Source organism: Sarcophilus harrisii, chromosome 1, assembly GCF_902635505.1.
Source record: "Sarcophilus harrisii chromosome 1, mSarHar1.11, whole genome shotgun sequence".
NCBI classification, from domain to species: Eukaryota; Metazoa; Chordata; class Mammalia; order Dasyuromorphia; family Dasyuridae; genus Sarcophilus; species Sarcophilus harrisii.
In genome coordinates, this window is record NC_045426.1 from 534,949,605 (window position 1) to 535,093,783 (window position 144,179).

The window sequence follows — 144,179 nt, forward strand, 5'->3', positions numbered from 1 at the left end:
TCTTATCCATGTAAGACTGGAGGAAGGAGAGCTCAGTGATAAATCTGTTCGCTGTATTTTTCTATGCAACAGCATTTTTTAGATTTAGAGTGGATTATCTTGCCCTTCTTTTTGTTTTATTTCCCATCTCTATTTTTTCAGTGGATGAATGTAATGGGGGAAAGGTCAAGGGGTTGGGATGCTGATGAGGAAGATGAGAAAGACAATCAGTTCGATTCCTTTTCTCCTCACATCAAGCCATGGTTTGTGGATTCTGACGCTTTTTAATCTGGCATTCTTTGAGTCAGAAAACATTATTTTTTGGCTCTGGAATAACTTCACATGTGAACCCATGAAATAATATTCACTGTTCCCTAGGTTTAAATAAAAAATATAGCGAGTTACTGATTCCTTTTTTATAACAGAATATTTTTAGCCATTCTCCCCATCCTTGGGAGCAAAGATAGATAAAGGAAAAAAAAAAACTCATTACAAAAAACCACTTTTGATCCAAATCAGTCACCCTTTAAAATGTGATGAAAGTAAGGGCAAGAAAAATTGCCAGGTAGCTCTATGTGTTACAATTAACCTCTCTGGTGTCCTGGTTTTTTACCAAGCACTGTGCAATTATGCAAAATCATAATGGGCACATTAACACTGCTCATTAGCATGTTTAGAGCTTCTTTTACTGCAAAAATTGATTGTTGAGTTTTGTTTTGTTTTTTTGAAAATTTCCTGAGGCTCCATTTCCCAAAAGTGAAATAGACCTAGAACTAACTTATTTAAGAAAGCAGCTTCCAAGACAGATTACAAGTATTCATATTGAATTAAATATTCAAAGGGAGGAGGTGCTCCCAGATGAAATGAAAGCTGAACAAATTTTGTGTGAAAGCATAGGAAAAAATCATCACATTTGTGCCGGCACATAGGTAAATTCCTAATCAATTAGGCCAGAATAGTGTTGAAAATTGATTCATATTTGAGCCATTTTCAAGACAAACTAATAAACACTCTTCCATTTAACTATTTCTATTTTAATGATTTCAACTCTTACCCTCTAGTATGATGCTATAAATTAGACTCACTCTTAATAAATACTCTCACCTCTCTCTTTTACAGTCTTCAAGGTTGCACAAGGGCTACAGAAATGGGAAGGAAGCTCAATGTCAGGAATGTGAATAGGCTTATTATTCCATGTATAATCATGATGGCCTATAGCAATTCAAATGTGTCTAATATTTTATTTCTGTTCATGAAATGGCACTCAAATAGTTCTCCCGATGCTGGGAAATGTATTCTTTTTGGTAGTTTGGGATCCAAGGCTGATTTGATTGATTATAACTGTTTCTGAGCAGCCTGCAATTCAATACAAAACACATTGATTCAAGTGCATAAGAACCAAGGGCTTATAGAGGATGGTGCCATAAAGATGACTAACTCAAGGTCTTTCTTTCCAAAGGCTCATAGTCTAGTAAGTGGTGACGACTCTCCATTCACCAAACCTCCCCTTGATCACTTTGTTTTTCTTTTGAATTTTCATGTCATCTTTAAGTTTCAGAAAATAAAATGTCCATTTAAGAAGTTCATAGTTTTTTATATCATCTTTTTGTTTTTTAAAAAAATATATTGAAACATTTATGCTTGTTGATTAAGTTCCACAGTAAAAAATACAAGAAAAAAAGGATGAAGGAAGAAGAAGAAGTAAGAAGAAGAAGAAGAAGAAGAAGAAAGAAGAACAAGAAGATGAATAAGGAAGAAGAACAAGAAGAATTTTTAACCTGCCCCCATGGTTGTCTTCAGAAAGCAGTTTCTATGGAGAAGCAACCTATAACTACTATACATTCTAGCCCAAACTATCATCCCTGTTGTCACTGAGTAATTTCAGCGGGGTCTGATTCTTCATGACCTCTTTTGGGTTTTTTTCTTTGCAGGAGGCAAAGATACTGGATTGATTTGTATTTCCTTCATCTCATTTTACAGATGAGGAACTGAGGCAAATAGAATTAAATTATTTACCCAGAGTGACACAGCTAGTAAGTATCTGAGGCTGGATGAATCTTCCTGATTCTAACTTCAGGGCTGAATCCACTGTACTACCCAACTGCCTACTAACCCTAGGACAGATAAGTCAGGCCAGCTGAAACATCATAGCATCCTGAGGAAGAGACAGGAAGTAGTATATGCCAATCAAGTCAAACCATTGCCATCACCTTGACTACCACCATGATGGTATTAGACCATGATGGAGACAGCCAAGGAATCTGAGTCCAAGAACCTACTCTTGATTGATTATTCTTAATAACTAGAATTTTCAAAGCAAATTTTAATAATTTTCATTGCCTATTGATTATTATAAAAACTAGTGTGAAATGGTAGACAGGATCCTGGGACCTGGAAGATCTAGGTTAAAAATAATGCCTCAATCCGTTTCTAGTAATGTGATTTCTATGCCTTAGTTGAGTTATGTGAGTTTCTTTGCCTTTCTATGCGTCATCTGCAACATGAGATAGTTGATCTCAGGGACCTGTAAGTTTCCTCCCAGCTCCAAATTTGTGATCCTGTCATCAGTTGTCAATATTATTATTTAGTTTAATGGACTAGTTACTAAAGAGGGCTGGAAGTGACCTTGAAAGATTAGCTAGTGAGTTCAACCCTCCATTTTAAGGCAGATTCTCACTTAAACTATTCAAGATTGATGAAAAACTATAATAATTATAATATCTTCTTTATATTTTATATTATAATATCTTCTTCTGAAGATTTATATTCTATATATAATATAGAATATATATTTTATATATTTATATATATACTTTATATATTTTATATTCTTGTCAACATTTATGATTTTTGTCACTCTTTCTAATGGATAGCTTTGGTTATCTCACTTCATAGACATGAGTGGCCAACAATCTCAAGGATGGGTTAAATAGAATCATAGATATAAGAGTTGGAAGAAAACTAAGAAATCATTTGATTAATGTCTCCATTTTGCAGAGAAGGAAACTGAGGCCCCAAGAAGGGAACCACTTTGCCCAAGATCACATAAGTAATGGGTGGTAGAATTAGATTGTGAACTCAGATTCAGTTTTGTTTTTGACTAAAAAAATCTAAAACTATGTTGTATATTGTGCTATATCTTTGTACCTCCTTGAATCAATGTCAATCTATCACCCTTACAAGAAAAACATTTTCATATCTGAAGGACAGCACATATTTCTTAGGAAGCTGTGCAGTAAACCGGTGCTACATTAGACATCATTAATTGTTCTTGTTTAATTGGATTTTTAGAAAAACCTTTTAATCCTCCACTGAAGGAGACTGAATACAGTATTTAAGAAGTGCTATGGTTAATTATTCATTCCAAATTCATTGAGGCAATTCCTTAATAACCATTGTTCTTTGGAAAAGTTCGGAGGCTCATGAATTTGGAGCTAGAAGGGATAGTAGAGGTCATCTAGTCCCACTCTCTTATTTGACAGTTGAGAAAAACCAGATAGTTTAAGGGACTTGCCCAGAATCATAGAAGCAGTGAGGGCAGAACTGGATGAGAAAGTATTTTGGAATTTATAATCCATCACAATAAATGAACTCTTCTCTTCTTTTTATCATTTGTCTTTATTGGATGTTATAATTCCCTCATATTGATTTCTCAGGCAAAGAATATACATTTTGTCCCCAAATTCAAAATGTAATATTAAGAAAAAAAATTCAGTTATATTGTTATTTTCCAAATCTCTGATAGATCACTAATTTTATCAATGTGGCTATTTATCACAATGCAAATTTTAACTTATTTGTGCCTGTCAATCTGAATAATTCTTATTTATATCCATCCATAAATTAGCCCTATGTTATTTCTTATTCTTGCCACTTATCCATTGTCTCTTTAATTCAGATTATTTCCCTGATAACATACTTTGTACTGATTTCTCTTTTGCAATTCCTTGTGACAGTATGCTCATGCCTGTCATGGTTTTTTATATTACTTTTTGGTTGGTTATACAATTGGATTCTTCAGTTTTTGTAGAGTTCCATGATTTGTAGTCTTTAAACTTCATTGAAAGAATATAAATTCAAGTATCTTCTCTATGCAAATCACTATTGATTATCTAATTACTCTTTGAATCTAGCACAGTATTAGGAACACATATGCACTTAGCCTATGCTTGTTGAGTAATTGATTAACTGATTTTTAAAATGTTTTATTGTTGTCTTTTGGTTGTGACCTAAAGTAATTTCATCTTATCCCTCCTTGCTCCTAGCACAGAACTCTTTTCTGTCTCTGTCTCTCTTTCTGTCTCTTCTGTCTGTCTTTCTCTCTGTGTGTGTCTGTCTCTCTCTGTCTTTCTGTCTCTGTCTCTTATATGATGTTTTTATTGAATTCCATGTCTACTGTTCCTATGTTTCTTCTGAGAAAAGGAAGATGTGCTCCCTCCTTAGTTTTCCAGGATTTAAATCACTCATTGCAATTTTTTAGAATTTGGGGCTTTTTTTTTGCTCTCATCATTTACATTATTGTTGTCATTGTACTAATTGTATTCTTGATTCTGTTTTCTTTATTCAGCATTACTTCATAAGAATGTTTCCACATTTCACTCAGTTGCTTATTTCTTTTTCACATGGTACTTTCCCAATTTATGGGCACTCACTTTGGTTTTAGGTTTTTGTTTCATTTGTTTTATGTTTTTTGGTCTTTCAAAGAGTGTTGATCTAACAATTTGGAAAGTCTTAAGAGTGCTGAGCAATGTCATTACCAACCAGGACTCTAGAAGATCAGTGACATAACCTGCTATTCACCTTCTGACAAAGAGATGATGACCACAGTGCACAGAATGTGAAATTTACCTATCATGATCAATGAGGAAATTTATTTTGCTTGACTATATATATTTGTTATAACGACTTTGTTTTTATTTTTATTTTTATAGTGAAGAGTGTAGGAGGTGGATAAGAGAAAATAGATTTTGTCAAGTAAAAACAAATTTTAAAAATTAATAGCACTCTATGAATATGGTATACACAACCTTTCTATCATTGACCTCTGACTCTGATGAGTTTTTAAAAATGCTTTATAAGTCTAATAGACATTTTCCTGAAATGCATGCAAGTCGTATCGGATATAGTTTCATTTATAAAACTGATATAAATATGACCTAAATTGGCACATGTAAGAGGGACTTAATATAAATCTCTTTTATATTAGTCTTGTAAATATAAGTATATACATTTATTTTTTTGGTTCTGCACCTAATGTATTGTTGCTGTTATTCAATTGTTTCAGTCACGTCCAAGTTTTTGTGACCTCATTTGGAGTTTTCTTGGCAAAGACAACTTATTTTTCTGACTCCAGATTAGGCACTTTATTCTACTTAGCTATCACCAATTTACTCAGTAGGTACCTTGTTAGAAATGAACTAAGAAATGATTCATAAAAAAGTGTCACTAATATCAAAAGACTTCAGATATGCTATGACACAAAGGTACATACTAAATATCTACTGACTAATTTTATGTTGAAATGATAGTTCATCAGAAATTGCAGATCTCCTTTTAACAGAATGTAATCACTTTAGGAAAATGAAAGCTTCTTGAAGGCAGGAATTGTTTCATTTTGTTTGTGTCTCTATAGTACCTCACATTTTGTCTTATACTTTATAGGCATCTAATAAATCTTTCATGAATTCAATTAAAATTTTTAGAATTCCTTAATAACTAAATATGGATATGCATGAACACATTGAAAGTAAAATATAATCTTGACACAAGAGGGAGCTCAGTAGGCATTCTGCATTAAAATATAATCACCTTTCAGTGTTTTTCTAAAAGGACACTGGAGACAATATAAAAAGACATTATGGATGGAGCAATGAAATTACCAAACCAAAAAAAAGAGAAAAATATATGTTTAAAATACACATTCAGGCTTTTAAACCTTTTTATGAACTTAGGAGGATATAAACTAAGACGGGTGATTAAATGAAAGTGACAATATGGGAGTCGCATAAAAGCTTATGTGTTTTGTTTTAACTTTAGGCTGCCTATGTTGTTCTTGCTTGCTAGAGAAATCAGTTCTCCTCATCTTTCCAGAGTGACCAGAAGAATGGCAATATGTTATTTTCATCCTTCTCTTCCTCTTTATCACTGTTATTAATAAATTTCTATAGAACATCTGCTGTTGGAACTAGGAAATTAAATATGCCAACAGCCCCTGTCCTTGAAGGGCTCACATTGTAATGAGAGAGATAGACTATATAAGATATAGAATGGGGAACTCAATGTAGAGCTGGCCTCTGAGTCAGAAAGATTAAATTTAAGTCTTACCACTAATACTTCTAATTATGAGACTTGGGACAAATCACTTAAACTTCCCATGCTCTAGGCAACTCTCTAAGATAGTTATAGATCTTCATTTATGTAGACAATCTCCTGACCTAAAATTCCTTTCATGGATGACATGTTCTAAAAAATAATGATACTTAAGGCTAGGTACTTGAATAGGTAGTGTTGTGTCCTCTAATGTAGTGACATCTGAAACTTTGGAACTCCAAGAAAGTGAGGGGAGAGCTGAGAAATCTGACCTTGATTCCCTAAACATTTACTATATATCTCAGGAGGATTTCACATTGGATCAGATGCTGTGGGAGAAATGAAAAAGGCATGGTACCAGATACCTACTTCAAAGAGCTCTCCATAGAGCTAGACAAGTATATATGAAATCATTAGAGCACAATTAAGAGCTAAATTGTATGGTACCTTGCTTTATGTCAGCTTAGAAACATGGGGAATTATTGACTTCACTGTGGAACAGAATGTCTTCTAGGCTAATGGAAAATTCTTTTTTGAGGAAACTGATTTGTTAATTTTGGGGGGAGATAGGTTGCAATTTTCTTTTTTTTTTATTAAAGCTTTATATTTTCAAAACATATGCACAGATAATTTTTCAACATTGATCCTTGCATAGCCTTGTGTTCCAAAATTTTCCCTCCTTTCCCCCACCCCCTCCCCTAGATGGCAAGTAATCCAATATATGTTATAAATGTTAAAATATATGTTACATCCAATATATGTAAACATAGTTATACAATTATCTTGCTTCATAAGAAAAATCAGATCAAAAAGGAAAGAAAATGAATAAGAAAACTAAATGCAGGCAAACAACAACAAAAAGAGTGAGAATGTTATGTGTATCTACACTCAGTTCCCACAGTCCTCTCTCTAAGTACAGATGTCTCTCTTCATCACAAGATCATTGAGACTGACCTCAATTATCTCATTGTTGGAAAGAGCCATGTCCATCAGAATTGATCATCATATAGTATTGTTGTTGAAGTGTATAATGATCTCCTGATCCTGCTCATTTCACTCAGCATCAGTTCATGTAAGTCTCTCCAGACCTCTCTGAAATCATCCTCCTGGTCGTTTCTTCTAGAACAATAGTATTCCATAGCATTCATATATCATAATTTATTCAGCCATTCTCCAACTTATGGGCATCCACTCATTTTCCAGTTTCTGGCCACTACAAAGAGGGCTGCCACAAACATTCGTGCACATGTGGGTCCCTTTCCTTCCTTTAAGATCTCTTTGGGATATAAGCTCAGTAGAAACACTGCTGGACCAAAAGGTATGCAATTCTCTACTGAACTTATCTTGTAATATGGTATATTATAATTTTTTGTGGTAGTATCTTATCTTTTTTCTTTCTTTTTTTAATTATAGCTTTTTATTTACAAGACATATGCAGGGGTAATTTTTCAGCATTGATCCTTCTGTTCCAACTTTTCCCCTCCTTCCCCTCCCCCCTCCCCTAGATGGCAGGTAGAACAATACATGTTAAATATATTAAAGTATATGTTAAATGCAATATATGTATACATATTTATACAGTTATTTTGGGGCACAAGAAAAATCTGATTTAGAAATAAGGTAAAAATAACTTGACAAGGAAAACAAAAATATAAATGGACAGAAACAGAAGGAGTGGAAATGCTATGTTGTGGTCCACAATCATTTCCCATAGTTCTTTCTCTGAGTGTAGCTGGTTCTCTTCATTATTGAATAATTGAAACTGATTTGAATCCTCTCATTGTTGAAGAGAGTCATGTCCATCAGAATTGATAATCAAAGTATATATAAAATCAGAAAAAGTGAGGGGGGAAGAGAGGGAGAAAAAAGAGAAAGGAAGAAAGAGAGGGAGAGAGTGATGTGGTATAGCTCGCAGAGAGGATGTAGGAATAACCCTGAGGCTACCCAGCCTTAAGCATGCCACAAACAATGCTGGCTGTCAGAGAACACCCTGTTGGTACTTAAAACCCATCCCAAATTAGCTCCAGTCTTGCTAGACTAAATTTATACTACTTTCTAGCTAAAGAGGTTTACTCATGATTTCCCTAAACAGAATATTTCATGTCCTATTCTGCATGCCTCAACAAAGTTTCTGAGACAATCTAAACCATAGAATTCAATGATGGGGTGCAACTCCACTTTTAAGCCCTAGAATTTGATACTCCTCAATTCCACCTCTAAGACACTCCTCAATTCTACCTTTAAGCCATAAAATTAGCATATTAGTGATGTGAAGCACCTGATTTATCTATTTTTTTCCTATAAACTTATATTCTTGTTTCTGGTACTCTGCTACATTTTTTATTTTGGAATTTTGTCCACTGTTAACAGCATAATAAATCTTTATCCTTTAACTTGGAGATAAACTGAATTTGTGAATTCTTTTACTATATCCATTACTGACCAGAGGGCCTTAACATTATTGAGGTGTCTTCTGCCTCAACAAAAGGAAGAGAGAGATAAAGGAGATAGAGATGAGAGAGAGCAAGAGTGATAGACAGACAGACACACAGAGAGAGACACAGAGAGGACACAGAGAAAGATGAGAGAGAGAGAGAGAGAGAGAGAGAAACACACATGAACGCATGTGCACACACACAAAAAGAGAGACAGAGACAGAAACAGAGAGATAGAGACAGGGAGAAAGAAAATGCAAGAGAGACAGAAAGAGAAAAACAGAGAGAGACAGAGAAGGTGTGTGTGTGTGTGTGTGTGTGTGTGTGTGTGAGAGAGAGAGAGAGAGAGAGACAGAGAGAGAAAGAGAGAGAGAGAGCGAGAGAGAGCGAGAGAGAGAGAGAATGAAAAAGTGAAAGTAGGTGGAGAGATAAAGACCTTATATTTGAGATGGTTCCTGATCTGAGCCTTGAAGGGAGCTAGGGATTCCAAGAGACAGAGGTGAGGATAGCATTCTAAGGCATGGGGAATAGAATATGAAATATTCTGTGTAGAAAAAACATGAATTAGCTAGAATAGTGTATGAGGAGAGTAGTATGAATTTAGCCTAGCAAGATTGGAGCTAAATTTGTATGGGCTTTAAGTGCTAAACAGAAGGGTTGTAGTTTATTCTGGAGGAATTCTTAAGAGTTCTTTCTATTCTTACAAAGTCATTGAAGATTTTGAAGCAGAGAAGTGACCTGATTGGAACATATCCTTGAGGAAAATCAGTTGGGTAGATGAAAAATATTGGGAAGAAATATAGTTATGGGGAAACTCTTGTAAATAGTCTAGGAGAGAAATGATGAGGGTCTAAAATAGGGTGGTGCCATCTGAATGGAAAGCAGAGGACAGATGAGAAGTGAGGTTGTGAAGAGAGAATCAACACAATTTGTCAACTGATTGGATGTGAGAGGTATGGGAAGAAGAGCTGAGCATGAGTACAAGTTGGGAACTGGAACCTAGTGGTTCCATTGGTAATGATGAGAAGTAGGAAAATCAGGAAGAAAAGTATGTTATTGCTGCTGTTTTGGTAGGGGTAGGAGAGAGAAGAAGAAATTCCCAAGAGTAGCCTGGTTATTGTCTAGAACTGTACTTGCTTGGTGGCTTTTAATGGCAGCTGGCCAAATGGTCCCTTTGCAAATGGATACTGTGAGTCCTAGGTAGCAAATATTTGAGTAGCTAATAATAATAATAATAATTATTATTATTATTATAGTTAGCATTCTTCTAGGGCTCACTGTATAAGTACAAGACTAGGTGCTTTACAAAATATTAACTCATTTGATTGTCATAGCAACCCTGGGATATGGGTAATTATTCTCAAAAAAGGTTACAATCCATTCTGTTGGAAGTGGATTTCTTTGACAAAGAGAAGATCTAATTCAATTCCAATAGATCAATGATGGACAGAAACAGCTACAGCCAGAGAAGGACAACTGGGAAATGAATGTGGACTACTTTCATTTTTGTTTTTCTTCCCAGGTTATTTTTACCTTCTGAATCCAATTCTCCCTGTGCAACAGGAGAACTGTTCGGTTCTGCACACATATATTGTATCTAGGATATACTATAACATATTTAACATGTATAAGACTGCCTGCCATCTAGGAGAGGGGGTGGAGGGAGGGAAGGGAAAAGTAGGAACAAAAGTGAGTGCAAGGGATAATGTTGTAAAAAATTATCCATGCATATGATCTGTCAATAAAAAGTTATAATAAAAATAATAATTACAATAAAGCTTACAATCCACACTTTACAGATGACTTATTATAGATGAAAGCTATTATTATCCCCATTTTACAGATAAGGAAATTGAAGCAAAGTCACATTTGAACTCAGATTTTTTTGACTCCAAGCCATAATTTAAGAACCTCTTTGTTATTCCTCTGCCTCCTTCCCCCGGTGCCCCCCCCCCATGATCCTTAACACCTTTAGGAGCTGGGAATACTCTCCCTTTTAGAGTGACTTAGAAGAATGTTGTATTACTGTGCCTTCCAACATAGTAATGAGTGGCATAGAGTCTATTAAAATGTGAATGTCTCACTAGGATTGGGGGGAGGAGTCAGACGGGGCCTGAGAGTCCCCCAAAATCCCAGTGTTGTTAGATAACCAGTTATAAAACAGCCCTCGGGCTCTCCATTTAGGTTCACCGTTTATCCAAATAGGGCAAGATAAAATACGTAGCGTCTATCTGAAATGTCTCTATAATGTACATGCTTATCATCACTCCAGCAGCTTCAGACGGCCATTGGAGAAGTGAAGTGTGACAGCAGGAGCCCCGGTGTCTGCAATTTTCTCGGCGCCTCAGTACGGTTTCTGAATGAGACGTGGAAAATGAAAACCGTGCGCAATGTCGCAGCAACAATGGCAAGACGCAGACACAGATCTTGGCCGCTCTCCGCGGACTGCATGATCAATGAGATATTAGAGGAAAGCGGCTTCTGTGTACTTTGGCCACACTGCCTATTTTTCACATGGGGATACTTAAAATCACACTGGACCAAGAGGAAAAGAGAGGAAAGGCGTTTTGTGTGTGTGTGTGTGTGTGTGTGTGTCTGACCGATTTCTCCTTTGAGCAGATGGAGCAGCACTGTTTATTTTTCTAGCTGGAATAACATCGATATTTCACGCAAACAAAAACACAATCCTTCAGCCCCTATCTGGAAAGGAAATAGGAATAAAATACAGTTCCCAAAAACAGCTCAGTTCTTTGCTAACGGCTCTTGACTTCTGACTTCCTAAGAAGCTAACTACTCCATCCATTGCGAAAGTGAAAGAAATGAGAAAAATGCAAATGAATCTTTGGTCTTGCCTGCCTTAAAGACAGGCTAAGTTAGCACACGGACCAAGTGAGAGAGAATTTCAAGATTCTCCGACCTGGTTAGAACCAGCATCTAGAGAGCTATGTTTTGGGTACCATAGTTTTAGTCCCTGTTCCTTTATTTCCTTTCTTCCTTCCTTCCCTTCCCTCCCTTCCTTCCTTCCTTTCTTTTTTCTTTCTTTCTTCTTTCCTTTCTTCCTTACCTCTTTCCTTCCTTCCTTCCCTCCTTCCTTCTCTCCTTCCCTCCTTCCTTCCTTTCTTTCTCCTTCCTTCCTTTTCTCCTTCCTTCCTTCCTTCCTTCCTTCCTTCCTTCCTTCCTTCCTTCCTTCCTTCCTTCCTTTTCTCCTTCCTTCCTTTTCTCCTTCCTTCCTTCCTTCCTTCCTTCCTTCCTTCCTTCCTTCCTTCCTTCCTTCTTCTCTCCTTCCGTCATTCCCTCCCTCCTTCCTTCCTTTCTTTCTTCTTTCCTTTTCCTTCCTTACCCTCTTTCCTTCCTTCCCTCCTTTCCTTCTTCCCTCCTTCTTTCTCTCCTTCCTTCCTTCCTTTCTTTTACTTCCTTCCTTGTTACTCCTTACCTTCTTTCCTCTCTCTCTCTCTCTTTCTTCTTATCCATTACCATGCTGTAAATAAATGGGTCTGGATGATTCTGGGACAGTCTGATCTTTCAATAAATGAAATAAATTCCCCATTCTCACAGTCCTAGCTCTTTGATAACATTGCCACCAATCTCCAGGAATTTAGCTCCTGTGGAGCAGAGATTATTTCCCTTCTCTCCCCTCCCCCCCTCTTTGTGTATCCCAATGCTTAGCACATGCTTTTTACCCAATTATTGAATGATAAATGCCTACTGAAAGATCTACTGAAAATATTCCTTTTGGGCTAAAAGAAGAAAAAGGCTTCTAAAATAATGGGGAGAGCAGGAAAAGAGGAATCAATGTATTGTATGAAGTAAGTACAAGATAGGTTAATTATTCTTAAGCAATTATAACCATAAAAAGTATTACAACCTTCATTATAGGATGACTAATACAGAAATCAGTAATTTATAACTATTGCTGCATACTTTATGGAGGATCACTGTAGTAAACAACATTGTAAATATAACAAATTTGCAAAATGCCAATTAATCATTTTACATGTCACCTCTGATTGGTTCTGTTAGGCTGAGTGACATGGCTGTTAAAATTTGTTAGGTTAGAATCTCTCCTAGAGGTGAGCAAACTCTTAAATGCAGAAGCTTCCCTTACCTAGTCACAGTCATTTAAAGGGACACACCATAGTTCTTAATTCTTCTGGGACCTTCAAGCCTTTTGGAATTCACAAAATTGCTGCTTGGGCATCATCTTAGGTTGCTACTTGCTTATCTACTCAGGGAAAGAAACACAAAGAAGCAGTTCAAACCCAGGCTGACAGCATGTTTTTGATGTGGAACTAGATTGAGGACTCATGAAAAGTTCTGGGGAGTTTTAGTTGTCTGAAGAGGCTCAGGGAAGAAGGCATAATCATTTTCTTCATATTTTGAAGGATCATAAATAATACATTTAGAGCTGAAAGGGGCCTTAGAGGTCATTTAGTCAAACAGCTCTAATCCTGCAGATGAGTAAACTGAAGCCCAGAAAAGTTAAATGATCTCCTCAAGATTAATAGCTGGTAACTAGCAGGAGCAGAATTTGAATCCAGATCTTCCACTGCAAAGCCACTGTGTCCTATTGGACCATGCCACATGGAAGAAGGATCAGACTTTCTTCTGCTTGGACTTAAAGGACAGAATTAAGGAGAGGAGTTTCAAATATGCAAATTAAAACTTGATTAAAGGGAAAATATCCTAGAACTATCTTAGAGTAAAATGGACTGTTATATGGTTTTCAAATAAAGGCTAAATGACCATTTGTTAGTTATCAATCAATAACCAAGTATATGAAGATAATTCTTAGGGAACTTACATTCTATCTGGGGAGATAACATGTATAGAAATATAAATAGACATAAAATATATACATAATAAATAGTGGATAAGTTCTTTGAGTGGGACACTAGTGGTTGGGACAATTGGAAAAGATCTCATGTAAAAGCTAGCACTTGGGCTGAGCTTTGAAAGAAACTAGAAATTCTAAGTAGGAGGAAGGGAGTAAATGGGAGACACTTTGTTATAAAGGAACGGAGACTGGAAATGGAGTGTTGTGTGTGAAAAACAGCAAGAAAGATAATTTGACTGGTGTGTGTGTGTATCCAACACCTAAAGCTGGGCTTTCCAGAATTTGAAAGCAATGTGATATGGAACTGATATACCTGTCATCATCAGTGAGGTAAATTGCTTAGTTTTAAGAAAAAATAGCCCTTAAAAACCAAAGGCAAAAGTAAATTAATTCCCTTATCTTCTTAACTGTCCTGAAGCACTCATGCTTCAACTCCAGGAAGGTTTTTGGATATTGGAATTGCCATTAAAGGACTCAGGATATGTGTCCTTGCATTGATCAAAGGCAGGGATAGCCCATTCTCATCCAATCCAGGGGGGAATCCTTGAGCTTATTAGAGTTTAAAGAACATGCAAGATTCCTGTTTAATAAAAAAGCATCTAGCAGTTCCTGAGATCCACTCTTTAGGTCCAGCATAAATTATAAGGTTGGATAACCAGGAAGACTTTTCATATCCCATCGTCAGCATGTGTTTCCAAAGCCCCAGGGACTCTTCCCGCCCCCTCTTCTTCATGTAGCTTCTGTCTACCAGTTGGCTTAAGTCCAGAAGATTCCCTCCACTAGTTTCCTTCAGTTTTTCAATTAAGTTGGGTCAGAAAAGAGTTATTGTAGATGAGTGGCAGTTCAGACTCTCTAGTTAATGTGTGTGTGTGTGTGTGTGTGTGTGTGTGAGAGAGAGAGAGAGAGACAGAGGAAAAAAAGATTGAGACAGAAGTGACTATTTTCAATCAATCAATAAGCATTTATTAAGTGCCTATTACATGCCAGACACAATTCTAAACAGTCCCAGACTTTAGTGTTACCGGGAGATAATACATACATAGTATCTTCCCTTTGTTAATTATTTCCTTATTCCCCTATGTAGCATATATATATTTGCATGCTGTCTTCCCCATTAGATCACAAACTCCTTGAGGAGAATGACTGCTTTTGCATCCTTTTGTATCCTCAGAATTTAGCACAGTATCTGGCACTGTAAGTATTTAATAGATGTTTATTGATTGAAATAAGTAAGAAATAAATGCAAAACTTTAAAGAAAATGAGAGATTCTAAGAAGCAGAGGTGAAGGGGAAAGCATGAGGAACAGCCTACACAAAGCATGGAGATAGAAGGTGCTGAGTCATATGAAGAACAAGCTGAATTTGGCTGGACCAAAGAGAGTAGTGAAGGAGATTAATGGATTTAGTCCCAGATTGCAGAGGGCTGCCATCAACTTTGCAATGGGAAGCATGGAACCTGAAGGCTTGAAGGTATTGTTGAGGATACTTTTGGATGATAGGTAGTGAAGAATAGTGTCCCTTTGAAATTTGGATGCAACATGACAAATAGGATAAGGAAGGGAAGAAGGAAAGAATGATATGTTGAGAGCCAGAAGTAGATTGGTCTATCTATATCTTAATAAAGACAATTGGCATGTATGCCATGGTTTTTGGGCATTCTCTCTGATTTTGCTACTTCCTTTTTTGGGTATTACCAAATGCTGGAAGTGAGATTTCAATATGGCAGCATTGTAAGAGAAGTCCAGGGATATGAAGACATTGAAGAAAAAAAACTTAGCAAAATATGACTTTTTAGCTGGAAGCCAAGACCAATAGAACAGTTTATATTTCTTAGATATAGATAGGAAAGGACTCTAGAAAGAAGCATCTCTGTGGGACATGCTTAGAGGGAACACAGAAGCCATTGCCTTTCACCCATGAGTTTAAAAGTATAGAAGAGACAATAGCATAACTCATGGGGAAGCATTCGGTCTCTGTCTGAAAATGGGCAGCTGTGTCTTTTCCTTCCTGAATTATCTCCTTTTTCACATCTGTAGGAGCCTGGCTTCCTTCAAGGTGGGTAGACTTCTAGCTGGGAACCCAATGCAAAAACAAACTTTTAGACAAATGGAAAAGACTTAATTGGTAATGGAGATAAGATTCTGTTTGAATGGATGAGTCAAGGGCCTACAATTTACCTTGTGCTTATCTCTAGTCTAGTATTATTTTTTTGAAAGTAATTCAGTTGCTATTTGGGTCCATTCTGGTTGAGCAGTCTTGATAAAGTAATTACAAGACAGATATGGTGATATTTCTATCATAGTTTTCATCAAATATTTCAGGCCACTTTTCTGGATCAGACTACTCTCAATTTTCTCAGTTTCTACCTGGAAATTGTCTAATTTGGCTAAGTCACCAAATGCCTGCTTTCTTACCAGAACTCAGTTTTGGAGTTCAGAGTCATTTTGAAAGTGGATGGCTTTAAATTGGGAGACTTAAGCCTTGGTGGACTAAACAAATGCAGGCTGATTTCTCGGATTTTATTAACCATTTTTTTTTATGCTGACTTGCATGCATTTAACCACTTCTCTATGTATTTTCTTATGAGAGATAGAAAGTAGGCACATGAGGCACTTTTTTCCTATTGCAGTAAATTGTCTTATCAGACTAATGCATCCCTGTCAATTTCATGTAATTAGTTCCCCCCATTTTTTATCCTTGGTGAAACAATGAAAATGCCTAACAAAGCTCTATTTCTTAAAGCTTTGTTCTAGGAAACAGAATGCAATACTCAAGTTAAAATTTTATTAAATGGAAAATGTTAACTTCTATTCTGCTTTAGGGTATTGTTTGTGCCCTTAAAAAGTTCTGCTCTTTATTTCCACTAATTTCCCCTTTGCTTTCCTACTCTCCCTTTCCCCAAATCAGTTTCTCTTATCCATAGTCAAAATATCACCTAAACAAGTCCCAGAGGCTGTTTATTTTTCAATTAGCAGAGAGTAAGTGACTAAAAACGTAAGGCACAGCTCCCCAGGCATTGATTGACCTAGAGAACCTTCTTGTTGATTTAGTCCAGCGGAGTTGTTTCTCCTACCAGAAAACTTGTTGAAAGGGAAAGGCCACAAATCAATTAACCTAATGCCTTCTTTTCCAGTTCTCTGCGAGCAAGGTGAAGCTAGCTAGGAGGTGGGGATGGTGTGAGCGATAGTTTGTTTTAATGAATGTTTTGTTGAATAGAGTTGTACTTGTAGAATTTCAGACCATGGGGGAGTTATCTAGTTGATTCTCCCTTTTGTTACTGATAAAGAAACACATCCAGAAGGATGGTGACCTGCTTACTTTCACAAATTCGAGGATAATCACATCCTCAACTTTCATTTAATACCAATTCAACCGCAACAATAAAAACCAAGCATCAGTTGATGGACCCAGAAGGGCTGGAGTACTCACCCTTTCCTTTTCTGCTAAGGGACCCCTCTTAGCTCTGGGTCCATGCACAAAGACAAAGTTTAAACCCGGGGGATGCTGGGCCCTAAAGAAAGGAGTCGGTCTTTTTTTTTTTTTTTTTTTTTAATCTCCCTGTTGATTGACCTTTTATATCCCTATCCAGGAGTTTGAAGGAAATTACTTAAAGCTTACGTTTTTGGCTCATTTCCAGGGTTTCCCCAAAGTAAGAAGCAGAAAGGTATTTAATATACAATGTAAATTACAAATGAGATACAAATTACACAAAAGAAATGTTTAAATTACTGGAGACACACTAGTACTCCACTTTCTTATTTAGCTGTTCACTTAACATCACGAATGAATTAATAAACATTTGTTAAGCACTGACTGCATGCTGGGTATTGTGCTAAGCACTGGAGATATAAATACAAAACCCAAACAGACACAAAATAACCTTGGGAGGAGGCACTAGCAATTGGCAAACCAAGAATAGTAAAATTGTTTGATCTTTCCTCTAGGGTTATTATGGAGAAATAAGTACCTATAAAAGCAGAACTTATTACTCATATATGGGCCACTGGGAGAACAAGTCAAGTAATTTCACTAGTGAATGCAGTGGTTATCCTCACAGAGAGCACACTTTTCAGAGACTGTTTAATTCCCCCCTGACACAATGTCATTCTATCTAAGGAATTCCTTGGAGGATAAAAATAACAAAAGCCAAACTTAGAAAACCTATCTCACTTCAATGTTGAAATTGGAAACTTCAATGTTGAAAGCTGGAAAATGTGCTAATTAGAAATTTATTTAATCTCTCTTTTCTAGAGGAAAGTTGGATTTTGGGATAAGCTTGATGGGAGCAGATCTCCATTTACTGTCACTTTAGAATTCTCAGCACAGATGAGAGAAAATGTTGTACTGTTTAACAAGGTACCTTCCTTCAAAATACAAAAAAACCAAACCAAAACAAAACAAAAAACTATAGAAGTAAAAATGTCTGTTAATATATACATCTTTATAAGCTCAGAGACTCCCCTCTCTGGCATATGTGAGATTTTTTTTCTTTTTATAAAAGCTTTCAGGAGTTAGAATACCTTCACTCACACCCACCCACTCACCACCCCCACACACACACCCATAACATTATGTTGGAAATTTGGGGATATGTTACAAGTCGGTGGGAGAGATATTTTGGGTTTTCATCATCCCAAATCACATCACTTAAACTTGATCTTCATCCCAGTGGTGTGGAAAAAGCATTTTACTACCAATTACAAAATGTCTCATGTACTAATTTGTATCTAGATGATACATGGAGTCCTTTTAATCTTTAGCACCTATGATCTGAATCATCATGACTTTAATGTCTTTCACTTTTTATTATTCCACTAAAAGCAGAACATTTAAAATAGTTGCTTTATACAATCCAGATTATAGCAATATGGTGAATGAAATGACTAAATGACATTTTTTTTGTATGTGTGCACATATGCAGGGGATTTATGGGGCCTCCTGTGCCACATTTGAAAATATTTTTCACAAATAAGTTAAGTTTTGCCATCAATTTTTATGCAAAAGCACAATCTTGATGTGTTTGAATTAAGCCATTTTAAACATTCAGTACAATTTAAAACATGTTAATTAAGCATCTGTGGTGTGTCAGTTGTGTTGCTGACTGAGTCACCAAAATGAACCATGGGCAAAATGGTAAAGTTCTTGTTCTTGAGAAGCTTGTAGTCCAATAAGTAAAATGTTTGTGTGTATGTGTGTGTGTGTGTGTGTGTTCAATTGTTGTTCAGTTGTGTCTGACTCTTCATGACCCCATTTGGGTTTGTTTGTTTTTGGCAAAGATAAATTGATTTGCCATCTCCTTCTTCAGCTCATTTTATAGCCAAGAAATTGAGGCAAATAGGATTAAATGACTTGCCCAGGATCACATAGCTAGTAAGTACTGTGAGATCAGGTCCTCACAGAATCTGATCCCAACCTGTCTTTCTAGCCATTTCCCTCACTTTTCTTCCACACAGAGTTTCTTCTCCATCTAGGTTGGCTTACTTAATTGTCTTTCATCCACCAAATGATGTGACATTAGTGTCTACATCAGCAGGAACCAAGGACATGTTGGATTTACAGTCCAACAAAAGAAATTGTATCATGCTTAAGGAGAACTTTTTGAGCACCCTATGAATGTGAAAAAAGCACTTCCAGTTATCCTTTCCATAAGTACTCTCTTAAGTTTGAACCCCCTTTCCTCTAGATTCTGCATGTACTTTAAGAGAGTGTGTCATAGACTTTTTTTTGGGGGGGAAGGACATTTGTAACAATTATTCTGATGTATCATCTTAGAAAATTCTCTTTCTAAAAAGCTATATAAGTTAGGCAGACTAAATGACTTTTTAACTGATAATCTTGGGGGAAAGTATACTTGTAGGACTTGAATCAATAACATTAGAGGAAATCAATTCAAATCTTCAGCGATACCTCTAGAAGTGAGGGGGATAACAAGCCTTGTTGTGAGACATTAACTCATTATTGAGAATGGGAGTTGGGATGAAAATATCTTAGAATCTATATGGACTCCACAGGCCTACTTGCTTTGTTTACTCTCCTTCTCTATTTGTGCTTTTATGCTGACTGTGTTCTGTACCTGGAATATAGTTCTTACTCATCTCTGCCTCTTAAGAATCTCTGATTCCCTAGCTGCTAGTACCTTCCCCATTAAGATTACTGAAGAAGTAATTATCTCTCTCCTTGTAATAGCTAGCTATTGAATTAGGACTAAGAGTTCTCTCCTTCTTTTCCTCACTTAGAAATCAGTTCCTGTAAATTATCCAGAAAGCCTTTGAAGTGCAGGACTTACAATAAGATGAAATCTTGGGTGAAACTGACCCAACTGAAAAACACAGATATGATCAAAAGATAAAGAAATTTTAGTTTAGGTGAATTGATGGACCCAGACAGGTCTGGGTAAAACTGGATTCACTATTTGTTTAGATTACCCTAAACAGGGTGATCTAGTATAGATAAGTCTCTAACTAAGACTGAGTGATTAGAGTCACCTACTCCAAACCTCATTAAAATAAGCCCACCTCTTAGTATAACATTCATTCTCTTCTTATTTGTTAACCAGTCAGAGAAATGATTGCAATCTCAGAAACACCACTCTTTCAAGGACTTATAAGTATGGAATGGGTTCCATAAGGGGTCTTTGAAATTCAAGACTGACAATGGTTCCTTTTTAAATTATAGGCTAGCATAATTAATAAAATTAATTACACAGAAACTATGTCTCTTGAACTTTTTATATATCACATTACCTTCCATGCATTCTATGTGTTTTGTTTATTCTTATTAATGCACATATTGTCTCCCTTGTTAGAACATTAGCTCCTAATTAGTCATCATTTTTCATTTGTCTTTATTCCTAGAACTTAACATGAAGTTTAGCACATATTAAGTGCTTAATAACTGTTTTCCCAAGCAGAAAGCTGGGAAAATTTTTTTACATGGTGTTTCTGATAAAAGTTTCATTTCCAAAATATAGAGAGAACTGGCTCAAATTTGTAAGAATACAAGTCATTCTTCAGTTGATGAATGGTCAAATGATATGAACAGGCAATTTTCAGCTGAAAAAATAAAATCCATTTCTAGTCATGTAAAAAATATTCTAAATCACTAATAACTAGAGAAATGCAAATTAAAATAACTCTGAGGTACCATCTCATATCTATCAGATTGGTTAAGGTGACAGGAAAAAAAATAATGATAAATGTTGTAGGGATGTGAGAAAACTGAGACACTATTATTGTTGGTGGAGTTATGAACTGATTCAACCATTCTAGAGATCAATTTGAAACTATATCCAAAGGGCTGTAAAACTGCATACTCTTTGATCCAGCAGTGTCTCTAATAGGTCTTTATCCTGAAGAGATAATAAAAAAGGGAAAAGGATACACATATGCAAAAATGTTTGTATTGTCCTTTATGTAGTAGCAAGGAATTGGAAACTGAGTGGATGTTCATTAGTTGGGGAATAGCTGAGTAAGTCATGTTATATGAATGGAATGGAATATTATTATTTTATAAGACATGATGAGCAGCCTAATTTCAGAAAAGCCTGAAGAGACTTAAATGAACTGATGCTAAGAGAAGTGAGTAGAACCAAGAGAACATTGTGCACAGCAACAACATTATTATGTTCTGATCAACTGTGGTGGACTTGGCTCTTATCAACAATGAGATAATTCAAGGTGATGTCAATAGATTTGTGATGGAAAGAACTATTCATGTCCAAAGAGAACTATGGAGATTAAATGTGGATCAAAACATAATATTTTCACTTTTATTGTTGTTTGCTTGCTTATTTTTTTCTTTCTTGTGTTTTTTTCCCTTTTGATCTGATTTTTCTTGCACAGCATGACAAATATGGAAATGTGTTTAGAAGAATTGTGCATGTTTAACCTACATTGGATTACTTGCTATCTAGGGGAAGAGGGAAGAAGGATAAGAGGGAGAAAAATTTGGAATACAAGGTTTTGCAAAGGTGAATCCTGAAAACTAGCTACAAAAAAAAAAAAGCTACAAAAAATAAATGTTTTCCCATTGATCTATCTATCTATCAATATCAATCTCTCTCTCTCTCTCTCTCTCTCTCTATATATATATATATATATATTTATTGAACATGCAATCAACAAATATTCATTGAGCATCTACCACCAATAAAAGCATGCAGATGCTTATAAATAGGAGAGATGGAGAGATAAGTTGTATATACAAACTTGTGTTCCAGGCAATAAATGGTGTCATATAAATAATAGACTCCAACATAGAGAATATTAAGTCCTCAAGGAAACTTAGTTGCACCTAATACAATCTCATCATTTTACATATAAGAAAACCAAGGCCCAGAGAGGTTCATCAATTTACCAAAGCTCACTCAAGGAGATAGTAGAGTATAGATTTGAACCCATGTCTTTTGACTCCAATCCTCAGCTTCTGCCACTACAGCTTCATGGCTGTTACATCAATCTCCATGAACAAATAGTTCATGTGAACATTTGGAGTAGATCCTCTAACTTTGAACATCTCCCATTTTTTTTTTTTTTTGAGCTACTTGAGTTCTGCTTTGCTCATAGAACACAGAACTTTCTCTGATGAGGGTAATCAATTCTAACGTTCTTAAGAGAAACCTTGAGAATATCCTTGTATCACTTTTTTCTGACCCTTGTGAACTCTCTTGCCTTAAGGTGAATTCTTCATTAAATAGTCTTTTTGGCAAGCAGACATTTGGCATTCAAACAATGTGTCCAGACCAACAGAGTTGCACTCTTTGCAGTAGAGTTTGAATGCTTGTCAGTTTAGTTTGAGAAAGATCTCAATGTCTGGTATCTTACACTTCAGAATCTTCCCAAGACAATTCAAATGAATTGTTAGACATAAGGCAGAAAAAGTAGATTTGGGCTTAATTGCAGAAAAGAACTTGAACTTTATTCTATTGATAATGGAGAGACATTGAAAGTTTTTGAGGTGAAGAATGACACGATAAAAAGCCAGATTTCAGAATGATGGGATTTTGAATTTAGAGCTGGGAAAGATCTTAGAGGTTATAGACTCAGACTGAGATTCAACTTTCTATTCAGTATTTTATTCTGTCTCCCTCTGAAGCAACACTAAAAGAACACAAATTTGTAGTCAAAAGACCTGGATTCCAGTCTTGGCAATATCTCTTGGGTAACCTTGGGAAAATCAGTTAGGCTCCCTGAACCTTACTTTCCTCCCCTGTAAATTGGGGATATTTGCTCCGCTTACCTCATAGGATTGTCATGATGACCTCCACCAAATGAGAAATAAATGTAAATTCCTCACTACACAAATATCAACAATTATTATGATTATGGGTCTGTCATTTATCAGCAGGTCTGATACTCAATTCCATTTCCTACAAGGAGGTTAAAATGTCTCTGTGAACAACTTTAATACACTCATTAATAGTAGCTTTCAGTGAGCTAATCAGCAAAGCCCTAGGGTTACTAGACATCTAAGTCTACTTAGATTAGATTCCTTAGGCTATTTGGATGGGTATTTAACCTAAGCTAGGGCAAAACCTATTTGGATTTTCTACAAAGATATGAGATTTAATGGTGAGACTGATGGTTGTATAAAATCCTATTTATGGGGGAGTTTCCTAAGATTTATTTTTCTCCAGAAAGGTTGAGTATGAATAAACAATCATAGATCCCTCAGGAACATTAAAAGATGATAGAATCATGGATTTAGAGGTGGAAGGGATCTTCAGTACCATTTGGTCCGATTCTTTCATTTTACAGATGAAAAAATTGAGATCTAGAGAGCTTGTGTCGTTCTCAAAAGCTCATGGACACTATTCAAAAGTGGGACTTGAACACAGCCCTCTCTGAGTCCAGGTCTAGAGCTCCATCTATCACACACACATCTAGCACACACACTATGCTACCCAGTTGGATTAATTGACCACTGATTTCTTTAGATACAAGGTCACTGATAGGGCAGGTTAGTTTTTGTGCTTAATAAATGTTAACAGTGATCTTTCCAAGCATGGAAAATGCTTATCCAAGAAGAGAAGAATGGGTGAAATAGCAGAGATAATACCATTGTTTAATTTATTTGCTCCTTTCTCAAGGATTTTATTCTGAAAATCTACATCTGTTAAAGGTCATTTCCAGCCCTAGCACATGAACTAAGCCTGCCAACCCCCTGGCGGTGACATGCTCCACCTAATTGCAGGCTGCCCTCTTCCTGACAGCTCTTTTTGTCTGAATAAATGCTTGTTTTTTCATAATTGTCTGAATTGAGAGTCTCACAATGCTGAAATGCTGGTGTGACTGAAGCAAGCAGGCAGCCACCCTGTGAAGCAATATCATTAGCAATATTAGTTCTTGTTTGTGGATCACTACAATTGTGTGAAGAACCAGCTAGCAATCTGCTTTGATGTAGGGTGACACACATGTGCAACCAAGACTCTGTGGTGTACCATATATCCTCATACCAAAATCTGATGCTGTGGTAGAACAGAGAATAGGAGAATCATTGTCTTGGAATAGGGTAGGACTTAAGGAACTGTGCTTGTTCTGAATTCTTTTCCAACTTCATTCAAATAATTAGGTTAATAGTTTTTTGTGGCAACCCTTGGGAAAAAAAAAAGTACAGTGCCCATTTTATTAAAGGAATGATAAAAAAAATCTAGTGGGCTTGCTTTTCCATTGTCAGAATTGATCTTGCTATTATAGAGTTAGGACCTACTGATTTCAGGACTTTGGGAATGCCTTTGCTTTTAAATTCTTTTCTCACTTGGTTACCTATGACTGACTTAAAAAAAAAAAAAAGCAAACAGAAACAGTTTTTTTTTTTTTTTTTTATTACTAGAGATGAAAAAAAAATTCACTGGTATAGTTTTCCTTATTAGTCCATAGCTCATCTGGAATTTAGAATCTTAGAAACTTGCCTGGGGAACTGAATAGTTAAGTAATCTGTTCATCATTACAAAGCCAGTATGTATCCGGGCAGGACTCAAGCTTAGGTCTACCTAGACCTCTTATGGAAAACAGATAAAGAAGATAGTGAAGTTGTATTTTATTTTAGGATGAATTGTATATGTGTGTCTAATAATGTGAAGAAATCTAAAAACAGCTGGAATGAAAAACTACAGTGTAAGCATTAGGGTAAATTTCAATGATGGAAAGAAGAGATGTCACAGGCTTAAAGAAAGACAAACAATATTATTGTAGTTTTCTTAAAAAATGGAAAGAGGAATTTGAGAACTTTAGCCAATGAACTTGATCCAAATTCTTTGCAATATACTTCAGAGTGCTTAAAGGGATTTTAAAAAAAGTATTTAGAAAGGAAAGCAGTGATCACTAAGAACCAGCAGGAGCTTCATCAAAAGCAAATTCTTTACAATTTTTTTTTGACAGGGTTACTATACTGATAGATCAGGATAGTGCTATAAACTGAATCTTTATTTCAACAAAACATTTAACAAGATGTCTTCCACTTTTCTTTTGGATGAGATGAAGAGATATGAGCTAATAGTACAATTAAGTTCAGAACTGATGGACTAATAAGGAAAAATGTATTGTCACTTTGGATGGAAGTCTCTGGGGAGGTGCTCTTGGGATCATCCTTTGGCCCTTTACTATTCAAATTCTTATTAAAAATCTGCATTTATTACATCCTTACCATATTTGCAGAGGACACAAAGCTGAGACAAATAGCTAACAGATTTTAGAGTCAGGCTCCAAAAACAATATCAACTCAGACCAAAAAGAGTGGCTGAATTGGATGAAATTAAGGTTGTTTTGGATGGGACTTGTGATTTCAATTTTATAGGGCACTTCTAGTGAAGAAACTTTATTATCAATTCAGTTTGATAACATCTCTGCAATTTATAATATTAGATTTACGTGAAAAACAAAATGAGTGTAAATAAACTCAATTTTGTTGACTCCAAGGCCAACTGTTTATCCACAATATCCACAAACCAAATACCACCACTCTAAAATGAAATTTGCAAATAAATAAATAAATTCTACACTTATCATAAAAAAACAACCTCACAAACATAGGATGGAAATCATTAATAAACATTAATCTTTATAAAAATTATCTGGCAGTTTTAGTAAACTGAAAGCTTAACATGAATCAAGACTATGATTACCATCTCCCTCCTCCCACTCTAAAATAAAATAATCTTAAACTGCTTTGAGTGCAGCAAATCCAGTTCACTTGCTTGTTATGGCATCACCTCCCTGATGTCACCACTTTCTTCAAGAACAAAGAACAAGCAACAACCTCTGTGAGTAGGGGCTGCCCCATCAAGAAATGGGCAACAGAGCTGTCTTCCTCCCTGCCCTTGTCCCCTCCCATCCTTTCTCCCTCCTTCCTTCCTTCCCTCCCACCCTCCCTCCCTCCTTCCCTCCCTCCTTCCCTTTCCTGCCTTTACTTCTCTGTTCTCCGGGAGAAACTCCCAAAGCTATATTTCCTCTATAAAAGATTTGTTTATGATAAAGATCTTCGCTAAATTCTTCTCAGGACTAAGCCCACTATGAGATACTCTCTCTAGCCCTTCTCATAGTGTCTTCCCTTTAATGGTGTCTTTCATCTTACTTTAGCTAACTCTGCTCAGTTTAACCTGCCAGTCAATGGCTTACTCCTACTTCACAGAATATGTCCTTTTTTGGGGTTGATTTTGAATTTCCTTGGGGAACTTGTCTTTTTCCTTGCTAATTATATGCTCTCTCAACTTTATTTCATATTTGCCACTCCTGGTTCCTATTTTACCCCTTTATTTTGTTTGTAACCAATTTTCTAAATAAGTTTTTCTAAATAAATTTTCTAAATAGGCAAAACCTGCTTTTTGCCAAAGAGACTAGGCATTGTGAATTTGTCACATATTTATTTTGAACTAGGTATTATTATGTCAACCTCATCAATATGGCAATCAGTTGAAGGAACTAGAGAGCCAACAGACAGTTGGGAGTGGGTAGGGAGGTAGGTACTATGAGTCAAAAGCTCAGCAGAAGCTACTTTTTCCTTATAAAACTAGAGTGAAAAATTATTTTTCTCAATCAGAAATCCTGCCTTTTAACTTCAAGTCATGGTTCCCACCTCCAATCCTATTCCCATTCCCCACCCTTTCTTTCATCTTCCCCAAGAAATATTCTGGCTGAATTGTGTTCTGAAAATTACAGGCTAGGGAAATCAAGCCAGCTTAAACTAAAAGCTTAGAGAGTGCTTCGATATGAGGATCCTTTCCTGTATTTCTTTGAACCCAGGGCTCTGCCTTTTCCTTGCTATCATAACCACCCCAGTCAGACCCAATAAGCAGCAGCAGCAGCAGCAGCAGCAGCAGCAGCAGCAGCAGCAGCAGCAGCAGCAGCAGCAGCAGCAGCAGCAGCAAGTGGCAACTTCAGATTAGATTAGCGCAACAGTTGCCGCTGAACCATTTTCAAAGATAATATCTATAATTAGGGCATTAAAAGGAAATGTTGGCTTAGGCTCATATCACAGCAGATGTTTCTATGATATTAGCTTTGGCACTGCTCACTGCTAGTCATTGTTTTCATTGATGACAACATTTTCGTGTCTTGCAAACAACTATAAGCAAAGAAAAAAAGGAGAAAGATTAATCAAAACAATCTGTTTGTTTTCATATTCCAAGTTCCTTTTCTTCTCTACCAAACAGGGAAGCAGGCAAATGACTCAATTCATTCTGTCTGAGCAGGAGGTATGAGTAAGGAGGATTTCTCCAAAGACATTTCTCATTTCTTTCATGTTCTTGAAGATAATTTGATCAAGCTAAGAAATTTCTAAAAAGAAAACACTTTTTCGCTAAAATTAGGACATCAAATGTTTCAGATGTGTTGAACTGTACCTGATGACATATTTATCTAGTTGATTACCTGTGGTGATTTGAACTTACTTGAACCTGAGACTAGAGGGGACTAAAAGTGGTCTAGTAGAGAGAGTATTAGAATGAAAGTAAAGAGACATGTTCTAATCCAGATTCTCCTGTTGATATGCTGTGGGAATTTAGGCAAGTTGCTTAACTTCTTTGTGCCTCAGCAACTACATCTATAAAATGGAAATACAATTATTTGACCTGTCTAGAAATGATTCTGAAGATAGTTATAATTAGTAATTGTTATGCTCAGGGTAAATTAATTTGTCAGGGAGAGAAGGTTCTTCCTAAAAAAACATGTGATATATGTTCATGCACCTGCTGAAGACTTCCACTACTACTTTGTCAAAGTAACTCATTGTACTTTTAGATGCCTCAAACTGTTAAATGTTTGACATGACATCAAGCTTACTTTTGTCTCTGAAATTTTTGCCCATTACTCCTGACTCTGTCTTTGGGATCAAACTGAGTGAATTTAATACCTATTCTACCCCCAAGTCCTTCAAATTTCAGAATATATATCTATATTCTAATTGACTCTAATTTATAAGAAATCAAGCCATTCTTCAATTGATAAATGGTCAAAGGATATGAACAATTTTCAGATGATGAAACTGAAACTATTTCCACTCGTATGAAAGTGTTCCAAATCATTATTGATCAGAGAAATGCAAATCAAGACAACTTTGAGATACCACTAAACACCTATCAGATTGGCTAAGATGACAGGAAAAAATAATGATGATTGTTGGAGGGGATGTGGGAAAACTGGGACACTGATGCATTTGGTTGGTGGAGTTGTGAACGAATCAACCATTCTGGAGAGCAATCTGGAATTACACCCAAAAAGTTATCAAACTGAGCATGATCTTTGATCCAGCAGTGTTACTACTGGACTTATACCCCAAAGAGATACTAAAGAAGGGAAAGGGACCTGTATGTGCCAAAATGTTTGTGGCAGCCCTGTTTGTAGTGGCTAGAAACTGGAAAATGAATAGATGCCCATCAATTGGAGAATGGTTGCGTAAATTGTGGTATATGAATGTTATGGAATATTATTGTTTTGTAAGAAATTACCAGCAGGATGAATACAGAGAGGCTTGGAGAGACTTACATGAACTGATGCTGAGTGAAATGAGCAGGACCAGGAGATCATCATATACTTCAACAACAATATTGTATGAGGATGTATTCTGATGGAAGTGGATTTTATCAATAAAGAGAAGATCTAATTCAGTTCCAATTGATCAGTGATGGACAGAATCAGCTACACCCAGAGAAGGAATACTGGGAAATGAATGTGGACTACTTGCATTTTTGTTTTTCTTCCCAGGTTATTTTTACCTTCTGAATCCAATTCTTTCTGTGCAACAAGAGAATTGTTCGGTTCTGAACACATATATTGTATCTAGGATATCTATAATATATTTAACATGTATAAGACTGCCTGCCATCTAGGGGTGGGGGTGGAGGGAGGGAAGGGAAAAGTCGGAACAGAAGTGAGTGCAAGGGATAATGCTATAAAAAATTACCCATGCATATGTACTGTCAATAAAAATTTATAATAATAAAAAAAGAAAATATTTTTAAATATTAAAAAAATAAATTGGGGATAGTAATATACCCCAATACCCCAAATAATAATAATACCTATATACCAGGGTTGATGTGATTATCAAATGAGATAATATATATAAAGCATAGTACCTGGTATATAGTAGGTGCCTGTAATAAATGCTTATTTTTCTTCCCTTCATCCTTATATAAACCTTTTTCAGGGTTATTGATAATGTTAACATAGGGCCATCTTTGGGATATTCTACAGGATATGCCGACTTCATACCAAAGTACTCTGGATTTAGGATACTGAATTCAGATTTTATTCACTTCTAAATCTATCTAATAATTTTGTTTAGTCCATATCTCTCCATTTTTTATTATATGAGATATTCATATTCATACTCAAGGTCATCTTGACATGGCTTAGACCCCGTCTAAGTGCTTCTAAGTGGAGGGGATGTGGGAAAACTGGGACACTGATGCATTTGGTTGGTGGAGTTGTGAACGAATCAACCATTCTGGAGAGTAATCTGGAATTACACCCCAAAAGTTTTCAAACTGAGCATATTCTTTGATCCAGCAGTGTTACTACTGGACTTATATTCCAAAGAGACTAAAGAAGGGAAAGGGACCCTTCTAAGTGCCAGCCAGCACACCGGCAAAGACTGAGAAAGATTGGAAATAGGTGTGCTGGATGCCTATTGTAAACAGGATGGCTAAGGGGTGAGGCCATTTCTATAGAGAATGGCAAGTTTTTCCTTGGAACCCAAAAATACATTGTCCCTTCATATACTGCCTTATTTATCTGCTTTATATTTCCTTGGTACCTTGACGTTTTAGAGCTTAAACAGAGAATGCTTTGCTACAATAAATATCTTGACCATAAATACAGTGTCTCTTTTCTTGCTTCCATGGTCACTGCAAGAGCCAATACAGCTGGCCTGTCTTTGGCATTTCACACATCAAGCATTTTGCTGAAAATTTGGTAAATTATATCTATAACATTTTCCTGGTTGGCCCATTCAACAAAACTAATAAAAAAAAGAAATAAAATCCTTGATGAAGGTCTATTGGCTCTTTGAAATCATTGTTTCCTTTGCTAGATGTTTACTAAGCATCCTTTCATAATAACTTGTTCTAAAATTTTCCTAAGATCAAAGTCAAGTTCACTGATTTCTAATTCTCAGACATTTTCTTTTCATGTCGAAAAAAAATTGAGACATTTTGTCCTTCTTCAATTTATTTCTATTCTTTTTGATATTACTGATGGTGGCCTAATAGTCTTATCTTCCAATACCTGAAAACATAGCTTAATTGCCTTTTTATGGGGCACAGAGTCCAGAAAATCTGACTTGGAGTCAAGAATACATCAGGTCAAATCCTGCTTCAGATTCTTACTAGCTATTTGATTTGGGCAAGTCATTGCCTTTTTTTAGCCTCAGTTTCTTCATCTGCAAAATATGAATGATAGTAATAATATTGGGGACAACAATAATAATAAAAATACAACTAATCCCCTCCCTAACAGGACTGTTATAAGGTTCAACTATGATAACATTGTGCAAAATGTAGAATATTTGGTAAGCCTTAAAGTATTATATAAATGCTAGCAATTATCATTATTAGTGATTGTTGTTGCTGTTGTTATCTTCTTACCTTACTTGTGCATCAATTCCCTGTTAGCCATTTTTGTTCTGTGACTTCCAGGATAAGGTTTTCTAGTCAGAGCAAACAAAGTCAAAGGTTAGACATGAGCAGTTTTGTCTTCTCTGTTGTTCGTATCAATCCTACTTACCTCTTTTCCTTGGATTCTCTTACTATTTCAACTCAGAGTTTGAGCACTCTTGACAGTGCTTTTCAGTGATCTTACATTTGTTACCAGCTCTTGTTTCTATCAATACAGCTTTCAAAAGTCTAAGTTGGTGGGTAAGTACCTTGTGCAAATATATCATTTTCACCAAACAATTATCAGTTTTGTTTCTTATTGCATTTATTTCCCTTTGTGTCACTGGTATTTCATTTTCAACAGTAATCATCCATCTTGGTCTGAATTCCATCATAAAAGTTGGGCTCACTGAATTCTACCCTTGCTTTTCTTTGATCCATTCGACATATGACCTAAAGACATTGAGGTGACAGTGGATAGATTGAAAGGGGATCAGGAAGATCTAAATTTAAATCTGACCTCTGATAGTTTCTAGTTATATGACCATAGGCAAATCAATTAACCTTTTACTGTCTCAGTTTCCTTAGCTGAAAAATGGGGATGACCAATTACACCTATTTCTTGTATTATTGTGAGATTAAAATAAGATGATATTTATAAAGCATTTTTCAAATCTTAAAGCACTATATAAATGCTAAAAATTATTATTAACTAGCTAACTACTTTCTAAAAGAGTTCATGTTAGGCAATGCTCAGCTTACTTTTTTTTTTTCATTTTTGTGTATTTTATTTTTTTCCAGTTATCTGTAAAGATAGTTTTTAACATTTCTTTTTGTAAGATATTGAATTCCAAACTTTTCTCCCTCTCCCTTCCCTTCCCAAGACAGCAAACAATGTGATATAGGTTATACATGTACAATCATCTAAAACATATTTTTACATTAGTCAAGTTGTGAAAGAAAAATCAGAACAAAGGGAAAAACCACACAAAACAAAAAACAAGTCAAAATAGTATGTTTCAATCTTCATTCAGACTTTATAGTTCTTTCTCTGGATGTGGATAGCATTTTCCATCATGAGTCTTTTGGAATCATCTCAGACCATCATATTGCTGAAAAGAGCTAAAAGTCTATCATGATTGATACCATGTTGCTACCACACAATGTTGCTATTATTGTATCCATTTTTTTTGGTTCTGCTCACTTCACCCAGCATCAGTTCACGTAAATTTTTCCAGTTTTTTTTTCCTGAAATCCACTTGCTCATCATTATAGAAAAATGGCATCCCATTATATTCATATATCACAACTTGTTCAGCCATTTCCCAATTGATGGGCAATCTCCTAATTTCCAATTCTTTGCCACCACAAAAATTGCTGCTATAATCATTTTTGCATAAGTGGGTTCTTTTCTCTTCTTGATGATTTCTTTGGGATACATACCTTGTAGTAGTATTGCTGGATCAAAGGATATGTACAATTTTATAACCCTTTGGGCATAATTTCAAATTGCTCTCCAGAATGGTTTGATCAGTTCACAATTCCACCAATAATGCACTTGTGTTCCAGTTTTCTCACATCTCTAACATTTATCATTATCTTTTCCTGTCATTTTAGTCAATCTGATAGGTGTAAGGTGCTACCACAACATTGTTTTAATCTGCATTTCTCTAATCAATAGTAATTTAAAGCATTTAAAAATTTTTAATAACTTTTTATTGACAGAACCCATGCCAGGGTAATTTTTTTACAACATTATCCCTTGCACTCACTTCTGTTCCGATTTTTCCCTTCCCTCCCTCCACCCTCTCCCCGAGATGGCAAGCAGTCCTATACATGTTAAATAGGTTACAGTAGATCTTGGATACAATATATGTGTGCAGAACCAAACAGTTCTCTTGTTGCTCTGGGAGAATTGGATTTAGAAGGTATAAATAACCTGGGAAGAAAAACAAAAATGCAAGCAGTTTACATTCATTTCCTAGTGTTCTTTCTTTGGGTGTAGCTGCTTCTGTCCATCCTTGATCAATTGAAAGTAAGTTAGATCTTCTCTTTGTTGAAGAAATCCACTTCCATCAGAATACATCCTCATACAGTATCATTGTTGAGGTATATAATGAAGCATTTTGTAATATGACTTCAGATAACTTTATTTTCTTCATCTAAAAACTGCCTGTTCATATCCTTTGATTATTTATCATTTGGGAATGACTTATATTGTTATAAATTTGACTCAATTCTCTCTATATAAAAATGAGTCCTTTTTTAGAAATGCTGTAAAAATTGTTTCCCACTTTTCTGCTTTCCCTCTAATCTTAATTGCATTTGTTTTGTTTGTGCAAATACTTTAATGTAATCAAAATTATCCATTTTGTATTTCATAATGTTTTCTATCTCATTTGGTCATAAATTCTTCCTTTTTTTGTAGATCTGACAGGTAAACTATTCCTTGCTTTCTCAATTTGTTTATGTCATCACCTTTTATGTCTAAATCATGCACCCATTTCAACCTTATCTTGGTATAGGATGTGAGTTATTGGTCTATACTTGGTTTCTTCCATATGTTTTCCCAACAGTTTGTGAAAATAGGGAATTCATATTGAAGAAATTGAAATCTTTGAGTTTATTAAACAGAAGATTACTATAGACATTTACTGCTGTTTCATGGACCTAAATCTATTCTCCTAATTCACCACTCTGTTTCTTAGCCAGTACCAAATGCTTTTGATGGTCGTCACTTTATAACAGTTTTAGGTTTAGTACTGCTTGCATACCTTCCTTGGCTTTCCCCCCCCCATTAATGCCCTTGATAATCTTGAGCTTTTGTTCCTCCAGCTGAATTTTGTTATTATTTTTTCTAGCTCGATAAAATAAAATTTTTTGGCAGTTTGATTGATATGGCACTGTACAACTATATTAACTTAGTAGAATTATCATTTTTTTAATTATGACTTGGTCTAATTATGAACAATTGACACTTTTCCAATTGTTTAGATCTGGTTTTATTTGTGTGAAAAGTGTTTTGTAATTGTTTTTATTTCGTTTCTGGATTTGTCTTGGCAAGGAGATTCCCAAATGTTTTATATTGTCTACAGTTATTTTAAATGGAATTTCTCTTTTTGTCTCTTCTTGCTGAGCTTTGTGGGTAATATATGGAAATATGGTGCTTTATGTAGGTTTAATTTATATTCTGCAATTTTGCTAAAGTTGTTGATTTTTCAAGCAGTTTTAGTTGATTCTTAGGATTCTCTAAATATACTATTATATCATCTTCAGAGAGTGATAGTTTTGTTTCCTCATTGCCTATTCTAGTTCCTTCAATTTCTTGTTCTTTTCTTATTAAAAAATTTCTTATTATTTTCTTATTATTAAAGCTAATTTCTAGTACAATGTTGAATAATACTAGATAATAGGTATCCTTGTTTTACCTTAGATCTTACTCGAAATGTTTCTAGCTTATCCTCATTAAATATAATGCTTATTGAAGATTTTAGATAGATACTGCTTATCATTTCAAGAAAACTCCATTTATTCCTTTGTTTTCCAGTATTTTTAATGGGAATGTATTTTGTCAAAAACTTTTTTCTGAACCTATTGAGATAATCGTAAGATTTCTGTTAGTTTTTTTTTTTTTTATTGGTCTGGTCAGTTATACTGATAGTTTTCCTAATATTAAGCCATCTCTGCATTTCCGATATAACTACAATCTGGTCATAATATATTATCCTTGTCATAAATTGCTATAATCACTTTGCTATTATTTTATTTAAAAATTTTGCATCAATGTTCATCAGGAAAATTGGTCTATAATTTTCTTCCTCTGTATTGGCTCTTCTTGGTTTAGGTAAAAGTACCACATTTGTGTCAAAAAAGGAAATTTGGTAGCACACTTTCTTCACCTATTTTTTCAAATAGTTTTTATAATATTAGAATTAATTGTTCTTTAAATGTTTGATAGAATTCACTTGTAAATCCAAAAAAAGTGTACATAGTTTGTACTGATTTACATTCAATCTCCATAGTTTTCTTTCTGGATGCAGATGGCGTTTTCTATCTTAAGTTTGTTGAGATTGTCTTGGACCACTGAAGTACGGAGAAAAACCAAATCATTCATAGTTGATCACTACACAATCTTACTGTTACTTGTATACAATGTATTGCTGGTTCTGCTTTGTTCATGCAGCATTAGTTTGTGTAAATCTTTTCAGGTTTTTCTAAAATCAGCTTGAACATCATTTTTAAATAGAAAAACATTATTCCATTGCTATATATATTATAACTTATTCACTCATCCCCCAAATGATGGGCACCTACTCATTTTCAAATTCTTTGCCACCACCAAAAGAGCTGCTACAAACATTTTGGCTCATATGGATCCTTTTCCCTCCTTTACAATTTCCTTGGCATAAAGACCCAATAGTGGCACTGCTGGGTCAAAGGGTATGCATAGTTTTATAGCTCTTTGGGCAAAGTTCCAATTGCTCTTCAGAATGGTTGGTTCATTTCAGAACTCCATCAACAATTCATTAATGGCCCAGTTTTCCCACATTCTCTCCAACATTTATTATTATCTTTTCCTGTCATCTTAGCCAATCTGAGAGATGTGAGGTGGTACTGCAGAATTATTTTAATTTGCATTGCTCTAATCAATAGTGATTTAGAGCATTTTTTTCATATGATTATAGATGACTTTAATTTCAACATCTGAAAATTGTCTGTTCATATCTTTTGACCACTTAACAATTGGAAAGTAACTTGTATTCTTATAAATTTGACACACTTCTTTAAATATTTTAGAATTGAGGTCTTTATCAGAAACACTGGCCATAAAATTTTTTTCCCCAGCTTTCTACTTGCCTTTTATTCTTGTTTGTTTGTGTTGGTTTTGTTTGTGCAAAATCCTTTTAATTTAATGTAATCAAAGTGCCCATTTTGCATTTCATAATGTTTTGTTGTTCTTTTTTGATCATAAATTCCTTCCTTCTCCAAATATCTGAAAGGTAAATTATCCCTTGCTCTCCTAATTTGCTAATGGTATCACCCTTTACACCCAAATGATGTACCCATTTTGACCTTATTTTGGTATGAGGTTTGAGATGTAGGTCTATGCTGAATTTCTGACATATTATTTTTCAATTTCCCCAGCAATTTTTGTGAAAAAGTGAGGTTTTATCCCAGAAGTTGGAGTTTGGAGATTTATCAACTATTACATTACTATAATCATTGATTATTGTGTCATATGTATCTAACCTATTACACTGATCCACCACTCTATTTCTTAGCCAGTATCAAATGGTTTTGATGACTGCTGCTTTATAATATAGTTTTATATCTGGTACTGCTAGGCCACCATCCCTTGTATTTTAAAAATTAATTGCTTTGATATTCTTGTTCTTTTGTTCTCCCTGATGTGTCTCTTTCTCTATTTTATTTTCCTGTAAGCATTTAGAGATATAAAATGTTTCATAAGAACTACACTGACAGCATCTTATTAGTTTTGGTATGTTTTCTCATTATTATCATTCTCTCAGAGAAAATTATTGATTGTTTTTATGATCTGTTGTTTGACCCACTCATTCTTAGTAATCCTAAGAATTATTGTTTGCAATTAATTTTTAGTCTCTCTTTCCATGGCCTTTAATTGCATGTTATTTTTATTGTATCATCATCTGAAAAGTATACATTTAATATTTCTGCCTTTCTTTATTTGACTATGAGATTTTGATGCCCTAATATAATCTTTTTTTTGTGTGTGTGTAGGAACTCTTGAAGGCTATCTATGAACATAAAAGTATTGTGATCTTCATTAAAGGAGTATTAGCATGTTTAAAAAATCATGATATACTGATATTTTCACTATATTAGTTTTTGTGCAGTGTTTCAAGTTATTGAGATCTTTTTTTGGCAACTAATTTATCATTAAATATTATCTATCACTTTTATCTTTATATGATCCTCATATCATTTATATATTTATTGATAAAAATATTAAATTGCATATGGTCACTGATTGGGCTCAGTCATTTAAATAGTTTTCAGCCTATCATTGACTTTTCTGCCTGTTTTCTTCTCATCCATCACGATAGTAATAGGAACTTTGACAAATACTTTGTGCAAATCCAGAAATACAGAATTTATAAACTTCCAATTTACCAGTTGAATGGTCTTTTTTTTTTAAAAATAAAGTTAATTTTCCATTTAGTCTGACATGAACCTATAGGATCTTACATTGATAACTATTTTCCTTCTAAAGATTTTGTAAACTACTCTTTTAATTATGTACTTTAAAATTTTGTAGTGAATTTATTGAGAGAATTATATAAATCAAAGTGACTCCATCTTATAAAACTAACTCCATTTTGGGACCTAAATTTCATTTTTCTGTAAATGATACCTGACTAATAGAGGAATTGAGTAACATCCTATTTCATATCCAGAAAAATCTGCCTGCTTACTCTCCCCTTTTTCAACTTTCACTCTTGCCCCTCTTAATTCAAAAATAGAGTTTTTCCTCCCTAATTTTTCCTCCAACTAGAAATCAGCTGACCTAATCTTGTATTCTGGTTTATATCCTATAAAATATTTTCTTTTAATAACTAAAAATCTGCATTCCCTAGTATACAGAGTCAAGTGCCAAACTGACGAGGACTGGTCCTGATTTATTATTCAGTTGGCTTGTATTACTTAATAAATTGATATCCTCAGAAGCTCAAACTTTTGTTTCTTCAGTTCTTTCAGATTTCACTTGTCCCACATTACAAATGTCTTCTCACTTTTGAAAATAGGACAACACATTTATATATTTTCAATTCTATAGCACCACTCTTGTTCTACACAGTTTTTAAAGATAACTGAGAATGGCTTAATAATCATATTCCCAAATCCTTTCAGTATCCTTGGATGAAATTTCTCCAACCTTGATGACTTAACCTCATTGAAAGTAGCAAGGTGATCTTTTTAACATTTCCCTACTTAGCCTGGGTTTCTATTCCATGTTTTAACAATTTTTGTTCTATATTTCTATTTGAATATAATTCTCATGGGGAGAGAAAACAAATTGAGGATTGAATAAATATCTTCTTTCTGTCAGCTGTTATCATTGTCCCATCCATCCTGAGCAGCTGTTCTATACTTTCTTTGATCTACCCCTTGCCTGTGTTAAAGCTGAAAAAACATTTTCATTGCCTTTTGTTTTCATTATAAATTCTAACTTCTTCTGGTATTTAAAATAAATTATATTATCATAATAGGATGGTGCTACCTTTTAGTATACAATATCAGTTCTTTGCTGCTGTATTTTGTACTGCCTTTAAAAAATTAATTTTAATTTATGGAATAAAACAAGCAGTTCCATAACATGGTACAATAAAAAATATGGTTGTGCATGAAACTGCAAATCTACTATGCACAACTTGCTATTCCTTTCAAATATATAACAAAATGATCATATAAATTTGTTTTTTATCTTCCTTCACCTCCCACATTAGAGATGACTTATATTAGACACAAATAGAGGTCTATCTATCTCTATAGTTGTATATGTATATATACATATAGTTGTATATATGTATATATACATATATCTATAATATGTATACACACAAATGTGTATATAACTATGTGCCATGTATATATATGTGCCTATTATATATGTCAAATTATTCTATACATCCTTTTAAAAATTCAAGTTGGTTGATGATTTCCTTGTAAAATCACACAGATTTCTTTAGATACCTCACCTTTGTTCCTGATTGAAATATGTTTTATCATCCAAATTTGTTTTGGAGACCCTTCCATCACTCTCTTTTTTTTAAAAAAAATTAAATCTTTTTATTTGCAAAGCATATGCATGGGTAAATTTTCTAACCCTTGCAAAACCTTTTTTTCCCCAAATTTACCCTCCTTCCCCCACCCCCACCCCTAGCTGGCAGGCAGTCCAATACATATTAAATACGTTGAAATACATGTTAGATCCACTATATGTATATATATTTATACAGTTATCTTGTTGTGCAAGAAAAATCAGATCAAGAAGGAAGAAAAAGAAAAACTGAGAAAGAAAATAAAATGCAAGCAAACAACAACAGAAAGAGTGACAATGCTATGTTGTGTTCCACACTCAGTTCCCACAGTCCTCTCTCTGGGTGTAAATGGTTCTTTTCATCACTGAACAAGTGGAACTGGTTTGAATCATCTCATTGTTGAAGAGAATTATGTCCATCAGAATTGATCATCTTATGGTTGCCATGTATAATGATCTCCTGGTTCTGCTCATTTCACCTAGCATCAGTTCATGTAGGCCTATCCAAGCTTCACTGAAATCATCCTGCTGGTCATTTCTTACAGAACAAAAGTATTCCATAGCATTCATATACCATAATTTATTCAGCCATTCTGCAATTGATGAGCATTCACTCAGTTTTCAGTTTCTTGCCACTACAAAGAGGACTGTCACAAACATTTTTGCGCATGTGGATCCCTTTCCTTCCTTTAAGATCTCTTTGGGATATAATCCCAGTAGTAACACTGCTGGATCAAAGGGATGCATAGTTTGATAACTTTTTGAGCATAGTTCCAAACTGCTCTGCAGAATGATTGGATCTGTTCACAGCTCCACCAACAATGTATCAATGTCCCAGTTTTCTCACATCCCCTCCAACACTAGTCATTATCTTTTCTTGCCATCTTAGCCAATCTGACAGGTGTGTAGTGGTATCTCAGAGTTGTCTTAATTTGCATTTCTCTGATCAATAGTTATTTGGAGCACCTTTTCATTTGGCTACAAATAGTTTCAATTTGTTCATCTGAAAATTGTGTGTTCATATCCTTTGAGCATTTATCAATTGGAGAATGGCTTGAACTATTATAAATTTGAGTAAATTCTCTGTATATTTTAGAAATGATATCTTTATCAGATCCTTTGGATGTAAAAATGTTTTCCCAGGTTATTGCTTCCCTTCTAATCTTGTCTACATTAGTTTTGTTTGTACAAAAACTTTTAAACTTAATATAATTAAAATTATCTATTTTATGATCAATAATGATCTCTAGTTCTTCTTTGGTCACAAAGTCCTTCTTTCTCCACAAATCTATCCTATCTTCTTCTAATTCATTTATAATATCATTCTTTATGTCCAGATCATGAACCCATTTCGACCTTCTCTTGGTATTTGGTTTTAGGTATGAGTCTATGACTACTTTCTGCCATACTAGTTTCCAATTTTCCAAGCAATTTTTGTCAAAAAGTGAATTTGATTTTGAGGTTTTTATGTCCTAATATGTGGTCAATTTTTGTATAGGTTCCATGAACTGCTGAGAAGAAAGAGTACTCCTTTCTGTCTCCATTCAGTTTTCTCCAAAAATCTATCATATTTAGTTTTTCTAGTATTCCATTTACTTCTTTAACATCTTTCTTATTTATTTTGTGGTTTAATTTATCTAGTTTTGAGAGAGCAAGGTTGAGGTCTCATACTATCGTAGTTTTGCAATCTATTTTTTCTTGCAACACTCTTAATTTCTCCTTTAGGAATTTAGATGCTACACCACTTGGTGTATATATGTTTAACATTGATATTACTTCTTATTTCTTTTAATTAGATCAAATTTTGCTTTTCCTTGATCTAAGATCAGGAAGGCTATCCCTGCTTTTTTTTTTTTTTTTTTTTTTTTTACTTCATCTGAAGCATAATAGATTCTGCTCCAGCCTTCTACCCTTACTCTGTATATAGATATCACTTTGCTTTAAATGTGTCTCTTGTAAACAACATATTGTAGGATTCTGGCTTTTAATCCAGTCTGCTCTCCACTTACATTTTATTGGAGAGTTCATCCCATTTCCACTCAGTTAAAACTACTACTTCTGTATTTCCTGCCATCTTATTAACTCCAAATTATATTTTTCTCTTTCCTTTTCTCCTTTCCCTCCTTCCCAGTATTTTATGAGTACTACTTGCCTCAAGCAGTCCTCCCCCCCGCCTTTAGAGACTCTCTCCCTTTCTTATACTTTTCCCTTATTATTTCTCTTTTCCCTTCTATTTAGCCTACCCCTTCCCTTTTCCCCTTTCTCCTCCCACTTTTTTATAAGATGAGAGATGTTTCTCAGTGAAAGCAAATATATCTAATATTCTTTCTTTGGGCCAAATCTGATGAGAGTAATATTCATACAATATTTGTCACCCTCCCTTCTTTCTCTCAATTATAATATGTTTTCTTTGCCTTCTCCTGAGATGTAATTTCCCTCATTTTACCTTCACTTTCTCTCTTTTTTAATGTTACAATCCCCTTTCCACCTCTAGTTTTTTTTTTATATTATAACAGTAAAATCAGATTATACTCTCTATGTATACCCATAACAGAAATACAGTTCTCAAGAGTTTTTTTTCTTTTTACCTTTTTATGCTTCTCTTGAGTTCTATATTTGGAGGTCAAATTTTTTGTTTAGCTCTGGTCTTTTCATTAAAAATAAATGGAACATTCTTTATGTTATTGTTTGCTTGCATTTTTTGTTTTCCCTCTCAGGTTTTTTTTTTTCTTTCTTTCTAGATCCAATTTTTCTTGTGCATTAAGATAACTGTATAAATATAAATACATATGTTGGATTTAACATATACTTTAACATATTTAACATGTATTGAACTACCTTCTATCTAGAGGAGGGGGTGGAGGAAAGGAGGGGAAAAGTTGGAACAGAAGGTTTTGCAAGGGTAAGTGTTGAAAAATTATCCATGCATATGTTTTGTAAATAAAAAATTAATTAAAAAAGAAAAAAAATAAAGAATATATTCAATTAAAAAATTGCATCCTTAGCACTTAGCATGTTTCCTAGCATAGAGTAGGGCTTTAATAAATCTTTACGGACTGATTGAATAACTATATAATTTCATGGGTAAGTTTAAAATTTAGTTTTGCCATCTTAAAAAATGATAAGATATAAATGAATATAAACACTATAATTTATTAGAATTCAGCTCTAAATAACATTTAAAGATTTTTTCCAAATTTTATTCTTTAAGATGATTTAGCAAATAGGATATATATACATATATATATATATATATATATATATATATATATATACTTAGTGTGACAAGAATACTTACATGTGTAGGCATAACATTATTAAAATAATTTGTGTGAAAGTTAGAAGCAAAGTCTGAAATGACAAATTTCTTACATTTCTGCAGTAAGTAGTTGTGAATGTTAACTAGGCATTCACTACATTTGCAAGTACTCTTGTTACACACTGCATTCACTATTGCCAGTGTCTCCTAATTCCCAAGACCTCAGAGAAATCTCCAGTCACTGTGTTTTGCAGTGTTTAAACCAATTTTACGAAGTTTAGCTCTGTCTGAGGTCTTTAGAGATCTCTGGCCATCATTTCATAGGAATGATGGTTTAGATACACAGTAGAGCACTGGAGAACAGCAATGTGCAAACTCAAGGTCTTTTATTCACATGTTCACATCCTGACTAGCAGACCTCCTGCTGACTCCCATTTAATACTGGGTCAAAGAGGGTGACTTCCTCCTCCCCACTGCTTAAATTGGGTCTATGAGGTTACATGTACAGCCAATCAGAGAAGGAGATGCCTTCTATTAACGATGCAATCTCAATGTGGCCAGAGTTCCCGCCCCTGAGGCGGTCTCTGTTTCCTCATAGAAATCACTTTCGGGGATCTCAGGCAATTTTGCACTTGTATGTGACCCGACCCTTACAAGTAGCTGTCTCTTCCATTTTTAAATAAAGAAGCAAGATCAAAGATTTCATTGCTTTCAAAGAAGTTGATAAAGATTTGAAATAATTCAACCATAGAAAAATAAATGGAACTTACCAGTTTCATTGAATGTTCATCTTCTTTCCTGAAAGAAAATGCTCAATTTAGCAGGGTAATTTATTCTTGACTGCATTCCAAGTTTCTTCACCTTTCAGAATATCAGATTCCAAGCACTTCAGTCTTTTAAAGTGAAAACTGCTATGTCCTGAGTAATCCTTATTGTGGCTCCTTGGTATTTGAATTGTTTCTTTCTGGCTGCTTGTAATATTTTTTTCTTGGTCTGATAGTTCTGAAATTTAGTTATGATATTCCTTGGGGTTTTAATTTTGGGTTCTCTTTCAGGAGGTGTTCGATGAATTCTTTCAATGGTTATTTTACCTTCTGATTTTATGATATCTGGGCAGTTCTCTTTGATGAGTTCCTAAAAGATAGTGTCTAGGCTCTTTTTTTCCTCGTGTATTTCAGGGAGTCCAATAATCCTTAGATTGTCTTAGATCTATTTTCCAGGTCAGTTGTTTTCCCAATTAGATATTTTACATTTATTCCCTATTTTTTCATTTTTTTTGGTTTTGCTTGACTGATTCTTGTTGTCTCATCTTCCATCACTCTTGAGATGATTTTGCTTTTAATCTTAGGTCATGAGCTTCTATTTATCTATTTCCTTAACTCTTTTATATTTAATGAATAGCAGATAAACATCATCTGGATTCTTTTTATCTATTGTGAACTCTACCCAGGCAAAGATACTCAAGGAGGCCAAAGACAGAAAAAAGGTCCTATATTTGCAGAAATTTTGTGGTAGCAAAGAATCAAAAACACGAGTTAATAAAATGCTCAAACTGATCCTAGGAGTCAACTGCTAAATTTTCAATGAGAGCATTTTACAACTCAGAAAATACAAAATGCCATAATTAAGGACTTGATTTCTTATTTTGTAAATTCTCTATTCCTAACAAAGTGATGAGAAAATTTCAATAATACAAATTAAACTACTGTCTACAAACATACTCACCTCTCTCATCCTCCAAAAATCCTCACTTAATCCTTCCTTTCTTGCTAACTCTTGTCCTATATCATTCCTTAGCAGATAAACTTCTTGAGAAAGCTGTCTAAAATAGGTGTCTCCATTTTCTCTCTTCTCACTTTTTTCTTAATCCTTTACAATCTGACTTCTGACCTCATCATTCCTCTGAAACTATCTCCAAAGTTACTAGTGATCTTGCAATTGCCAAATCAAATGGACTTTTTTCAATTAAACTTCAAAGTGTCTGTCTGTCTGTCTGTCTCTCTCTCTCTCTCTCTCTCTCTCTGTGTGTGTGTGTGTGTGTGTATGTGATGCACATGTGTGGTTTGGAGATCTGGTTTTTAAACATTTACTTTCATGCCCATTAATTTGGAAATGGCAAGAATGGTCAATGAATTGTGGCATACAAATGGATGGACTATTCCTGTACCATTAGAAAAGGAAGGAATGAAGAAAATGAATATTTATAAAACACCTATTGGGCGTAAGGCACTGTGCTAAGTACTTTATAAATATCTCATTTGTTCTTCACAATAATCAGGGAAATAGATACTATTATAATCCCTAGGATGCAGTTACTAATAGTCTAGATTTTTCAAAGTTGAGGAAACTGAAGCTGAGAGAGATTAAATTACTTATACAGAGTTACTAGTAAGTGTCTTTGGCCATATTTAACGTCAGGTATTTTTGATTCCAGGAACAGATTTCTATTTTCTGTACCACTTACTTGCCTTCAATTGATGTATATAGAAAATTTGGAGCAACTAGGTGGCAAAGATAGAGCACTGAGCCTGAAGTCAGGAAGACTTATTTTCCTAATCTCAAATCTGACTTCAGACACTAAGTAACTCTATGACCATGGGCAAGTCACTTAACCCTCTTTGTCTCAGTTTCCTCATCTGTAAAATGAACTGGAGAAGGAAATGACAAACCTCTTCATTATCTCTGTCAAGAAAACCCCAAATCGAGTCACTGAATCAAACACCATTGAAATAATTGAAGCACAGTGGAAATTTTGAGAAACATGGGAAGACTTAAGGGAACTAGTGCTAACTAAAGTTAGCTGAACCAGGAAAATATAAAAAATGAATACAACTACATAAATGAAACAAAACAAAGCATAAAACAAAACTGAATGTTGCAAATTGTAATGACCAAGTTTAGCCCAAAGAATATATGACAAAATGTCTCTTTCTATGATCTTTTCAGAGGTACTGAACTATAGGTGCTGAACATTGCAAGCATATATACTTCATAGTTAAAAATGTATCAATTAGTTTTTATGAACGGGAGTTCACCCCTCTTTTAACTTTTTGTTACAAGGGATGATTTCCGAGGTTGCAGTGTGGGGAGGAATATATATGCTAATGAAGGTGATATAAAAAAATATTGCTAAAGATTATAAACAAACAAATAAATGATAGTCTGGATATTTCCTCCCAGGGTTCTTTTAACATTTTGTCCCTTTTCTATAAAATAAGGAAGTAGAACTATGCAATTTCAAAGATTCCATGAAGCTCTAAAATTCTGTAAATGACTATATTTTCAGGATGGGTAATGAATAGTTGCCTGAATACGTTCGTTTTGACCGGGGATGTGATGTAAAATGTTTAACCATCAGCTTTGTAAAAAAAAAAAAATTAATTCATGATATACCTTTAAGTTTATTGAGGTTGGAAAGGAATCCCAAAAGGTTAGGGTCACAGACTGATGTTATGGGGTATCTCAAAAGAATTTGCAGGCTTGAACCCATATCCAAGTCAAGCGGCAAAGCTTATTGTAATTGTAATACCAATTGAAGTGGGTTAAGTTCCAAAAGAATTTAGCAAAGAACCAAGAGAAAGAAGACAACTTCATCCAGTTCTTCATATCATTGAAGCTAATTTTACGGCCTACAAGTAGAAATGAGGAGTGGTCTCAGGAATTTGGTTATCATTGACCAATAGATTATCTACCTGACAGTAATGTTTGTAGGACTACTATAAGGCCAGAAGACTTGAAATCATTGGCAGACAAGATTGTCAGAACAATAACATTCTAAAATTAGAGCGTCTCAGGATCCCCAATATATCTTCCCTTAAGGTCTAAATCTATATTCCTAGGCCAGAGGATTTTTATTTAATCATTGACAGATTGCTAAAATAATAGGACTCCAAGTTGGGGGGGAGCCTTCTTACTACTGTCTCCCCTAGAAGTTATACTCCAAGTTTAATATGCATTACAAACATTTGCTCTACCACTTTCTTAAATCTAAATTATGAATAAAACAATAAATTACCCCCTGGTTTGTAATATTTGTTGATTTCTAAGGTGTAAATATTCCCACTGAAAATTTAATAATCAGCTCTTAAGAGCTCATGAGAGCTGGCTCTAAACTGCTTTTAGTTTCAACTTAACCTCCATATTCACATGCCCAAAATATATTTTAAAGCTGTTGAAAAATAATTGGCTTCTAGAAAAGCCAATTAGCCAAGCATTAATTTTATTACGGAAGAACAACAGTGGACAAAAAGAGCATTGACAAAAACAATTCTTCAGCTTTCTACAAGACAATTTTCTCTCTCACATTCCTAAAATGTTCTTATTGTCAATCTCTACTCACTGTGGGAAGGTTTTTAGTATAATGGAAATTCACTCATTCTTCTAAAATATGAGCCCCATTTACAGAAATTACCCTTCTAAAAAGCTGAATGATCTGATCTCTGATGTGGGTAGTTGTCCTAATTAATTCTAGTTCAGCTTTATCAATTCCCAATTTGGACTTTAAATGGTCGTGGGATGTCACTGTATAATTTTTCACGTTGTACAGTACTAATTGTTACATGATCTCTTCCAAGAAAAAGTATTTCCTTCTCCCTGCCTGGGGAACCCTGAGGATAATAAATATTTAAATTTATTCTATAACCACAAATAGCACAGATTACTTCCCTCTCCCTCTTACTCATTATGGAACATATGCCTGGGACAAAATGTTATTTTGACAGACACAAATTTTTAACATTCTTGTTCAATTATTCAGTTGTGCTTGAATCTTTGTGATCCCATGGACCACAGCACGTCAGGCCCTTCTATCATTCATTATCTTTTGAAGTCTGTCCAAATTCATGGTTGGTATTTCCATGATACTATCTATCCCTCTCATTCTTTGCCATCCTCCTTTCCTTTTCCTTTTCAATCTTTTCCAATATCAAAATCTTTTCAAATGAGTCTTCTCTTTTCATTATGTGGCCAAAGCATTTAAGCTTCTGCTTTGGTATTTGATCTTCTAGGATTATTACAAGAATTATAATGTTAGGCAGCAAAAGTTGTTAAAATTTTTGATTAGTAAAAGGACATTTTTCTCCAACCAATTAATAATCAAAAAGTATTTTTAAAATATATTTACTAACTGTCTAGCACTGTGTTAAGTATAACTAAGAGTATGGTATGCAATGAAGCATAAAAAATGATTCCTGCTCTCAAGGAGTTTATCATCTAGATGAAGAGATGTGGGGAAAAAAAAAACAACCAAAGTTACTAAGAATTAAACTATGTGGTGCATATTCTAAGATATAGGAGTTCAGAGAAAGGAAAGAAGCTCATTTATGAACCAGAATTAATCTATCAATCAATCATCAAGCATTTGTATATTATTTACTGTAAAAAGTTCTAGAGATACAAAGACAAATGAAAGAACAGTATCAGATTTCAAGAAATTTATGTTCTATCAGAAGAAATAACATATATATATGTATATATATATATATATATATATATATATATATATATATATATATATACATACACAAAGGGTCCTAAAAGTCTTTGTGCAACTTTTAGCAAAGTTGCAGGATACAAAATAAACCCACATAAGTCATCAGCATTCTTATATATCACTAACAAAATCCAACAGTTAGAGTTACAAAGAGAAATTCCATTTAAAGTAACTGCTGATAGTATAAACTATTTTGGAATCTATCTGCCAAGGGAAAGTCAGGAACTATATCAGCAAAACCACAAAACACTTTTCACACAAATAAAGTCAGATCTAACCATTTGGAAAAATATTAAGTGCTCTTGGACAGGGCAAGCAAATATAATACAGATGACAATACTACCTAAACTAATCTATTTATTTAGTGCTATACCAATCAGAGTCCCAAAAAACTATTTTAATGACCTAGAAAAAATAACAAAATTCATCTGGAAGAAAAAAAGGGCAAGACTTTCAAGGGAACTAATGAAAAAAAAATCAAATTAAGGTGGCCTAATCTGTACCAGATCTAAAACTATATTATAAAGCAGCAGTGACCAAACCATTTGGTATTAGCTAAGGAATAGACTAGTTGATCAGTAGAATAGGTTAGGTTTAAAGGACAAAATAGTCAATAACTTTAATAATTTAGTGTTTGACAAACCAGAATTCATTGTTTGACAAAAACTGCTGGGAAAATTAGAAATTAGTATGGCAGAAACTAGGCATTGACCCCACACTTAACACCACACACCAAGATAAGATCAAAATGGGTTCATGATCTAGGCATAAAGAATGAGATTATAAATAACATAGGATAGTTTACCTCGCAGACCTGTGGAGGAGAAGGAATTTGTGATCAAAGAAGAACTAGAAATCATTATTGATCACAAAATAGAAATTTTTGATTATATTTAAAAGTTTTTATACGAACAAAATTAATGCAGGCAAGATTGGAAGGGAAGCAATAAACTGGAAAAACATTTTTATACTCAAAGGTTCTGATAAAGGCCTCATTTCCAAAATATATAGAGAATTGACTCTAATTTATAAGAAATCAAGCCATTCTCCAATTGATAAATGGTCAAAGGATGTAAACAGACAATTTTCAGAGGAAGAAATTGAAATTATTTCTAGCCATATGAAAAGATGCTCCAAGTCATTATTAATCAGAGAAATGCAAATTAAGACAACTCTGAGATACCACTACATACCTGTCAGATTGGTTAGGATGACAGGAAAAGATAATGATGAATGTTAGAGGGATGTGAGAAAACTGGGACACTGATACATTATTGGTGGAATCATGAATACATCCAGCCATTCTGGAGAGCAATTTGGAATTATGCTCAAAAAGTTAACAAACTGTGCATACCCTTTGATCCAGCAGTGTTACTACTGGGCTTATATCCCAAAGAGATTTTAAAGAAGGGAAGGGGACCAGTATGTACAAGAATGTTTGTGGCAGCCCTGTTTGTAGTGGCCAGAAACTGGTAACTGAGTGGGTGCCTATCAATTGGAGAATGGCTGAATAAATTGTGGTAGATGAGTGTTATGGATATTATTGTTCTGTAAGAAATGACCAGCAGGATGATTTCAGAAAGGCCTGGGGAGACTTACATGAACTGATGCTGAGTGAAATGAGCAGAACCAGGAGATCATTATACACTTCAACAACAATACTATATGATGATCAATTCTGATGGACGTGGTTCTCTTCAACAATAAGATGAACCAAATCAGTTCCATTTGTTCAATAATGAATAGAACCAGCTACACCTAGTGAAAGAATTCTGTGAAATGAGTGTGAACCACTGCATAGCATTTCCAATCCCTCTATTTTTGTCTGCCTGCATTTTTTAATTCCTTCACAGGTTAAGTGTACATTATTTCAAAGTCTGATTCTTCTTGTGCAGCAAAATAACTGTACGGACATGTATACATATATTGTATTTAACATATACTTTAACATATTTAACATGTATTGGTCTACCTGCCATCTGGGGGAGGTGGTGGGGGGAAGGAGGGGAAAAATTGGAACAAAAATTGGAACTTTACAATTGTCAATGATGAAAAATTACCCATGCATATATCTTGTAAATAAAAAGCTATAATTAAAAAAAGTCAGTTCAATTTTAAGCTTTAATAGCTAAAATTCTTTGGAACACCAGTAGATCATCCCCTCCCAGATTGATTGATCCTTTTTATGAAGGCAAACTAGGCCATTTTTTGTCTCAATTCTTATCCAGTCTTAAATCACTATTTTTTGCTTCAGACAAACTGAAACCTGGGAAAAAACCTTAGTTCCCACTGTAACTGGGGCCATCTCTCGTTGTCCTATCTTATGTCCTTCCATAGGACCCAGAAGACTGGAGGAGAAAATGGGAACAAATAATTCTCATTTGCCTGCCTGTTCTGCCAAGAGAAGTCTTCACATGCTTTGATCTCTCTCTCACTAAAAGATTTGAGGTCTGTCAATTACCCTCAATCTAGTTTAGCCCATTTGTTGAGTTGGTTTTACCACATTGTGACCCTGTGCATGCTATAGGTTTTTGGAACCACTGGTGAGAGTTGGGTAAATCAAGTCGACATCAAACAGGAATGAATGGCCCTAAAAAGGCAAGCCCTCATTAACCTTACTATAGAACATCCCATATATTGCAAATTAAGCCCAGCTAACCACATCATATTCATTGTCATTGGAACTTGTTCCTTAGGAGAAACTAAGAGATGACTCCAAATCAGTCAGTTTATTTCTGGGGCAGTCACAGATTTTGAGACCCAATAATGAACTCTTTGTTTTCTTAACAAAGTGCTAGTGATCATATTCAGACCCAACATAAGAAGAGTCACTTTTCAAAGTCCTATAATTTCAAGTTAATTGAAAACCTTTCTTGATCAGTCCTATTCACATAAAACAATCCCTGTTCACATAAAACAGTTTAGTATTCTATAGAAATCAGTGATATTTGGATCCTCTTTCTGATTTTTTCTTGTCCTATGGTGACACATTAAATTGTTGAAGTTGTGACTTTCACATCCAAAAATGTCAAATCAAAAAGTTGTTAAGGGAAATGTTGGCTTTGATATACAGTAGGTATGATCACTGGTCAGATCAGAAATTAGAAGAAAAACTCTTAACTGTAGATCAAGTGAGTATTTGTCTCCTCTGGCTCTGGGTGCCAGAGGTGAGGCATGTGGTCATACTACTTTTATGTTCTTTAGAAGGTAGAAGTCTTCTGGTTAATTTGGAATCTTGGACCTTCTAGGGCCCCAGCAAAGAAGTGTGCTTCTTCATTCTTTGACTAAGGGAGCCTTTCTACTTGGGAAAACTGACAGAGGAACTGATGAGAGGATTCCAGTAGAACCAGGAGAAAATTTTTTTTAGTAAGACTACAACATAGTCAATGAAAACATCTTTGTATGACTTTAAGAATTATGAGCAACATAATGACTATTCATGGCTGTAGGGAATTGAAAAATGTTTCCTGTCTACTGAGAGTAGCAATGAACTAAAAGTGTAGAATGAGACAAATATGTGTGCATGTATATGTATATATGTATATATATTTTTATTTGACCAATGTATTGTTTTGTCTTACTTGATTATGCTCATTTCTTATGAGAAGGATTTTTATTTTGGGTAAGCAGAAGAATTGGGAGAAGGAAGAGGGGTTAGTGATAATGAAGCCAAAAAAAAAAAAAGAGAGAGAGAGAGAGAAAAGAAAAGTGTTAATGAAACATTTAAAAGAATTCACAGAAGCAAACAGAAGGTAGTTCACAAAGACATACTTATAAGCACAATAGCTTTGAAACTAATATGTTAAATGGATTATTTACTCAATTCCCAACCCCCCAGTTGTATGTTATAGATTCACAGATTTCTATGAAAACTTCTTTTTTCTGCTCTTTGTAGATGGGGATTTTCTTGTTTGTTAGTGTTTATCAAATTCAGAATAACATAAATTTTTTGTTGTTGTTTTAAACCCCAGTCCTTCCATTTCATTCACTCTCTTTGACATTTTGGCTAAATGAAGGAACTTCTTGATTTCTGAGTTTGACATCCAAGTACTATAATATGTCACTTTCATCTTCTATTGGAATATTTGTGAGTGGATTTTTAGAATTTTGTGTAACCCTTCCTAACCTACCAGTTTCATGAACATCTTAAAAGAGATATAAGATTCAGGGAGTAACCATGGACAGTTAAACAGACTTTATTTAAAGTTCATAAATACCTGTGATGTTTAAACTTAACATTAAGAGGCTTCTGGCAAGAAGGATAAAGAAAATGCATATTTAGCCAGTCAAGTGGAGTATTGGGAAAGGGTCAGAGTGATGTTCCCTGTCCCTGGGTGCCCTATTTCTCCCCCCCCCAAATCTTATTAGTTTCTGATGCAGATGATGATTATTAGGGCTAAGGAGCTGAAAGCAACACCACTGAAGTGGGCTAGTGAGCTTCAGACACACCCAGTCCCTGAAATTTTTATATTCTTTTCCTCTGCCCGGGCAGGCAAGCCATTTTCTGTTAAGCATGCAAAATATTCACTTTGTGTTTTCTCCTTCTTCTCAAGAGAAAAATGTGTTAAAGGGGAAAAAGAAGTCTATTTTATTCCCTTTTGTCATCAGGTTAGGCTGCAACCATTCCAAATCTATTATTCCTCAATTGTTTTTTAACCTTTCCTTTTGTATAAAGTTATCTCTATTGATATGAAAGAAAAATTGGTAACCACCAATTCTGACTGGCTAATTAATTATTTCCTAATTTGGTTGAAAGTATTACTGTTCTGTAAGAAATGACCAACAGGATAATTTCAGAAAGGCCTGGAGAGACTTACACGAACTGATGCTGAGTGAAATGAGCAGGACCAGGAGATCATTATATACTTCAACAACAATACTATATGATGACCAGTTCTGATGGACCAGGCCATCCTCAGCAACGAGATCAACCAAATCATTTCCAATGGAGCAGTAATGAACTGAACCAACTATGCCCAGAAAAAGAACTCTGGGAGATGACTAAAAACCATTACATTGAATTCCCAATCCCTATATTTATGCACACCTGCATTTTTGATTTCCTTCACAAGCTAATTGTACAATATTTCAGAGTCTGATTCTTTTTGTACAGCAAAATAATGTTTTGGTCATGTATACTTATTGTGTATCTAATTTATATTTTAATATATTTAACATCTACTGGTCATCCTGCCATCTAGGGGAGGGGGTGGGGGGGTAAGAGGTGAAAAATTGGAACAAGAGGTTTGGCAATTGTTAATGCTGTAAAGTTACCCATGCATATATCCTGTAAATAAAAGGCTATTAAATAAAAAAAAAAAAAGAAAGTAATCCAGGGGAGGGGACTGAGGGCAGGTTTTACCTTTAAAGAGATGGTGAATAAAATACAGTGAAAGTTAAGGGTGAAGTAAGAAGATTCTGAATCCCCAGAGAAAAGAAAAAGTACAGAGTAAGGGAAAAAATTGAGGCTATGTATTGTTATACCTAGGACCACCATCATTTTCACACAAGACTCTATTACAAGGAGGATTTGTACTCCTTTTGTACTGGATTTGTACTGGAATTAAATTCATGATCCAAATACTTATTTCTTTTAAATTTTCTTAAAATTATAAATGTTTATTTTAATCTTATGCATTTAGTAATTTTACTTCATTGATCCAAAAAGGTCACATGTTATCTTTTTCCTTTACTCTTCTAGACTAATATGAAGAAAAATTAAGAAGTAACATTTTAAGGAGAAATTGCATGTGTGTATGTATGTGTGTGTGTGAGACAGAGACAGAGACACACAGAGACAGATTGAGAGAGAGAGAGAGACAGGGACAGAGACACACACACATAGAGACAGAGACAGAGAGAGAGAGACAGAGAGACAGAGAGAGACAGAGACAGAGAGACACACCCAGAGAGAGATTAAGAAGTGGTAGAGGAGGGGGAGGAAAAGCAGAAGAGAAAAGAGAGAAAAAGAAAAAATAAGGGAAAAATGGAGGGGAGAGAAAAAGAAACAGGAGATAGGGTGAAATCAAAACTAAAAGATCCCCAAGTTTAGAAGACAAGTTTTGCTGGCAAATTTGTAGTGAGAGTCCATTTATTCTCCTGGCACAGAATTAGGAAGAATATAAGAAATCTTATTCATACAATAACTACCTGATAGTGGAAATTATGATTTTTAAGACAGTTTTGTTAGTGATTAAAAATGATACTGAGGCACAGTTTTCTCCAGGACAAGATATCTTCTATTTAAGTGTTGCATCACACTGGAGTCTCAGCAAAAAGCCATGATCAATTTATTAGCTAGGCTAACAGTAACCAAGAAATTGGGTCAATGGCCTCTCCCAATGACCAGAGACCCCTAGTGAGACTGGCAGAGTCTCTTAAACCTTGGCCTGATTGTACCACTTTTGGACTTCCTCTGGCCAAGGTGAAATGATTCTTATTGGTAGGTGGGCTGGCTTTCAGGTGTGGATGATCACAGCCCTTTCTGGCAATTAAAGGAATGTTAATTGCTCGATGGGCATGAACCTTTTCTGTAAGGACTAAAATAAAAAACAAGAAAAAAAAACCTCACTCCAATCAGGATCCATTCCCTTTCCCATTAGCCTTCCTCTTGGAGATCAAGTCACCCCTAACTTTGACAGAAAGAGCAAGGACAGGAGACTTAGGTTCTTTGTTTACTTGTAAAGGTCCCACTTTAAATTGTTTAGCTTGCAGGAGAGTGATTGATCACATTCTTTAATCTTGCCTTTAGTTAGGACTCTTTAAACTAGGCTGAAAATTGGGGTTGGGAAAATGGGTGATGGGATGTTACAGAATAATATTGATTATTGTATAATACAACATAACATTAATTTTCTTCAGTTTTCACCACTTCAGGTCCAATGAGGCCCCAGTGAAGAAAACCTTGTAGCCAGAGTCTTGCCAAATTTTCTCTCACTGTCCATAAGGTTAGAAGTGGTCCAAATCCAGCAAATAAAACATAGCATGAGACACAAGCACCAACGACAGGGACTTTTCTATTTAATCTAGTTCCAGGGTTTATTTTAATTTCCAGTGTTATTTGCACAAATGACAGAACAGACATTTACACAGCACACTAATTTAATCTTCACAGGAAGCTGGGGATGCCCAACAGCCATAAAGGGACAAAAATACAATGCTCAGGAAATACCTACCCTAGGATGGAGTGAGTGATAACAAGATAGTCAGAAAGGTAGTCATTGTGGGCTAGATGAATTTCATGAGAGGCAGAAAAGTTTGATTTATAAAAGTGAGACCAATTCTTTAGGTGACTTCCCTTCAAGGCCTGGACAATTATCCCAACATTGCAAGGAAGACCCTTTGGCAACTCCCCCTACTCTCACTCATTGCTACCCTTGAACATTTATGGGAAGAATTACATGAGACCCACCAAAATACTATTAGTAGAGATTAGATAACAATTCTACCAGCAGGGGCTGACACACAAATATACACAGAGCACAGGATCAAGATCACTGATGATTAGGGGCTGACTTTTAATCCGAGACACAATGCCAGCTCAGACTTCTGAATTTTCCCATCCTTGTTCACATCGCAGTGACGGAGCAAAATCTCTCGAAACTTATCCAAGTCTACTCCACTGATGCTGGGCTAGACAACAAGAAAACAAAATGATCATCAGAAAAAAAAATCCATGGTAGTTACAGGGATGCAGGTTGGGGACTGGGCCCTGCAGCATCCTGAAAAAAAGTTAGGATATGGCAGGAAGCTGTACAGTTGGAGGGATTACTGTAACTGCTTCTGAAGCAAACAGGTTCATTCTCATGTATGTCTCTCTGGGTGACAAATTTACAATCTTGTATCATTTCCCAAACTTTCCCAGAAGTTTTGTCTCACTGGCCATAATCACACACCTTCAAACAGGGATGGGGTAGGGTGGAGAGGTAGAAGGGGGGGGGGAACTCAATCAAGTTGGTAGGGAGAATTAACAGGATGATAAGAAATGCAAATAGATTAATGTAATCTGGAGATGAGCTAACAGAAGTAGCATTCAGAATAAGGTTAACAGATCTACTGCACTTTGCTTTGGTCCCATCACCTCTGACTGTCCCATTTTGGAAGCCATAATTTAGGAAAGGCACTAATAAGCCAGCTTCGGTCTGTGCCATATAAAGGCTGATAGAAAGTATTGGAGTTGTTAAGTTAGAAAAATGAAGATCTAGGTTTCAAGTCTGGTGAATCCTTTTTCATGTCTTATCCATATGTGACTTTAGACACAAGTCACTGTGTCAGCCTATTCTCTCATTTCTCCACTTTTCCTATGGGTTAGGCACGCAGGAGTCCTCAAACTTTTAAAAATAGGGGGCCGGTTCACTGTCCCTCAGACTGTTGGAGGGCCAGACTATAGAAAAAACAAAAACTTTGTTTTGTGAGTCTTTAAATAAAGAAACTTCATAACCCTGGGTGAGAGGAATAAATGTCCTCAGCTGCTGCATCTGGCCCTGAGGACCCCTGGTAGGGTCCCAAGTTGCTCTGCACAGTTGGAAGTTGGTTTATCCTCATGGGTCTCTCTCTTGCCCTTGAAGAAGACTTATGGTAAGAGAAAACCAATATCCATCTTTCTAGAGGTTCCTTACTCTTACATTCTTACATTCTTTACTCACCGGACCACAGAATAGAGAAAGAGCATTGTCATCAGGCACTGGTATCAGATGGATAGAGTGACTCTAGAAGGATAATTTGGGGAGTCTGACTCCAGTTCCTATTCTCATTGCTTCCTATGATTTTCCTTCATCCTCCATTTGATGCCCTTTGTGGCCAGAAGCTTCTCCATGTGCACAATGCTTAGTCAGTTATGGGATCTGGTCTCCACTCAACACTATCAGGGGTGGCAAAAATGGACACTTTCAACAAGCAGATTTTAAAATGCTTTACTATGTGCCTGGCTTACTATGTGCTAGGTGCTAAGGGCACAAAGAGAGGCAAAGGCAGTACCAGTCCTCTTGGAGTATATATTCTAATGGAAGAGATAATATGTAAATAACTAGGGATAAATAGCAAACATGCAGCACAGGTGGAATCAGTCTCAGAAGGAAAGGCACTAGCAACTGAAAGGACTAAATGGTCTCAAACAGAAGGCGAAGGAAGCCAGAGAAGCAAACTGGGAGAGGTAGGAGAAGGAAAAATGCTACCGACATGGTAGCGCCCCCACATGGGGCGCACTCCATCTCTTATGTCCAAGATTTGCTAGTGAATGCAAAGGGCTGGAGAGAGAAGATGGAACAGCAAAGGGCATTGTCACTGGATCACAGAATGCATAGAATGAAGAGGAAGAAAGTCAAGGCAGAATATGGTTATGAAGAGCTTAAAGGGCCAATTAAAAAAAAAAAACAAGGAAAAAAAAGAAAGGAAAGGGAAGAGAAAGAGGAAGGAAAAAAGAGTAAACCTCAGTCTCTTCCTTTGAATAATGAAGGGTGGATACTCCCCAAGGTTCTGGTTACCTCTAACATTTTCCCATTCCAAAATGATCACAGAAAAAAAAAAAGAAAGGATTCAGGAGCAGCAACTTTTTAGAAAAAGACTATCCTGAGCCAGAAGCCTCCTATTTGCTACGGGATTAGGCATCACCATGGTTACATGGGCAATAAATGAGAAAAGTCTAACTGTCAGAGAAGTTTTTCTGCTCAATTTAGACCTAAAGTCTAGGAATAATTTTTTTTTGTCTAGGAATAATTGATATTTCTCAAATTTGGAGTGAGATCAGAGAAAGAAAGGGAGATGCTGTCAATCAAATTATTTAGATTTATAACTGCTTCTGTGCTTCCAGATTATTTCTTGAATCTGCCTTAGCTAGTGATGTATGACTTCAGCATACAGAGAATGCTTAGATAACTTCAGTTCCTTAAATGGACATTTGTAAAGCCTTGAAGAGCAAATAGTCCTATGACCATGCACCTCTCTCTAAATTGTGGAGGAAAACAGTCCCTGGAGAAGACAAACTTGCCTGTTCAGTTGGTCCTATTGGAAGGGAATTAATGCTTCAGTCTGGCTGGGCTTTCTTTTTGTGGAAGAAGTTTAAGGTAGACTAGGAATGATTCATTTTCTATTATTAGATATTCCTTAGCATTCCAAGTTAAGTTAATATAGAAATCTGTATAATTGCCAGGTACCATTATCCAAACAGGTAGGAAGCCTACTGCATGATGAAATGCCTGCAGACTTCCCATTTAGAGCACTTTGTGAAGGGTATGGGGATGGTTGGGGGTGGGAAATAAATCTAAGCAATTAGGTTTAGTATACATAATGAAACTGAGGAAAGTTAACAGAATTTACTGAAGATTATTAAGGTTATGATAAAAATTTTTTTTAAAAAGAAAGTTAACAGTCAGTAAACCCATTCTTGTTCCACAGAAGCCCAATATAAAATAAAATAACAAAATACTTGCCTTTTCTAGTTTTGCTACTTCTCCCATTCTCACCCCTACCTTCAGTCCTCATTTTAGTAGCAAAAGGATAGCTAACTCAGCTAACTTCTCTGGAGTAAAATCAGTTTTCCATTGGTCACTGTTCCTCCTTGACTGCCAGTGTCTGTGGTTTGCTAAGCAAATATATCTCCAACATCTATCTACATTTTATTTTGATATTACAAAATAAAGGGAAAAGCTACAAATTGATGTTTTAACTTCATCAGGGAAGATAGTCAATTTGGTATAATTTTTACTCAACTTAGATTTCTGGATTTGTCTATCTAGGCTAAATTCAGTAGATAATTGCCAGTTCTCAGCTTTACTTTGTCCTGGAGAGATATAACCTAAATTAAGATAATCAAGGACACTCCTGTTTTCCAAAAGAGAAGCAGCTATCCCTTACAAGAGGTAAGAGAAGCCTTTAGATTACTAATGGAAGACAAATAGTAAATCTTTTCAAAGAGAATTAAATTCAAAAATGTGACTCTTTTGAGTACAAGGAAAGCATAACAATCTCAAATATGGAAATATGTTCAAGCAGCATAGTGTTTCTATGATAACCTTGACATTTTTTATGTAGAAGCTTATAGATTCTTTGTCACTTAAATAACAATTGTGTTGTTTTTTTTTAAAGAGGTAAAGAAAGAATTTGGGGAGATGTCTTTGGATTTTTACTAAAAGTCCAATGGTGAACAGACAAATGTTTCTGGATATTCTCTCTTGTATGAACACTTAAAACTATGCAATTCTGGCAAAAGTCCAGCATAAGAAAAATTTACTTAGCCTCATGAGATCACCTTGACAAGTTCCATCATATCTTTGACAAATCCATCCACTTCTGGGCCTTCTAAAGCTCCAGTTTTACTCTGAAAGGAAAAAGAAAAGAAGTCCAAGCAATTGAACGAAGTCAGAAAATACAAGAATAAATGTGGCAGACAGGCCAAGGCAAAGATCTTTTCAGTATGTCAATAGATTACAGGATTCTGTAATTTTCTACTTTAGTTTTTTGTGTTGAACACTGATATACCACATGAAAATGATTAAAGAATTAATCCCAAATAAATCTCCCCTAACTAAATGGAAATTGTTCATCCTGAGTGCTCGACTTCTGCAGCAGAGTTTATGTGAAATATGAATGAATAAAATGCATTGATTTATTTTTTTTTCTCCCCTTTCCAAATAGCAGAAACTCAGAGCAGGAAGTATTTGCCACACATTTCTGTTGGCTGTCTTAAGTCAATCAAGAGCCACAATATCATGTTTTTACTCAGAGAATGGCAAAGCATATAATTAGAAACAGATCAAGAGAGATGGTACCAGAGGAGACATATTAGAGTATTTCAACATGTTCTGAACATAAAAAAAAATCTTCTTTCCTTTTGCCCAACACACATAACATAAAACACATTTTTTTAAATTGTAAGAGTGTAGAATTTATGGAAGGACACATACAAGAGTCACATAGGATGAGAGCATATAAATGAGTTGCCATCTGTTCTGTTGGCAGGAATACCCACATCAGTGAGTCACATATTTACTAAAAAAAATGCATATATGTATACCAAATGTATTCCATATGCAAATATGCCCTAAGCTCCTCCCACAAAGTTCTTGTCATGAGAATTATAAACACTCTTCTTCACAGTTTCTCTGACCACTGCCTCCCAAAGTCTGCCCTCCCTTCTATCAGCTCCTCACCCCACCTTCTTTTATCCCTTTCCCTCCTATTTCCCTATAGGGTAAGAATTTCTATACTCAACTGAGTGTATATGTTATTTTTTTTTCTTTGAGCCAGTACTAATGAAAATAAGATTTAAGCATTATCTGCCAACCTCCCATCTTCTCTTCCACTATAAAAGCTACTTTGTGTTTTATGTGAGAAAATTTACCCCACTCTATTGTTGCCTTCTCCCTTCTCCCAGTGAATCCCTCTTTCTTACCCCATAATATTTTTAGATATCATCCTATTATAGTCCATATCTCTGCCTTCTGCCTATGTATACTCCTTTTAGTTATCCTAATAATGATAAAGTTCTTAGGAGTTACAAGTATCATCTTCCCATGTAGGAATTTAAACAGTTTAACCTTATTGAATCCCTTATAATTTCTCTCTTCTCTTTACTTTTTTCTCTTTTCTTGAGTATTGAATTTGAAAGTCAGATTTTTTTATTTAGTTCTGGTCTTTTCAGGGAACCAAACATGAGAGTCCTGTATTTCATTAAATATCTATTTCCCTACCTCTTACCCCTAAAGGATTATACTCAATTTCTTGGGTACTTTGCTGGGTTATTTTTGTTTGTAATCCTAGTTCCTTTGAACCCTGGAATACTATTTTCCAAATCTTCCAATCATTTAATGTAGATGGTGTTAAATCTTGTATTATCCTGACTGTTGCTCAATGATAATTTGAATTGTTTCTTTCTAGCTGCTTGCAATATTTTCTCCTTAGCCTGGGAGTGCTAGAATTTATCTATAATATATCTGGGAGTTTTAATTTTGGGATTGATGGATTCTTCCAATTTCTATTTTGTCTTCTGGTTTTAGGGCAGTTTTCCTTAATAATGTCTTGAAATATGATGTCTGGGCTCTTTTTTTTTTTTTAAATGTGGCTTTCAGGTAGTCTAATACTTCTTAAATTATCTCTTTTGGATATGTTTTCCAGGTTAGTTGTTTCCCAGTGAGATTCTTCTTTTTTTCATCTTTTGTAAGTCCCTGGGCTAGCTCCCTGGAGACCTCAGGATCAGCCAGAGTCAGGATAAACAATCCTTGGTCTTTAGAGGGGGAAGTGAAGGAGATGGACAAAACTGCCACAAGCTCTCCACCAACCTCCCTTCTCCTCATCCTGCTGCAAAATGAGTCTGGCTTGTCTCACTCCACCCTCTAATCCCTCCTACGATTATCTGTATACACCAAAACATCAAGCCAGCACGGAATAGCGAGAAGGGCCATTTTCCCAAGCATATGTAATAGAGTTATTGTCCAATAGGTAATTATAGCCTTAAATGCTCAGTTGTCTGATTCAAGCACACCTTTTAAGAGTTTTAGCCCTTTACAATCTTTTGACATGGTTTTCTTTTCTTTTCTTTTTCTTTTTCTTTCTTTTCTTTCTTTGCTGAGGCAATTAGGATTAAGTGATTTTCCTAGGGTCACACAGCTAAGAAGAAAGGCCTGGAGAGACTTACATGAACTGATGCTGAGTAAAATGAACAGAACCAGGAGATCATTATACAATTCAACAACAATACTGTATGATGATCAATTCTGATGGATATGACTCTCTTCAGCAATGAGATGAACCAAATCAGTTCCAATTGTTCAGTAATGAAGAGAACCAGCTACAATCAGCAAACGAACTTTGGGAAATGAGTGTGGACCACAACATAGCATTTCCACTCCTTCTGTTTTTGTCCACTTGCTTTTTTGTTTTCCTTCTCACATTATTTTTACTTTATTTCTAAGTCTGATTTTTCTTGTGCAGCAAAATAACTGTATGGATATGTATATATATATATTGTGTTTAACATATACTTTAACATATTTAACATTTATTGGTCTACCTTCCATCTGGGGGGGGGGGTGAGGAGAAGGAGGGGAAAAATTGGAACAGAAGGTTTTGCAAGGGTCAATGCTGAAAAATTACCCATTTATATATCTTGTAAATAAAAAGCTATAATAATAATAATAAAAAATAAAAATAAATAAATAAAATTTTTGAAAAAAGTATTGTCTGAGACTAGATTTGAACTCAGGTCTTCTTGACTTTAGGGCCAGTGCTCTATCCACTGTGCCATTTTAGCTGTCCCCCTTTTTTATTTCTTATGTCTCAAGGAATCATTAGCTTTCACTTGCCCAATTCATATTATATATAAATATATTTTTTCTTTTTTTTTGGCCAAGGCAATTGGGGTTAAGTAACTTGCCCAAGGCCCACAATTAGGAAGTGTTAAGTGTCTGAGGCCCGATTTGAACGCAGGTACTCCTGACTTTAGGGTTGGTGCTCTATCTACTATACTATCTAGCTGCCCCTTGTAATTTCCTTCTGACCAGCTGTCTGACCTATTTTCCATCTATGGGCCAAGAAATCCAGAAGCTACTGTTGCCAATTGGTTGTATAGGGTAGGGGAACAGAGCCTCACTGCTGACTTCACAGGGATGACCTATGCTCCATCTTTATCCCAGTGAGACAGATCTTTCCTGCTGGAAAATTGTTTCATCTTTTCTTTTTGTTGGTTTTGCCATTCCAGAATTTGTTTCGAGGTGTTATTTTAAAGTAGTTTGGAAGAAAATTTGGGAGAGCTTGGGCCAATCCCTCCTTGTTTTTACTCCACCATATTGGTTCTGCCTCCTCTCATTTTCTCAACTACTAATCCTAAATAGCACAACATTTTCCAATTGCATCATTACCATTTTCCAATCTGAGGGTCTTAGATTTAGAACTAGAAGCAATGAAAGAAAGAATTCAGACTCTGGAGTAGGAGGACCAGAAATCATATCCCATCTCTGAAATTTATTTACTGGCGTGACATTATCTAAATTACTTAGCCTCCCTTGGTCTCGGTTTCCTTATATATAAAATTTGGAAGTTGAACTGAGGTCTTGTTCAACTTTGGACCTATGATTCTATCTAGAATCTCTTCATCATTGAGATGAGACAAGTAAGACCCAAAGAGTTAAAGTGACTTACTCAGAATCATACAGATAAGTAGTTTAGATAAATTCAGGACTCCTTTCATGATATTTTACTTTCTGTGTCAGGATTGTTTCTGCTAAGTTCTTCTAATCACCCTCTATGCCTTTCTCTTTACATTGTTCTTTCTCAATCTCAAGAAAGCCAGTATCTTAGACTTAGTAACCAACTAAATAATTGTTATTTCCTCCTTTCAATTCAGGGTCAAAAAGACCATACATAGCATTGAAGATCTTGAGTTTCTGGCAAGAAGTGGTACTTTGGGGGCCACCTAGTCCATCCTCCTCATTTTACCAATGAGGAAACTTGAAGTTCAGAATGGTTGAGTTACTTGTCATCATTCACAAAGGTATTAAATGACAGAGATAGGATTCAAACCCAGGGCCCAAATTGAGCTTCTTTCTCCAGAGCATCAGTTCCAAGGAGGTAAGGAATTCTTGTTTCAAGGAAGCTAGGTTTCTTGGAATCATTAGACTTAGAGTTAACTTAGAAATTTTGACATGCTACAAATGGAGGTCAAAAAAGAAAATGTTCATTTTATATTTGAAATTGATAGAGCAAAAACTCATGCACATAAATGTCTGAACTTTTTTTTTTTTAACCAATAACTAGTTGTATGTACATTAGCCAATGGATAATTGCTGGCAAATAAGGTACAAACTCACCATTTACAGATTCATTGTATATTTCAAACATGGAATTAAAATTCAGCAGGAAATAAGGGGACATGAGTCTCAAGTTTCTATATGCATTATTTTTTCCTTGACCTTGTTTTAAAATGTCTCTCCTATCTCAATTGTTCAATTTCTTTTTGCCAAAATCAGACATAAGCCAGTAGTCAGTTTGAATTCAGTAATGTTTGTTATACATTAATATGACAGTCCAGTTAAATGTATTTTATTCGGCATCACATAGTCTTTTTTTATTTTTCCTTTTCAAACCAATTTGTAATTAAAATGTATCACTACTACAGACAGCAGCTTTTTAGCAACTTATAGTCTTAGAGAATTCTCTGGGGTACTACTGGTTGAGTGACTTGTCTAGAGTCATGCAGGCAAGATATATCAGAGATGCAGCTTGAACTCAGATCTTCCTGACTGAGGCCAGCTCTCAAACCATTATTCCAAACTGCCTTTCTCAGTAGCCATTGTAACTATAAGCATTTTCTCATCTTCCTCAGCTCCTAAGGCAATTTAAATTAAACTATTTAAAAAATATCAATATTGTTTGATGATTTTTTCCTTTTTGTTTAGAAGATGGACAAGCCCACTTTTAGAAAATGATATGTTTATAAACTACCATTTTTAGTTTGTTCTCCCCAATGGCAGTTGGCATGGAATTATGGGTAAACTTTAGTAGAAACAAAAAATCTTGCAGCCAGAGTTTCCTGTGTACTCAAAGAGATGTGGAGTCCTTGTACTAGGAGCTAGAATGATGTTCAACTGAGTGGCTATACAATTTTCTAACCTCAAAAGTTTAAATCAAGAGTTTCAAACTAACTGAAACTCCACTTCAAAAGTCTCAAGAATGTAATACAAAGAACAAGGTACTTACAACATCGTAATGCGCAAAGATTTTCTCAAAATCCCTCTTTCTTTCTTCAGTACTACAGGCCTGGGAGAAAAGGAAATTACATCAGAGACAATACAAAATGTCCAAATAGAGCTCCTTATTTTCCCTCTATTCTTACAATCTTCTTCTGAACTTTTCTTGGCTCCCAGTCTAGAAATCTTAGTGTTATCCTCAGCTCCACCTGGTCACCTTACACATCAAATTCATTGCTAAATCTTGTTTCTTCCTTCACAATATTTCTCATGTATGTTCCCTTTTCTCCATTCATGGGATCTTAGGCTAGAGTCTCATCAACTCTCAACTGGACTGCTTTTTAACTGGTCTCCCCACTGTCAGTCTCTTCCCACTTCAATCTACTCCCCATTCAGCAACCAAGAGGATTTTTCTAAAATGCAGGTCTGGTCATATCACTCTCCATGCCTGCTCTACAAGGGAACTCCAAGGGTACTTTATCACCTTCAGGAAAAAATAGCAATTTTTCTATTTGGCATTTAAACATCTCCATAACATAGTCTCTTCTTACTTTTCTAGCCTCACACCTTATTCTTTTCCCCCTACAATACTAACATTCCTTTCTTCCTTCCTTCTTTCTTTCTTTCTTTCTTTCTTTCTTTCTTTCTTTCTTTCTTTCTTTCTTTCTTTCTTTCTTTCTTTCTTTCTTTCTTTCTATATTTAGCTCAAATAACACCTTATTCATGTAGCCTTTTATGGACATTCAGCTCCTAACTGGAGGTTAAGAGGACTACATTCAGTAGGCAGTTATCTTAATATTCAGCTTAATATTCAACTTGTTTCCTTCATTAGAATCTGCCTTCCTTGAAAGGAGGAATTTATGACCAAATAAGAAATAGAGAACATTGTAAAATACAGAATGGATAATTTTGATAATATTAAATTAAAAAGCTTTTGTACAAACAAAACCAATGTAGCCAAGATTAGAAGGAAAGTAGAAAGCTGGGAAACAATTTTTACAGCCAATATTTCTGATAACAGCTTCATTTTTCAAATATATAGAGAATTGAGTCAAATTTATAAGGATTCAAGTCATTCTCCAATTGATAAATGGTCAAATGATATGAACAGATAATTTTTAGATGAAGAAATTAAAGCCACCTATAGTCATATAAAATGTTCTAAATCACTATTGATTAGAGAAATGCAAATTAAAACAACTCTGAGGTACCACCTCACACCTGTAAGATTGGCTAAGATGACAGGGAAAAATAATGATAAATATTGGAGGGATGTGGGAAAACTGGGACATTAAAGCATTGTTGGTGGAGTTGTGAACAGATCTTAGTCATTCTGGAGAGAAATTTGGAACTCTGCCAAAAGGGCTATCAAACTGTTTTTCCCCTTTGACCCAGAAGTGCCACTACTGAGATGAGTGGATGTCTATCAATTGGGTAATGGCTGAATAATCTTTGGTATGTGAATTAATGGAATATTATTGTTCTATAAGAAATGATGAGAAGAATGATTTCAAGAAAGCCTGGAAAGACTTTCATGAATCGATGCTGAATGAAATGAGCAGAACCAGGCAGACATTTTATACAGTAACAGCAAGATTATGTGATGATCAATATTGGCTCTCCTTATCAATATAGTGATTCAAGACAATTTCAATAGACTTGAGATGGAAAATGGCATCCACATCCAGAGGGAAAACTATGGGAGACTGAATGCAGATTTAATCATTCTATTTTCACCTTTTTTTGTTTGCTTTTTCTTTCTCATGGGTTTTCATTTTGTTCTGGTTTTTCTTTCACAGCATGATTAATATATGTTTAAATGATTGTTACATATATAACTTAGATTGCTTGCCATCTTGGGGAAGGGGGAGATAATGGAGGAAGAGAAAAAAATTTGGAACTCAAAATCTTACAAAAATGAATGATGAAAACTCTTACATGTAATTGGAAAAAATAAAAATACTACTGAGAAAAAGAAAGAAAGAATCAGACAACCTTGAGAGCAAAAATTATGCAGTTTTTTTTTTGTGGAATTTCCCTCCCTTTATTAAATGCTTAGTACAGTGGTTGGCACACAGTAAGCATTTAATAAATGCTTGTTGAGTGACTCCCACAGAAGGCCTTTAGGAATCAGGGTCCCCTTTGTATATTTCAGCCTATAATTCCACTGAATCCTCTCTGAACCATTTAAGCAACGGATAAGTGAAAATCCAAATTTTCAATGATCTTTTTCCCTTCTCCTCTTCCCTTTAAATCAATTGACAATGGCATGAATTACTCTAGAAAAATACTGCTACTTACATCCATTTTAAATTGAAGTAGGAAGTTTTCCTGGAGAGCCAGAATTCTATATGGAGGGAAAAAAAAATCCATAGTCACCTGTGGATTACTATTGCCAGAGGTGTATAATTTCAGGTTATACGAGAAAGTAAGTTTTAGGAACACGATAGATACTTTGTCTAGAGGATTTGCTTATTCACATAGCCAATGTGGGTCAAAGACAGAATTTCAACTCAGGTCGTTTTGACCTGGGGGCAGCTAGGTAGTACAATGGATAGAACACTCTTCCTGGAGTCAGGAAGACCTAAGTTCAAATACAGTTATTATTTCCACCTAGTAGGGGTTAGGAACACATTGCCCCCTTGATCTGGAAAATCTGAATAAAATTTTTTGGCTGTTCCTTCCAGAGAAGAAGTATATATATTTTTTCTTTTTCTTTCATAGACTGTTGTAAACAGCTTAAGTAAGTACCTTATTGTAAAATTTGGGTTAAGTACTTGGTCATAGGCTCTGTGTTATCTGTTGGCCTTTGTGTATCATCTGTAGCTTTCACAAAACTCCTCCCAAAATTCCCATATGGTTTCTTACAGTAACCCAAGATATCAAAATTGTGTTGCGGAAAGTCATGTTGAAGGGATAACTTTATTGCCTCAGACACTTAATAGCTATGTAACCCTGGACAAGTTAATAGTCACCTACCCAGTTTATTCATCTGCAAAATGGAAATAATATAGTTAATATTTCCCAGGGTTGTTGTGAGATTAAAATGAGATAATATTTATAAAGTGTTCTGCAAACTTTAAATCACTAAATAAATGCAAGCTATTATTAATCATATTACTAATTATTATTATTATTCTAGCGCTTAAATGCTTGTTGAATTCCTTACTGCTGAGGATAATTATAATAATTAAAAAACTCATGTTGGAAGGGAGATGATTTTGCCTTCTTGATGGCTATATAGACAAAGTACAAGCACTGACTGGTTCTACTTAGCTCTAGTGTAACTTCAAACTGAGGACCCCTATCTGAGATCCTTATCACCAGGTAATGAATTTTTCTGCTATCACAATTCATAAAACTGTCTGCTAAAGAACTGCAGGGTTCTTGGAGACAGGAGTACCTGTACAGATGAGGTCATGAACCTTTAAAGTTCTGTAATATGAATAATTTACATTTCTATAACAAGTAAGGAGTTATAAAGTAGTTTCATTATCTAATGTGATCATCACAATAAGTCTGCCAGGTAGGTAATATTACACCTATTTTCCAGAGAAAGTAATTGACAGATATTCTATCTGCAAAAACTCTCCAGCTTCAGTTGATGATATACTTTTACAATGACCACTCCTATGCAAAAATCAGTTCCATGTATTTCCATGAATTGCAGGTTCCTAGATTTAGAGCTAAAAGGGTTCAAAGTCACATAGTTAGTAAATGGCAGACTGATTTAAAACTAGGTCCTTGTGTGGCCTTTTAAAAAATACTGAAATCTGTGTGAAATACTGTGTGAAACAAGCTATTGTCTTATGGAAAATGATAGATTTGGAACATGCTGGTCAAATACTCAAAGACAGACCCCTTTACTTCCCCCTTTCCAGCTTTTCTTTGTAGTAGTCTTCCTCTACTAGAACAGAATCTCTTTGAGGACATGCACTTCATTATGTTTCTAGCACATAAGTGTTTAATTAATTTTTATTTATCTGTTAGAAATTGAACTCAGAACTGGGCCTAAATTTATATAAAGATTAATGTTTTAATAATAGACAAGAAAAACACACTTTCTCTCTGATATCATTTGTCCTGTTATGACATATACTCTATCATTCCACAAATAAGGACCCTTGGTACCCAACTCTATCTCTGTTTTCCAGAAAAGAGGGATTTAACATATCATCACAACATTACAAAGTTTACTTATGAACCCAATGAATTTTCTTATTGTTGCTGACCTTGCTAAGTCATTCAGATCCAACCGGCCATCTTTGTTTTTGTCAAAGATCTTCATCTGAAAAGAAGGGAAAATAACTGTGAAAAGGATGATATTGATAAACTTGGCTAAGCAAAGCTATGGGTATGCACTGTGTAAAACAAAGTAGGAAAGGTATTTCAAAATAGTCTCAAGAAAGTTCATGTCAAAAAAAGTTACTAAGATTGTTGTCCTTTCTATTCCTTGCCCTCCCGTCCTCCTCTCCCCTCCAACCATATATAATATCTCAGCTGCACAACAGAGAACATTCTCTCCAAACAACTGTGACAGCACAGGCTGGGATAATAGTGATGTGTTGAAGCAATAGAATTGTGATGAGAATGGAAAGGCAGGACTTTTTGGCTAAAAGGAGAACTTTGAAATCTTGGAGATGGTGAAATTTTTCATGTGATAAGGCCTAAGGTGTGATAAGGGAGGAAAAGATAATTGAGGAATTTAAAGAATTGAACTAAATTGAGGAGTTTGAGGAATTGAGAGCAGTTGCCAACACAAATACTGAAGTCCTACAGGATGATTTCAGGGGATGGAATAGAAAGGGAAACTATTAGGCATGAAATCATTGAGAAAGTTGGGAGATATATCTGGATATAATAGATGAACTAGAGCCAGGAGGAGAAGCATGGGGCAAGTATTAGAGAAACAGTAGTACCTATCAATCCATTTAATCTAGCAAGTATTTATTAACTGAGAACCTAGTAATTTAGGTAGAAAAGTGTTTGCATTTATATGCATTACAATCTAGGAGGACAGCTATAGTGAATAGAGTACTGGGCATTGAAGTCAGGAAGACTCATCTTAAAATCAAATCTGTCACACTTACTAGCTATGTGACCCTGGGCAAGTTAAGAAACTTAACCCTTTTTGTTGCAGTTTTCTCATTTGTAAAATGAGCTGAAGAAGGAAATGAAAAACCACTCCAGCATCTTTACCCAGAAAACTCCAAATAGGGTCACAAAGAGTAGGACACAACTAAAATGACTGAACAACATCAATCAGAAGGGAGATGCAATAGTACTAGAGATTTTTATTAGTAGAGAGTATTACAAGTATCAGTAGTGAGTAAATGAGAGCAATAATATATAATTTTGCATAAAGACTTTAGAAAAATTCAACAAGTATTCCATGAATATTTAAAGGAGATTGTAGCCATCAGAGGGAATCATAGAATGCTAGAGTAATTGGCTGTTTGTCATTGATTAAAGTAGAGGTGTGGTGTTCTTCAAAAGCAGAAGGGAGTTTTATCATATCCCCATTTGCTTGCATGTTTCCCATCTGTGTATTTGTACATGCATACTTCTGTGTAGAATTATGTGGTGAAGTAATTCTCTCTCTAACTGAAAATAGTTTTGTTGTTTACAGTTTAACCTGAAACATGTTTGCTGGGAAAGACAATACAAGATTTCTAGTTTGGACTCTACTATTAAGTAGCTGTGTGATGTGGGATAAAGTCAATTTGCTTCTTTGCCCAACATTTGTAGATGGTAAGATTCTGTGAACTGAAAATATTCTATAAAACTAGCTGAGTTCTGACAGTTCCTTTCAGATTCAAGTTTCCATGATATTTTGAAGACTTGCTGAAGAAGAAATACTACTTATGTAAACCCTTTTCCCTGTCAGCAAGTGTGATTCTTCAGAGTAAATTCTGCTGACTGAGCAAGCCAGGAATTTGAGGGCTCCCACAGCTGCAGCCAGGCTTGTCAGGAGGCTAACTGTTTCAATGATGATAAAAACGCCATAATGGGCAGTTGTTGGGCTGTGAAACATTGGTGGGATATATTTAGACTCTCAAAAATTGTGGTTTAATTTCTTTTCCTCTCATTACACTCTCAGCTCAAACCCAGACAGTAGTGGAAGTTCCATCAATCAATCAATCAATCACTCCACAGGCATCCATTAGTTAGAATATATGGGTCTACTCTGTTTCATTCAACAAACATTTATCAAATGCCCACTTCATCCAGAGCACTATACCTGAGACCTCTAGAGAGATGCAAATTTCAGATTAGATAAGATATTAGAGCTCATGAAGTTTACACTCTAATCACCTCCATTTTCCACTTTTGGGCAAAAGCCATACTTTGAACTCACTATTATGCCTAGAATTCATGGCCTCCTCATCTTTGCCTTCTTCTGTTGTGACATGCTTTCTAGAGCCCCCAAGTTGGGGTGACAAAACATACCGTTGCTTTCTAGAGTCCCCACACCGGGGTGATTAAAATATCCCTTCCTGGTGGAGAAGTGATGAGGAGGGACTTCCGAGGATGGTGGAAAAATGGAATCTCACCTCATCACTTCTCCACTAGGAAGGAATATTTTAATCACCCTGGTGTGGGGGCTCTAGAAAGCAACGGTATATTTTGTCACCCCAACTTGGGGGCTCTAGAAAGCAGGACACAACATCCTTCCTTCAAGGTTCAGCTGATGTACCACATTCTCCATGAAATTTTTGCTGATCCCTTAGTACTCTCTCTTTCTTCTGAGAACTTTGTATTTGCCTGTCTGGGTATATATTGTGGCCCCCTCTTATCACCAAATCCACTCCCCATTGAACATATGTCTCTTAATGTCAGGAACTGTTTCATTTTTAACTAATAATTGTTAGCATTTACATAGCACTTTAAGGTTTTCAAAGCACTTTACAAAGATCATCTCATTTCATCTTCACAACAACCCTAGCAGTTAGTAAATGTCTCAGGATGGTTTAGATTCAAGTCTTTCTGAGTTCTATTTATCTAACACATCTCTTACCTGTTACATTTTTGCTCTTAAATCCCTACAGTCTATTATCTGAGCTGTAATATGCAGCTAGGTGTTTCAGTGGATGGAATACAGGGCTGGAATGAAGTCAGGAATATTTATCTTCCTGAGTCAAATCTGACCTCACACACTATAGGACCTTCAGCAAGTCACTTAACTGGGTTTGCCCCATTTGTGAAAATTCGCTGGAGAAGAGAATGGCAAACTATTCCTGTATCTCTGCCAAGAAAACCCCAAATGGGATCAGAATCAGATAGGACTGAAAAATGACTCAACAGTAACAACAATAACATGCAATTGGATGGAAACCCTGCAGAGTTTGTTTCTGTATCTTTGCTTGATACTGTAAATGTACAATTAGTTGAATCCATAAATGCATAATAGGAGGTGGGGGTGGGTTGCATTACCTTTGGAAAAATGCAAAGTACTCTTAATGACACCAAGTTTCTCTCTGAAACAAAGCCTCTTCTGTTGAATAATAGTATTTAGGTAGTTCATGGCCATAAGAAAGGGAACATTCCAGTGTGTGAAGAATTGAAAATAAGTATCTTTTAGAGAACAATAAAAAAGTGGACATCAGGTATGAGTTGGCTGCCCCTTATTATAAGCCATTAGTCACAAGGGGGAAGTACAGAAAAGGATGTCTTCTAAGAAATATAAGAACCTAAAAGAAGATGAGATGGTCATATAGTAAGAGGGAGAAACAACTTATGGGAAGCCTGTAAGCTCCCTTGGTATCCTTACAGCCCTGAGAAAGAAAGGGAGGCTCCTAGCATATTGCATGTGATAAATTTATGGGCTATGGATGAACAGGTGCAAATCCAGTGGGTCACTATCTACACAGAATACTCATAAAGATGAGTTTACAAACCCATTTCTGTATTTAAGCATCCCTTGCACCTAGAAGATATTTTGTAAATATTTATTGAATTCAAATGAAATTTACATATCCAAGTAACTATTTTTTTTAAAAAATCATACATAATAAATACATTAGAAAGATACAATCAAAGGGCCAAGTGACATCTAAGGGGAGAAAAGTTCCTACAAAACTGGGATTGATTAAAGAAGGTTTCATACAGGATTTGGTATATGAGTTGAGTATTTCTAGATAGGTAAGGATTCACCAGATGGGGGAAGAGAAGATGAGGATTCTAAGTATGAGGAAGAACAAAACAAAAATGGTTAAGAAGGAAAACATAGGACAGGTAGGAAAGATGAGAGGAGAGAGGGGGAGGAGATAAAATGAAATGAGGAGATGAGAAACAGTCCAGTTTACCTGCAGATGTGATTATATAGAGGAGAGTATAAAGAGGTCAGGATAACCAGAAATGATGAAGCAAGGGTATATTTCTGAGAGCTTTGATTTCCAAGTTAAAAGAGCTGACAGCTTACATCCATCATGCTATTACTATCTGGTTCATATTGTAATTGGGAAGGAAAACAGCTCGGCCAAAATTAATTAGTATATGTTCTGTAGCCCAGCCTATCGGTTCTCAAGTAATGGTAATTGATATTCATTTTTCTACCGATTTAGTTCCATAACATATGTACAGAAAAGTCCTGGAACTCCACAGAACTTTATTCTCTCCAACAGATTTAAAAAAAAACAGGACATTTCTCTGATTTAATGGACCAAATCTACAGGTCCAGAACCTGACTCTATCATGAGCTGCCATTGTGTACAGAGTTCTGAACCATATCCTGCTTCATTACTACTAAATAATTTATGAATGATGTTCTCTGGGTTTTGTTCTTTCACAGCACCCTTAACTAATTTCTTTTAAAATTTTATTAATACATTATATTTTTATATCACAGATGTCATACACAGTGAGCATTCTCCACTCATGACAACCACCACTGTCAGTATATGTGACATTATACACACATACAGTCCTCCACCGCTGTACTGAAAGAAAGTACATAATCTCCAGGATTATGATTTGTCAATATAATCCATTTGTGTCCTCTTTTTCATTACTACAAAGTGTTCTTTTATGTAACAATATTCATCATTGTAAAATGTTTTTTATTATTGTATCATTTTCTTTGGATGTTTAATAAATGCTTGTTAAGTGATTTCCTCAGTAGTTCATATAAGTCTTCCTTTGCTTCTTGGAATTTTTCCTATTCCCTATTTCTTATGGCACAATAAAATTCATTTATATGCCACAACTTGTTCAAAGATCTCCAAATAGATAGGAAACAATTTTGTTTGCAATTGTTGTCAATTATAAAAATTGTGGCTATGGATATTTGGTTACATATGGAGCCTTTCTTTTTTTCTTTGACCTCTTTCAGGTTTATTTCCATTAATAGGACTTCAAGTTAAAAGTGTAAGAAATGATTCTGTGATTTTTCTCTATAATTAAATTTTTTCCCCCAGAAGAGTTGGATAAGTTCACAGCTAATACCCAAAGTGTCCTAGTATGGTCTATCTTCTCAAAGACCTTTCATCGAGACTATTTCTGTCTTTTGTCATGTTTATCAGTCTTCTTCATATAAAAGGAATCTTCAATATAGTTTCATTTAAAAGCCCTTCTGGGTCTCATGATAGATTATTTGATGAGTTGTGAACACTCTCCCCACCTGCACCCCCATCTCACACACACACACACAATATCTGGGTGCTCACATAAGTGCAAAAACCCCTACAGATGTGAATCACAACACACTTGAAGGAATTGCAAGTAACCTTTACTGAAGCAGATGCTGCTCGTGAATTTGGAATGAAATAAATCAGAAGCAAGAGGGAAAAGGAAAAAAAAAAGAGGGAAGAGGAGAGAGGTCAGAGAATGCAACTGCCTCTCAGTCTCCTTGTATCGTTATCATTCTCTCACATGAAGGGATCTATTCTGCTGGTCTGAATTAGATCCCCAGCAGCCACTAGCATAAGGCTCCTATAACAGATTTGGCTAGTAAGTCACAGAAATAAAATCATAGAGTTTTGGAATTAAAAGAGACTTTAGCACCCATCTTAGTGCAACCCATGCCTGAAAACAAATTCCTTTTTACAACATACCCAAAAAGTAATTATCCAGCATTTGCATGAAGACCTTCAAAGACCGAGAAGTACATGTCTTCTCAAAGACCCTATTTACATATTTAACTAGCCGGTTGTTAGGGAGTATTTTCTTCCATTAAAAAAAAAAAAAAAAAAAAATGTTTCTTTTCATTTTCTACACATTATACCTAATTCTTCCCTCTGGGACCAAAGGGACCAATTCCAAGTCCTGTCCATTTGACAGCTCTTTAAATACTCTAAGGTAATAATCTTTTCTCCAGCCTATGTGTCTCCAAATTTTTCAACAGACCATTTTTACCCATAAATTTGAGGCCCTTCCTTCAACATCTTCATTATCTTCTCTGAATATTTTCTGGCTTGTTATCTGTAACCCACTTTATATTTCATAAGTTGTTGGGATTTTTTTAACTCATAGAAAAAACTTCCCATTTATTCCTGTTCAGTCTCATTTTGCTCTATTTTGCCTGATGTTTTAACCTGTCAAGAATATTTGCATTCTGGATTTTTTCATTTGTTGTGTTAGCTATTTCCTTTCCACCTCAAAATGGTCAAGATATCACTGCGAAAATACTAAAACTGGAACAGTCAGGCTCTTCACCTCACCCCAAATAGCTGTTAGTAGATAGATATTAGGTAATTGTTTAATGATTTTAAGGCAGTTTTTTCACTCTTCCAAATAAAAGTAGCTATATCTAAGACAGAAAGAAAATTAGAGTCTAACAGAGGGGTTATTATTATTTGTGTGTGTATGTGTGTGTGTGTGTGTGTGTGTTAGATATTTTTGCACATATGACTTTCTAATATTATATTTTTAATACATAAAATATTAGTACACAGGATTTCAAAGGAATCCAATTAAATTTAAATGTAGTTTAAGAACAAAGATATTCTTAATGTCACAATTCAGGATTGAGTAACTAGGAAGAGTCTTTATACAAGCCTTTGGAAGAGACTCAGGTGAATAGCTCATGCTTATTGACTATACTTATCAATGTGGCTTTTTGACTTGATTCTAAAAATTCATAGTCCTTTATAGCTATTTCTGGGCCTTGTAAATGAGAAAGAAGTAGGGGATTTTGAGGAACTATTGAACAGAGGAAAGACATTGAATTCAATTCTTTTGGTTTTATTTCTAGCAAGAATGTCAAGACTGATGTTTTCATTCTTTTAATAACATCTAGTCATGTTACTGGACAAAAAAATTCATATTTAGAGTATCATCAAGAGAAAATTAATGTTTATAGATGGCCTAAAAACCTACATATTTTGGCATCCTTTGTCCCCTTTTCTACTACTCTGTCACCAACTTGGCAGAACCTGGGTGAGACTACACAGGATTAGGGGCCATTTTGTGATCATTTCATGGGTTGTAACAGTCAATTCTATAGTTTTTTCTGCTTATTATTTATGCATTGAAATATGACATGAGCACTTCTGTTTAGAAGCTTATAATCTAATATTGGGGGGGAGAAGCCATGTACACAAATAACTACGACAAAAGAGAGAATGAGATAAGTATAATGAATAAATCCAGGCAAATTTTACTATGAGGAATCTGAGGAGACAATGATGGCTAAGGTTCATAGGATCATAGATTTTGAGCTGAAAGGGATCTTTGAGGTCACATTAAACCTCTTTATTTTATATTTGAGGGAACTGACGTCCAGAGAAGTTAAATAAAATATCTGAGGTCAAATTCAAACTCAGGTCATTCTGATTGCAAGACTGGTGCTCAGTCTTCCTGTAGAAGGGAAAGGATTGTACAAGAAAAAAAAAAATTCAGCTGGCATTAGAATGGCAATAAATGTGTTATATTATGGGGTAGGCAGAAGATAGGATTATAGGAGGTGTCGTGAAAGAGGGTGGTATTCAATTTTTTTTAAATAAAAGTTCAGGTTTCACTTATTAGTTATATGAGCTTAATTTCTTCAAGGGCTGTTACTATAGCTTGCTTTTCAAAAATTAAAAATAATTCTCTCCATCCAGATCACTGATTTTTCTTTTTCTTACTCCCTCATGTTGATGGTACATCCTTATTATATGTTATACATGGATTTCATTAACATGCTGTTTCCTTCCTTGCCCAGGTCATTAATCAGGAAGTCAAATAAGACTAGTTTAACAGAATCTTCCTTCCTCTACTGCTTATTGAGTATATTACCAAGGCTCATCTAGCATTTCTATCAATTTTTAAATGTTATCATACTCATTCAAGCCATCTTGAAGTCATTTATTAAGTAAAACCTAGTGAGTAAAACATTTGATTCTAAAAAAGAAAGAAAGAAGGAAGGAAGGAAGGAATAAAAGAAAGAAAACATTGCCTGAACAAAAGCAGAATGAGGTAGGTTTCATGTCCTGTGATACTCCTGCTGCTTTGGGTCCCTCAGGACATGTACTTTTCCATAATCCACACTTCCCAAAATAATCTCACTGGACAGGATCAATTATTGTTATTCATTCATATCAGAAAAATGGAAAATTATTCAAGATACTTCTCAAAGACACCTTGTCTTATGGATACATAGGTCCCAAAAGTCTCCAGATGGATACATTTTAGTTGAACAAGTACTCTTTGCAGTAGATATCAATTAAATGCCCAATTGGTATCTGAGCAAGCTTCAGCCTCCATAAACTTTATATGGTAGAAGGGAAGAAGAGTGAGATAGAAAAATGGGCAGAGAGAAGGAGAGAGATAAAAGAGAAAAAATTAATGGAGAGAGACAGAGACAACAGAGACAGAGAAAGACAGAAGCAGACAAAAGAGAGAGGGAGGGAGGGAGAAAGAAGCAGAGAGAAAGTTGTGTGTAGAGGGCTGGAACTTTGGAGAAGTATACTTGAAACAAGAATACTTGCAACAAGATGTTAACTCAGTATAATTGATGAGATGATGGTTATCTAGTTTACATATACTTAGTACGGTGACATAATGGTTCTCACACATAATCAGTATGCTGTAATGATGTAATTGTAATAGAATATTTAAGGATTGAGAAAGACTGGAAAAGAGACATTCTATCTTTGACCATCCTCTTGGTGGCTCTCCTGCCTCCTGCACTCTGCCACTAGGACCAAGGGCTCGGGCTGATCCCGAGATCCTTCAGAAAGCAAGCTTAGACATTACAGTTGTGAAAGAACAAGAGATAGATGGAACAGGAAATAGATGGAAGAGGTAGAGAAAAGAGGAAGGAGGAGAGGAAATAGATTAATAGGTGAAGGGAGAGAAAAATGTAGAGAAAGAGGCAGAAAGACTAGAGAGGTGAAGAAAGAGAGACTAATGAATGGAGACATAAAAATATGGAGAGAGAGAGGGAGATAGAGAGAGAAATAAAAGAAGGAGGAAGGGGCCAGAAAGGCAGGAAGAGAAAGAGGGAGGAAAAGAGAAAGGAGAGGGGGAAAGAGATGGAGAGAAGAGTGGGGGCAGGGGGAGATAAAGGGGAAAGGAGAGAAAGAATATAATAGACTGAAGTGTTTTTGCATAGTGCAGTTTTGAGTAAGGAAAATTTGGATTCAAATCTCACCTTTGGCCCTAATCAGCTATTTCTGCTTAGTCACTGATCTTTTCAACAAAAAAACAACTTTTATTTATGAGATTAGACTTTACTGATCTTAGCTGATCTTCATGACAACTCTGTGAAGAATAGCTGCCTGAAGCAAGGATTCTGATGCCCCATTTACAGATTAGGAAATTGAGACAGTGACTTGCTCAAGATGATGCCAGTAAGTTGTAGAGTCAGAATTTGAATTCTTGTCTTCTGACCAAGTCCAGTGTGTTTTTCATGACTCCATGCTGCCTTGAATTCTTCCCAATTCAAAGGTAAAGACCATTAACACAAAAGATCTGCCTAATCAGGGTGATAGGGGTTTAGCAGCACCTATTAGTATTAATTTTGTTGTTCAGTCATTTCAGTCATGTCCAATTCTTCATAACCTTATTTGGACTTTTCTTGGCAAAGATAGGGGAGTGTTTTACTATTTCCTTCTCCAGGTAATTTTACAGATGAGGAAACTGAGGCAAATAGGGTTAAATGACTTTCCTAGGGTCACACAGCTAATAAGTGCTTGAGGCCAGATTTGAACACAGGAGGACTCATCTTCCTGACTTCAGGTCCAGTACTCTATCCACTGTGCCACTTCACTGCTCTGTTAGTTACTAGCAGAATTAGTCCATCTGTATTAAAGCCTTGCCTCAACCCTTAGCTCATTATGTATTCATGGTAACACTTCCCTCTCCCCACAGAAGTGCTTTTCTGACCCTTCTGCTTTCCCATTGACTTTCCTCACCATAGTTTCTGTTGAGTATATGATAGGATGTCAATTATTGGGACTATTTGTAGACTTAATGAGATGGAAAATCAATTTTTCTGGCTAATCAGTTTGCTGGTGTTGGGCTTGGAAGACAAGCCTGATGATGATCAAGGTGTTGCTGTGTTATTTTCTTTTAAAAAATGTAATGAAGCCAGACTTTCTCTTTGTGGCATTTCCCTCAAATTGTGTTTCATTCTCTATCAGGTTTTTTGGTCAATCTTCAGACAGAGCCTTGGAGAGCCAAGCAGATACTGTTCTTAGTTGTATTGCTATTCTTCCTTTTCAAAGAAGTTTAAAAATTGGTAGAATATTATGCATTCAGACTTTAATTTGATGATTGTTATACATATGTGGTTAGACCATATCTTGAACTTTCCTTCCATAATACTTTATGCTATTTCCTCATCTCCTTTCATCTGGTGACTTCCTATCCATTCCTTAAAGGCCAACTTAAATATCATAACTTCCATGAAGCTAAAGAGAAGAGATCCACCAGGATTCTCCCCTCCCCATCCTCATCCACATGTACAACTTTAGAACTCCCAATAACACCGTTTTCTAGTAACTCCCTCTCTTTTTTTTTTTAAATAATAGTTTAGGTTTCACTTATTAACAGTTACATAAACTTAATTTCTTAAAAAGCTGTTACTATTAGATAACTATAGTATACACCTAATTTTCCTTCTAAACTTTAAGCTCTTTGAGGCAGGGACTATGTCTTATCTAGATGCTGATTGTCCTTAAGCCTTTGACATAATGCTCTGCAACCAGTAAGTAATTAATAAAATTTGTGGGAGGAATGTTGTTAAATATATGGGAGGGAGGATACCAATACATGGGAGGAATTCAAGAAGTTGTCTTAAAGAGTGCTAGTGATTAAAAGCAGCAAAGGTGAAGAGGATAAACATTCTAGACATGCAGACTGTGCAAAGGACAGAGATAGAATATAGAATGTCATGAACAGGGAAAAGTAAATAGACCAATTGGATTGGATCCTTCAGTTCATGATAAAGAGTAATGTGAAATAAGATTATAAAAAGATTATACAGTAACAAGTGCTGCAGAGAGTTCAAGATAGATGAGGACTGAGAAAATGCATGGGATTCAACAATTAAGAGATCATAGGGGACCTTGGAGAAAAGCTCATTTAAGAGGTGATATCATAAGCCAGATCTCAGGAGTTGAAATGTGAGAGATTTGAGGAAGTAGAAGTTACAAGGGTAAACAGCTTGTTCTAAGAGTTTGGCTGTGAAAAGAAAGAGGGATGTGATATGATAATTTAAGAGGACTGCAAGATTCATTGAAAGTTTTTAAGGATGGAGTAGGGAAGATGATTTGATTGTCTCTATATTATATCAAAAAAGGAGCCAGTGGATAAAGAGTGATAGGAAATGCTCAGAGGCAAAAGTTCTCAAAGGTTAATGTGAGGAGAGGAAATCAAGGCACAAATAATGAAGCTAATCTTATTCTTTCCTGTTATCTTTTCCTCTGAGACCACAGAAAAGGAAGAGAAAATGGGATGTACTTGATATTGAGGGGATTTGAGATGTAGAATCAGGGAGAAAAAGGAGCTCATAAGGAGTGGTCTCAATTTTCTTGATATATAAGTTTATATACTTTCCTTGATAAGTATAAAAATCCTTTGCTGAGTAGGAAGTAGTAAGGTTTTAGAACTCCTTTGAAGAGCAAAGAGAAGGTTTGGAATGCACTCATGTTCATTTGAAGTTCATTTAATCCCCCAAATATTTTTTAATCATACGACTTGCTATATATCTATCCCTCTGGTCTATACTTATGAAATTTATTTTTTGATCCCACAGATAAGACTTTACAATTATCTTTTTAAATTTAGCTCTAGAATTTTGACTTTGTCAATGTTATTTTTCCTAGATTTGTGTGATCTGAAAAATTGATATGCGTGCCATCCATGCCTCTTATCCAAACTATTGGATAAATCATTGGTAAAATGGTTAACCACTGGTAAAACTGTTAAATGTTTCCCTTTGACCGATTATACTTTTTGAGTCATTTTCCTAGCTGTTGACTCTTTTTTTTTTTTTCATAATTCTCTTGTATCATCCTCATTTCGTTTCCCATTTTTTCCTTCTATCTTTCTTTCTGATTTTTAAACTTCTTTATGAGCTCTTCCATGAGTTCTTTCTGAGCTTGAGATCACTTCCCATTTTTCTTTGGGTTTTGCCCATAGGTGTTTTGACATTGTTGCCCTCTTCTGAGTCTGTGCTGTGGTCTTTCCTGACACCATACTTTCTATGGTCAGATTCTTCTGTTTATTTATTTATTGATCATCTAAAAAAAATTGGCATTTTTAATAAATTTGAACTCTGCTCCCAGGGTGGAAGGAGCACAATCTCAAGCTTCCTGTGCCAGTGGCTACAGGCCCTGGCTGTTTACCTGGGGCTGCTGATGTTGTCCTAAGGGAACTCTCATGGCTGGTGTTGCACTGTGAAGGTGGAATGGGGGATGACAGGTGCTGCTGGAGGATAGAGGGGTCTGACAGCTTACCTGGTGCTGAGTTGCAGTCCGAATAGTTGTGACTAGCTTGTGCTGAGGTCTGGTGGGTGTTTCTCTGTTTACCTGGAACTGCCCTGAAGCACATAGCAGTCTGGCAGCTGAAGAATGCCTGTTTGCTCAGGGCCATGCTAAAGCACATGGAAGTCCAACTGCTGGAGGATGTCTGCCCATCATGGCCCTACACCAAAGTATGTGGTGGTTTCTAGAGCTAAAGTCCCTTACTCCCTTAGCTATACCAAAGCAGTTGGAGGGTCCAAGTGTTAGCATTCACCTGTTTCATTACACTGAGGATCAGGACATTCTATTGGTTTGCTGATGTGGGGCTTGCTGCTGGCTCACTGGCTAGCCACCTGTCCTCAATTCCCTTACCTGAATAAGATGGACCCCTCCTGCCAATCCTACAAATTTCCTGGGCTAAAATATTATTTCGCCCTATCCCCTTATTGCTTCTATGTCTTCAGGATCTGTCTTGGGGTGCTATTTTATGTTTGCCCCAAAGTGAACATGGGATTCACTTTTACTCCACCATTTTGGCTCCCAAAAGTGATTCACTGTTTACTCCACCATTTTGGCTCCCAAAAGTAGAATCAGCATCAGAGATTTTATCACATTTTTGCTGAAATAAAAAGTCTATTAATTTTGCAAAAAAAAAAAAAAAAACAAATCCCAAAAAACAAAACAAAACAAAACAAAAAACTAAGGTTAGCCTGGAATGAACTGCTCTTGATGAATTTAATTCTTTATGATCACTGTTTCCTTTTTAAATATTCATAAACCAGCACTTTAATAGTTTACTCTAGAACAGAGTGTTAAACAAATGCCCTGTGAGTCATAAATGGCCCAAATATTTCAAGGTAGATTAAACTATAACTGGGAAGTATTTAACAAAATAAATAAAAATATAATAAAATGTAAATAATATTACATTTTAAAACTAAACCAATGTGTGATCCACAGGGATTTTTATGTATGGATTAGTATACCCCATTTTCATTTGAATTTGATATAACTTCTCTAGAATTTTTCTACTCTAGAATAATTCCAAGAGCTGTAGCAACACTTACTCATTTGGGTCTTTCATTTGCAAAATCTACTCTCTTCCCTTTATTGAAAACCTGAACACCATTTGTCCTACATCAATTCTGCTATGGATCTTTTCTTTTTTAAGATCTTTCAAAAATCATTGTATCTGCCAAGACTTTCAGAACCCTGAATGTACTTTGAATGAAAGCAGAGATCTGAACTTATTAAGGGTAGCTGGACATTCTGACTCTCTGTTCTATCCAATCTAAAGATCATCCTCCTTGGCAGATATAATAGAAGCATCACAACTTCTCCTCATAAAGTCTTCCCTAGAAATACTTTCTATATTCCTCCCAACCATAACATCTGTGCTCAAATCAATCACCAGAAGTGGATAGTAGTTACCAAGTTTGACAAATATTGACAGATATCTCACACACTGAGAAGATAGCACACCTCTCTATTATTAGAATCAGGTCAACAAAAAACTTTCTCAGTCACCTGGAGTGGAGAATCACCAATTATCACTACTTGGCTCATTTTTGTCTATCTTCCTGGATGATCTCTTTCCTGAAGGCATTGATAAATATATAGCATTATTCCTTAAAGCAGTGTTCCCTAGACTTTTTGGATTGTACATCCTTATTAATAAAATCTTTTTAAAGCACATATTCAAAATATACAATTACATGAATATATCACAGTACTAAAATATTGTGTACTTTATAACATATGCAAACCAGAAATTTAAAAGGATTAAATATAAAATAATATATTAACAGTATCTTATTTTAGTGGCAAACATTTTTAGCTCACTTTAAAATGACAGTTTTAAAAATGAGAACAATGTGGGAGTTTTTAAAATTGGTTTAACAATTTGAGATGTAGGAAGTACAATATCTTAACTGAATTCAATTTATTCCAATATCTCTTTTTAATCGATGTCATAGCTGAAAAAGATATCTCATAGGGCAAATGGAAAGAGTGCATCATTGGTTGTACTCAACAAATCAAGATACTAAGGTTTTAATCCTATCCACCAGCTATGCAAAGGTTTTTTGGTAAAATTTAGCCAGAAATTTTTCATGTGGTCAGGGATGGAGACAGGGGTGGTCTCTAAAGGCTAAGTTCCACTACATAAAATGACTTTTGCAGGTAAAGAGAAAGGAGACAGTGGAAAGGCAAAAGATGGCAAGATGCCCAAGTGAGCTCTGTTTTTCTCATAGTTTATGGAGTTCTTCATTTGCTTCCAAGGTGTTAGGTTATTTTTGTGTGTATATGTCCATTCTCCATCCCAAGAGGCTCACTTATACAATCCATCCCTCTCTTCCATCCAAAGTGAGGACCTAGAAGTGTCCCTATTCCAGAGGAAGCAAAATCTGCCTATTCTGGACAAAACCTAGGGCTCTTGGCATCAGGACTTATAAGAATTGCACACTGTTACTCCAGCAGATGGTGAAGCAAGGAGAAAACAAGATTCATTTGGGGAATGACTACCCCCTTGGGGAGGAATATACATGATTGATAGTCCAACGACGTATAGACAGGGGGAAAGAACATTGGAAGTATGCAGTGGGCTCCCTGCATATGAGCTTAATAGTTGTGCTGATTTTCTCAGTTTTAATATTCTCTTCACACATCCCATTGAATGTACACTTCCTGAGGCACATATCACTCCTTTTGGAGGATTATTGCATTTCAAGCAGCTACCCTTTCCACAGAAGGTACAAATAATTCTTTTTGTTGTAAGAACTTCATATCTCTTATTAACTCCTGAGTGTTCAGGAGTCTTACGTCCTCTTCTTCTGAGTGTTACATGCTTTCATCTTACAAATTCTTGACACATATCAAAATTTTCTGCTTCCCCTTCAGCTCCATTTTCTTCATTAATATCCCTTTTAAGCCTCTCCCTCTTTTCCCCAGGAAAAAACAAAGATATTTTTCCTAGTAACTTGGAGAGTAGAGAGGAATTCCTCGACCTCATCTACCTTTTCTTATCAGAAGGAAACCATTCTGCATTAAGCTTAGAAAGTCACTTGGCTACAGCAGAAAAACAAACATACATTTCATGCAGGTCCAAGCAATTTCTCCTTGCTCTCCATACTTTCCAGAAATGGGATCCCTAATGACTTCTGTTACTAGGTACAGAATAAACTGACATAATCCAGAGGATGTCAGCTTTTTTTTTTTTTTTTTTTTGGTCACTTACTCCCAAAGTGAAAACTTCTAACATGAAGATTATTTCAAAGAATTTAGTACCAATAACTGCCCCCTATATTCATGGATAAAAGGGAAAATTATTTTGGAAAACCAGAGTGATACCATTCTGGTTTATTCACTATAGAAATTATTTCCTTATTGGTTAGACCCATGAGATAGTAGGGCTATATTTTTCCTCCTTCCCTTTGTTCCAATTTCTACCACTGGCTTAGGTTATAAATTAAATAAAAATCAATACATATAATATGATTCACAGAAACTTGAGAACCTTCCCACCACTCCAACACACATAATTATATCTATATTTATCGAGAGATGTATACAAATATATGTTATAACACATGGAAGACATATATGTCCTCCGCCTGCTTAATTGAAGAATTAATGTACATAGTCTCCTATTAGAGCATCACTCATTTGATCCTCTTCTAAAATGTATGAATTCTTAAAAATCTGATCATTCTCTTCATTTTCTAGCTAGCAAAATCCAGGACATTGAGGGAATAGATGCTTTGATGCTAGAATGAATGATTGATAATGCTATAATTATGCTAGAATAAAATTCTCATTCATGAAGCACAACTCTGAGGAAGTTAGAGATATGTGAAATACTTGACAGGCAATGGAAATTGCCAAAAGTCTTCAGGCAGGGCAGAAGGGATGACAGAAAAAGATAGGTATAAGGCTCTTTGGCACATAGTAGGAGGTAAGAAGGTGAAAGAGATAAGTTTGATCTCCATCATGGTTTGGGCTAGTGCCAACCTTGATTGGCCATCTAGTTAAAGATGTTTAATTATTTTTTAAGGAACAAAAAAATTAAAGTCAACTGTTTTCAAAGAAAGTGCTCTCTGCAATCCAGAGATTCTGAAAGCCAATATTTCATTTGGTTCAGCCTGTTTAATCAATTAATGAAATTGAGATCATATCATTCAGTGGCAACAAAAAATTCTTCAATTAAAAAACTTCCTAGAATATTATGTGAATTTCTTCAGTCAATTTCATTTTTATTCATTTTCCAAATCATCTTTCTATTAAAGGTTTTCAGAGAAGCTTGAATCAATACGGGACCTAGAGATTTCTCTGTATCTAAGAAACAGTTTCCTGCTTCTAGGGGATTTCCTTTTCTGCTCTTTATTGCTGAACATATATTTGCTCAGGATTTCTATCATTGCTTTACTAGCGATGAAAAGAGATAAACACAGCAATGATTACCATGATTGAGATTTTCCTAGGATTTGATTTTATTCTTTATGCTATTAACAAATGATTACATCTAAGATAATTTCGTGTTTGAGCTCATATATGTTTCTTTTGACCAGGGATCGATATAGAAGAGTATAAGAACACTTGATTGGGGGGGGGGGGCTTAGAATTTAGTGCAATCTAGAGCAAACCTTAGCATTTTTAGTAATACAGAAACTGTGACCAAGACCAAATTGTCTTTCTTAAAGTCATAGTAAATAAGTTTGAGAGTCAGGAAATCTTAGTTTCAGCTTGTTAGGTAACCATAAGTCATTTACCCTCTAGGAACCTGAGTCTTCATCATCTACAAAATAAGATGAATAATTTGGTATTCTTTCTATATTGAATTTAATTAAATGAACATTTATGAATATTCAAATATATAAAAGGGCACTATACTAAGTGCTTGAGATATAGAACCATTGCTAGAATGGGACTTTGCCCCACACCCTCAAATTTAGAAGGTACCCAAATCATTTTCAGGTCAATGGATGGAGAACCCAATAACTACATCATGGTTTTTTTTTTTTTTACCACTACCAACACTATGGCCAAGTAGGAAGATATTAAAAAACCTTTATTTAGAATTAGGTAATTATATGTCTATTCATAATGAAAATTCAGCTAGATACTGTACTAGACACTGAGAGAGAATCAGAAGAACCTACATGGCTTAAAGGATCCTCAGAGGCCATCTGGTTCAATCTTTCATTTTACAAATGAGGTAACAGCCCCTGGGTAGGTAAGTGACTTGTCCAAGATTACTCAGGAATCCCCTCTGACTTCAAAGCCAGTATTCATTCAGAGAGAAATAAGCCAACAGCTCACTATCTAGAGGGGAAGGGAAATAAAATACAATCATAATATAAAGTAGAATATACTTGAGAATGTAGAAAAACACATGTTATGAGCAATGATTTCTGGCTGATTAGAAGGAAGGAAAGAATTAGGAAAGATTTCATGAAGTAACCAGCATTTGGGATAGACCTTAAAGAATGGGAAATGATAGTGGGAATGGCATTCCAGTTTTGAGCAAATATATAAAATCAGGAAAATATTGATTATGTTTAAAAAAACACAAGTACCCTATTTTGTCTATAGCATTTGATGTACAAAATCAATTCAATCAATAAACATTTCTTAGGTACCTCCTATAAGTAAAGATCACTGTCCTAGGAGCTGGGGATATAAAGATTGAAAAAAATGACACAGTTTTGACATAATGCCTGTGTTCAATCTAGTTAGCAATTTATTAGTCAGAGAGATCCTGAGAATATGCATTAAGTTGTTGGCAAAAAATATTGCAAAGCGTGAATGGACAAAATATGGCAGGCGATTAGGTGTGGTGGTCACAAAGAGATAATGACAGAAAGGGAAGGAAAAATCAGGAAAAAGCATATTTTAGAGGAAAGATTAGTTTAACTCTGAGCATTAATTACATAACGTTGGAAGGGACCTTAGAAATATCTGCTTCAAAACCTTTATTTTATAAATGAGGAAAGCATAGTCCCAGTAGGCTCTGTGACTTACCCCAAATGATATGGATAGCAAAGAGCAGAACTGGGATTTGGACATGTTCCAAACTATTTTTGCTACTACACCGGAGTGAGATGGAAATATTAGCAGAATATGTTTAACATACATTGAAACACTTGCCATCTAGGGAAAGTGTTGGGGAGAAGGGAAGGAAAAAAATTATAACACTAGGTTTTGTAAGGGTGAATGTTGAAAATTATTCATATTTTGAAAATAAAAAACTTTAATTAAAAAGAAGAAATATTAGCAGAAACTCCAGGAGGGATATCTAACAGATAACTGGAAATGCAAGGCTAGAACACTGGAGGGAGAATGGGTATGGAGATAGAGATTTAAGAGTCACCTCAATAGGAATAATAGTTGCAGTGACAATAGTGAATACAATTTCTAAAGTAGAGAGTATTAAAAGAGAAGAGAATGGAGCTTTGAAGAATGGTATCATAAGACTGAAAAAAGGTAAAAATGAGATGTTATGATATCAAGAGGAAGAAAAAAGGCAAAGGACAAAAAGGAGAGATCAGATGGATTGGAGGAAAATAATTGTAGTAACATGTCATAGGCATGGAGGAGAAAGTATGAAGGAATCAAAGTTCCAAGAGATTTAGATTAACATTGTGGTTATTTGCCTAATAAAAATGGGACCTTCTAGGCTTCCCTAAAAAAAAGGTGATAAACTTTCACATATGATTACATAGGATTTGAGTGGTCATCCGAAGAAGTTAAGACTGGTTATTCTTACTGCTACTGTGAAGCATATCTGAAAGTTTACTTACCATGGTATCAGTATATTCACCCAGTTTGGCCTCAGGAATGAGTTTTTTGTGATGTAGGAAGAGATCTCGAAGAAAATTCTATAGGTACACACACAAAAAAGAATTACCACTTCATAAAAGGTATAAATTACCACTTTACAAAAAGATCATATAAATGAATAATACTTAAAAATTTTTATTTTTAATTTATGGAATAAAAGAAGCATTTCTCTGAAATAGTATAATAAAAAGTGATTGCACATGAAACAAAAAATTACTGTTCCTTATAAATACATAATAAAATTATCAGGTAAATTTTTTTCTTCCCCTTTTTCTTCCCCCATCCTAGATATGGTAACCATTAGATATAAATAGGTATAATGTGTGTGTATACACACACATATATGCAAACACATGTATATATGTATATATGTAAAATTATTCTATACATACTTATCAGTTCTTTCTGTGGATGTCTTTCTCCATATGTCCTTTATTGTAGGCAAATACTACTTTACAAAAGGCATAAAGCCTCCATGAGTTCCATGTTTTAAAGATTGGATTGTTTTTGTTTTGTTTTTTAAGAAAGCTCATGTTAGTAGATAATATGGACTTGACTGATCACTTCTACTACAGTTCCCTTGTGGCCCATACAGAGACTCTTCCCTAGAGGAGCTTCTACCTTGGGGTCCCATTCATTTGATTAGTGATAGCTTCTCTGAGAATACTTTATTTCAGGAAATCATCAATCACACTTTATTTTACTCCCTTCTTTGTCACCCACTCTTCCAAAGCTTCTTGGCCAACTTCTTTTCCACAGTCTGTTTACCCTTTCCTCTCCTTCTCCTTTCAGTTCTGGAACTAGGAATTAAAATCAAACCAACCTCCAATGTTCTTAGATAGGCTTCTCTTGGGACCCCACTTATCATTCCAGAATTTCCAGGAAAAAAAAGAGCCCCTCTCTGGCTTCCACTTCCCTATGAATATTCTTATCCACTTAATAAATTAAGCTCCTCAAAAGTTTCTGTATTTGCTGTATCCCAGAACTTAGCACAAAGCTTGGCACATAGTAAACACTTTTTATTCATTCATTTGTGATTACAGTTTCATATCACCTCATATTTATATAACATTTTAAGATTTAAAGAGGGATTTTTTTTCTACAATCATCCCAGGAGGTAAGGAGTGTAAGTGTTATTATTTTACTTTGTAAGTGAAAAATCTGAACTACAGAGAGGTTGTGACTTGAAAAGTTACACAGTCAGAAGATAATATAGCCAGGATTTGAATCCAACTTTTCTCACTCCTAATCTAATATTCTTTTTATAGCAGCAAGAAATAGAAAACAGATACCCATTTCCCTCATATTCCTCATTTTGTCTTTGTATTACCAGCACCTGCCACAGTGTCTGGAACATAACAGGTGCATAATAGCCCTTGTTTAGTGAATAAGTGAATAAATGAATAATTAAAATGATGATTTCTCCTTCTTTGTCTCTATGGTTATAAGAGTAACACTATCTGAATTTTTGAAGAGAGACTCAAAAGTGGACAGCTTGGAGAACTGGTGATAAAATTAAACTTGAAGTTCTTGGCTCCACTCCATTGGAAGTTAAGTGCACAACATATTTGGACTCAAATTTCTAGCAATAGACAAAACCACACATTTTCCAAACCTTCAGCAGGTTCAGAATACATTAGACAAAGCTTACCTGGAGCTCCCCAGCTGAGATAAATCCACTGCTATCAGCATCATATTTGCGCCAAATCTGAAACACAAGACCTAATCAGTAGTCAGTCCTTAAATCATTGAGCTAAATAGACTCCTGCTAATCTTACAGGCAGCTCAGTGGTGCAATGGAGTCTGGAAGATTCACCTTTCTGAATTCAAATCTGTCTTCAAACTCTTACTAGATGTGTGATTCTGGGCAAGTCACTTAACCTTGTTTGTCTCGGTTTCCTCATGTGTAAAATGATCTGGAGAAGGAAGTGACAAGCCACTTCAGCATCTTTGCCAAGAAACCCCCAAATGGGATCACAAAGAGTCAAACACAACTTAAATGACTGAACAACAAAAACAATCTTACAGGGACAGAATCTGCAGTTGATATTTAGTTATAGGTGGTTTAGGGCTGGATCTGTGATTTGACTGTATATGAAACTCTCTCTACCAATGCAAGTCATTGCCTTCTTTACAAATTATAATCTTAAGAGGGCTGCCCAGAGCATTAAGAAGTTAAGGATTACACAAGCAGTATACGTCAGAGATATGATTTGTACTCAGGTTTTGCTGATTTGGTTCTGGCTCCTATCTCCTACAGTCAATTTTTAAAAAAAGACAAAAGCAATATTTTAGGTTTCTTTGGGTAGCAGTGAACAAACAGAAATATTCAATTAAAAAAATGAAATAAAATCTCTCAGTTCCTATAGAGCCATTTCTTTAACTGTCTTTACAAAAAAGACATTCAGCTAAAAGAGCTCCTTTGGATAAGTCAGAAGCCACTCAGCCAAAATGATCTTTGATGATTTACGTGATCCAGATGAATATGTTGTGATGGTAAATTAGTTTATCTTTTGTCTCAATTCTTACCTAGCTATTAGTCATTGAATGGGTGTTGCCTCAGACAAACTGCAGCCTCAGAAAGACCTTAATTTAGAAAGGCTAAGGTCACCCACGGCATTCTCAGCCATCAGTCTTAGCCATTGCCAGTTTTCTTGATTTATACCATGCCACTGGGCTTTGATGACTGGAGGAGAGAGTGAAGCTGATGATTTTGTGCAACTTTGCCTCACTTGAATCCAATTCATGCATAAGTCAAGATATCACCCTGCAATGTCACTGCATCTCTTCAAAAAATGAAGGACCAACATCAGCAACAATTCTCCCCACCATGCACACACACTCATCTTTTTCACCTCCTACCTATGACCTGCAGACGATTAGGAAGGAAACAAAACATGGAAAACAGGTTTTTAGCTACCAATTCTAGAAAATAGGTTTTGGAAATGATTTATTGACTGGCTGATTTAAAGAGGAACATTTGCCTAAATGTGACCAGCAAGCCTCTCTTCAAATATCATTAGTCACAAGATGTTGAAAACAAAACAAAACAATAGCTGAGGAATAGATAGCATATCCCAAAAGTCTCAGTTCAGGCTCAAGTAAAGCTTAAACTTTAAAACCTAGTACACAGCTTTAGAAATTGTGTTGTTTTTAAACCATTAACCCCACATTAATCCTGTGAAGATGGCACTAGATGTATTAATATCCTCATTTAACAGATGATACAAGTGAGATTTAAGGAAACTAAATAAATGACTTTCAGAGCCACATGCTTAGTAAGTCAGAAAAAGGATTTGGCTCTAGGTCCAATACTCTTTATGTGACATCTTGCTGTCTCTGCGAATTGAACCAATCACATAGAAAATCATGATGAGTATTTGTTTCCCTCTCCTATCCTCACACAGTCTGAAACCTTTTATGAGTATCCTTTGTCAGATTTGGTATAGGAAAGGAAAAGCTGCTTACCTGCATAAACTCCACACTGTTATCCAAGGGAGTTTCTCGACGAAAGAGCAAAAGAAAATTTTCATCTTCTGGCAAGATTATGCTGGCAAGCTAAAGGATTAAGACAAAAGCATTTAGATTTAATCTAGAAATCAGTATTACTTAGGGTGTCCTGTCAGTCAGTGACTTGTTTTTATCCATCATTTAATATCTTCTTAGTTCCCCTTGCCCCCACTGATCAATTTATCAATTAAAAAAAACTAAGAGGATGGATATTTTCAGTACCATTGGGGTAGCCTAATGTACATTGCCACTCCTTTGATTATGAGTTCCTAATGGACAAGAAGAGATTCTCCTAAAATTTTGCATATTTTTTAGTCTTCTGGGACTATATAGTAAAGTTTACATGAAGGTCAAGAATCAATTCAGTCATATGTCTGGGTAGAAAACCAATGAATATGAATAGATAGCAAAACCACTAGAAACCATTTAGTACCCCAAGGCTACTTTGAGTTATAAACTTCTATCTATTCTGATCTTTCCCTGCCCAAGAGTTAGTTATGTCTTCTGGTTTATATTCTAACTTTATTGTTCCCCTAATCTCTGTGATGTTTTTCTAGACACAAATTTCTTTTTTTTCCCCTGCTGTCCTTAATCAATATCATGTCATTTTTATACCTTATCAAATGCCATCTTTCTTTTTTCCCCACAATTACACATTAAAATAATTTTAAACATTTTTTAATAGTTTTGAATTCTAAATCTCATGCTTTCTCCTCACCTTGTTTCTTTCTTCCCTTCCCCCTCTCTGAAATAGTAAGCAATCTGATATGCTATAAATATACAATCATATAAAGCATTTCCATATAATCATTTGTATAAGAAAACACAAAAAATGAAAAAAAGTGAAAAATAGTATGCTTCTATCTACATTCAGACAATATCAGTTCTGTCTCTAGAAATGAATAGTATGTTTCATCATGAGTCTTTTGGGTTTGTCTTAGATTGTTTTGCTGAGAATGGTAATTCATTCACAATTCTTCCCTGCATAATATTAGTGTTATTATGGACAATGTTCTCTTGGTCTTTTCACTTCACTTCACATCAATTCATATAAGTCTTTTCAGGTTTTTCTGAAATCATCCTGTTTGTCATTTCTTATCGCACAGTGCAAGAAATCTCACATTTCTTATCTGTCACAATATATACCACAACTTGTTCACATCTTATTTTCTTCTTCTTCATACACTTCTATTTCCCCAGACTAACTGAAACCTGACTTCTTCCTAAAGATATCACATCTATGATCTTGAGACATCTCATCATCACCTTCTGTATTAGCTATTACTTCTCTCATGCCTCTACTTTGCAGTAGGAGAAAGTTCTGCAAACTCTTTGTTCTATATTTTCAATTTCACATCCTTGTTTTTCAGCTAGGGAGTTCCAAACCTGAATAATAATTTCCACTTTCAAGATCTTTAGCTTTGAAATTTTCCCCTTTGACCACTTCTCAATTTCCTTCACTTGTCTTCTATGAAACTGTTTTCTTCCCATTCTTTTTTAGATGGCTAAGAGATCTTTCTAGATCTCTAATACAAAGAAAAATGCTAAGTATAGTGTCTCTTGAGGATCTGTTCTGAGTTTCCTTTTCTTCTTTCTCTACATTTTTCCTTTAGAGATTCTATTTCCATGACAGCAATTATCATCTTAATGCAGAGCAGATAACCTCCAAATCAACCAAAGCAGCTCTAATCTTTTTCCAGGGCCAGGTATGCAATCCCAAAGGTTTGCTGAACCCTCGACAGCTAGATGGCATAATGGATAGAATATATTGGACTTGAAGTCAAGAAAGTTTTAGTTCAAATCCTATGTCAGACATTTATCATCTATGTGACCTTGGAAAGTCATTTAACTTATTCAGCCTTAGGTTCCTCATCTGTAAAATGAGGATAACAACAGTATTTACTTTATAGGGTTGGGATAACCAAATGAGATAATAATAATAATTTATTTATATATTTATATATATATATATATATATATATATATATATGTAAAGCACTTTGTGAACTACAACATACCATATAAAAGTTAGCTATTATTATTATTATTATAGTTATCTTTACCTAGTTGACATATTGAAATTTTAACTCTACCAGGATTGAGCTCATCATTTTTCTTTCTCTAAAATGTACTCTCCTCACTTTCTTGCTTATGTTTTAAAAACAGGAAATATAGTAATCATTAACAAAAATAAAGAATAAAGCAATAAATTCAAAATGATTTGTCTATGCAGACACATACTATAAGGATTTGTAGTTTTGTCAGCAAGCATCATTTTTTAAAAACTTGTTTAATAGTCTTTTTGTGTGAATGTGTCTCAAAATGAATCACTGTTTGGCCTTTGATCATTCCTACATTTAGTTAGGATGTTTCTTGAACAACACTGGTTAATGATAAATCATTTCCAGTTTGGTAGATTCTAGCAGAACTAGCATTACCCCAGCATAGGCTGTCAGAACTTAAGGTTTCCTCCATAACTTGATGAAGAATCAAAAAAAGGATTTAATGAAAGATGTTATATACTAATATAATTACATTGATTATCCCAATATATATTACTATTATATATATATGCAACTTTAACACTGATACCCTCACATAAAGGATAGAGATTTCACCTAAGGCTAAATAGATATAGATTCAAATCAAGAAGTATATGCTTCTGACACATTATTGGCTGAGTGACCCTAGGTAGCCATGTCATTTAATTTCTTAGTGAGCTCAGGCAATTCCCTAAGATTATAAATGGTAGAACAGTTGAAGATTTATATTGGCAGAGGGAGTTTCCCAGGTAGGAGTTACTTTTTGAAAGTATAGGCTTTAGCCAAAGGGAAAAAAACCCAACAAAACAACATTTTATTTATCAAAAGAACATCAACTATAAGAAATTTCTCTTCCATTTGGACTCTGTATTTGATATTCTCCATAATAGCAGGGATTACCTTTCATGAACATTCATTTCCCTGTTTTATGCTTAGTTGATAATGATAATCAGAGGATCACAATCAAAAATTTTGTGATTGTTTACCAAGTATTATGCATGACCTTAGTATTTGTGTATTAAGAAGTTTCTTTTTGTGATTGGCATTGTATTAATTATAGCAAATCCCAGAATACTTAAAAACTTTGTGAGGTCCAGAAGTCAAGAGATGGACTTAATAATTTATGCAATAACAACTAAATAGATGAAATATATATAGTTCATATTATGACATGATTTTATTAACAGCTCATTGTTTTAGTCTATTACTATACATGAACAAGCGTTATAAATGCACAGAGAGTTGGTTCTAGCCTGAAGAGATAAGGCTCTGGTGTTTTGAAAACTGAATAGTATTTTCAATGATCCCAAGCTCCCCTCCCCCAATACAAAATCCCTTTTTTAAATTTTATTCTTCCAGGAATGCTATATGGCTGTGCCACAATATAATAAGCAGTTAGAAGTACCCTATATGAGAGGCAGTATGCTGAACAGTGGAGTGAATGAGGGAAAATCAAAGTTGCCCCATCCCTCAAGGAGCCCAGATTTTACATGAAAGGCATCTTTAAAAAATGCACTCCAGTAAAGAAATAGAGCAAAGGAAACATACACAGTGGGCTTTATCATGTTACCAGTGATGACTTACCCACAAGAATTGACATAATTTAATTTATACGTTAACATATGTAACATATATTGGTCATCCTGCCATCTAGGGGAGGGGGTGGGGGGAAGGAGGGGAAAAATTGGAACAAAAGGTTTGGCAATTGTCAATGCTGTAAAATTACCCATGCATATGACTTGAAAATAAAAAGCTATTTAAAAAAAAAGAATTGACAATACTTTGAAAATATAGGGTAGCAAAAGTTGGGACAGTTATAAAGGAAGATTGAGAAATAATGCAGAGATAGTCCAATACCACCACCATTAATACAACTACTGCTGTTGTTCCTATTACTACTACTACTACTAACTAGCATTTATATCATGCTTTATGTAGTGGTTTTTCTTGGAGGCAGCCTTAAATAATTACTCCAAAATCGCAGCCAGCTGGTAAAAATGCAAGCGTTTATTTCTCCTTACAAATTAGCCTGGTTAGTTGAGGCCTATCTCTCTGCCTGGCTCCAAGAGATCTTACAGCTTTGTCCTTGGCTTCTGCCTCTGCTTTCTTCAGCTTCCAGCCAGCTCTGACTCGTGGCTTCTCAATCTCCAACTGAGGCGAGTAGGCTTCTATATCTCCCAGAGTGCTCTGTCTCCAACCCCAGTTGAAGTTTCCCAGAACTCTCTTGAGTTGCTCACTGGAACTACATTTATGCTACTTCTCTGAGAGTGGGGTTGTGGGATATCTCCCAGCATGCTCTCTGAAATCTCCCAAACATGTGAACTCCATTGAGTTCTTAGATACTTATGAGCTCTCTAAAGGTGTGAACACAAGCATTGTTCAATCAGTTCCACTTAGTACTTTGTTTCAAGTTTTGGCCCAAAATATCTTCTAAGATCAAATCAACTTCAATGGCTTAACACTTTGTAAAGATTCCAACAGCTTTAAGGTTTGCAACTTGCTTGATAAACATTATCTAATTTGATCCTCACAAGAATTACATCAGGTGCTGTTATTCCCATTTTACCAATGAGGAAACTGAGGTGTCTGAAGTCAGATTTGAACTTGGGTTTTCTTGACTCCAGGCCCAATGCTCTGTTCAGGAAGTCCTTAGTTAAATGTTGCAACTTCAGAATTTTAAAAGGCTTGGAGCATGGTCTCTTAGGACATGGAATACATCTCTTTGCCAGTTTTATGAGAGGACATAGAAATTTCATAGGAAGAGAAGGCATGGAAAATTATAATCTCATTGAAGGAAGTAGCCATATCAATGAGATGATGAATCTGTTGACATTCATTAAATAAAGATATATAGAAATATATGGATGAAAGAGAGGAAAGGAAGACAGAGAAATGTAATTTTTTTGATTCTTTATGTAGATATTATACTAAATGACCTCTGAGGTTCCTGTCATCATTGAGAATCTTTAATGACCCTATTTTTCTTGGTGGTACCATCTTTCTTCAAGACTTGAATCTTTTTAATCTTTCTTGACTTCTTTCTTTACTTCCCTCACTTTCTCCATAGTCAATCAATTTTTAAGTCCTATTGATTCTATTTATAAAAATTTTTATAAACCAGCAAGAATTCATTTGAGGTTCATGACCTTGTTACCTCTAGCCTGGACTACAATAAGTCTCTTAATAGTTCTTTCTAGCTCTAATACATCCCTCATACCATTGACTGGAATTGAAGGCTTTTTGTGTTATGATTCTAACCAACCTCACTAATATTATTTTATATTATATCCTTTTCACATATTATTTGCTCCAGCCCAACCAATCTGCCTGTTGCTTCTTTGTTTCTGTTACGTCTCAAATCTTGAACAAAACCTTCCTCTCCCTTATTAGAAGGTTTCTCATTTGTTAACACCATATCGAGTACCATTATTTCTATGAAGTACTTCGATAATTATGGGTGGCTAGATGGCAGAGTATTTAGACTGCTGGACTAGAATCAAGCAGACTCATTCTCGAGTTCAAATCTGACCTTAGTTATATGACCCTGTTTGCCTCAATTTCTTCATCTCAACCTGAGAGTTTGTACCTCAAGCAGGTCTTCTATCCTTCTATAATTAGCCTGGTCTTAAAACTCCAACTCATGCCTTGACCATCAAGTAGATCCATTTCTGCTACAACATGTACACCTTTCCATACATGCTTTCCATCTCTTTCTCAGGGAAACTTAATCAAACCAGCATTTGTTACCTGTGAAAGACATGGCAATCTATTACTCTATTGTTCCACTCAATAATCTTGAGCTTCTGACTTGGAGACTGGCTAAATCAGTTAACTTCTCTTCTCTAGCTACCACTCCCTGCTCCTTGCTCTATGACCCATCTCTCTTTTCTTCCTCTGACTCTTTCCTACCTTCCATTGTGCTCTCTGGAATCCTTATCCATCTGCTTATAAAATCTTCTTCCTAGTGTACCTAAATCATTCTCCAATAAAATTACCTCATCTACATGTATTTTGTATACTTAAATATTTTCAAACTCCCTCTCAAAAAGAATGTCACTTTCTTGGTAGTCATTGCTGTTTTTGTTTGTCTTTGTAACCATATGACTTAGCACACTCCCTGGTAGGGTATTTAAATGCTTATTGAATTGAATTTCTAATCTATAGTTAACAAGGATTGCATCTTGGATTTCTCAGAACACTCTTTTGATTGCTAAAGTGCCCTTGTAATTTTCATACTTGTATTACAGTTAATTGTATACTTGTTTCATTTCCCTGTACATTGTTTGAGGGCAGAGTTTATACTGTATTTCATTTTTGAATCCCCAATGTCTACCAAAGTGCCTCAAGCTTAATAGCTCTTTGCTATTTATTTTGTTTATCAAACAAGTCCTGTTGATAAATTTGAACTGTGAGTTTATATTTTCTACTAGTATAGAATATCAGTATCACATCTCACCATTTACATTTTGTAGTTGAAGAATTACAGGATGGGGTAGATATATTGGTCTGCCCAAGGTCACACAACAACATCATATGGGATTAGAAATCCTTCTCATTTATAAAACACAGTTTCTGCTAATAGGGAATGGATTTTATAAGTAAGCTCTTTCAGGGAGCAGGCTAAGAAAGCCAATTACTATGGAATTCCAGGAACCAGGTTTTTAGAACATAACCCACTATCAATCTGAGGTAATGAAGTGGGGGGAGGAAATGGAAGCCTAAATATGTGACATTCCCAAGCTTTTTTTCTGCCATCAGCTACTGTTTCTTTCCCTATCATACCATACATATAACAAATGATAAAACAAATTCATCTGCTCATCATCCTTGAATTTTTCTTTCTCTTTTCATTCTTTGGTAAAAAGTTATACATATTAGATTTACAGTTTCATATACAATAATCTTTTCTACTTCATAAGTTAAAAATAAAATAAAAGGAAAAGAGAAGTGACCAACTTAAGGATGGAAAGTTAGAGAGAAGACTAGTTAGAAAAAGATCCATCAACTGTGGAACCTGAAATACTTTTTAAATATATGGTTTTATGTATTCCCTAGTTACCCTCTCCTCCAAATTGTCTTAGTTTTGTTCTGGTTTTCATTCTAATGATTTCCTTCCTTCCTGATTTTTTTGTTTTTCCTTCTTTTTTTCAGTTTTTTTTTTTTTTTGCTTTGTTTTGTTTTAATTTGTTACTCTTTCCTCTTTAACTGAGAAGTTGCCTATACCTATTTCAAAGGATTTGCCCTGAGAAGGCCCTCTGAATCCCTCTTCTATTTTCTAAAGGAGTGCAGAATTCCTTTCACAGGGTTAATTTGTTGGTGAAGTTTATTCCTCAGGGATGCGGTCTTTGGACTGACATTGGTATTTCCTTGGCAGGGTATGAATTCACCTCTCAGCCAGGGTTATGTAGGGGGCCACATAGTTTCCTGGGAGGAGTAGAGGGTAGTCTTATAGTCTTACATTCTCCAAGTCTTCACTTTCCAAAAAATCCAATCTGAGTCCTTGTGAGTAGCCATTTTCTAGCTCTCTTAAGTTCCTTCCTTCTGTCTTTGATCTCCTTTTCAAAGGCCAAGTTCAAGGGTGTAGTCTGGCCTTGAAGTTCACATGAAGTGGTTACAAATCAATCCCTCTCAGGAGAGACATACCAGGAGTCTCCTGGGTATCCTTTACTTTGGTGTTCCATCATCCCATCTTAATGAAGGGAATCTAGGTCTTTTCTCCTTCTCCCCTTTCTTTGTCTTCTCCCTTTCCCCCATTTAGGGTAAAATCAATTCCAGATGCAACAGGAAACAATAGGGAATAGGTGAAAGGGATAATAGAAATTATTTGTGAATAACTCAGGGTTTAATTTGTTCTCTAACAACAGTCCTTTAACACCCTCTCTTTATTGCAGCTGGGAAGCATTGGAGTTTTGTGACTCATCAAAGGAGTCCTGGGCTCCTCAGAGCCAGCTGCCATGACAATCAAATAAACTAAGAGGATCCTAAGGCTAAATGAGAAGGCTAAAGCAAAGCAAGTGCTTCTTCCTAACCAGCAGGAACATAATGGAAAATACTTCTGTTTTTCCTATAAAAATGGTTCCTGAGGTCACATATTTTGATGAGGTTGAGAAGAGGAAGGATAACTTGCTTCTATTTTACAAAAAAACCTTGACAGAAGAATCACATAAATTAATCAGCAAACCCCATCCCCACTGGTTAAATGTTTACTGTGCATAGTCAAAGCTACAGTTTTTCCAGTAGCAATGTATGGCTATAGGACTAGATGGAAAGTTGATTATTGCAGAATCACTGCTTTTAAGTTGGGGAGCTATGGAAGACTTTTGAGAATCCCTTGGTAAGCCATGTGATCAAATCAGTCAATACTTAAAGAAATTAATTCAGGCTAGTCACTGGAAGGTCAAATACTGAAGCTGAAGTTTAAATACTTTGGACATATAATGAAAAGATAGGATTCGCTGGACCCTATGTTGAGGAAGATCAAAAGCAAAAGCAAAAGGAGATGAGATGGCTAGATATGTCATGGAAGAAATGAAAACAAGCTTGGATAGAATTTGGGAGATAGTGAAGGATAGAAGGTCCTAGTGTGTTATGGTTCATGACCCAGTTGAACAAAAACACAATGTTCCCAGTGCTGTGTGAAGCACTAGTATGTATAAGTTCCCTGCTCACAAGGAGCTTACATGCCAGGACATTTGCCCATTCTGATGAAGAGTGACCTGGAAGTCAGTGAACCTCAGTTGGAGATTTGGCTGTTATCTAATTTAACTCTGTGACTTTGGGCAAAGTATTTTATCTCTGGGACTTAGCATTGTGGGCTGTAAAGTAAGGGTGTTGGATTAAATGAGCATTCAAATCCTTTTCATTTCTATGCTCTATAAATCTTTGAGCCTTCACAGAGATACTTGTATGTTTTTAGTCAATATTTCTTCAATGGAACAATGACTTTTAAAAATTGAATATATATATTCACACCACAAACACAAATAAAAATCCTTCCATACCTTCTCATTTTATGTTTCTTAGTCAGGCTTTTCTGTAACTCCCTTCACAGAGGCTCAATCTACCCAGCATGATGGAGACTTTCTTGAAATTTTTATTATTTTAGCAGTACCACTCTTCCATTTAGTCTATGAATCTGTAATCTCTCATCACCTTTATGATTGTCTTATCTTCTTTTCCATTCAGACATATTCTTGATACTATCTTTCAAATCCCTTCTCATGTAGCATTTTTCATCTTCTAATACAATAAATGAAACTCTATTAAAGTAACTAGGACTATCCATTGGACATAAATGAATTCTGAGACCTTGTGGGGTTTTTTTTTTTGGTTTTTTTTTGCACACTGTGTCTCTCCACACCAACTAGAAGTCCTTGAAGAAGGAGGGCTCAGCAATGGAAAGACAGGAACAATACATGAGTATTTCTCATGATGGATCTTCATCTAATTTCCTTTATATTCCTTGTGAATGGATACAGCCAGAAATGGAGGCTGCAGATGAAGGTCTAGGAAAATCGAGCTATACTAATCCCCCTCCAGATCCTGGAATGATAGTAAAAGCTAGTCTGAAATCTGCCTTCAGAGATCAAAGGTTCTGTGAAGTAGCAGAAGCTACTAACAAGATTAGCTCTTTTTCAGAATCATTTCTGAATAAGGATGAGCAATTTTTCTCTGTCTGAGGGAAAGTGGAAACTAGTTAAGTTCCTGTTCAGTTACTCTGGCTGAAGACTCATGAGAAGAACTAGAAACAAAATAGGTACCTTTAAGTGGGAAATGACTAAACAAACTGTGGGTACATGAATATAATGTAAACTCACATTGTAAGAAGTGATGAGTATGAAGAATACAGAAAGACAAAGGAAGATTTATGTGAAATATACAAAGTTAAACAATTAGAACCAGGAAGACAATACCCAATTATTATAACTTATCTTACAAATGAAGAAACTGGGGCAAACAGGAATAATATATTTGTCCCCAGTCACAGAGCTGGTAAATGTCTGAAGTCAGATTTGAACTCAAGACCTCCAGTCCCATCACTCTATCTACTCTGCCACCTAAACACATATATCTAAGCACACAATACATATGTCCTTGTATATACATACAAACTGCCTATTATTGCCCACATACAAACACCCACAATCATACATACAATGTCTAGAAAGTACCTCTTGTATCTGCAGGTGACCATCTTCAGAGATGCCATAGGCAGCCAAGAAACGTTTTTTCACCTCTTGAAGTTTCTCCTCTGCTACAGCTTCCTGCATCAAGTCAAACAAAGCTACATGTTAAAAAAAATAATTGAAATCTCAGTGCAAGGAAGTGACTTGCTCCAAGTCACATTGTCAATAAGTAGCAGATCCAGAATTTGGATCCAGGATCTCTGACTCCAAAACCAAATGCTCTTCTCATTAGTCCAAATTTTGAGTATATGAGTTGATGCTACAAGTGACCTACATACAAGTGAGGACTATGTACAATTAACTTTTCATTGTTAGTTTCAACATATGTTGGATAATTCCAACCAATGGTTAATTAGAAAATAACAGTAATAATAAGTATTAGAATATTTATATGAATTATTAGAATATTAAGACAAATTATATGTAGTTTTGTGAATTATAAAACATTTCCATATACATCACTTCATTTGATTCCAAAGAATAATAATCCTTTGGAATAACAATTGTTATTGGTATTTTTAGAGAACAGGATTTGTCATAACTTTTAATTTCCTTAGCATCTAAGATAGCATTTTATACACAATAGGTGCTTCATAAATATTTATTGAATAAGGAAAATCCATTATTCAGTTACATGTTCTCACTTTTACTATTTCTATTATCCCTCTGCCCTTCTACTTGTGAATAAGGTAGGTGGAGGAAGGGTAGCCTCAACAAGCTGACAAAACATCATGTGACTATTGTTATGAAGGGAAACTAGTTATATATTGCTTAGAAAAGGTACACATTTCTACCTGTGTAATTTGGCACAAGTAGCTTATCCTCTGTTTGCCTTAACATACTGGAGAACAAAAGGGCAAACCAGTCCAGTATCTTTGCCAAGGAAATCTCTTGGACATTTTTGACATGCTCTGGTCCATGGGTCACGAAGAGTCAGATATGATTGAAGAAATATTTAAGCAAAATAAATCTGCTTTAGTTTTATTCTGGTATTTGAAATCCTCACCAACTAGATTCAAGTCCATTCTCCCAGGCTGATCACATATCATTCCTGTTCACTTCCTTTACATCCCAGCCAACCTTACCTATCTGATATATTCCATCTCTTATCTCTGTGTTGTTTCCAGTGCCTGGAATTTTTCCTCTCTTTACCTCCAACTTTTGGAGCCTCATGCTAGGTGCTCCATGCTAATGAGACTTTTCCTGATTTTCTACCTGTTAGTAGCCTCTCCCTTATATTCATTTTATATATTTCTGTTCAGATTTTAGAAGCTGACTTGTAATATATAATTCTACTATAATGAATACCAGGCAATGTTAAATTATTCCTAAGTTTTGGTTATCTGGTCTAGGAAGTTAGATGGTATAATTGATGAAGTATTGGAATCAGACTCAGGAAGACCTGAGTTCAAATTCTATCCCAGAAATTGCTTGTCATTAAATTTCCTTTAGCCTCAAGTTCCTCATTTGTAAATGGGGACAAAATAACATCTACTTCACAGGGTTTTTGTCAAGATCAAATGAGATAATATATGTAAAGTACTTGCAAATCTTGAAGCACTAGCATTATTATCTGTTATACTACTAAAATTTTTTAACAAGAACCAAATAGTCTGCTAATTACTAATTTATAATATCATTTCAGATCTACTAAGCTAATTATTCTTCATTTCTATTTTTTTATGATTTTCCTTTGAAATCTTTGAACTTTGGTTTCACCAAATGAACTTTCTTGTTATTTTACCCAGGTCTATAAAATTGTCCTTGGTAGTTTGATTGGCAAACCACTAAATATGTAAAATAAGTATTTTAATTTTTATTATATTGATATAACCCAATGATGAATAATGAAAAATTTTCTAATTGTTTAAGTCTTCTTTCTGTAAAAAATATATCAAAATATTCATATAAATCCTAAGTATATCTTGGCAGGTCAACTCTCAGATTTTTTTCATGTTTTGTAGTTACATTGAATAAAATTTATTTATCTCCTTTTGTGGATTTGTTACAATCTGCCACTTTTATTGGAGTTAATTTCTTTTGACTAATTTTTGCATTGATTTTCTACGATTTCCCTAAAGAAACATTGTTATCAGTTACAAATGATGATAATTCTGTCTTATCTTTTGCCTATGCTTAAGGCTTAAGATTAAAATCACAAATGACAAAAATACTAAAATTATTTTTAAAAAACTAGAGAAGGAAGTTATCATTAAATATACTTTTGAAAAGTACTTACAATCGAAGCATCATGCTCTCTGGTGCTTTTTAATATTTAACTTTCTGTTCAGTCATATAGATAAACCCATTTCCACCTGCCATCCCTGAATGTCATCATGATAGGTGAAAAGAGGAAGAGCTAGACAACCAGAAATGGCTCCCTATAGGGAAGCAGGGATGTTCAAGGAAGGACCCAGCAGGGCAGCACTGAGAGGTTTGTCAACATGAGGATCTCTCTGTCTAATACATCAACTAGCAAGTCCTGTTTGCTGAAAAGGTAAAGTTTCCTTTTAAGACTGTCCAGACCATCTACATTTATAATAGAAATGGTCATGGATCATCCAGCTGCTAGAGACTTTAGAATATTTAATTGTAATCTTTTTCACAATATTAATTCTAATATTAGATAATAAAAATATTTTGAATATCTACCTGGACTATACACAGGGGAACAAAAGTATGCTACCTTTGCCTTCCTTCCTTTCTATCCCACATAGATTATAGCTGGGTTTTTTTTTTCTGGTTCTATATAGGTGTCTTGCTGAGGCAACATGACAGAATAGATGGAGAGTTAGCCTCAAAGCCAGAGAGGTCTGAATTCAAGCTCCTACTTTTTAACACATACTAAATCATAACATCTTAGTGCTCCAAGTAACTCTCTTAGGGCTTTTTAAACCTAGGTGGTGTCTGTGAGAATAAAAAATTTTTTTTAAAAATCATATTACAATTATTGGCTTATTTTTAATCATATGTATTTTATTTTAAGCATTTAAACGAGGAAAAGAAGGAAAAGGGAATAAGCATAAGTAGAGTACCTACTATGTGCTTTACAATATGTAATAATACTTTACTAATGCTTTACAAATGTTCTCTCATCTGATTTTCAGAACAACCTTGCAAGGCAGGAGCTGTTATTTCTCTCCATTTTACAGTTGAGAAAACTGACAAATTTTAAATTATTATTCTGAAAAGAGATTCCTATGCTTCACCAGATTGCCAAAAAGGTTCAGGAGGTAAAAACTGTTAAGAACCCTTTTGGTCTAAAACTGTAAGTTACTGAGGTGCCGGCTGGGATTGGTAGAAGAAGTTGTTTATCAAGAGCTCACCAAATGACCCCAGTTCTTTCCCTGTCTTCATACATGTCGTGGCTATAAAATCCTCTTTAGAAGAAAGTGAATAAAGTAATGATTGACTCTGAGACCATTTGTATTCAAAGGCCACCTCTCAAATGGTTGCTGGGGAGCATTAATCTTCTGCAATGGATTTCACTTTTATCAATAAGAGTCTTGTTTGACATTGTTTTCCTTAGTGTATTCACCATTGCATGGAATCAGTTCACCACTGAGACATGATAAACAAAAAAGCAAGAGAATTCAAGTTTATGAGATACTTTGGCATCCTTGACTCTAATCCTATTTTAAATTCTCCATCATTCTTATTTCTTGGACTCACATTAATTTATCAGTACCTGAAGGTTTAGCTCAGCTGATAACAAGAGTTTAGGCTCAAATTTCAGATTTCTTACTCCAGCTTCTTACCTGCCTGCATAGTAGGGATACATGTCTAATGTTGTAATCCCCTAAGTGCCTATACAACACCAGACAAGTTACTTGTTTAGCATACTTGTTAATTGTTTAAGGGAAGATATTTAGGCAGATTATTTAATAATTTAGGCATAGCTATCCCCCATGGGATACACATTACTCAGAAAAATCAGCAATGTCCTGCAACCTGAGCATATTTTGAAAGACTCCATCTAGGAAATAAGATGTTCAAAGTTCATGGCATCCATTTGAGGAAGGCATCAGGCTCTAGAGAGACAATGTCCCTTTAATTTCAGACTCTGCCTAAGATACATTCAATAAACATTTATTAAATATTTAGTTTATGCAAAACACTATAATAAATGCTAAGGGGAACCTAGAGTTTAGAGAAAATAAGGTCTTTGCCATCCTGGACCTTATGGTTTTGAGGAAAGGGATGAAATATTATATATATATATATATATATATATATATATATATATATATATATATTATACACACACACAGAGATAACTTTAATATAAGAAATACATGATAGGCTTCCAAAAGAGTTAGAAACAAAGTGGTATGTGAAGTCCAAAGGGAATGTCACTGATGACTGGAGTGAGGGAAGATTCCATAGAGGAAATGGTAATTTAATTAATATTTTTAATTTTAATTTTAAAAATATTTTATTTTCCTCCAATTATATATTAAAACAATTTTTGACATTTGGGTTTTTTTTCCCAAAGTTTTGAGTTTCATATTCTTTCTTTCTCCTTACCTCCCTTCCCCTCCCTAAAATCATAAGAAATTGGATCAGGTTATACACATGCAATTATGTTAATTTAGTTAATCTTAAAAGAGAGAGTGATAAGAATTCAGCAAGTAAACTGGTCGATTCTTTTTTCTTTATTGTTTATTCTTTTGTCGGCAGGTTAACGTGGGATACAAGAATAATGAGGAGAGATATAAATAAATAGTCCTAGAAAGTAAGGAAGAAAAGAAAAGAGATGAAGAAAAAAGAGAGGGGGGGAAAGAGAAAAAAAAAATGAGCAGAAGAGGCAGCATGGAAGAGGCAGCATCAAACACATTTGAAGAAAGAGGAGAAATACTTTCCTTGATTGGGAGATAATTAATGCTGTACCCTGGTGCTTATGAACAAAAAAGGCTATCAGGAACTAAAGGAATAACTTGGGAAAGAAGGAGACAAAGAGCCAAGAAAAGATATTATTATCCTCCTTTTGTAATAGCTGCTGTTGCAAAGAAGCAACAATTTTACAGAAAGCAGGATCAGGTAAATATATACTCCTGGTCTTATAAGTCATTTCTTTACATATCTTATAGAATTAACCCTTTTAGAGATGATCAGATGCTACTAGAGACCAAAGTGGCAATCAGGTATTTGTAGGGATAAACAAGTAGGAGATCTTTTTATGGGCTGCTTTAAAACAACCTCTCAACTTAACCTTATTGATGGTGTAGGATGCTTACCATGAAAGCTGAGATTTTCTATATATATTTTTAAGAAAAATTTTAAAAATTATTTTTAGCATTTTTTTCTTTTTAAAATTTTTGTTCCAAATTCTCTCTCATGCTCTTTCCTGTCCCTCAATCACTGAGATGAACAAATAATATCAAATATACATGTGAAATCATGCAAAACATTTTTTCCAAATTTGCCAAAAAAGGGAAAAATAATGTGAGAAAATTATACTTCAACTTGAACTAAGAATTCATCCTGGAGTTTTCTTTTTAGACCTGGGCAATATTTTTTTAATCATGAATCCTTTGGAATCAACTTGGATTATTGTATGGATCAGAGTAAACAAGTCTTTAAAAGTTGATCATCTTTACAACATTGCTGTTATTGTGTACAATGATCTCTTGGTCCTTCTCATTTCTTACAGGTCTTGACATGAGTTGTTTTTTTTTTGTTTTTGTTTTTTTTTTTTTTTGAGCTACTTCCTTCATCATTCTTGTAGCACAATTGTGCTCCTTCACAGTCATGTGCTTCAATTTGTTCAGTCATTCCCCAACTTATAAGCATCCATTCAATTTCTAATTCTTTCCCATCACAAAAAGAGCAACTATAAATATTTTTGTACACATATGTTCTTTTCCTTTTCCTTTAATTTTTTTTTTTTTTTGAGGTAAGACTTAGTAGTGGCATTGTTGGATCAAATAGTATGCACAGCCCTTTAGACATAATTTTAAACTGTTCTCCAAAATGTTTGAACCAGTTCACAATCTCACCAAGAGTTTTATTATTAATTAATTCATTCATTCTAATCCTATTTTCCCTTATTCTCTCTAGCATGTTATTTTTAAGAGGTGTGAGGTGGCGTATCAGTATTTTTTAATTTGCATTTCTTTAATCAATACTGATTTAGGATATTTTAAAAATGATTATAGATTGCTTTGATCTCCTTTTCTGCAAACTATCTATTCATATCTTTTGACTACTTATCAAATGAGAACTAGCTCTTATTTTTATATTTGATGAGTTTCATGTGTCTTTATTGAAGAAACTTGCTGCAAAAAGTTCTGATATTGTTTTAGTGTCATACATTTTTAAGCAAAAATGTAGTTCCCCTGATTACATCTTTTAATTAGGCCTCCTTTTGCTTTTGAGATCTCTGAGGTGATTGTACCCCTGCATTTTTACTTTAGCTAAAGCACAATTAAATCTTCTTAAGCCCTTGATTTCAAATCTATGTGTATTCCAAGTGTGTCTCTTATTAACAACATATTGTTGAATTCTGTTTTCTAATCTGTTTTGCTACCTAATTCCATTATATGGATGAACTTATCCTGTTCTTCTTCAGAATTCTGACCACTGTGTATTTTCCTCCATCCTATTTTTATCTGTCTATCCTTCTGTGTGTGTCTGTGTCTGTGTGTGTTTCTCTCTGTGTCTCTCTGTCTCTATCTATCATCTATCTATCTATCTTGTTCCTCAGAAGTCTGTTTTGCTTCTGACCACTGCCTCCTTTAACCCAAATTTAAATTACCCCACTTCCCATATCCCCTTCCTCTTTTATTTCCCTATTGGATAAGTTTTTATACCCAACTGAGTGTGTAAAAATATTCTTCTCTCTTTGAATCATTTCCACTGAAAGAAAGGTTCAAACATAGTCTTCTACCACATCCCCATTTTTCCTTCCAATGTAAAAAGTTCTTTTTTTTGTGTATTTTTTAAATGCAAAAAAAATTTCCCCATTCTTACCTCTCCCTTCCTCACCCCTTTTTCTTCCTTCATTTTTGGGAAAATTATCCCAATATAATTGATTCACATGAATGAATCACTCATGCCCTCTATGTAGACTTCTTCTAACTGCCCTAATAATTATAAAGTTCTGAGGAGTTACATGTACATCTTCTCCTATAGGAATATAAACTTTATTGAGTTTCTTATGATTACACTTTCATGTTTACCTTTTTATGTTTCTCTTGAGACTTGTGTTTGAATGCCAACTTTTCTATTGAGCACTAGTCTTTTCATCAGGAATGCTGGAAACTCCTCTATTTTATTAAATATTTATTTTTACCACTGAGGGATTATGCTCAGTTTGCTGAGTAGATTATTTGTGGTAATCCTAGGTCCTTTGCCATCTAGAGTATCTATCGTATTAACAAGACCTCTACCCATTTAATGAAGAAGCTGCTAAATCTTGGGTGAACCTACTGTGGTACAATGATATTTGAATCATTTCTTTCTGGATGGTTGCAACATTTTCTCCTTGATCTGCAAGCTCTAAAATTTGGCTATAGTATTCTTGGGAGTTTTCATTTTGAGAGTTGATCAATGGATTCTTCAATACAGACTTTACACTTTGCATCTAAGATATCAATGCATTTTCTTTCATAATTTTTTGAAATATGATGTCTTAATGTAATGAAATATTATTATTCTATAAGAAATGACAAACAGGATGATTTCAGAAAAGCCTGGAAAAACTTACATGAACTGATGCTAAGAAAAGTGGGTAGAACCAAGAGAACAATTACACAGCAACAAGATTATATGATTGTATGATGGACTTGGCTCTTTTAAAAAATGAGGCCATTCAAGGCAATTCCAATAGACTTGTGATAGAAAGAGCCATCCATAATCAGAGAGAGAAATATAAAGACTGAATGTGGACCAAAGCATGATATCTTCACTTTTTTTGGTGTTGTTGTTTGTTTGTTTTTTCCTCTTTCTTGTGTTTTTTCCCTTTTTTGATCTGATTTTTCTTGTGCAACATGATGAATATGGAAATGCACATTTAATCTATTTATGGTGGATTGCTTACTGTCTAGGAAATGGAGAAGGGAGGAATAGAGAGAAAAATTTGGAACCCAAGGTTTTGCAGGGATGAATGTTGAAAACTATATTTGCATGTATTTGAAAAAATAAAAAGCTATTATTGAAAAAAGAAATATGATACCTAGGCTCTTTTTTTGATCATAGCTTTCAAGTAGTATACTAATTCTTGAATTATCTCTTTCCCATCTATTTTCCTGGCAATTATTTTTCTGATGAGATAGTTCAAATTCTCTTCTTTTTTATCCTTTAAACTTTTGGGGGTTTTATTGGGGAATTTTATTTCTCATGGAGTCATTAGTTTCTACTTCCATCACTTCTAATTTTTAAGCAATTATTTTTTTGGTGAGCTTTTGTACATTTTTTCTTTCATTTAGTCAATTTTGCTTTTTAAGGAGTTTTTTTCCCTCAGATAATTTTTGTGCCTCTTTTAAAATTCTTTTCATATTTTTTTACACCACTCACATTTCTTTTCCCAATATTTATTCTATCACTATTATTTCTTGCTTTATCTTTTCTAGAAATTCTTATTGGTCTTGGGTCCAATTAGCATTTTTCCTTGAGGCTTTGCTTGTAGCTGTTTTTACATTGTTCTATTCTTCTGAGTTTGTATCTTGCTGTTCCCTGCCACCATAGAAGTTTTTTAAAGGTCAAGATCTTTTTGTTATTATTGTGACTGTTACTCATTTTCCAATGTATTTTTTTGACTTTCAACTTTATATTAACCTGATTGGATTCTGATTACCTATGGGTGGAATGGCACTGTCCCAAGCTTCAGTCTTTTTTGTACTGCTGTTTTCAGAGCTAGTTCTGGAATCTGCAAATTTTTGGTTCCCCCTAAGGTGGTATGATCTAGAGAGAGGTGTGGTTCCTGCTCTTCTGGTCTGTACTCTGATCTTTGTCCAGGAAGGACCCCTGCTCTCCTGTAACTGCAAGGGCTAGTGCTTCTTTTGGTCCTTGAACTGTGACCAGGTCCCTCTACTCCTTTGCAGCCACAAGTGCTAGTGTTTCTTTTGGCCTTGGAAATGCAATCTGAGCCCCTGCTCCCTTGTGACTGACTACTCTCGTCCTGGAACCACAACACAGGCCTGAAAATGGGCAATAAAGTTACCAATCAGTGCCAGTGATTTGCCTATAATGTCTTTTTGACCAGTTGTCTGCCCCCTCCTCCTTACTGTCTTTAGGCTGAGAGCTCCTGAAACTATTGCTACTATTGCAATAGCCCTTTAAGGCCCACACCTGTTGCTGCTGTGTGTGCTCCAGGCCAGTACCTGCTCCAATGTTAAATCCTTTTCCTACTGACCTCCTACAGTGTCTTGGCTGAAAAAATATATCAGTCTGACCTTTGTTGCATTTGTTCGGTCATTTTCTTCATGACCCCACTTGGTTTTCCTGGCAAAGATACTAATTTCCTTCTCCAGCTCATTTTATGGATGAGAAAACAAGCTGAAATGATTTATCCAGGATCACACAGCTGGTAAGTATTTAAGATCAGATTTGAACTTAAGAAGATGAGTTTTTCCTGACTCCAGGTCTGGCACTGTATTTACTATGCCATCTAGATTCTCCTAAGCATTACCATGTTCCTTAATTGTGTTGTATGTTTTTAGAAATGTCTCCATAGCCAGACTATAAGCATAAGGGCAGGAACCAGTCCTTATATTACTTTATTCTCCTAAGTACTTAATGTAGTGCTGGGCGCTTAGAAGTATTTGGTGCTTATTTATTGATTGGATACTGCCTTTTAAAATAGAAATAGTAAAATTGAATTTCTTATTAGAGTAGGTGAATTTAATTTAACTTCTTTTAAAAGAAAAGATCATCATTGTTTATTAATTTCATTGTATTGTTAAAAAAAAAAAAGAATACTTTCATGGCTACTGAATTGTTTAATGCTATTTCCTCCTATTCTAGATAGTCCCAGATGCTTAGCTTTTAAAATGTTTTCTCTCCTTTTAAAGTTTTTCTGTATCAACCTGTCAGCTGCTTTGGCACATCTGTATAATCAATAGAGGTGTCAAAAGGATCAAATGAGATGATAAGTGAGTATAATGTCCCCTAGTGGCACCCTACTCCACTTAGAGCATGCTCAATCAGCATTCCAGTCAAGTACATTAATTTCTTCTCTCCTCTCCACCAGTTCCTTCCTCCCCCCAGACATACACACTTCAGAGAACATATGTATATTGCTTCCTGTCAGCCATTATAAAGCAGGGAATTGTAGCATGTAATAATGAAAAGTCTTTTCATTGGCTGCTGAGCCAGAACTCTTCAGCTACAGTAAATGGGCAAGCTGTTCCTCAGGTCCCCTCTTTCTGTTAGCTTTGAAGCATGAGACTGGTAGTAGACTTTCTGGAGAGTCAAGGGGGAGAAGAAAGCTTGTTTACTCTCTATTGGTCCCAAGCCTAAGCATGTGTTCTACCTGGGATGGATCCCTCTCCAACACTTGCATCTTCCTCCTTTTGCAGAAGACCTTATGAGATCTAAAAAGGGAACTGTCATTCTCTCTTCCCCCACCTGCCCCCAAGTAAAGGGCACCAGCAAGACTACACTGCTACTAGAACAGTTGTAGCAGCAACAGTGGCAGAAATGGTGGCCCCTGGGGAAAAAAGTCCACCTAGACTTTTGACCACCAGAGAGACCACCAGAAGTCATATTTGGCTATTTGATTGAACAATGCCAGTGCAGAGGTGGAATGTAAAATTGTTAATTAGCAGTCTTGCAAAAACTGTGTTCCGACTAGGCTTAAATATTGGCCTCCCTGATGACTTGTTATTGCATTAGGCTCTAAGCATCTGTAATGGACCTGATGACCTTTACAGTGATTTTTGTTTCCGTTTGGTAATAAAAGGATCTGCTCTATTACAAATTCATGTTATCTATTGGATCTTTTCTTTATTTCCTCCTTTGGTGAGAAGAAATGGTAGACTAGGACCAAAGGTGGATTTTTTTCCTTAAAAATAAATCACTGGGAGATCTTAACTCCATTAGTGAAAAGCCAAACAGCCCCAGAGCAAAGAATCCAGGGCAAGGCAAGGTAAAGTAGACAAATTCATATAGGTCATCAACCCTATAGCCTCACTGAAATGGTATATTGCTAACCATTGTGCTAGTTATGTAAAAGATTTTACAAACCTTAAACTATTGTATAGATGTTGTTGTTTTTATTAATAAAAAGCAACTGGGGATAATTAGACTGAAGAAGAAAATTCACATAGAGGCATGATACTTGTTTTTAAGTAATAAAAGATAGAAAAGAAATTAAATTCATTCAGTTTGGTTTCAGAAGGTCAAGTTGGGAATAAGTGATGGAAATTATTAAAAGGCAGATATTGGCTTGATGTGAAGAAAATCTTACTGATAATTAGAATTGTCCAAAGTAGAAGGGACCACCTTGGGATTTTCCCTTTCACTGGAGATCTTGAAGAACAGATTGAATGACCACTTGTTGGAGATGCTATTAAAAGGAGTCTTTGGGGGTATAGGTTGAACTTGATGGTCACTAAAGTCCTTTCCAATTGTAAAATTCTGTGAAGATTATTATTCTTAAAGTATTAGAGAACACTAGCAAGAACAGATATAATCTTGCTCAAGCAAAGTTATGTTCAGTTACACTTGGGATTCTAGTGCTTAATTTAGGGAGTTGTATGAGCTCTGGAAATGCAAATTTTTAATTATGATAATGGGAGGAAAATCTGTCCTTAGAGCAACAATTCAAAATTTCTTTAGTTGAAGTTGTTCATAACACCAGAGTCCAAGTTTGTCATGTGTGTATAATATCCTGTCAACTCTCAAACCAGTAATGTTGGACCTTTTTTTCTGACCAAGGCTTTTCCAATTCTGATAAAAAGTACATAAATTTATTTTTATCTCCTATTCTTTCCTCTGTCAGCTCATGAAGTTCCTTGCAAAGACTGAATGGAAAATCAGGAAAAAAGAAAAAAAAGATTTTGTATAGTCTGCAAACTCAATAATCAATGACAAGGCAGTTAATGATCATAGATATATTTGAAATGAACCCCAGAGGACTGGAATCTATCTGCCTAGCTCCAAATCATTCAGTCTTTTGAAAATATCATTTCAACATAAGATACATGCATCTGTATACTCAAAAAAGAACAAAATCCAAATCACTTTCACTTATGATTGACAGAATTCATTAATCAAATTCATTCTAGTCAAACACAATACCAACTGTTACACTGATGATTCAGGCCATTTGTTTAAAAACATGGACTGATTAAGGTAAGGGCACTTGAAAAGATTGATTCTTTAAATACACCTCCCAAATCCATCCGCTTAATGATTAGAACATGACATACATACATAGAACTTAATTAAAATGAGTATTACTATTTCATTAATTTAAAAATTTAAAATACTTCTGGTATATAGTGTGTACTCAAAAATATTTCCTGAATTGAATAAAGTCATTTTATTCTCAATATAACACAAACTTTAATAACAGTCAAGAAATAGGAGATGATGACTAATCCCAGTGATTAATTTTGGGGGGAACATTCATCCTGAGAGAAGAGACTACAAGTCTTGAAATCTTCCATAGTATACTTTATTTTCCATTGTGCCATTTGTCCACTCAGAATAGCAGGATCTCCCTTATCAATACGTTTTATAAGGAAATGATGTGTCTTTATTTTTTGTTTTTGGCTGAGGCAATTGGGGTTAAGTGACTTGCCCAGGGTCATATAGCTAGGAAGTGTTAAGTGTTGGTGACCAGATTTGAACTCCCATCCTCCTGACTTCAGGGCTGTGTTCTATCCACTGCATCACCTAGCTGCCCCTAAAAGTATTTATTTTCTTTCTTTCTTTTTCTTTTTTTTTGGCTGAGGCAATTGGGGTTAAGTGACTTACCCAGGGTCACACAACCAGGAAGTGTCAAGTATCTGAGGTCAGATCTGAACTCAGGTTCTCCTGATTTCAGGGCTGGTGCTCTATCCCTTACACCAACTAGATGCCCCAGAAATGATGTGTCTTAAAGGGCACTGAAAAGGCCTGTTGTCCTCCAAACATTTCTCATTAGTCTGACATTACATTTCTGGGGACTCATCTCTTTGGATCTTGATTGTGCTGTAGGTAAAATGCAAATATCTCCAGGATTGTGGAGGTGGGGGTAGAATGAGAAAGGAGAGTAGAGGTGGGATAAGGTAACCCTTTATGCCTAATAAACTCACTTTTTGTAGGTTCTGATGCCAAGAAATCTACTTAGGAATTTGACTAAAAAGAGAAATAGAAAAGTAGAAGAGATAAACTTTACTTCATAAAATGGTTTAGGGTTAGCCTTCAGCTAACCACTGGGAACATGGATAACAGAATCAGCTCCTGAGAGCTTATGTCAGAGAGGATTCTTGGAACTCTAATTCCCATGTGAAATGCCATAGTCCTGCTTGGGGATCTGGAATGTGTCTATAAAAGCAGTTTTGGGAAAGAGGGAGAAAGGAAGAACATAAAGTAAGATGAAAGAAAAAAATCCATCAGATTCAAACTTTCATATGGAAATTTTAGGTTGTTAAGGACTTGACTGTGAATTTTCCATGAAAATCAGATGAAATTATAACCCATGATGAAAAGGTGGTATTTCAGTAGAAATACATTCTAAAGGCAAAACAAAAAACAAAATCTGTGAGTTCCAATTATATTCATAAAATCAGAGGTTGAAATATACTTCAAAGATTTTATAATCTGACCTATACCCAGGAATGACTCTGTTCTATATAATTTCTAACAACAAGCCAACCAATTTCTGCTTGAAGACCTTCAGTGATGATAAATTCTATCTCTTGAAGCAGTCCATTCTCCTTCTGGACAATTTTGGTTATAAGGAAGCCTTTTCCTTATATTGATCCAACATCTCCCTCTTTGCAACATTACTTTTTGCTTTTAGAGATCCCTTTTGGGGTCAAGCAAAAGTAATACCATTCCACATTATAATCTTTAACATATGTAAATTTAAGTATTATTTGTTCCCTGAAAGGATTTTCGTATGGTTTGGCTTTTAGTTCCCTGATCATTCTTGTTATGTTCTAACTTATTTGTATTTTTCTTAAAATCTGTTTCCCACGATCATCTCCCTTAAATTTGTTAAAAGGAATATAGGATCCAGAATAAGATTAAATTAACACTGCATTTATTACTCCATTATACATTTGATCCTAGGAGTTTTAATTTTGCTAAGACTCTCCTATCTTTCTTTCACAAGAATTTAATGCTTAGTTTCAATGGTTCCACCCATTACCTGTGCTATTATTATTTGAAACCAAGTATAGGTGGCACAGTGGCACAGGTTTGGAGTCAGGAAAACATCAGTTCAAATCCACTCTCAGACACTTACTAGCTATGTGACCTTGGACAAATCACTTAACCCTGTTTGCCTCAATTTCTTTATCTGTAAGATGGGCTAGAGAAAAAAATAGCAAATTATTCAAGTATCTTTGTCAAAAAAAATTCTAAATGAGGTCACAAAGAATCAAACACAGCTGAAACAACTTAACAGCATTGAACATTATCTTTATACTGACCTTCAACTTAATTCTTTTTTCTCCCACACATGTGGAACTTGGACATTGCTCTACCATCTAGCTGCCCTATAATCCTCTTTAGGTTAAAAGTTTTAGAAATAAGTCATAAAGTCACCAGTTGGTGAGAAGCAGTATGACATAGTAGAACAAGTACTGATCAAGATCTAAAAGACCTAAATTAAACTCTTGATTTTGATATGGTATGATTTCTGGCTATATAGAATTTCCGAGCTTTAGTTTTTATAAAGGAAAGTGACAAAAATTGCTTTTGTCATCTCATAAGGTTATTGTAAAAAAAAGTGCTTTGAGAAAAGGGCTTTAGGAAAGTTAATTATAAGATTCAAAGATGATACCAATAACCAAATTTTATGTGGTCTTCTGGGAATTTTTAATCTTTGTCAATTTTGAAAAAAATAAGCATAAATGTCTTATACTCAGAGGTTAACAAAGAGATATTGAGGACTGCTCTGCCCTATTTCACTTGTATTATAAGGCCAAAGTTCATCCAGACTCTTATGATCAAACATTTTCAATTATGAACTTTGGACTACAATAGCTTTATTTTCCATGGCCACATTCCCTCTGCATCTGATAAGTACATCACCCATCTTGAGTGATTTTTCTGCTTATACTTAGGTTCCCCTGATTTTGCTATAAAACATCAAATCAAGGAATATTCTAAATAAATATCAGGTTCCAATTTTGGCATTAGCATTTTAAAGTTAGAAGCTGTTAACAAATCACAAGAGAGTAACTGGATTTTATAATGATAGTGTTAACTTTATTATCACTGTGGCATGGAGAGGTTTCATCCCTCTTTTGTCTATCTTGCTCCCATATGATCATTCCCTTACATGATTGTTTACATGCACTAGTCCTAATAATATAAATGCTGCATCTGATTTTATAAAAAATAAGTAGGTATTTTTCATTTATGTTCTAGGGTGAACTTATAAATTGCTTTAAAGTGTTTAAAAAATTATCTTCTGGAAGGAAAATGTATACATTTTTACTTTTAAACTGCATTATTAATATTTTCTAAAGTCTAGACAGTCAACAAAACAATAAATCAAGCTCTGATTTATGATCTTTGTCAATATCCAGAATGTAAATGCTCACACTAAAAATTTAACAATCAGTTTTCCCTAGCCATTATGAACTGGTTCCCACACACTCCTGAAGCCAGGACAGTTTGCCAGAGCAACAGCAATGACTATAAGATGTCATTGCTGAGTCAGCTCAAAGTTCTGATGTGAGGCAGAAGGGACACACATGTTTATTGTTCAATGTGCTCTATGTGTAGCCTATAAATTTGAGAGTAAGAGGTAACAACTGGTCATCCTGCCATCTAGAGGAGGGGGTGGGGGGTAAGAGGTGAAAAATTGGAACAAGAGGTTTGGCAATTGTTAATGCTGTAAAGTTACCCATGCATATAACCTGTAACTAAAAGGCTATTAAATAAAAAAAGAGAGAGAGAATAAGAGGTAACAAGAAACAAAATGATCTAGATGCACTGATTATATGCATCATTATTATCTCCAGTGCATGAAATCCTGAGTACTGTGTGAATGTGAAAGGTGGACAGAGGTGAACAGACCTCTGTGATGCCATTCTTTGCCTGTGATACTATTCAACTCCTGCAATGCTCCATCCTGGCTTTGTATCTTTCATTTCCAGATTTGAGCAGTCCTCCATCCTAGGTACTTCTCATTCATGTCCAAAGACTGGAAGCATTTTAAACTGAAAGCATTTAAAAATGTTTTCGGTTCAATAATTTGAAGTCTATAAACAACCTATAACTTTATTCTTTCCTCATTGCAAAAACACGGAATGGGCAGCAAAAGCTATATTGACCACACTCTGATCAATTATGGGATGTGCATATGTGTTTTGCGTATTCCCACAGCTTCAGTGTCTATGCTAAGCAGTTCCCTAATGGCCTAAGAGTTAATTTATTTCTCTAAGTTCCATCCTTACTGCCAGAAAAAGACCTAGACACATAAAATACAATGGAACAAAATAAACTGGGAATAAAAAAAATCTTTACATATTGCTATATCTCTATGCATTATGTGCAGTTTCTGCTATGTCAATTCCTAAGCCATTTTAGTGCTTTTTTAAAATTAAAAATAATAATGAAGATAGTAAAAGAGTCACATAGGAATACATACATTATGAACTTCTTTATCACTGTGGCATGGAAATGTTTCATTCCTCTTTTGTCCATTTCACTTCCATAAATTATGTGAATGCCCACATGTTTGTCCAAAATAATAACTACAAAATTCTGAATTTCTCTGATTTTACCAAAAAGAATTAGTAACTTTTCATATATATGTTAGAAAGAGGTCCAATAGGATCCCAAGCTATTAGCATCTCTCCCAACTTCAGAGTAAGGCTCCAAAACTTTATCTCTAGTTTTATACCCATTAACTGCAGTAGCCAAATAGATTTCCAAATATAAGCTTTTTAAATTGTCTTACTATGACCTTCAGGTTGGTGACAACTGAGATCCAGGAACCACAATAGTTAAGGCAACAGCTACTTCTGTTTTAAAATCTATCTAAATCCCACCTTGATGCTGGGAGAGGGAGAAAATATTTCATCCAGGAAAAGAAAAACAGATCAGGCAAGATTAATGGGAATAAAAGAACATTAGTCTCTGAGATGTGTTAAATTTGATTTTGAAATGCAATGATAAAGCAAGTACTTACCTCAGTACCCATCTTCCCCAGTAAATGACGAAAGAAATCATCAAGTTCCTTCCCTTCTATGTACCCATTATCTAAAAGCAAGTATGGATACCATAAATTGTTTAATAACAAATAGCACAATATTGCCAGTTTTTTTAAAAAAAGAATCTATAAATTTTCCTTGGCAGATTGTTATTTTGTTACATCAACAACTGAAATTGAATTCAACTCTACCACTCATATTTAAGAGATTTTAAAAGTTAGCACGAGTACTTTGTGAAAGCAAGTCCTTTCCTTCTAAAATTTATAAATAATTAAAATAAAAACTACTTAACAAGAAAATCTTAGTAATGCATGATTAAACATAGACTAAGGGATCTCAGTTACTAGAGAAGTATTTTACTGTAATGAGCCCCAATTTGGCCAAAAGTTATAGCAGACACTGCAAGTTAAAATTCAGTATGCAATTTTCATGCTATTTTCTTTGTGACGCTCATTTTAATTCATAATAAGCATCTGTTTTAATTTAGTAAAATTTTCTAATTTAAAATAAAGGTGTCATTCAGGAAGTAATAGTGCCCGGGAAGTGATAGAACTGTGAAAGGAAAATTAATTTTATTTAGATAATAACCTCTCAAACTCAGATGATATAGTTTATCCTAAAAAGAGAACCCTGACTTGTAATCTACAATTCAGTCCACAAGCCAGAATTTTAGGAGTAGAAAGTAAAGGGTAAAAAGAGACCTTAGAAACAGTTTAGCCTTACCCATCATTTTACAAACCATAGTTCAAAGAGGGGAAATGACTTGCCCCAAAACTATATAGTTAACAAGTAGCAGAACTGTTCATCTTTCTTTGAGTCTAATGTTTTTTCCACACCTCAATGATAAGAACTTGTCCCAATATCTTCAATTTGTTTTGTATGGTACCTAGAATGACTCCTTTGTCCTATCCTTTATTTGAAAAATAAAGTTTACTTTCAGATACTTGGAGTAGACAAGTTTCAAATTAACAAACTTGGAGAGAAATACAGAGATGAAAAAAAATCACTCTATGATCAAATAGAGACAGAAAAACTGTACTCAATATCCTACTCAACAGCCATCATGATCCTTACTGATCACTTACCATCTACATCAAAGCGCTGCCAGATGTGCAGAAAAGCTGCAGCATCAATCGGCCCCAGAACAACGCTGATGTCTCTGTCCATGGTCCTGAACGAGAGGCTCTGGCTTTGGCCCCGATAGAAAATAACTACGACTTGCAGAATTCCTGGAAACTATCTCTTTCCCCTTCCTTTTCTCCCTTCTTCACCCACTCTGCGTTCTCCTTTGCTTCTTTTCCTTTATGGAAAATGTTTTTCTCTTTTCCCCTCTCTAAAGCGAGCAGCAAGGGTGGCACAGAGTCTCTAGGGCACTGAGGAAAAGACCTCAGAGCAGCAGAGGTATAGTTGGCGCCAGTAATGCTGTTCTGATGCCAAAGCTCAAGGGAGCACAAGGTTTTCTGAGGGATCAGCTCGAAAGACCCGCCCAGTTCTCTATCGTGTTGGCTCCCAGAGACACCTCCCTCTCCTCAACTAGCTATGCTGGTCAAGGCGAGTCAGACTCTTTTTTGATGGGTAGCTGAAGAAAGTATCTGTCACTGATTCTCATGGCTCACTGCTTCCTGCCCTTTAACTTCTCCTCAAATTCAAAGAAAACAACATCATTTGAGTCATGCTATGAAACATATATCCCCTCTGGGATTTAGGTATTTTCCTGCAAATATTGCCTTGCTTAAGCTATTGGTGAGGTCTGTCTGTGTGTTATCCCTGATGGTTTTGAAATGATAATGTTTGCATGTTTTTAACTTTAAGGGACAGAGCACTTATTGAGCACCTAGTCTATACAAGGCATCAGTAATTATAAATACCCTGCTTGACACTTTTATCCAACTAAAGGAAAGTCTGCTGTTGGGAAGGCAATTCAAATTCTAGTGAGGAATGGAGGAGCATATATTTGCTATTTAAGGAGAAAACAGAAAATAAAAAATACCTTCCCATCAAGGTTATTCTATAAAAATTATCACAATTCTTCAAAAATAATAACAATTTTAGATTATTTTGTTGGTGAGAGTGGAGGTGGGATTATTCATTGCCTGGGAATTGCTCTGCACAAAAAGAGAGTTGGTTTTGGATTATCCTGTTAGCAATTAAACAGTTGAATGTATTCCCTTGCCTTTGAAATTCCTTTTCTGTTCAGCTGCTCATCTCTGATCATTTCACTCTTTCTTAGTAGAAATATCTGAAAGTGAACCACAAAAGAGGAAAACTTAGTTATTATTCTTATTTATCAGACATGCTGCAAAATATATGGTGATTGAAAGAGGTTAAAAGAATGAATCAAATGAAGCTTTCTTATATCTCCTGCCAGGTTTCATTTATGCCTTCTATCTCTTTATGCTACTTCTCCCCAGCATAGATAATTGAGGGTTGTCTATATAAGAAACAGCAGAAACCTATAATTGGAATCACTTATGATCAATTATGATGCAAGCTTTAAACTCTGAGCTAGAACGTATGAGTCTCTACAATATCGGGTTTAGGATGCACATTTGAAGATGCAAGGAGTGCTCTTTGTCAGTATCCATTAGCATTTATTGAATATTTAAACAAGTCAGGCACTACACATAACATAGAAAAAGTAAGACCCTAATGAACCTTATTTATATCAATGTAGGAGGCACTAGATCAAAGATAAAACATTTTAAATGGGCAAAAATTAGACTAAAAACTGCCCCTTAAAGGCAAGCAGAGTAGGCTAGGAATAAGAATGTTGAATTCTAAAGGGAGCTAATTACACTATCAAGGTTTCTAATAGAAGAGCTAACTCATCTTCTTTACCACTAATTTGGTATCCTAAATTCCTGTAGAGTAACTATGTGGCACAGTGGATAGAGTGTCAAGCCTGAAGTCAGGAAGACTTGAACTCAAATCCAGCCTCAGACATTTTCTAGTTGTGTGATCCTGGGAAGTCATTGTACTCTGTTTACCTCCATTTCTTCATCTGTGAAATGAGCTGGAAAAAGAAATAACACTATTCCATTATCTTTGCCAAGAAAACCTCAAATGGTATAATAGAGTTGAACAAGATTGAATACCAAAAATAAAATGCCTGTAGCACTTTCTACCTCTTCTATAATATTAGTGATTCATAGTTTTACAAAATAATAATAACAGTATAGGGGTAAATACTGCTGGTGCTATGATCCCCTCTTTGCAAATATGGAAGTAGGTTGAGTTTTCCTATTGCAATATAATTAATTAGTGTCAGCACTCTCCATTCTTGACTACAAATCATGTGTTCTTTCCACTACATGTCATTATTTTCCTCTTATTAAATTGTAAGTTATGTAAGTAAATCTTATTTTTCTTTTTATATCTTCCAGAAAAGTGCTTTGAATATAACAATAGCTTTAGATATAGTTGTCAAATTAATATTGCCATTTATAACACACACACATACACACACATACCTGTGTGTGCATATATATGTATATATATATATTTATATATAATGTCTTTTTCTTTCTTACTCTAGTTAGGTTGTGAATTTCTCAGAGATAAGGGCCATGTTTTCACATATCTGTGTTGTCTGTAATGCCTTGTATATTGTCGGATGCTCAAAAAAGTTTGTTAATTAGTTAAATGCCAAACTAGTGTTACCTTTCACTCCATTTTACTTTTCAAGATATAGGCAGGATCTCTTCTAATTTAAAATGAAAGGAAAAACCACCCCTCTTATTTTCTCTTGACTATTTACTATGTCCTTCTCTGTCTCAGTCACCTCCTTTGTAAATCAAGAGGGTTAAGCTAGATAATCCATAAAGTATCATTTGATACTTTAAATCCAGTGACTTTTAATTTTTTGAAATATAATTAAATCTTACAATTGTTCCATCCTATTCAGGGACTGTTCCAATAACAAATTGAAATAATATAAAATTTTACATTTTCAAGTCACTTCTTGCTGAATGAGAGCTTATGCTTTTTTTTTTTCATAAACCAGATAAAACTCCTTCACACAATAGCATTCCTTTTGAGATTATTGGTATCTGATTGGAAGCTTGTGACCACTGCAGGGATGAGGAGAGAAAAGGGTACTTTATTAGGTTTGTTCAGCATGCCTGAAAATTATATTCTTTTTTTTAGTATTATTATAACTTTTTATTGACAGAGCCCATGCCTGGGTAATTTTTTTACATTATCCCTTGCACTCACTTCTGTTCCGACTTGAAAATTATATTCTTTTAGCTATATCAAACCTATACATTAGACTGTCTTACTGCTGTCAATATAGTTGACATAATTTGAGGAATTCCAGGGGAGTGTTTAAGTTTAAATACAGTGTGCTAGGCTTTTTGAAGACCTGAATAAAAGTAGTTGGTTAAAATGCCTACAGTAATAAATAGCTTGGATTAGTAGAGGAAAGCTGGGCCACTTAATTAGCTAAAAGTCTGTGTATTACAAGAAACCTCCAGCTAATAAAGAGTTATTCTTATAGTTCTTCAAATAAACAAAACACCTGTTGTTGATTGACAACAAGCTCCATATTTAATGAATGTAATCAACTTAAGACACTATTCAACTCAACAAGTGTTTATTAATTGACTATTATTCACAAGGTACTGTACTAAATGATAAAACCAAGACCATTCTAAACAACATAGAGTTGGAAGGGTCCTTAAGATTAGTTAGTTTGACATTCTCATTTTACAAATGAGGAAATTGAGCCAAACAGAGTTAAGTGATTAGCCTAGAGTCACCCAGTTACTGTTTGAGGCCAGATTTGAACTAAGGTCTTCCTGATTCCAGATCCAGCACTCTATCCATTGACCCATCTAGATATCTTTCTGAATTATATTACATACCTGTTAGCCACACATAACTCTAAGGATCTAAATTTTATCATCTTTGAAAAAATGAGAAACTCTAAATCTGTGGTAGTAAATGAATTGAATGCTAATACTGGGGATTATAATTAGGACTTCTCAGTGGATTTCCAAACTCTCTTGGAAATATAAATTTCAAGAACAGAAAAAAAAAATTAACATGTGTAATATGCTTTAAATAAATTATCTCTTGTGAATCTCATAAAAGTACTATAAAGTAGGTACTTTAAGTCTTACTATCCCCATTTTATCGTTGAAGAAATGAAAGCTATGAGAGATTATGGAGTTTGCCAATGTTCACGCAGTAAATTTCAAAAGCAGGACATTAATCCAGACTTTACTCCTTGTATCTCAAAGAGTAGACATCCATTTCTTTCTATATAACCACTGGATGACCAGCTGGAGAAGGAAATGGCAAATCACTCCAGTATCTTTGTCAAGAAAAATCCAAATAGGTTCATGAAGAGTTGGACACCACTAAATAAAAGATAACATAGAGATGATTTGTAATGGTTTACAGTTCCTCCATCCCTAGATTCTTCTGCAAAATTTTATCTAGAATGTTTCTGAGCAGTCTTTTATAAGGATGATTTTTATAGAATGATTCAAAACATCTGCAAAGAATGTTATCAATATAAATCAAAAGGTCTGATTATTAGTGGAGAATATTCCTGCAAACAATAAAAAATTTCCTAATGAAGATGATATGAGCCAAAGAAAGCTAATCTGAAACTCTGAGAGCAGAGAATAAATCTCAGCATTGCTGATGTCATCTCTGTAACTTCTTTTGAACATGATGACAGCTCACCTATAAAGACTAGATCAGGCTGGGTTTCAGATGTACTTTGACTTGACATATGGGTAGTATCTCACATGTCTGGTTTTTGTTAGAAAGGTAATGCATAAGTAAACTGTGCTCTGAGTCCAGAGCAAGTATGATCTTTTAAGAAAAAAAAAATCAGCATATTTATTTTATACCTTTAAAAACACAATTCTGAAAAGGGAGCCATAAATTTTACCAAATTGCCTATGGGGTCCTTGGCAGAAAAAAAGGTTAAGAACTACAGATTAAGTCCAACCTTTCCTTTTACAAAGGAGGGAATTGAGACCCAAATATATGACTTGGTTAAGGTCACACAGCTAGCAAGAAGCCATGTTGTTGTTTGTTTCAGTTGTGTTTTACTCTCTATGACTTCATTTGGGATTTTCTTGGCAGAGATATTGGAGTGGTTTGCCATTTCCTATTCCAGCTCATTTTATAGATGTTTATGGCAAACATAGTTAAGTGATTTTCCCAGAGTCACATAGCTAGAAAGCAGATGAGGTCTGATTTGAACTCAGAGCTTCTTGACTTTAGACCTGGCACAGTATCCACTTACCATCAGCAAGAAATAGTATTCGTCTCTAGTTTGAGATTTGAATGAAAGTCCATTGCTTTTCTTGACCTTAATTCATCCATTATAGATTTTTTTCAAAAGATGATCTTTTATCTATTTTATTTATATCTATATCTATTTATTATCTATTTGTCAGTCTAGTCTATTGGAGGGAGCTGAGTTGCTCCAGTTTTATTGGTCTTATGAACTTCTTGCCATTTTTCTGTTTAGAGGAAGTAGGTTCAAAGATTGGCTAATTCTTACTTGTTTAAACACTAACAATGTGTCTATGCTTCTTTTAAACATCTTCATGGGTCCTTATATACACCATACACAATCTTCTGTTACATATGATATAGAATTAGACACATAGTAGGTGTTCAATTAACACTTGTTGAAATTTGTTTATGTTTGCTTGTTTATCTTTTAAACTTTTAATTTAAAAGTATTCTTTAAATTGATGAGGGCTTTATGGAAAGGCAGGTTGGAATGTGGCAAGTTGCTGAGGGAAAAGTTCCAGCTTTCTATTCTTTCAAAGATTAGGGTAAGGCTCATTTTCTTTAAGCTTAGATTTTTAATGAATCAGGCTTGACTGACAAATTCTTTCAGGAAAAGGTTAATCTTCTAATAGGAGTTTGTCCAAGGCTTGGTAAGGAGGCCCTACCTAAGACATCCTCCAGTAAATAAAACAAACAGAGCTTTTGTCCTTTCCCCAGGTTCCCCTCTCCCTCACCACCCCAAGTTAAATATAATGCAGAGTTCATATGGGCCTAAGCACCTGTTCAGATGTTTGCTTTTTGAGAAAGGAGATGAGATAAGTAAATATTTACTGGGAGGGATTTCAAGATGCTCTGTAGACAGCAGTGGGGCTGACATTTCTAGTGCAAAAAAGAGCCAGGTGTTTTTCTTCTTTCCCTGAAAAGAACTGATAGCTAGACCTAGAAACAATATTCCTTTTCTATTTTGAATACAAATTTATTTAGTGTCTGTAGCCACCCCTGAAGATTTGACCCACTCAGAAAAGGTGACCATCCATATAGCCTTCTAAAATGGATTTAAATTGAATAACCTTAGCTAAATAATTGAAAAGAAAGTTAGAAGTCATCTGGTACAACCTCCCACTCAGTACAATAATCTCTTAACTAGAACTCTTGGCAAATGATCACCTAGTCTTTGCTTGTGAACTTCTACCCTCACCCTAGTCCTCTATTTTTAGATATCTATACTTCTCTCTCTCTCCCTCTCCCTCCCTCCCCCCCCCCCTCTCTCTCTCTCATGTTTAGTCATTTTCAGTGCAGTCCAACTCTTTGTGACCCCATATGGGATTTTCTTGACAAAAATACTGAATAATTTGTCATTTCTTTCTCTCTCTCATTTTATAGATGAGGAAACTGAGGTAAACAGAGTGAAGTGATTTACTGAGGACATACAGCTAGTAAGTGTGTAAGACCACATTTGAACTCAGGTCTTCCTGAGTTCTCTTACTTTGCATTACAACTCTCTTTTACATTAATAATAAAAATAATAATAGTTAACATTTTTATGGAACTTACTATGTGCCAATTACTGTACTAATTTTTTTTGAACTTATGATCTCAGTTGATCCTGACAATAACCCTAGGAGGTAGGCATTATTATTATCCCTATTTTACAGATGGGGAAAGTGAAATAAAAGGTTAAGTGACTTAATGAGGGTTATACAGCTAGAAAATGCCTGAGACCATGTTGGAACTCAAGTTTTCTTGATTCTATTCTCCCTATTATATTGAAGTAAAAATCTTTCTTTTTGGAATTTTTATTCCTTAAGTCTAGTTTTCAGTTCTGGGACAATAGAAAATAATTCTGTTTCCTCTTCTAATCCAATAGTAGGTCAAATAGTTGAGAGTAGCAATCCCATCCTCATTTAGTCTCCTTTTCTGATTAGGCTAAACACAAGCTTGTTTCTTCAAAAGAAAATTATATAACATTATTTACACATTTCTTATAATCCTAGTCTGGATTTCTGACTTGTTAGTATTCCTACTAAAATATAGTTTCCAATACCCAAATCTGAGTACATTGCTTCAGTTGTGGCTGAACCAGAACAAAACACAAACTTACTATTGCCTGTCTTATTCTTGACCTTATATAGTCGATTATCACTATTTGTGGATTCCATGTTTGAAATTCACCTATTAACTAAAATTTATTTGTAGCACCAAAATTAATACTCACAGACCTTTTGTGGTCATTCATGGATATGCATAGATGGGCAAAAAATTTGAATTGGCTGACTTAGAGGTTCCCAATTGAAACTGAACAAGGTGATTTTATTTTTTGCCTTCTTGTTTCAGCTTTCATACTATAAATAAGTGTCCTTTTTGTGGCTTTTTTGATGCCAAATTTTCCACATTTTTGGGCTTTTTGTTGGTGGTTTTGTTATTTAAAAAATCTTATTTATTTATTTATTTTCATTTATGGAACAAAACAAGCATTTACACAGCATAATAAAAAGATGATTATACACACAGCTACAAATATATTATGCACAATTTACTATTCCTTTTAAATGTATAATAAAATTATCATGTAAATTTTTTTCTTCCACCTCCTACCATAGAGATAGCTACCATTAAATACAAAAAAGTAAAATCATTCTATATATATTTCTATTTATCAGTCAATTATTCTCTATTAATTCTTTCTCTGGATGCAGATAGTGTTTTTCTTCATATGTCCTTTTAAATCAATATGGTTATTTAGAATAGTCAAAATGACTGGAAAGATGTTCTTTATTATTATTATTATTATAGCTTTTTATTGACAAAATATATGCATGGGTAACTTTCCAGCATTGACCCTTGCAGAAACTTCTTTTCCAACTTTTCCCCTCCTTCCCTCCACCCCTTTCCCTAGATGGCAAGTAGTCCCATACAGGTTAAATATGTTAAAGTATATGTTAAATACAATATATGTATACATATTTATACAGTTATCTTGTTGCAAAGAAAAATTGGATTTAGAAAGAATGTAAAAATAACCTGGGAAGAAAAACAAAAAGCAAGCGAACAATAACAGAAAGAGTGAAAATGCTATGTTGTGGTCCATACTCATTTCCCAGTGTTTTTTTGCTGGGTGTAGCTGGTTCTGTTCATTACTGATCAAATGGAACTGATTTGGATCCTCTTATTGTTGAAGATAGTCACGTCCATCAGAATTGATCCTCATAAAGTATTGTTGTTGAAGTGTGTGATGATCTCCTGGTTCTGCTCATTTCACTTAGCATCAGTTCATGTAAATCTTTCCAAGCTTCTCTGTATATGTCCCATTGGTTGTTTTTTAGAGAACAATAATATTCCATAATATTCATATATCACAATTTATTCAGCCATTCTCCAATTGATGGGCATCCACTCACTTTCCAGTTTCTGGCATTACAAAGAGGGCTGCCACAAACACTCTTTCACACGTGGGTCCCTTTCCCTTCTTTAAGATCTCTTTGGGGTATAAGCCCAGTAGTAACACTGCTAGTTCAAAGGGTATGCACAGTTTGATAACTTTTTGAGTATAGTGGAAAGATGTTCTTAACACATTATTGCTGTTACTATATACAACATTCTCTTGGTTGAAATGGTCCCCAAGCACAATGTTACCTATTGTTAATAAGTCCAAGAAGGTTGGGATGTGTCTTATGGAAAATGTCAGATGAGCTTTGTTCAGGCATGAATTATAGTGTCAATATTCATGAGTTCAATGTTAATGAATCAACACTATGGTGCATCTAGAAAAAGGAAAAGGAATTTTGCTGAAGTGCTAATACCAATATTATGACAAGAGGTTTGTAAGAATCTGATCCTGTATTTTCTCTATGTATAATGATTTAATAGTCACTAATTCAGAACTTGTGGCCACTTTATAGAACATAATTATTATGAATGATAAGAATCACCTGAACTTCTATTAATGTAGTCTTAATCGGCTTTTTAAAAATTATTTGTATCATATTGTTAGCTCTTAATGAATTTGTGATCAACCAATTTATAATCTTTTCTGAAAAATGTAAAACCCCAAAACACAACAAAATAGTTGTTAAAAGTTAACAGTGGTTTCTTTTTTAAAAACTTAATTGTTCCTTTTTTTTTAATGAGGCAATTGAAGTTAAATGACTTGCCTAAGATCACATAACTTGTTAGTGTTAAGTGTCTGAGATCATATTTGAACTCAAGTCCTCCTGACTTCAGAGCTGGTGCTCTATCCACTGCAGCACCTAGCTGCCCCTATTTTCTCTTCTTTTGATCTCTCCTTGCCCAATTGAACAACAACAAAAACAAAATTCTCAAAGTAAATATGCAAAGTCAAGTAACAAGGAACAAGAGTAGTTCTTCTCACTTCACTCTGAAGCAGTTATCTAAGCCTTCCCAGTTTTTTCTAAAACTATTCCTTTTATCATTTCTTATAGCATAAATGACAATAATTATATTGATATTCCTTGATGTAGTTAGCTATTCCATCAATTGATGAGTACCCTATTATTAACAATGTTTTCTTTCAGGCAAGGAAAAAGCCACTCAAGAAAAACAAGGAGGTCTTTAATGTATTGTGGGAAGAGAGACAAAATGATAAAATGGTTCTGGTGTTAAAAGATACTATGGTATAAATTCAAGTTTTGACACAAACTGTATGACCTTGAGCACTGAGTCTGAGTTTCTTCTTCTATAAAATGAGAAAAATAAAATCTATAACACATATCATAGGATTGAAGTGAATAGAGTGCTGAGCTTAGAGTCAGAAAGATTCATATTCCTGAGTTCAAATATGGTATTAGATACTTACTAGCTGTGTGATCCTGGGCAAGTTATTTAACCCTATTTGCATCAGTTTTATCATCTATAAAATGAAATGAAGGAATAAATGGCAAATCACTCCATATCTTTGCGAAGAAAACTTCAAACGGAATCACAAAGAGTAGGACATGACTGAAAAATGACTGATCAAATGAAATCACATACATAAAGTACTTTATAAACTCTAATATGCTATATAAATATCAGTTATTATTATAAAGGAAAACTTCAACTATCTTGTATGTTCACTCCATTTTGTACACAAGAAGTACTCAATAACTTGAGTTGAATTGAATGTAAAAAACCTCACCTTATTGGCCTAGCAAAACACTAGGGGATGATGGATGATGATATTAAAACAGGAAATCTATAGCAGGCAGAAAAAAAGGGTGAGTTTACCAAATTTGAGAGTGAAATAAAGCTTTCATATTCTTGTACCGTACAATAACCTTTGCTTTGGAGAGATCATGTGAATTTAATTCTTCTAACAGTGCTACCATGTTAATCCACATACAATGTGACAATATTGATAATTATGATGTATTTTTCCCTAAAGAAAACATGGGAATAGATTATTCTCTTTGAGAAAAGCAACAAATCATGAAATAAATGAGATTAGTAGACATCATGGCACCAGTGACCATGCCTTGTTCAGATAAGCAGTTTATATTACTCATTGTATCTTCCCAGACTACTCTGACTAAATCTCCCAGTTCCTGCCCTTCTCCCACCCCTAATTCTGTCTTCACTCCATGGAGGTGACTGGCAGCAAGAAATACCACTAAAAAAGTCATTTTGGGGCAATTGGCCAGATGTAGCTTCGTTAGGTGCATTTTGTTTAGTAATCACTTAATAATTTCACTGTAACTGCTGGGTATTCTGCTGCAATGTCCTTAACCTCTGAGGCAGTTTCAAGAATCCCAGGTACTCCAGAGAGGGAAGGAGGATGGCTTGGGACTAAGATCTACCTGGGTTATGATATCTAAGTTGAAGAAAGAGAGTATGACTGAGATATTCTGGAATACTCTCAGAGAAATTTAAAATTGGCATGGAACACAAAAACATGCTACCTTGAGGATTAGCTTGGATTTGCTAGGTCTCATTGATGGATGCCTATAATAAGTCCATTGTAACAATCTGAGAAATCAACAACAAATACAGCCACTCAAGAATTTTGGAGTAGCTGCTTAGAAATAGGAATTATAAATTAGAAATCTCTGCATAACATTATGGAGAAAAGAATATACAGGAGAAAGGTGACAATAACAGAACCTATATTAGAAGACAAAAAGTTAGGAGGGCTGAGAAAAGGCCATAAGATTCAAGAGTTAAAAGGTTTTTAGTAATCTTGTAAAGAACAGTTTCTATATGACACCGATCCAGGAACACAAAATATGAGTTTGTGTCTTGACTATGACACTAGCCTGTTGAGGATCTTGGGAAAACCATGTCACTTTTCCAGGTTTTGGTAGCTTTGTCTGTACCTTTAGCTATTCCTGACACTTCAGCATTTCTAAGGTCTTTATAAAAACAGAGAAGACAAAACACAGATCCCCAAAATAGGGCTCAATGTGTGTACTGGTTCTGCTCTTCATTCTGCATTAATTAACATACATCTTCCCAGCTTTTTATGGAACCAAATTTTTCTGAAATCATTTTTTATAATGTAATAATATTCTATCACAATCATATGCCACAACTTCTTTAGCCATTCCCTATTGATGGGCATTCCCTCAATTTCCAATTTTTTTCCACCACAAAAAAAGCTGCTATAAATAGTTTTTATACAGACAGACCCATTTACTTTTTCTGTGATTTCTTTGGGCACAGACATAGTAGCATTTTTGAGTTAAAGGATTTGTACAGTTTTATAGCTCCCTGGGTATAGTTTCAAATTGTTCTCCAGAATACTTGGACTAGTTTACAACCTTCATAATTTCTTTTTTATTTAATATTTTTTATTTTCCCCAGTTACATGTAAAACAACTTTTTACATTTGTTTTTACAACTCTGAGTTCTAGATTCTTTCCCTTTCTTCCCTCCTCCCCCACCTCTGCATTGAGAAGATACACGTGAAGTTATGCAAAACATTTCCATAAAAGTCATGTTTTGAAAAAAAAAAAAAACTTAGATCTTTCCAACTCTCAAAAAACAAAAACTTTAAAAAAAAAGTTAAAAAAAGTATGCTTCAATTTGTATTCAGAGACAAGCCGTTCTTTCTCTGGATATGGATAGCATTTTTCATCATAAATGCCTCAGAGTAATCTTGAAGCATTGTATTATTAACAATAGCAAAGTAATTCACAGCTGATCATCCCTACAACGTTGCTATTACTTTGTACATAGTACATTTCACTTTACTTGAGCTCACATCCTAGAGTTTCAAAGAAGCTTACAATTAGAAGGGAATTCTAAAGCCATATAGTCTTACTTCTGACCAAATCAATGGATCTATGATATGTGTGATCATGATGGAGAACTTTGAGCAGTCCATTCTATTTTGGGCAGTACTGATTATTATGAAAGTTTTAAGCTGAAGTATGTCTCCCTAAGAGTTCTAACTTTTAGTTTCAGTTCTGTCCTTTGAGATCAAGCAAAACAAATTTCTTTATATTATCTTTTCTTCTCTAGGCTAAACATTTCCAGTTTCTCCATCTGGTCCTCATATGACATGGTTTTACCCCTCTTACCATCCCAGATGCTTTATTCTAATGACATTCCATCTCATCAAAGTCCCTTCTGAGATTAAGAAATGGAAATAATAGACATGGTCAAATTAGATCAAAGAACAAAGTCTTATCACACTATCCAACATTTATGTAAGTGTGTATCACATGCCAGGTACTGTGCTAAACACTTTGCATGTATTTCATTTGACTCTCACAGCAACCCTGAGATGTAAATGCTATTATAATCCCCATTTTACAGATGAGGAAACTAAGGTAAACAGAGGTTAAATGATTTCCTATCTTGCTATGGATTCTTCTTTTATTAATACAGTTTAAGAATATATTTTTCTATTCCAATGATCTCAGTATGTGGTAGAAAGTAACTTTACATTCCCAAAGGCTATTCAGAGTCTGTTGGGTACTATCCTGCTAGAAAGTATTCCCTAATAGAGATATTATCTCAGGATCACCTTTACTAAGTTGAGAGACTCTTTGTAGTGGTGAAAAAAGCATTGGCCAATTGGTACTTGTAGTCAGAGGATTTGATTTCAAGTCCTAGTTTTTTTAATTTTAATTTTATCTTTTCCCCCATTTTCTTTTAAAGCTTAAGAATTTATAATCAATATCCAATGAGTTATTGGTGTTACTATCAAATTGTTTTTTAGTCATGTCCTACTGTTCCTGACCCCATTTGGAGTTTTCTAGTCAAACATATAGAAGGTTTGCTATTTCCTTCTCCAGACCATTTTAAAGATGAGAAACTGTGGCAAATAGAGTTAAGTTTTCCCCAGGTTCACATAGCTAGTATATGTCTGAGGTCAGATTTGACCTCAGGAAAATGAATCTTCCTTACTATAGGCCCCTCACTCTACCCAGTATGTCTCCTAGATACCTAATCAGCCTTACTCTGCAAATATATATATATATATATATATGAAATTATATTCATGAGTGCCCATCTTTACTTCCTTGTAAATTATTTTGTTCTCTGATGCGCACCTTTTTAAATTTATTCCTTTCCCCCCCTCATCCTCCCCTAAGCAAGCTATAGTTAAGGAAGTATATATTTATCTATATAAATGTAGATATATACATATACATACATACATACATACATACACACACACATATACCCTCTCCCACCTACAAACTCAGACACATATCTTTCCTATCTTTACCAACTCTTTGCTAATTCTGCTCCTTAATTTGCCTTACTACTACTTACCCTCCTTCCACCATGGATCCCTCCCTTTTCTTCTTCCTTTGTTTCTCTGTCCATACCTCCCTCCCTCCTTAATTCTTTATAGGTTTTGGTGGGTGCTATACTTTCATGGTATATATGTAGTGTTGCCTCTTTAACCCATTCCTGATGGGAGTAGGTTTTCAGGACTATGAACCCTTCACCCCTCTCTAATGCTTCTATATCTATTCTTCCTCTGTATCTCATTTGTATAATATGATTACTATTTTTACCTTAATTCTGCTCCAATCTTTCTTTTGAGGTACCATATGGTAATGTCAATCTTAAACATATGATATAGATTACCCATGTAAAAAAACAAATAATTTGTCCATGTTGAGTTTCTTGAAACTGATCTTTGATATTGGCTCTTCTATGTTGTTTTCTATTAAATTCAGATTTGCTTGATAGAAAGTTCAAGTTCTGAAAATCTGCAAGTTCATTGAATGTCCATTTTTTTCTCATTCAATATTATAGATAATTTTGCTGGATATGATAATTTTGGCTGCTGGCCTAGTTCTTTTGATTGTTGGTAGATATGACTTCAGGACCTGTGGCTTTTTATTGTGGTTGCTAACAGGTCTTATACAATTTAAATTGTAGCTCCAGCATATTTGAATTGTTTTTTTTTCTTTTTTGCATATTTTTCTCTTTGACTTGGGGGCTTTGAAGTTTGGCAAGAATATTCCTATGCATTTTCCACAAAGGATCTCTTTGAGGTGGTGATTGGTGGGGTTTTTTTCTATTTCTATTTTTCCCTCTTCTTCTATCACTCCAGGACAATTTTCTTGGATTATTTCTTGCATTATTGAATCAAGATTCTTTTTTTGATCACAACTTTCAGGCGGTCCAATTATTCTTATATCTTTTTCTTATTGATCTGTTCTTCAAATTTGTTGTTTTTTTTTTAAGTTTCACATTCTGTTCTATTTCATTCTTCCATAATCTATTTTGTTATTTCTTGGTCTCTAATAGCTTCAATGGTTTCCCCTTGCCCAATTTTAATTTTTTTTTTTAGTAAGATAACTGGTTTATTCATTTCTGTATCTCTTTATATTTATTTTTGGATTTTTCCTACACCTTGAAAATATGTTTAATTTATATTTTTAGGAGGTATACTTTCCATTACTCTCTAGCTTGTTCCTTCTTTCTAAATACAAACTCTCTTTTGAATCAAATATGGAAAGTCAGAAAAAAAAAAACAAATCAACATATTAATCATGTCTGAAAATATTTTTCTTCTATTCCAAGATATATGTATCCTTTGCTTCCACTTTGGAATATCTTTTTTTTTTAAATTAAAGCTTTTTATTGATAGAACAAATCATGGGTAATTTTTTACAACATTGTCCCTTGCACTCACTTCCGTTCCGACTTTTCCCTTCCCTCCCTCTACCTCCTCCCCAGATGGCAGGCAGTTTTATACATTGTTAAATATGTTAAAGTATATCCTAGATACAATATATGTGTCCAAATCCGTACAGTTCCAATTTTAATTTTCAAAGAATTATTTTCATCTTTGAAATTCCGTATCTCCTCTTCTAGTTGGTTAACTATTTTTTTCATAATCTTCTTGTTTTTTTGTATGATTTTTATTTTTTTCCTCAATGTCTCTCATTTGATTCTTTTTTGAATTATTCTATAAATTCTCTCTGGGCAGGGAGTCATTTAATGTTACTCTTTGGGGTGGAAGCTTTTTTTTTTTTTTTTTTTTTACAGCAGTATCCTCCTCTGAAGATGAACCCCAGTCTTCCATGTTCCCATAGTATGTTTCTATGGTAAGGTTCTTTCTTCTTTGCTGGCTCATTTTTAAAAAAATGAAATATTAGTGTAAGCACCTCTAATCATGGGGTTAGAGGATGGTGCCTCAAGCTTCCCTTCAGATCTCCCCTCTGACATGGAACCTCAAAGCAAGAGCTCTCCCTCCAGCTTTAGTGAGTGGTATCCCTACCTCACTGCCTCTATATTGATGTGCTGGTTCCTTCTCACCCAGGGCAGTGAGTGAGCAGCACAGCTGGTCCTGGCATCCCTGACCAGTCCATGTTCACTCAGTCTTCCTGGATTCAGATTTTGATTCCACAAACAGTCCAAGAGGTGAAATATTCTGTGATTCCACCTGAGTTGAGAAACACCCTAAGGTGTTTCTGCAGAGGTAACCTAGAGTTTGCACTTCCTACTGATTAATTCCTGTCCCAGGGTCTTTTTTTCAGATCTTCTTGGGGTTGTACTTGTAGGACCCCTGTTCCAACTTTTGATCAGTCTGGTTTTGTCCCAAGGTGCAAATGTGTTCTATTTGTGGGGGAAATCTGGAGATTTACCAAATTAAAATTTACTAACGCCATCATCTTCCCAGAATCCTCCCCTCATGTCCTACTTTTGACATTAAGTTGTTTGACATTGGACAACTCACTTTATATCTCTAAGTTTCAGGTTACTTTTCTGGCAAGTAGGAGAATGTAGCTATGTGTTTAGGGGAAATATTTTGATTAATAAGCATTCAATGAATCAATAGCATTTATTAAACACCTGTTATATTCCAGGCACCAGCTAGGAGATAAGAATACAAAGACAAAAATGAAATAATCTCTGCCCTCAAGGTTTATATTCTATCAGGGCAAAGAATATGCTACACTTAGCATTTATATAGATTATGGGACTTTCTCTCTCTGAATCCCAACTCCACTAGCAGATTGAGTCCTCAGAATTAATTCTTGGCACCTTGAGGTAATGTGAGGCTTTCCTAATACCCTTGTTCCAAACCCCCATTTAGTTCTCTCCCATAACAATGTATTAATCAACATCCTTCAAGGTCTCTCTTAAGAACTTTAGAACTGAATACACAAAACTATCACCTGGGGAATGGCTGAATAAGTTATGATACATGAATGTTATGAAATATTATTGTTCTATAAGAAATGATCAGCAGGATGACTTCAGAAAAGCTTGAAGAGACTTACATGAACTGATGCTAAAGGGAATGAGTAGAACCAAGAGAACGCTGTATACGGCAACATCAACATTATGTGATGATCAACTGTGATAAAAGTAGCTCTTTTCAACAATGAGGTGATTCAGGCCAATTCCAATAGACTTATGATGAAGAAAGCCATTTGCACCCAGAAAAAGGACTATTGGGACTGAATGTGGAGCACAACATGGTATTTTCACCTTTTTGTTGTTTGCTTGCTTGTTTTTCTTTCTCATTTTTTCCCTTTTTGATCTGATTTTTCTTGTACAGCATGATAAATGTGGAAATATGTATAGAAAAACTGCATGTGTTTAATTTATATTGGATTACTTGTTGTCTAGGGAAGGAAAGGTGGGTGGATGTAAAGGAAAAACATTTGAAACAAGGTTTTGCAAGGGTGAATGTTGAAAACTATCTTTGCATATATTTTGAAAATAAAAAGCTATTATTAAAAAGTTTTAAAAGATTTGAATATGCAGCAAGGGGGATACTGGTTTAGGACTACCTGTGATGACTGCGTTAACACCCTGGATACTTTAAAATCAGCCAGAGTCAGGATAAGCAAAAGTCCTTGATTTTTATTCTTTGTCGAAGGGAGAGGAGAGAGAGTGGACACTGGAATCTCCTTTTTCTTCTACCACTGGGAGTCACACTCGCTTGTCCTACTCCACCCTTTTTCCCCTCCTCCCAATCTCTCTATCCACCAACAAATGGAGCCAGCACAGAATGGTGGGGTGGGCTATTTTCCAAGCAAATGCTAATAGACTATTGTCCAATTGGTAATTAGCCTTAAGTGCTTGCTTGTCCGAACCTCAGTGCATGAACTCCAGCGTTTCAGCTCTTCACAACTACCCAGCATGGTGTGCCATCATCAGAGAAGATGCTGTGCTCTATGAGCAAAAGCAGAAGTGAAGTAGCTCCAAAGAAATGTGAAATGAACAAAGATAGAGAATCCACCTCAAATGTTTATATAGACTATCTGTATCCAATTTGTCATGATCAACCACAGTTGGACACATTGCAACTTCACTCTAACATAGTGATGTTGTTTGGTCCTCTTCAAGAATGAAGGACAGTAACTGACTATTAATGGACAAGTGATTAGGACTTAAAGATCAATTGCTCATTAATATTTCTGTGAAATCTTTAATAATTAACATCAATTAGCTTTTACAGAGGAAAGTATCTAGAACCAGGACAATTAAAAAGCATAACTACTTCCAAAGCTGAAGTCACCCTTTCCCTTTTCTATACTCTCACTTGGTGTTGGGGAGAATAAACTCAAAATTAAAGGGGAATTTAATTTTCCCTATAACATTCAGTTCTGGATGAATAGCGGTGGTATATGGCATCCTAAGGATGGGTCCTACAGGTCTCTGAGGCTGGAGTAGCTCTTTAGCTTAGCTGAAGCCAAACTAGTCATTGCCAGTGGATATCATCATTGGACTTTTGGTGGCTCCTCCAACATTTCAAAAGTCATGAGGGTCATGGCTTGATCTATTCTACTTAGAATAGGAAAGAACAAATGCAAAAAGGCAAAGAAACAAAGGTGTCATATCAACGGCCACATATTGTCCTAAATGAGAAAAGCAGGTCACTATCTATCCTCAGAGGCTTTCAGAAGTTCTTGCCTCAGTCACCTCCAATAAAGAGAAAGGTCAAATTCCTCCACTGGAGCATTCTCCATTCTAACTTAGCAGGTAAATTTCCCCAGCAAAGCAGAGAGAGGCTACTTGCACATGCTTTAAACTGAGACCAAAGCCTCTCTATTACATGTAGTCATCACACATTTCTAGAAGCCAGTTACCACAACTCTCATCTATACTGGTGACCTGAAAAGCTTTTTTTGCATGCTCTGAGGAGTAGGATCCTCCCCTTTCCTTATTACATAAGTAAATTCAAAGCAATTGGTGGGAAAGTACTCATGAATGTGAAAGAGGTGGTGGTAATGGAGGTGGGTATCAGTAGAGATATCATTTGGGAGGTGGTATTTGAGGTGAGTTTTTCCCCATTATACCAGGTCTGCTCCCTAGCCAACTTTAACTATAGAACCCTTGCATTTTGGGGTTAGAATGAATTCTAAAACTCATCAAGATCAGGATGATGATGCTGAGAAAACCCATGTAACTTTTTTAAAGAAACACCACTAATTTTCTCACATATGTATGGTGAGTTAAAGTCATCAGAATGGTAAGGGGGAAGACTCTATTTTTTCTTTATTTTTCTAACTGATGTAGCAAATTTTATGGCTCCTCCTTCAAAGATGTTCTACAGTGGAAATCCACTAAAGAACTTTAGGGGACAAATGAGACTGAACTTCAGTATTCTTGAGCTCCTAAAATCAGGAGACCAACAAGGGGGAAGCACAATTGTTTTTGGAACTGCAAAGTGGTAGAAACATGACTGGTTGGTGTTTGATTATCATCAGTTGGAGTTAAGAGGAATTGGAGTGCTTTAGCATTTCCATTTATAGTGTCTAGAGTAGAGAGGTTTAGCACAGCAGTCTCTCTTTCACTGCATGTGAATGATATTAAAACAATTATCAGGGTTTTTAACCAGACTAAATGCTCTAGAAATGTGTGGCTTTTGATTGTTCTGGAAACCTTCAGTTTCCCAGTTCTAAGAAGAATCTTTACCCCCCACCATTTTTACCATACTCTGAATTTCATCAGCCTCACTGAAAAGCAAATGGTGAAAAGTCTGAACTCAGAATCCCAGAATCAGTGTAAGAAAGTACCTGAAAATCTATCTAATCCAAAGTATATCTGAACAAGAATCCCAACTACAATAATCCCTTAGCAATTTTCAGGTCATCAAAAAATAAATCAGTGCAAGTGACCCAATGAGGTCATTGTCACTTTCCCCTAGCAGAAGAGGCCATGCTATTCTTTAAAATAAAGTATCAAAGGAGAGAATAGAGTGAGAATGGTGAAAATAGGAAGGAGGGAAATGTACAGCAAGTTAGTTGTAGTTTAGAATGTGAATAGGATAAATTTACCCATAAAATAGAAATGGATAGCTAATTAAAATTTTGATTTCAATAATTTGCTGTTTTCAGGAAACAATCAAAAGGAGAGATACACACAAAAATAAAATAAAGGATGGACTGGAATTTATTTTATAAAAAAAGCAGAGGAAGTAATTATGATTTTAAAGTTAAAGCTAATATAGATTTAATTAAAAAAGAAAAATAAGAAAACCACACCATCACCAATGTTATTCAATATTTTAAAATAATTAAGCAGTATAAATTACCTGAAAGTATAACTGCCAAAACAGACACTAGAACTACATTGATGGGTTTATATCCCAGAGATCTTAAAGGAGGAAAAAGACCCACATGTGCAAAAATGTTTGTGGCAGCCCTTTTTGTAGTGGTGAGAAACTGGAAACTGAATGGATGCCCATTAATTGGAGAATGGCTGAATAAATTATGGCATATAAATGTTATGGAATATTATTGTTCTGTAAGAGGTGATCAGCAGGATGAATTCAGAGAGGCTTGGAGAAATTTACAGGAACTGATGCTGAGTGAAATGAGCAGAACCAGGAGATCATTATACACAGCAACAACAAGGCTACACGATGATCAATTCTGATGGACATGGCTCTCTTCAACAATGAGATAATTCAAACCAGTTCCAGTTGTTCAGTGATGAAGAGAGTCATGTACACTCAGAGAGAAGACTATAGGAACTGAGTATGGACCACAACATAGTATTTTTATTCTTTCTATTGTTCTTTGCTTGCATTTTGTTTTTTTTCCTTCTTGATCCGATTTTTCTTGTGTGGCAAGATAACTGTATAAATATGTATACATATATTGGATTTAATATATATTCCAACATATTTAACATGTATTAGACTACCTGCCATCTAGGGCAGGGGTTGGGGGCAAGGAGGGGATAATTTGGAACAGAAGACTTTGCATGGTTCAGTGTTTAAAAATTAGCCATGCATATGTTTTGTAAATAAAAAGCTTTAATAAAAAAAAAAAAAAAGAACTACATTGAAGTAATGTTTATTTTTTTCATGGGCGGGTAAAGCCAATATAATAAAAATGTCAATTAAGTAATCTTAAATTATTAAAAAGTTATTTTACCAAATTAGAAAAAGAACAATAACAAAGTTCATTTGGAAGGACAAAAGGTCAGAAATTTCAAAGAAACCAAAGGAAAAAAATGCAAAGGAAGAAGATTCAGCAGGATCAGACCTTAAACTATATTATAAAATGAGAATATTATTGGAGTGTAAAATAGATAATCTCAATTATTTTAAATTAAAAATTTCTTGTATAAATAGAACTTAAGTAACTAAGAATTGAAGGAATGCAGAAAATTGGAAAATAACTTTTATAGATAATCTCTCAGATAGGATATGATCATATTAGAATATTGCTGTTGTGTAGGAAATGATGAGTTAGTTGGTTTAGAAAAACATGAAAAGATTTAGATCTGTGAAGGAAGATTATATCAATCTCCAGAAGAAAAGATAACAAGCAAAAATATGTATAGTACTGTTTTATATCTATGTATGAGTGCATGTGCACATATACACATATAATACATATATATATATAATTTAATTGTAAATGAATTAGGGTGGGAAAGTGGGGTAGGAAGAGGTGGGGAAATAAAAAGTACACAGCAGAGAATGAAAGAAAATTCAGAAGGAAACAAAGAAAAGCTTGGTAGTTTTGAAAATAATGTGTATTAAATTATATAGGTTTTTTTGAAATGTAAAGTTATTGTTCTATTTCAATCATTTACTATGTTCTGCTATATAAATGGAAATGTTCCTTTTTTTTGTATTTAAGATTACAATAATAAAAATTTTCCCAAAAAATGGGTTACTTATGATATCCTTATCATAATGGGTGAATTATGCTGATCCACCCATTCTTTTTTTCCTTCTCTGTAGAATAAGTGGGTTGGACTAGATGGTCTCTGGAGTCTTTTCTTCTATGTTCCTACGATCCCTTCCTGTGCCCAAATTGAGGCTTCAGGACTGCCTGAATCTACTGGTTGAATCAGTAAAACTAGTTTCTTGTTCTGGCTCACTTATTTATTAGCTACATGTCTGAAACAAGTCACTATCTGTTTCCTTATCTGTAAAATGGAACTCACTTAACTCACCAAGTTTTGTTTAGCTTCAAATGAAATACTATATTTTCAAAGAGGATTGGTATATGAAATGAAAAAAGAAATCACAGAATTTAGAACCATAAAATCATAAAATGAATAGGCCACTAGGAAAATGACCTATGAAGAACAGAGAGATATTGGAGAAATAGCAGAATTTTATTCTGTAAGGACAATTGAGTCTAACTTCCTCACTTAGTAGATGAAAAAAACTGAAGCACAGAGAGATTAAGTGACTTGGCTGGCACACAGCTGGTAAATGTCTAATACAGGATTTGGACCCAGATCTTCCTGACTACAAGTTCAGTTACCTCCTTCCTCCCTCTGCCCCCTACACAGTAGCTTGGTACCAGTAATGCCCAACCTACTATTGCATTGTCATATTAGAACACGAGGTACTGGTGATTGCTCAGCTCAGCTCATTATAGCCCTAGCAATTAATACTTCTTGCTGGACTTTGCTTTTGAAATTTAGAGAGATTTAAGTGATGTTGGGATGTTCTTATCATTGGAAGTATGAAGGTCTTTCCTCTGTTAATACCAATAACTTTCATGATATCAGCAATCTGATCTGAAATGAAGCATTGACTTATTCATCAAGTATTTATTAACCTATAGGAGGCTACAAAAAGGCTGCGATGTAGTCCTTGTTCTCACAGGATTTAAAGATTTAGTTGGGGAGACAAAACTAATATAGATGAAGAATTTAAATGATAAGAGATGTCACAAATTGCATAAATACTTGTTATTAGTTATTTAACTATGATTAGTTATTATTAATGTTGATATAATAATTTTCTTATTATATGTTAGTTATCATTTAGACCTTAGGGATCATCTAGCCTAATCTCTGTATTTTATTGATGAGGAAACCAAATCTCAGAGATATAACTAGACATTCACACCGAAGGGCCTTTATTCAGTAAGTTCTCCATACTCTTGTTAATGATATATCATATTACAGATGTAAATAATTAGTATTTTGAATTAACTTTTACTATTGCACTGTGAAGTCAAAAGTGTTCTTTTTTTGGGGAGTCGGGAAATACAGGTTCTCTGTCCAGCTCTATTATACTGTATACCTCTGGGCTGCAATTTTCTCATCGTTTAATGAAAAGCTGGACTAGCTCAGAGGTCCTTAACCTAAGGTCTGTGAAGTTGTAAGCATTTAAAAAAATTATTTACATTTTGATAACTTTATTTCAAAATAACCAGTTTTCAGGAGAACATTATACATGGCAATACAATGATCAATTCTGGTGGATGTGGTTTTCATCAACAGTGAGGTGATTCAGGCCAGTTCCAATGGTTTTGTGATGGAGAGAGCCATCTATACCCAGAGAGAGCACTGTGGGAAATGAATGTGGATCACAACAGACATAGTATTTTCACTTTTTTTTATTGTTGTTTGCTTGCTTTTGTTTTCTTTCACATATTTTTCCTTTATGATCTGATTTTTCTTTTGCAACATAATTGTGGAAATATGTATAGAAGAACTGCACATGCTTAACATACATTGGATTACTTGCCATCTAGGGGAGGAGGTAGGGGGAAGAGGAGGAAAACAAATGGAGCACAAGGTTTTTCAAGGCCGACTAGTGAAAATTATGCATATATTTTGAAAATAAAAAGCTTTTAAAAATAATTGCTTTCTTTTGTAAGCACATGTATTTTATTTTTTGCATTTAGAAATATTTTTCTGAAAAGGGGTCCACAGCACCAGTCTACCAAAAGGATTCATGAACAGGAGTTCAAGAACTCCTGGACTAGCTTTTCTTTATAGTCCCCTCAGCTCTGAAATTTTACAATTCAATGATTTCTCCTACACATTTCCTCTCCTTACTGGTCCCTTTGGCACTAACCTGTAGGCCCTTTCTATTGAAATGAGCTCAGACAGGTTTCATCCTCTGGGGTCTTTCTTTATATGCCTTTCACAAGTGACTGGAGAGTTCACTTTAAGCCTCTGTTCAATGAAATGAAATTGGATTTACTCAGATGGAAGGCTGTTACTCTTGCCTTTTCCAGGCAGAATCAATCTAATTAACATGATCATTCTTCCAAGCTGTCTTTATCTCTTTTCTTATTTCTACCGAATTTAAAATGTATTTGTGAGAGAGTTGGGGGGCAGAGTGTAAAGTGGAGTAATGGTGGTGATACTGTTTCCCCCTAAGGCATAAAGGGACTAGGTTACCTTGCAAAGATTTTTCATAATAATCTATGTTTAAAATAGTTTTCTTGGGGTAGAACCTCCTTTGGAAGGAAGATTGATTGACACAAAAAAATCCAGCCCAAATCTCTATAATAATAGCACCTTAATTCACTGGCTTTTGTAAGGATCTAATGACAATCTACAGGAAATTGTATAAATACTAATAATCATTAATTATTTAACTATGATTAGTTATGAATGTTA

The 144,179-nt window shown here is 35.0% G+C and overlaps 1 protein-coding gene across 1 annotated transcript; it reads right to left on the reverse strand.

The window, feature by feature from the left end:
- Window positions 1–54,216: 54,216 nt before the first annotated feature.
- SCGN (secretagogin, EF-hand calcium binding protein) lies at window positions 54,217–119,956 on the reverse strand. The gene is made up of 11 exons (XM_023496306.2): window positions 119,750–119,956; window positions 118,643–118,713; window positions 101,326–101,418; window positions 91,071–91,160; window positions 89,254–89,310; window positions 87,563–87,640; window positions 68,109–68,164; window positions 66,178–66,223; window positions 63,887–63,946; window positions 58,443–58,511; window positions 54,217–54,829 (listed from the first exon to the last, which is right to left on the reverse strand). Exons 1-11 carry the CDS (start codon window positions 119,829–119,831, stop codon window positions 54,701–54,703), a joined length of 831 nt encoding a protein of 276 aa, XP_023352074.1. The 5' UTR covers window positions 119,832–119,956; the 3' UTR covers window positions 54,217–54,700.
- Window positions 119,957–144,179: the final 24,223 nt, after the last annotated feature.

What these genes read in the sequence shown, in the direction of transcription:
- SCGN (XM_023496306.2), bottom strand. Translation starts at nt 119,831, where the DNA reads ATGGACAGAGACATCAGCGTTGTTCTGGGGCCGATTGATGCTGCAGCT. An exon ending in GCAGCGCTTTGATGTAGATG is followed by an intron (nt 118,714 to 119,749) that starts GTAAGTGATCAG and finishes ACTTGCTTTTAG; the next exon opens with ATAATGGGTACATAGAAGGG. An exon ending in ACAGTGTGGAGTTTATGCAG is followed by an intron (nt 89,311 to 91,070) that starts GTAAGCAGCTTT and finishes CTTGTGTTTCAG; the next exon opens with ATTTGGCGCAAATATGATGC.